Raw genomic sequence first — 139,682 nt, forward strand, 5'->3', positions numbered from 1 at the left:
AAATGATCTTTTCGCCCACAAATTCTTATTTTCACAAGGGTAACAGGAGAAATTAGACCACAAAAGTTGTTGTGCGATTTCTCCTGAATATGTTGATACCCCATATGTGAGGGTAAACCACTGTTTGGGCGCACCGCAGAGCTTGGAAGGGAAGTAGTGCCGTTTTACTTTTTCAATGTAAAATTGGCTGGAATTGAGATCGGACGCCATGTTGCGTTTGCAGAGCCCTGTTGTGAATTCTGTGGCAGAGCTCCCTCCTGTGGTCACAAGTGGTACTTCGGCTGATTCTCTCTATGAGCTTCCGTTGGTGGAGGAGAGTGGTACTGCGGCTTCTGAGTTTCCTTCCTCAGGTGATGTGGTGAAGTCGTTAGGTGCTGCTCTATTTAACTCCACCTAGTGCTTTGATCCTTGCCTCCAGTCAATGTTCTAGTATAGGACTTGCTTCCTCCTGGATCGTTCCTGTGGCCTGCTGCTCTGCATAGCTAAGTTCCGCTTTTGTTATTTTTTGTTTGCTGTTTTTTTCTGTCCAGCTTGCTTGTTTGGTTTTTCTTGCTTGCTGGAAGCTCTGGGGCGCAGAGGGTGTACCTCTGTGCCGTTAGTCGGTACGGAGGGTCTTTTTGCCCCCTTTGCGTGGTTATTTGTAGGGTTTTGTGTTGACCGCAAAGTTACCTTTCCTATCCTCGCTCTGTTCAGAAAGTCGGGCCTCACTTTGCTAAATCTATTTAATCTCTACGTTTGTCTTTTCATCTTATCTCACAGTCATTATATGTGGGGGCTGCCTTTTCCTTTGGGGTATTTCTCTGAGGCAAGGTAGGCTTATTTTCTATCTTCAGGCTAGCTAGTTTCTCAGGCTGTGCCGAGTTGCATAGGGAGCGTTAGGCGCAATCCACGGCTGCTTCTAGTGTGGTTGGAGAGGATTAGGGATTGCGGTCAGCAGAGTTCCCACGTCTCAGAGCTCGTTCTATGTTTTTGGGTTTTTGTCAGGTCACTGTATGTGCTCTGACTTCTATGTCCATTGTGGTACTGAATTACCTAATCATAACAGAGCCCCTGGTGTGCCTAAACAGTGGAACCCCCCCACAAGTGACACCATTTTGGAAACTAGACCCCTTAAGGAACTTATCTAGATGTGTGGTGAGCATTTTGAACCCCCATGTGCTTCACAGAAGTTTATAACGTAGAGCCATGAAAATAAAAAGATCGCATTTTTTCTACAAAAATGATCTTTTTGCCCCCAAATTTTTATTTTCACAAGGGTAACAGGAGATATTAGAAAAAAAAAGTTGTTGTGCAATTTCTCCTGAGTACGTCGATACCCAATATGTGGGGGTAAACCACTGTTTGGGTGCACCGCAGAGCTTGGAAGAGAAGGAGTGCCGTTTTACTTTTTCAATGTAAAATTGGCTGGAATTGAGATTAGACGCCATGTCGCGTTTGGAGAGCCCCTGATGTGCGTAAACAGTGGAAACCCCCCACAGGTGACACCATTTTGGAAACTAGACCCCTTAAGGAACTTATTTAGATGTGTGGTGAGCACTTTGAACCCCCATGTGCTTCACATATGTTTATAACGTAGAGCCGTGAAAAAAAATCGCATTTTTTCTACAAAAATTATCTTTTTGCCCCCAAATTTTTATTTTCACAAGGGTAACAGGAGAAATAAGACCGCAAAAGTTGTTGTACGATTTCTCCTGAGTACGTTGATACCCAATATGTGGGGGTAAACCACTGTTTGGGCGCACCGCAGAGCTTGGAAGAGAAGGAGTGCCGTTTTACTTTTTCAATGTAGAATTGTCTGGAATTGAGATCGGACGCCATGTCGCGTTTGGAGAGCCTCTGATATGCCTAAACAGTAGAAATCCCCCACAAGTGACCCCATTTTGGAAACCAGACCCCCCATGGAACTTATCTAGATGTGTGGTGAGAACTTTGAATGCCCAAGTGCTTCACAGAAGTTTAGAATGCAGAGTCGTGAAAATAAAAAATATTTTTTTTTCCACAAAAAAAATTTTTTAGCCCCCAAGTTTTTATTTTCACAAGGGTAACAAGAGATATTAGATCCCAAAAGTTGTTGTCCAATTTGTCCTGAGTATGCTGGTACCCCATATGTGGGGGTAAACTACTGTTTGAGCGCACGGCAGAGCTCGGAAGGAAGGAGCTCCATTTTGGAATGCAGACTTTGATAGAATGGTCTGCTGGCGTTATGTTGCGTTTGCAGAGCCCCTGATGTACCTAACCAGTAGAAACCCTCCACAAGTGGCCCCATTTTGGAAACTAGATCCCCCAAGGAACTTATCTAGATGTGTGGTGAGAACTTTGAATGCCCAAGTGCTTCACAGAAGTTTAGAATGCAGAGTCGTGAAAATAAAAAATATTTTTTTTTCCACAAAAAAGATATTGTAGCCCCCAAGTTTTTATTTTCACAAGGGTAACAGGAGAAATTGGACCCCAGAAGTTGTTGTCCAATTTATCCCGAGTACGCTGATGCACCATATGTGGGGGTAACCCACTGTTTGGGCGCACGGCAGAGCTCAGAAGGGAGGGAGCACCATTTGACTTTTTGAGCGCAAAATTGGCTGTCGTGTTTGGAGACCCCCTGATGTACCTAAACAGTGGAAACCCCCCAATTCTAGCTCCAACCCTAACCCCAACACACCCCTAACCCTAATCCCAACCTGATCCATAATCCTAATCACTAACCCTAACGATAATCACAACCCTAACCATAACCCTAATCAAAACCCTAAATCTAACACACCCCTAATCCTAATCTCAACCCTAACCTCAAACCTAACCCTAATCCCAATACACCCCTAATCACAACCCTAACCTTAACCCTAATCCCAAACCTAACCCTAATCCCAAGCGTAACCCTAATGCCAACCCTAACCCTAATACCAACCCTAATCCAAACCCTAACCCTAATCCCAACTCTAACCCTAACTTTAGCCCCAACCCTAGCCCTAACTTTAGCCCCAACCCTAACCCTAGCCCTAAGACTACTTTCACACTTGCGTCATTTGGCATCCGTCGCAATCCGTCGTTTTGGACAAGAAACGGATCCTGCAAATGTGCCCGCAGGATGCGTTTTTTGCCCATAGACTTGTATTGCCGACAGATCGTGACGGATGGCCACATGTCACGTCCGTCGTGAACTGGATCAGTGTTTTGGCGGACCATCAGCACAAAAAAAGTTCAATGTAACGTTTTTTTGTACGTCGCATCCGCCATTTCTGACCGCACATGCGTGGCCGTAACTCCGCCCCCTCCTCCCCAGGACATAGATTGGGCAGCGGATGCGTTGAAAAACTACATCCGCTGCCCACGTTGTGCACAATTTTCACAACGTGCGTTGGTATGTCGGGCCGATGCATTGCAACGGCCCCGTACCGATGTAAGTGTGAAAGAAGCCTAACCCTAAATTTAGCGCCAACCCTAACCCTAAATTTAGCCCCAACCCTAACCCTAAATTTAGCCCCAACCCTAACCCTAAATTTAGCCCTAACCCTAACCCTAGCCCTAACCCTAACCCTAGCCCTAACCCTAATCTTAGCCCTAACCCTAACCCTAGCCCTAACCCTAGCCCTAACCCTAAACCTAGCCCTAACCCTAACCCTAGCCCTAACCCTAACCCTAACCCTAGCCCTAACCACAATTTTAGTCCCAACTGCTCTTCTCCTGCTGGCCGGCAGATGGAGACAGATGTCGGGCGCACTGCGCATGCGCCCGCCATTTTCTTTTCCCCAGAAGACGCCGGCGGCCAGGAGGAGCAGCAGGAGGACCGAGGGACACCGGTAAGTATAATAGGGTCCCCGAATCCCCCTATTTCTCTGTCCTCTGATGTGCGATCACATCAGAGGACAGAGAATTACACTTTGCTTTTTTTTTTTTTTTGCGGTCGCCGGTAAACAGTTAATTACCGGCGATCGCAAAACAGGGGTCGGTAAAACCGACCCCGATCATGCTCTTTGGGGTCTCGGTTACCCCCGGTAGCCGAGACCCCAAAGTTTCTCCCGGGGCCGGCCGGCAGGCGCACTGCGCCCGCCATTTTGAAGATGGCGGCGCCGATCGGGAGCCACGAGGAGCACCGGGGGAGACAGGTGAGCATCGGGGGGCGATCGGGGACCCCTTTTCTCTGTCCTCTGATGTGCGATCACATCGGAGGACAGAGAAATTAAAAAGAAATTGCGGATTTTTTTTTGCGATCGCCGGTAAACGGTTAATTACCGGCGATCGAAAAAGCGGGGTCGGTAAAAAAAACCCCGAATCGTGTTCTCTGAGGTCTCGGCTACCGCCGGCAGCCGAGACCCCGGAGAAAATCCGACTCTGGGGGGCGCTATTTACTTTTTCCACAGCGCCGTTAATTAACGGCGCTGTGGTTTAAGTACCCTTAGCGGCCGCCGTTAAAAGGCGTATCGGCGGTTGCTAAGGGGTTAACAGTCCCTCCTTCATAAATGGTAACAGGATGTGTCTGATGATGTGTCACACACCACATGTCCAGCTAAGATTGTAAAATGTTAAAATGTCATTTCCCAGTGAATGCATTTGACTTGGTTGAAAGCATGGGCAGACATACCACCGATTGCAGCTGCATCGGGGCCCAGAGGCCTCAGGGGGCCCCTGCAGGACGACTAATAATGACGGCAATCTGGCCAGTTTATCCCTTACATAGTGTATTCTTGTTATTTTTTTTATTCACAGCGCCCTCTTTTATTACATAGTCCCCTCTCTTGTTAGAAATAAAATGAAATAGGAATAAAATGACTACTGATGGAGGAGCCGGTGACCAGACTACCAGTCCATCAGCCCAGACACATTTCCTGCACAGAGGCCCCAAGCTGTCTGTGTCCGCCCCTGGTTGAAAGCAATGCTAAAGTTGAAAAGCGCATCAAAAATGCTACGTGTGAATATAGCCCAACTGGTGGAGGAACATTTTTTTGGTTTATTTATTTTGCATTGCCTTGCATGCAAATCATTATCCCGGATAGGGTATTCCTTAACATATTTTCCAGAAAAATCAATTTTGGTTTCATTTTTATTGTGCACCTGGAAAAGTGGCATAAGACTCTGACAACATTGTTCACAGCGGTGACTTGGGAGTCAGAAATGCTGCCAGGGGTCTTCCCCATGATGTTCCCATGTCACTTGGGGGGGTTTGGGGCAAAAATGCTCAGGTTTCCCGTAGACTTACATTGGGCTCGTTACTCGGGTTGAGCACCCAAGCATTTCAATTTGCTCGACCCGAGCAACGGGCACCCGAGCATTTTAGTGCTCGCTCATCACTAATGGTGTTATATCTGTATCAAGAATTTGCTGAAAATTCATTGAATCCATTGTCCCCTCTATCTGTGCATGTGTATGTTCCCTGTGCCATTGGCTGCAGCACAACCCCAAAGCATGATTGATCCACCCCTATGCTTTTATAGGCTGAACTGGATGGACAAATGTCTTTTTTCGGCCTTACTAACTATGTTACTATGTTACTATGTTACTATGCTTAATAGTGGGCAAGGTGTTTTTCTCCTGAAGTTCTGTGCCTTTCTTCTCCACACATACCTTTGATAATTGTGGCCAAAGAGTTGTACTTTAACCTCATTGGTCCACATGACTTGTTTCCAAAATGCATCAAGCTTGTTAAGATGTTCTTTTGCATACGTCTGATACTGAATTTTATGGTGAGAATGCCCGAGAGGTTTTCTTCTGCTGACTCTTCCATGAAGGACAGATTTGTGCATGTGTCTCTGAACAGTAGAACAATGTACAGTGGAGTAACTACAAAGTTAGGGGCCCCGATGCGAACTTCCAAATGGGGCCCCCCCCCTGCAGCCCTGCCATACAACTCAATGTAACCCCCATAGAATAATGGCCACACATGATGCTCAATACTGTATAACGGCCACCACACATGATGCTCCATACTGTATAATGGCCACACATGATGCTGCATACTGTATAACGGCCACACATGATGCTCAATACTGTATAATGACCCCCCTCCTGTATGCATGGCTCATCTCCCTCCTATCCCATATACATAGCTCATATTACCCCTCCTGTATGCATGGCTCATATTCCCCCCTGCATGGTTCATATTCCCCCCTGCATGGCTCATATTCCCCCCTGCATGGCTCATATCCCCCCCTGCATGGCTCATATTCCCCCCTGCATGGCTCATATTCCCCCCTGTATGCAGGCTTAGCTCTCCGCTCCTGCTCGGCGCGCCGGCTTATGTCCTCCTTCATCCCCCCCCCCGTCCCCCCGTCCCCCCGTCCCTCGTCCCTCATACTCACCTGTCTTCCCACTGCACGGCCGTGCCGACATCCCTCGCGCTCTGTCCCGACTCCAGACGGCGGCGCCGGCGCAGCACCTTCTTCCTGCTTGAGCGGTCATGTGACACCGTTCATTAAGATCATGAATATGCGCATATTCATGATCTTAATGAGCGGTGTCACGTGACCGCTCAAGCAGGAACGAGCTGCAGTGCAGACGCCGAGACCATCGCTGGAGCAGGGTGAGTATTCAAGGCAGCGGCGGCGGCGGCGGCGGGGAAGGGGGGGGAGGCCCTGGAGCGGGGGGAGGCACTGCCAGTCCGAGCCTGCCTGCCGGGCCCGGGCCACTGACCTGCCGGGCCCGGTCGCACTGGCGACCGCTGCGACCGCGGTAGTTACGCCACTGACAATGTACCACAACACCACAACTCTGCTAAATCTTTCTGAAGGTCTTTTGTAGTCAAGCGGGGGTTCTGATTTGCTTCACTAGCAATCCTACGAGCAGCTCTCCCTGAAACTTTGCTTGCTATTTCTTAATTACATTTACAACTGAGGAAAGGGTATCTTGAAGAAAACGCTTTGCTGTCTTCTTTTAGCCTTCTACTGCTTTTTGGGCCTCCAGCATTTTCATTTTCAGAGTGCTCGGCAGTTGCTTAGAATAACCCATGGCTGCTGTTTTTTGGAACAAGGTTAAAAGCTGGGTTTCTATAAAGCTGGGAAATTTTCAGCACCTGGCTTTTCCTAATGATGATAATGAGCAAGCCATAACCCTAACAAGCTAATTAAGGTGTGAACTCTTGGTCAAAATTATCTCAGCACACAAATCTCCAAGGGTGCCTAAAGATTTGTATGAAGAAACCGGATTATATCTTAATTACCCAGATGACTATTTTTAGCAAACCAAGAAGAATATGCTTTTGCTTGTGTAAAGGTACCTTCACACTGAGCAACTTTAGAACGATAACGATAGCGATCCGTGACGTTGCAGCGTCCTGGATAGCGACATCGTAGTGTTTGACACGCAGCAGCGATCAGGATCCTGCTGTGACATCGCTGGTCGGAGCTGAAAGTCTGGAACTTTATTTTGTCGCTGGGTGACCCGTTGACATCGCTGAATCGGCGTGTGTGACGCCGATCCAGCGATGTGTTCACTTCTGACCAGGGTAAACATCGGGTTACTAAGCGCAGGGCCGCGCTTAGTAACCCGATATTTACCCTGGTTACCATTGTAAATGTAAAAAAAAAAACACTACATACTTACATTCCGGTGTCTGTCGCGTCCCCCGGCGTCAGCTTCCCTGCACTGTGTCAGTGCCGGCCGGCCGTAAAGCAGAACACAGCGGTGACATCACCGCTCTGCTTTACGGCCGGCGCTTACACAGTGCAGGGAAGCTGACGCCGGGGGACGCGACAGACACCGGAATGTAAGTATGTAGTGTTTTTTTTTTTACATTTACAATGGTAACCAGGGTAAACATCGGGTTACTAAGCGCGACCCTGCGCTTAGTAACCCGATGTTTACCCTGGTTACCCGGGGACTTCGGCATCGTTGGTCGCTGGAGAGCTGTCTGTGTGACAGCTCTCCAGCGACCACACAATGACTAAACAGCGACGCTGCAGCGATCGGCATCGTTGTCTATATCGCTGCAGCGTCGCTTAATGTGATGGTAACTTAAGCCTGTAATAGTGACTTGTATTAGCTGATACTTCAAATAACATAGTGTGCGCTTATCTTTGATGACTAAGTGATGTTTACTGATATGCTAATTATGCATTGTATTGTTGAGCCAGTTAATTGACTTTGACAGCAGAGAGGGGAAAAACATCTCAAATAGTTTAAATAAACAAGTAATGCTACTTGATCTCATCACTATTGTTTCTCTAATCTGTGATGCTGGACTGAAGGACACTTGTTAAATCTAAAAATAGGTTACATGCATCTGTATAAAGAGACTCCGAAACAGATAGTGTAATGATTCCGGACTTCCCTTGTTCCTGTTCGCCCTGATCCAAGATGGAGTCTTGGATCTCACCCTGTCATGGAACTTCCTGTCTGCCCTGATTATTTAAGTCCGAGTCATGTGGTGTTCTGTGCTTGAGTATTTTGTGCTGCTGGCTCCTGAGCTTCTGCCTGTGGTCTGGGGAACTCCCTGCTTCAGCTGCTCACTACTCGGCGGTTTGCCTCGCCCCTTTGAGCTGCATCCCACCTCTGGAACTGCTGCGACTGGCAGCACACCTGAGGAAGGATTTCCCTTGTTTGCTAAACTTTTCCCAGTGTTGTGCCTCTTTGCACAACCACACCAGGTGAGCAAGTTTCTAGTGTTGCTTTTCTCACCAAGAGTGCCAAGATGGACTTATCTAAGACTGCGGACACAGACAGTCATTTCTATTCTGGGGTGCCTAGCCACTGCGGGACCCATGACACATACGGACTTCTATTTGGACTATCTGTGCCTATTGGCACATACTTCTATTGAACTCCCCTGATGATTCTACGTGACTGGAGTTGAAATGCGTAGGGAGGAAAAGGATCTTTGTTTGGGAGAAGAAGGAACTTTGTCTTCATCTACACTTTGGTGTGGCGGTTGTCCATAGTAGGGTCCATTTGGGGCCTGTCCATGTGAGGACAGGAGTTACACAGGGGTACACAGGGTAGATAGTGTATTCTGAGCCCTACCTCTACTATACAACCCCGGACCCTATTCCTACAGTTGGAAGTATACCATCATATGTCCGTCATCTTTGGTGAGACCAATTCAAATTTTATTCTTGAGCACTGGTTCACTTGAGCACTTATTTTTGTTTTTGTTTGTGTCTATTTTGGGGTGTGCAATATTTTAAATTCATAATATTAAAAGTTATGTTTTAATAGTGGATATCCTCCACAGCTGATTCTACTTGTGACCCAAAGGGTATGCTTATGGTGTGGCTACTCTACACTATTGCTTCTTGTGTACTCTGAAGTAACAGCCACTCTTATTCTGGCGAGTCAGCGGAAGGGTGAGACTGTAAGGTGCACCATCTTGGCATAGTTTGCTGGGACTGTTCTATTTGTTATCTGCCTGTTTTTTGGTTCAATAAAGCATTGCCATTTACCCTCACCCTGTGTTCTCTAAGTAATGTTACACCCATGTTAAAAGGAGAACGGACGTCGGCAGGATGATCCCTGGTCCATGCTGTCCCGGCTAGCGGACCTGGGCACCTGTCAACCCCAACTCTGACCCCCCTCTTCACGTGTCTCCACATTTTGGATCAGACCATTTTCCATTATATATATACACAGTACAGACCATAAGTTTGGACATACCCTCTCATTGAAAGATTTTTCTGTATTTTCATGACTATAAAAATTGTAAATTCACACTGAAGGCATCAAAACTATGAATTAACACATGTGGAATTATATACTTAACAAAAAAGTGTGAAACAACTGAAAATATGTCTTATATTCTAGGTTCCTCAAAGTAGCCACCTTTTGCTTTAATGATTGCTTTGCACACTCTTGGCATTCTCTTGATGAGATTCAAGAGGTAGTCACCGGGAATGGTTTTCACGTCACAGGTGTGCCTTGTCAGGTTTAATAAATGGGATTTCTTGCCTTATAAATGGGGTTGGGACCATCAATTATGTTGAGCCGAAGTCTGGTGGATACACAGCTGACAGTCCTACTGAATAGACTGTTAGAATTTGTATTATGACAAGAAAAAAGCAGCTAAGTAAAGAAAAACCAGTGGCCATCATTACTTTAAGAAATAAAGGTCAGTCAGTCCGAAAAATTGGGAAAACTTTGAAAGTGTCCCAAAGTGCAGTGGCAAAAACAATCAAGCGCTACAAAGAAACTGGCTCACATGAGGACCGCCCCATGAAAGGAAGACCAAGAGTCACCTCTGCTTCTGAGGATAAGTTTATCCGAGTCACCAGCCTCAGAAATCACAGGTTAACAACAGCTCAGATTAGAGACCAGGTCAATGCCACACAGAGTTCTAGCAGCAGACACATCTCTAGAACAACTGTTAAGAGGAGACTTTGTGCAGCAGGCCTTCATGGTAAAATAGCTGCTAGGAAACCACTGCTAAGGACAGGCAACAAGCAGAAGAGACTTGTTTGGGCTAAAGAACACATGGAATGGACATTAGACCAGTGGAAATCTGTGCTCTGGTCTGATGAGTCCAAATTTGAGATCTTTGGTTCCAACCGCTGTGTCTTTGTGCGATGCAGAAAAGGTAATAAGATGGACTCTACATGCCTGGTTCCCACCGTGAAGCATGGAGGAGGAGGTGTGATGGTGTGGGGGTGCTTTGCTGGTGACACTGTTGGGGATTTATTCAAAATTGAAGGCATACTGAACCAGCATGGCTACCACAGCATTTTGCAGCGGCATGCTATTCCATCCGGTTTGTGTTTAGTTGGACCATCATTTATTTTTCAACAGGACAATGACCCCAAACACACCTCCAGGCTGTGTAAGGGCTCCTTGACCAAGAAGGAGAGTGATGGGGTGCTACGCCAGATGACCTGGCCTCCACAGTCACCAGACCGGAACCCAATCGAGATGGTTAGGGGTGAGCTGGACCGCAGAGTGAAGGCAAAAGGGCCAACAAGTGCTAAGCATCTCTGGGAACTCCTTCAAGATTGTTGGAAGACCATTCCCGGAGACTACCTCTTGAAGCTTATCAAGAGAATGCCAAGAGTGTGCAAAGCAGTCATCAAAGCAAAAGGTGGCTACTTTGAAGAACCTAGAATATAAGACATAATTTCAGTTGTTTCATACTTTTTTGTTAAGTATATAATTCCACATGTGTTAATTCATAGTTTTGATGCTTTCAGTGTGAATGTAAAATCTTTAAATGAGAAGGTGTGTCCAAACTTTTGCTTTGTACTGTATGTTGTATGTCTATATGTATGTTCTGTATGTATTTTGTATGTCTACTTGTATGTTTTATGTACTGTATGCATGTTGTATGTCTGTATGTTGTATGTCTATATGTATGTTGTATGTTCTGTATGCATGTTGTATGTTCTCTATATGTTGTATGTCTATATGTATGTTGTATGTCTATTATGTCTATATGTATGTTCTGTATGTATGTTGTATATCTATATGTATGTTGTATGTTTGTATGTATGTCTATATGTATGTTGTATGTACTGTATGTATGTTGTGTGTACTGTATGTATGTTGTATGTTTGTATGTATGTATGTACGTTCTATGTACTGTATGTATGTTGCATATCTATATGTATGTTATATGTCTGTATGTATGTTGTACAGTTATATGAAAAAGTTTAGGCACCCCTATTAATCTTAAGCTTAATGTTTTATAAAAATTGTTTTTTTTGCAACAGCTATTTCAGTTTCATATATCTAATAACTGTTGGACACAGTAATGTTTCTGCCTTGAAATGAGGTTTATTGTACTAACCGAAAATGTGCAATCTGCATTCAAACAAAATTTGACAGGTGCATAAGTATGGGCACCCTTATCATTTTCTTATTTTAAATACTCCTACGTACTTTTTACTGACTTACTAAAGCCCTTTTTTTGGGGTTTCTAACCTCATTGAGCTTTGAACTTCATAGCCAGGTGTATGCAATCATGAGAAAAGCTACTTAAAGTGGCCACTTGCAAGTTGTTCTCCTGTTTGAATCTCCTCTGAAGATTGGCATCATGGGCTCCTCAAAACAACTGTCTAATGATCTGAAAACAAAGATTATTCAACATAGTTGTTCAGGGGAAGGATACAAAAAGCTGTCTCAGGGATTTAACCTGTCAATTTCCACTGTGAGGAACATAGTAAGGAAATGGAAGAACACAGGTACAGTTCTTGTTAAGGCCAGAAGTGGCAGGCCAAGAAAAACATCAGAAAGGCAGAGAAGAAGAATGGTGATATCAGTCAAGGACAATCCTCAGACCACCTCCAGAAAGCTGCAGCATCAACTTGTTGCAGATGGTGTCACTGTGCATCGGTCAACTATACAACGCACTTTGCACAAGGAGAAGCTGTATGGGAGAGTGATGCGAAAGAAGCCGTTTCTGCAAGCATGCCACAAACAGAGTCGGCTGAGGTATGCAAAAGCACATTTGGAGAAGCCAATTTCTTTTTGGAAGAAGGTCCTGTGGACTGATGAAACCAAGTTTGAGTTGTTTGGTCATACAAAAAGGCGTTATGCATGGCGGCCAAAAAACACAGCATTCCAAGAAAAACACTTGCTATCCACAGTAAAATTTGGTGGAGGATCCATCATGCTTTGGGGCTGTGTGGCCAATGCCTGCACCGGGAATCTTGTTAAAGTTGAGGGACGGATTCCTTTCAGTATCAGCAGATTCTTGACAATAATGTTCATGAATCAGTGACAAAGTTGAAGTTACGCAGGGATAGATCTTTTAGCAAGACAATGATCCAAAACACCGCTCCAAATCTACTCAGGCTTTCATGCAGAGGAACAATTACACAGTTCTGGAATGGCCATCCCAGTCCCCAGACCTGAATATCATTGAACATCTGTGGGATCATTTGAAGAGGGCTGTCCATGCTCGGCGACCATCAAACTTAACTGAACTGGAATTTTTTTGTAAAGTGGAATGGTCAAAAATACCTTCATCCAGGATCCAGGAACTCATTAAAAGCTACAGGAAGCAACTAGAGGCTGCTATGTTTGCAAAAGGAGGATCTACTAAATATTAATGTCACTTTTCTGGTGGGGTGCCCATACTTATGCCCCTGTCAAATTTTGTTTGAGTGCAGTTTGCACATTTTCTGTTAGTACAATAAATCTCATTTCAAGGCAGAAACATTACTGTGTCCAACAGTTATTAGATATATGAAACTGAAATAGCTGTTGCAAACATTTTTTTTTTTATAAAACATTAAGCTTAAGATTAATAAGGGTGCCCAAACTTTTTCATATAACTGTATGTCTATATGTATGTTGTATGTATGTTTGTATGTATGTCTGTATGCATGTTATATGTACTGTATGTATGTTGTATGTACTGTATGTATGTACTGTATATGTGTATGTGTTTATTTTTTTTTTACATTCAACACATTAGCCGGATCATGGGACTTCTACTGTCCCATGATTGGCTAATATGTCACTGACTGTCACTGTAGCAGGCATAGCCAGATGGGACTTGTAGTCCCATCGGACGATGCCTGCACACAGAGACACACACACCAATGACCCAACCCCACCCGAAGCAGACCCCAGCACCTCACCGCCCGCAGATCCCAGCACAGCCAGCAGACCCCAGCACGGCCAGCAGATTCTCCGCACAGCCCCGCAGACCCCCTCGCCTGCAGACCCCAGCACCGCCAGCACCACAGATCCCAGCACCGACAGCAGGCCCACTGCGCAGATGCCTCCTCCCGCACCGCCAGCAGATCCTAGCACTGACAGTAGACCCACCGTGCAGAACCCCCGCACCGCCAGCAGATCCCAGCTCCGACAGCAGACCCACCGCGCAGACCCCCCAGCACCACCCACAGATCCCAGCACTGCACATCTTCCCAGCACAGACCCACCCGCAGACCCCAGCACCGCCCACAGCCCAGTCACTCTTGATGAGTGACCGCTGTCTATGGAGGCTGGGTCACTCCTGCTCATGACGTCACGCCAATTTCCAAAGTCTGAAATTTGATGTGACATCGGCGGAAATTAGCGGCGGCTGCAGCCTGCGGGTCACGTGACCCGGACTCAGCCACCGGCATAGTGCCGCTCACAGGCTAAAACAGCAATATAAGGTATTTACAAAATTCATTCGGGGCTTCAGGGGGATACATTGGGGGGTTCATTGAAAGTAGTGGGCAACCTCTTTAAACAACAGAATATAAGGCTGCCGTCACACTAGCAGTATTTGGTCAGTATTATACATCAGTATTTGTAAGTCAAAACCAGGAGTGGGTGATAAATGCAGACGTTGTGCATATGTTTCTATTATACTTTTCCTCTAATTGTTCCACTCCTGGTTTTGGCTTACAAATACTGATGTAAAATACTGATCAAATACTGCTAGTGTGATGGCAGCCTAACTCCAAGTAAATTAAACTTCTGTGAAATCAAACTGTCCACTTAGGAAGCAATAATGATTGACAATTTGCTTTCTGGTAAATGTTTTGGTCACTTTTGAATGTTGGTTGTGCTTTCACACTCGTGGTAGCATGAGACAGACTCTAAAACCCACACAAGTGCAGCTCATCCAGGATGGCACAACAATGCGAGCTATGACAAGGTTTGCTGTGTCTGTCAGCATAGTGTCCAGAGGCTGGAGGCGCTACCAGGAGAAAGGCCAGTACACCAGGAGACATGGAGGAGGCCGTAGGAGGGAAACAACCCAGCAGCAGGACCGCTACCTTAACCTTTGTGCAAGGAGGAACAGGATGAGCACTGCCAGAGCCCTGCAAAATAGACCTCCAGCAAGCCACAAATGTGCATGTGTCTGCACAAAAGGTTAGAAACCGACTCCATGAGAATGGTCTGAGTGCCCGACATCCACAGATAGGGGTTGTGCTCACAGCCCAACACCGAACTATAAAGAAGAAAAAGCTGTAGACCAAACAACAGGGGATCACCACAAAATAACTGAATAAATTTTATTGGATACAAAACACAGACATACACACAATATAAAAACACTTCAAAGTCACAACATGACAAATAGAAAACCCAAGATAGCTTGTAATGAAGCTTAGAGTTACCCCTTCCAGGGTCCGTGCACATGCCCTGATAGACTGGTTGTCCACTAATGACCATCAATAATATACCCTGATAGTGCAGAAAAATATATATAGCTGGACGTAAACCCGGACTAGATACATAAATGACCATGTGGGTGTAATCCTTATATGGCAGGGATAAGTATCAAAAACACCAGTGTGCTTATAAAATATACAGCAAAGAACCACCAATCACATAGCTATCAAGTGCTATACAAAATGTTAAATAACACTAAAGAGAATACAAAGACAGGTTACGTGTTTCAAGGGGGATATATAGCTGGAAAATAAATCCCCAATAGCTGTTGAGATAATGCACAGAGAATTTGACCAACAAAAAAGGACTGGTGCAGTAAAGATATCAACAAAAACCGATGTACTCAGCCGCAAATACAGACCACATGTGTCATATGAAGTGCCCAGAGCCAAAGGAAGGGGAACCCGTGGAGATGCCCAACACCGTGCAGTATGCTTGGCACTTGCACAGAACACCAGGATTGGCAAATTCACCACTGGCGCCCTGTGCTCTTCACAGATGAAAGCAGGTTCACACTGAGCACATGTGACAGACATGAGAGTGTGGAGATGCCGTGGAGAGCGATCTGCTGCCTGCAACATCCTTCAGCATGACCACTTTGGCAGTGGGTCAGTAATGATGTGGGGGGCATTTCTTTGGAGGACCGCACAGCCCTCCATGTGCTTGCCAGAGGTAGCCTGACTGCCATTAGTTACCGAGGTGAGATCCTCAGACCCCTTGTGAGACCTTATGCTGGTGCGGTTAGCCCTGGGTTCCTCCTAATGCAGGACAATGCCAGACCTCATGTGGCTGGAGTGTGTCAGCAGTTCCAGCAAGATGAAGGCATTGAAGCTATGGACTGGCCCAACTATTCACCAGACCTAAATCTGATTGAAAACATCTGGGACATCATGTCTCGCTCCATCCACCAACGTCACGTTGCACCACAGACTGTTCAGGAGTTGGCAGATGCTTTAGTCCAGGTCTGGGAGAAGATCCCTCAGGAGACCATCTGCCGCCTCATCAGGAGCATGCCCAGGCGTTGTAGGGAGGTCATACAGGGACGTGGGGGCATTTCCACTGAAGTTGGATCAGCCTGCAATTTGATTTTCTACTTTGATTTTCAGCATCATTCCAACGCCAGACCTCCATGGGATATTAGTTGTGATTTAAATTGATCATGTTTTGGTTTTTCTGTTCTCAACACATTCCACTGTATAAAGAAAGATTTACAACTGGAATATTTCATTCAGTGATATCTAGGATATGGGATTTTGGTGTTCCCTTTATTTTTTTTGAGCAGTGTATGTTGCATAGACAAAGGGTATAGTTTGCGACCACTGCATTCATATGTAGCGAACGCTTCCCTCTGATCTCCAGGTGAGTGTTGCTGTGGAGACGTGTTCATGTAGCTGCCGATACCGCCCCTTCATCCTGAAGCGTTGGATGGAGGTGAGGCTAGGCAGCTTGTGGCGCTGACACAGCGGCGTCACACATCCAGTCTGTTGCTATTGAGACCCGTTCATGTTGCTGCCGATACCACCCCTTTATCCTGACGTGTCAGATGGAGGTGTTGCTAGGTGGTGCGTGTCGCCGACCCACAGCGATGTCACATGCCCAGTTTGTTTGCGGAAATGCCATGGTTTACTGCTGACACCACTGACCTATAAAGGTACGCATTCTATATACAGCTACATGATAACCCCCCTATAAAGAAGCTATACACAAAACGCGCATCGGGGATCAGTGCAGCCTGGACAAAGTCATATATCCTTTACCTATCTATGCACTATTGCCACTTTCCATTGCTGCTTTTTGTCTGGTGTTTACAATTGCTGCCTCACTTGAGGTATCTACCTAGTATGCTTATGTGATCTCTGGTTATGCACTATAATTGTGTACGGGGTCTTAGCATATTTCTACCCATGAGTTATTATATATGCCCACTAATCTTAGACCCGTGACAGCCACATCTATAATAGAAAGATCTCTCCCTATGTACCTTGGATATACCATTTATGGTGATTTATATTTTGGGGACTTGCCACTTTACATTTTATTCTCTATCTCAGCCTTGGTGGGGCTATAGACTTGGGATCTGAGCAGTGATTTATTTGATAAATATTGTTTGTAGATGGGTCACACTAGCTGATTATATGCGGAGTGTATGGGGTTATTACAGTATTTCATTGGACATATACTCCTTTTTTTAATTTTAATTTATCTGTATTTTTCCAATAAAGTTGATTAATTTTACTTCATGGCTCATGCTTCCTTGCTCTAATTGGAATTGCTTATATTTTGGGAAGCGTCATTGATCTAGGCCTTTTTTCTGTAGGTTTTACCTCACGGGAGACTGGATTCTCCAGAAGCAAGGGGGAACTTCTTCGCTGACAAAACAGCAAAAACTTATGCTGCGGATCCATTTGGGAAAGAGAAAGCAGCGATGTACCTGTCACAAGACACTGAAGAAGGGCCTCAAAGCTCTCTTATGAGGTTTATCCATCTACATAAAGACAAGACACCAGATGATGAAAAGAAGTGGCAAGAAGAAGGAGCTAAATAGGATGAAGATGGAGTATTGAGCGATGAACAAAAAGATCTGTCTACCCCGTAATCTGTACCCCTTGGTGACAGACTGGGCACACGGTATCACCCATAGAGGCAAGAATCAGATGAATAACTTGATTTGGAAGACTTATATGGCACCTGGGATCTCTACTGTCACCCATAAATATTGTAAGTCCTGCCTTGTGTGTGCAATATGCAATCCAGTACCGCCTCAGAAAGTTACTCAGAAACATTTGGCTAAACCACTAAATCCCTTTCAGAGAATTCAAATCAATCATATTCAAATGCCAAAAGTATGAGTATGTACTGGTAGTGACTGACACGTTCTCAGGATGGCGTGAAGCCTATCCAGTAACCAACATGACTGCCAGAGTGACTGTTAAGAGACTGATGACTGAAGTAGTATGCAGATATGCGGTCCCAGAGGTAATTGAGAGTGACCAAAGACCCGCATTCATTGCAGCAATGACTAAGGAACTGTGGACTTTGCTAGGGGTTGATTTGGGTTTACATACTCCATATCACCCTCAGAGCAGTGGGAAAGTAGAAAGACTGAATGGCACCTTGAAAAATAAAATACTGAAAGCCAGTCAGGAGATAAGTCTTCCTTGGACAGACATTTTGCCCATTGCCTTAAGGTACCGTCACACTAAGCAACGCTGCAGCGATACCGGCAACGATGTCGATCGCTGCAGCGTCGCTGTTTGGTCGCTGGAGAGCTGTCACACAGACAGCTCTCCAGCGACCAACGATCCCGAAGTCCCCGGGTAACCAGGGTAAACATCGGGTTACTAAGCGCAGGGCCGTGCTTAGTAACCCGATGTTTACCCTGGTTACCAGCGTAAAAGTAAAAAAACAAACACTACATACTTACATTCCCGGTGTCTGGTCATGTCCCTCACCTTCAGCTTCCAGCACTGACTGAGCGCCGGCTGTAAAGTACAGCGGTGACGTCACCGCTGTGCTGTGCTTTACGGCTGGCCGGCGCTCACCAGTCAGTGCGGGAAGCTGACGGTGAGGGACCTGACCAGACACCGGGAATGTAAGTATGTAGTGTTTGTTTTTTTACTTTTACGCTGGTAACCAGGGTAAACATCGGGTTACTAAGCGCGGCCCTGCGCTTAGTAACCCGATATTTACCCTAGTTACCAGTGAAGACATCGCTGAATCGGCGTCACACACGCCGATTCAGCGATGTCAGCGGGAGATCCAGTGACAAAATCAAGTCATTCTCTGTCCTCCGTAGTACATGCCTGCACAGTGCAATCTTGCCTTGCCCAGGCGTGTACTATGAAGGACAGAGAATGAACTTCAATCCAATATTGCAGCCAGCATGCAGCCAGCGGGTAAGGAAAGGGTGAATCAAAAACCCCAACACCCCGCCTCCATGGCTGAAGATTGTTCCCTCCAAATTCAGGTGACAGTGTCCCTTTAACTCCACTTAGATCATTGCTCCAGGCCACCTGTCAATGTTCCAGTATTGGTCCAGTTTGCTCCTGGATCGTTCTTGTGACCTGTCTTCCCAGCAGAAGCTAAGTTTCCTTATTTTTTCTCTGTTTGCTATTTTTCTGTCCAGCTTGCTATTTTGATTTTTGTCTTGCTTGCTGGAAGCTCTGGGACGCAGAGGGGCGCCTCCGCACTGTGAGTCGGTGCGGAGGGTCTTTTTGCGCCCTCTGCGTGGTCTTTTTATAGTTTTTTGTGCTGACCGCAAAGTTACCTTTCCTATCCTCTGTCTGTTCAGTAAGTCGGGCCTCTCTTTGCTAAATCTATTTCATCTCTGAGTTTGTAATTTTCATCTTAACTCACAGTCATTATATGTGGGGGGCTGCCTTTTCCTTTGGGGAATTTCTCTGAGGCAAGGTAGGCTTTATTTTTCTATCTTCAGGGCTAGCTAGTTCCTTAGGCTGTGACGAGTTGCATAGGGAGCGTTAGGAGCAATCCACGGCTATTTCTAGTGTGTGTGATAGGATTAGGGATTGCGGTCAGCAGAGTTCCCACGTCCCAGAGCTTGTCCTGTATCAGTAACTATCAGGTCATTCTGTGTGCTCTTAACCACCAGGTCATAACACTGGACTTTCCCCAGCGACCAACGATCTCCCAGCAGGGGCCTGATCGTTGGTCGCTGTCACAAATAACGATTTCGTTAACGATATCGTTGCTACATCACAAAAAGCAACGATATCGTTAACGATATCGTTATGTGTGACGGTACCTTTATACTTAGTCAGAAACACTCCAAGGGGTCCCACTAAACTCACACTATACAAGATTCTTTTTGGGAGGCCTCCAATGTTGGGTCAATATATTCCACAACAGCTAGCCTTAGGAAGTGATACTCTTGCAAATTATGTCATTACCCTTACTAAAGAACTGCCAGTAACACATGCACAAGTTTTATCATCTATTCCAGATCCAGATTCCTGGTGACTATGTGCTGGCGAAGAAGTTGATCAGAAAGACATACCTGGAATCAAGATTTGAGGGTCCCTACCAAGTGCTCCTGACCACTCCTACTTCGGTCAAACTTGAAAGAAGACCTATGTGGATACACGCCTATCACTGCAAGAAGTCCTCCATCAGAACCTTCTACATAATGTTGCATATCCTTTGTGTGTTGTGCCATTCTATACTCCTTTGTAGGAGCACAACAGGTCACAATTACCCAAACGGAAGGAGGGGGTGATCACGTTCTGGTCTAACACCACTGCACATGTTGCTTCTTCTAAATTCAATGATTGTGATGTAGTACAGTGTGACACTAAATGGGTTTCCTAATCTTCCCATTAGTCAACTGGGACAGCTGAGATCAGGACAACAATATATATGTGTTACGTGTGATGGTTGGGGACAAACTTGTAATTCATGGAGGGCGGTTGGGTGGAACATTGGTGAAGATTGTGGGTATAGACCAAGCACAGCCTCAAGAAAACAAGACTCACAGGGCAAATCCCTACTCACTAGGATGACACTCTCCCGTACAAAAGTCCTCAAGCCCAGTGATACCATTGGCCAATGCAACCCTTTAGTCCTCAACCCGGAGAACCCTCATACTGGCGATAATGGCACCTATCTGCTGGGTACATATGTAAATGGTGTGTGCCAATTGTGCCCATATAGGCCAGTTCATGTTAGCAGACATAAAAGAAATATCAACAAAAGATAAAAATATGCACTCAAACCCCCTAATGTTCCGTATCAAAAACTTAAAAAGATAGCCATGGCAAGCCCCGCATTTGAAAATATTCTTGCTGTTAAAATGGGATACACTGAGACCAACTTATGGTTGAAGGGGATGAAATATACAGCCAATCAATATAATAAATCCAATTGCTTTGTCTGGGCAGGAGCAAGACCCCACTTAGAATCTGTAACTCTAGCCTTACCCCCAGATTTGGAAAAATGTTTCCCAGAGTCTGTTCACTAACAAATCCCTTGACAAAACGAAATGCGAAAACTGGAAAAAGTACCCCATAGTCACAAAAACACCCAATTCGGGTCAAGGCATTACCATATATTCGGGTCAAGGCATTACCATATACTCAGGAAAATGCACCTGTTATACTAATACTGAAGGGAGCATATTTTGGGTAATTTCACAAAGGGATATTGCAGGAGATACAGTAATGCAACCAGAGGAGACCTGATCAACCAAACTCAGTCTATTTCTGATGTTTTCTGGATATGTGGAAACATGAAGATCAGAACTTCAGAACAGATCTCCTTAGGAGGAGAGTGAATAGGAGTATGTACACTAGCCAAAGCCATAATGCCCTTTTACATAGCAGCAGAAGGTGAGGAAGCCCTAACTTCAGATCTCCACAGAGCAAATAAGGGAAACAATTTTGGAACCAAAAGGCAGTTTTGACCCCCACATTTATATCGATGTTATAGTGGTCCCAAGGGGGGTACCAGATGAATTTAAAGCCATAGATCAAGTAAAAGCAGGTTTCGAATAATTTATGTTACCCTTAGTGATCATAAATAAAAATGTAGACTGGATCAATTACATCTATTACAATCAACAGAGGTTTGTCAATTACACTAGAGAAGCTCTTCAAGGTTTGTCAGACCAACTAGGCCCTATATTAGTAGTGGCATTTCAAAACAGAATGGCCCTTGACATGATATTAGCAGAAAAAGGAGGTGTTTGCAAATGGTGAAATCTGCATGTTGTACCTACTGTATATTCCAGATAATACCGGAAAGGTTACAATAGCCATAAAAAAGCTGAATTCCCTACAAAAAGAATTAAAAAGGAGTTCAGGTATGGAAGATCCCTGGGACCAATATTTTTCGTGGATGAAAGGATGGCGGAGATGGCTAGCTCAGATAGGTGATGTTATTCTTGTCATCTTAATTATTGCAGCTATTATTGTTGTGTTCTTACCTGTGTAGGGAAGATGATTGAGAAAGGAGTAGAAACATGATTGTCCTCTTCCTAGCTCAAGAGGTTAGTTGTTCTGCAGCTATAGAACAGCTAGGCCCTCTTCAGTCTTTTACAATCCACAACTAGTCAGAGTCGGTGTATGCGAGTTTGTGATTGTAAAACCTGCAGACTGGGTCCTTGTGAAGGTGATAAAGAAGAAAAACTGGCACCATCCTAAGTCATGTTGACTAGCTCTACTTCGGTCAGGATTGCAGAGCACCTCATGGATCCATCTCTCACACAGTAAAATTGTTAGACAGGTAGGGACAGAGCAGGATCTGATCTGCTTGTCACAGTCCAGCTACAAAGGGAGGATTTCCATAAGGTAAAACTTGTCTCAAACTGGTGAAAACTCCAATTTACCCCCTCCCAGGTGAGACAGTCAGATCTAGGATGTGAACATCAGGGTTAGTCACATGTGTATTCTTTGTAACCATGGTGATGGGAGATTGGAGAGTAATAGAACCAGAAGGTAGGAAAGTCCAGAGGACATGGGTAGCGTGCTCCTATATACCTCCTGATACACCCATAATTGGTCACACATTCTCTGGTGTCTATAGCATCCGTATTGTCATGAAGCATCTGATGTCATAGTGGCACTTAACACTGATGGGTTAGGGAACCACAGTAGGATCAAGGAACAGTATTTAGGGGGGACTGATGAGGAGAGCCATAAGATCAAATGCTTAATTAACCAAAAAGCATAAGGGATTGAAATGACCCATAAAGTGTATTATTTCACCTTACATAAGCTTGCTCGGATCAAAGTGTGACACTAAAGATGGCTGCCATTTCCTGTTTCAACACACACCTTGCGCTGGTATCCAAGATGACCTCTGGATCCTCCCACAGTGACGCCCACCCTGATGACCTCACGAACCAACCTACCCTGATGACCTCATGGATCCACCAAGGATGATGCCCACCCTGATGACCTCATGGACCAAACCAGCCTGATGACTTCATGGATCCTCCCATGGACTAGGTCATTACCCAACCCCCTAACCAATGAAATACATCCGATCACTCCCATTTTAGATCTAACCGAGCCCCCTTACAGAGGTTATATAAACCTATGTTCAGATTAAATAAAGTCCCTGGGAGCTGAGCAATAGTTTGTTCAAGAAGAGCTTACATCCGACTGTGTGTTGTCTGATGTTATTTCATTACTGCACTTGATCAATGTCCATTAGGCCAGGAGTAGGCAACTTTTGAACATTTTTTATTGCTTAACCTAACACGTGCAAATTTTGGGCAGCCCTGCCACTCACTGCATATGCAACAGTATAAGGGACACACTGTTTAATAATGGGAACAACAAAGCATAGTGGCTGATGGCTCTATAAAAGTAGGCTTTGTGACTTTCAGAGACCCTTCTTCATAAATGAAAAAGGATGTGTTTGACGGTGTCATAATTCACAGATTGCCAAAGGCAAATAATTCCCTAACTAAGGACCCTAAAAAAATAACTTTTATTATTCACTTTAAAATGGAAATGATTAAACATTGTGCTTATGCTGGGCAAGAGAGTACTAGTAGCAGGATTAATGTCTCATAAATTTGCTCATTGCCCTAATCATGTCCGCTGGCAGTATTGAGGGGTATGGGATCAGGTGTGGACACATTCACTGATAATGCTATTAAAATTGCTCCTGAAGCCTCGCCTACATGTTTCACCAGCAATACTGGCTTCATCAGGGATTGGGCTATGACCAAATTTATGAGACATTATTCCTGCTACTAGTACACTCTTTCCCAGCATAAGCACACTGCTAATTTTTAATTATTTCCATATTAAAGTGATTAAAGAAAGTTATTTTTTAGGGTACTTAGTTATGGAATTATTTGCCTTTGGCTATTAGTGAGTTATTATATTACCCTACATTGACTTGCATAGACAGCATATGGTTGTTGATGATGTGTCACGCACATGGCCAGATAAGGTTGTAAAAAGACATTTCCCAGTTAATGCATTTGTCTTGGTTGAAAGCAATGCTAAATTTGAAAAACACATAAAAAATGCTACGTGTGAACATAGCCCAAGTAGAGGAGGAACATTTTTATTTTGGGTTATTTATTTTGCCTTACATACACATCATTACCCTGGAAAGGATATTCCTTAACATATTTTCCAGGAATATCCACTTTGGTTTTGTTTTTGTATGTTTTATTGTGCGCCTGTAAAAGTGGTGTAAGACTCTTACAACATTGTTCACAGCTGTGACCTGAGAGTCAGAAATGCTTCCAGGGGTATTTCCCATGATGATGCTATGTCATTTGAGCACCGTTCCCATCGATTTCAGATGTTTTTAGACCCTAAAATGACCCCCGGGGCAAAAATGCTCGGTTTTCCTATAGACTTACATTGGGCTAGTTGCTTGGGTCGAGCACCCAAGCATTCAAATTTGCTCGACCCGAACAATGAGCATTTTAGTGCTCGCTCATCACTAGTGAATAACAAGATGTTATTTCTTGTTAAAACATTTCCCACATTCTGAACATGAAAAAGGCTTCTACCCTGTGTGAATTATCTGGTGCTTAAGCAAATCTGATTTCTGGTTTAACATTTCCCACGTTCTGAACAGGAAAAAGGCTTCTCCCCTGTGTGGGTCCTTTGGTGGTTAACCAAAAGTGATTTACGGTTAAAACATTTCCCACATTCTGAACAGGAAAATGGCTTCTCCCCTGTGTGGGTTCTCTGGTGGTGATCAAGACACGATTTCTGGGTAAAACATTTCCCACATTCTGAACAGGAAAAAGGTTTCTCCCCTGTGTGGGTCCTTTGGTGGTTAACCAAAAGTGATTTACGGTTAAAACATTTCCCACATTCTGAACAGGAAAATGGCTTCTCCCCTGTGTGGGTTCTCTGGTGGTGATCAAGAAACGATTTCTGGGTAAAACATTTCCCACATTCTGAACAGGAAAAAGGCTTCTTCCCTGTGTGACTTCTTTGATGTATAACAAGATGTGATTTGTTGTTAAAACATTTCCCACATTCTGAACATGAAAAAGGTTTCTCCCCTGTGTGGGTTCGCTGGTGCATAAGCAAATTTGATTTATAGTTAAAACATTTTCCACATTCTGAACAGGAGAAAGGCTTCTCCCCTGTATGGATCCTTTGGTGGCTAACCAAAACCGATTTACGGTTAAAACATTTCTCACATTCTGAACAGGAGAAAACCTTCTCCCCTGTGTGGGTTTTTTGGTGTACAAGAAGATTCCATTTCTGGTTGAAACATTTCCCACATTCTGAACAAGAAAATGGCTTCTCCCCTGTGTGGGTTCTCTGGTGGTGATCAAGATACACTTTCTGGGTAAAACATTTCCAACATTCTGAACATGAAAAAGGCTTCTCCCCTGTGTGAATTCTCTGGTGCTTAAGCAAATCTGATTTATGGTTAAAACAATTCCCACATTCTGAACAGGAAAAAGGTTTCACCGTAGTGTGGATCCTTTGGTGGTTAACCAAAACCGATTTACGGTTAAAACATTTCTTACATTCTGAACAGGAGAAAGGCTTCTCCCCTGTGTGGGTTTTTTGGTGTACAAGAAGATTCCATTTCTGGTTAAAATATTTCCCACATTCTGAACAAGAAAATGGCTTCTCCCCTGTGTGGATTCTCTGGTGGTGATCAAGATGCACTTTCTGGGTAAAACATTTCCCACATTCTGAACAGGAAAAAGGCTTCTCCCCTGTGTGAATAATTTTGTGCTTATGCAAATCTGATTTCCGGGTAAAACATTTCCCACATTCTGAACATGAAAAAGGTTTCTCCCCTGTGTGAAAAATTTGGTGCTTATGCAAATCTGATTTCTGGGTAAAACATTTCCCACATTCTGAACAGGAAAAAGGTCTATCCCCTGTGTGGGTTCTTTGGTGGTTAACCAAAACTGAATTACGGCTAAAACATTTCCCACATTCTGAACAGGAGAAAGGCTTCTCCCCTGTGTGGGTTTTTTGGTGTACAAGAAGATTCCATTTCTGGTTAAAACATTTCCCACACTGGGAACAAGAAAATCTAGTCTCTGCTGTGTGAATTTTTTGATGTTTAAGAAAAGACTTTTTGAGAGTAAAACTATTTCCATATTCTGATTGTGAAAACAGCTTCTTTGCTTTAGGATCAGTTCGTTTTTTAATGATTATTTTGTAACTTTCATTTTCCTTAGTAGTCGGTAATGAACCAGAAGACAGAACCCGTTTCATAGGATCAGATGACAGATCTTTGCTGTGAAGGGTTGATGGTATATCTGGAGTAATGCCAGTCACTTTCATTGCATCCTGTGGGATCTCAAGAATATTGGATTTAAAAATTGAAGATGTCACCTGCCCCTCTGATCTCCTGGTACAGTAATCTGCTAAGAATAAAAACAATTATTATTTTTCAATGAAATATCCTGAAACTTAATATTTTTGAACATTTCTACTTAAACTGTCATTAAAAATGTCAAGGTATGTAAAAAATTTGAATTATTCACAAAAAAAAGACAGTTAACAGTTTATTAGAAAACTATGGCATGAACCAGTGGAGCGTGGTGTACAACTGTCTTTTCATTTTGGCTCCCAAATATGGAACGAAAAGCCACCAAACAATGTTATGTAGGCAAAAATTATACCAATGAAAAGTTCTACTCATCTTACAAAAAACAAGTCCCCACTCAGGACCATCACCTGTCAATGGAAAAACAGAGGTTTCTACATTAGTAGCGGCTTGAAAAGCAACATGGCTTCCATAAAGGGGTTAAAGAAGTTAATAGGATGATGGGCAAAACTGTGACTATAGAAAATAACACATCTACTGAAATAATCAAGCTGAACAATCTTTTTAAGTATAAAAAAAAGAGTAACTAATGGCAAAACCTCTTTGGGGTAATTAGTTTATATTGCCAAGAGCCACTGCGACCCATACTCTATCGTAAAGGCCAATATTTTCTATTACAATTTCAACAAGAAATATTGTTTTTAAATAGAACTATTTATAAGGCTGGGTGAGCATGTTGCGTATTTGCTTGCAGAAATTTCTGCAAGGTTTCTGCATCTCTTGGCACAAAAATGCAGCTGAAAATACGAGTGTTTTTTATCTGTTTTTTTCATGCGTTTTTGTAAATCCATAGAGCTAAATAAAGATATATTAAAAACATAATAGTAATTGTTATGTAATTTTATTGTTCAACCTCTTCAGCCACATACAGCCATTAATATTTAATAAAGGCACACACACCAGACTATGTAGGAGCATTAACATAATTAACCTACAAAAGCTGTAAAAAAAAGCAATTGTCAGAAATCTGCATGAAATGCAATATCTGTTTATTTTTCATAAGATTTAAAAAAAATAAAAAATTGCGTGGGCTCCCGCATAATTTTCATAACCAGCAGAGAGAAAGCAGACAGCTGATGTGAATATTCTGGGAAGGAGCCAATAGCCAAATGTTTGCAGGCTATTAATATCAGCTCACAACTGTTTGCTTAGCCTTTACTGGCTAGTTTACTGGGGAACCCCAGTAAAAAAAATTGAAATCGTGTCCCCCTATAAAATTGAACCAGCAAAGGCTAGGCAGACAGCTGCGGGCTGATATTAATAGCCTGGGAAGGGGCCATGGATATTGGCATCCCCCCAGGCTAAAAACATCAGCTCTCAGACACCCCAGAAATGGTGCATCTTATAGATGCGCCAATTTTAGCACTTAGCCTCGCTCTTCCCACTTCCCATATTTGTGGGGTTGATGTCACCTTTGTATTGCCAGGTGACATCAAGGCCACAGGTTAGTAATTGAGAGGTGTCTATAAGACACCTATCCATTACTAACTCAATAGTGATATTGTATAAAACACAGACACCCAGAATAAAGTCCTTTATTTGAAATAATCACATATATTCCTTTATTCAATCAAAATTTACCATACTTACTGAACGCCTAATCCCCGACTCCCTCACCTCCTGCAAACAATCAAAAAATAATAAACCAACATATACAGTGCCTTGCGAAAGTATTTGGTGCCCTGGAACTTTTCAACTTTTTCCCCCATATCATGCTTCAAACAAAGATACCAAATGTAAATTTTTGGTGAAGAATCAACAACAAGTGGAACACATTAGTGAAATTGAACAAAATTTATTGGTTATTTAAAATTTTGGTGGAAATTCAAAAACTGAAAAGTGGGGTGTGCAATATTATTCGGCCTCTTTACTTTCAGTGCAGCAAACTCATTCCAGAAGTTCAGTGTGGATCTCTGAATGATCCAATGTTGTCCTAAATGCCTAATCATGATAAATATAATCCACCTGTGTGTAATCAAGTCTCCGTATAAATGCACCTCCTATGTGATAGTCTCAGGGTTCTGTTTGAAGCACAGAAAGCATCATGTAGACCAAGGAACACAATAGGCAGGTCCGTGATACTGTTATGGAGAAGTTTAAAGCCGGATTTGGATACAAAATGATTTCCAAAACTTTTAACCTCCCAAGGAGCACTGTGTAAGTGATCATATTGAAATAGAATGAGTATCATACCACTGCAAATCTACCAAGACCCGGCCGTCCCTCTAACTTTCATCTCAAACAAGGAGAAGACTGATCAGAGATGCAGCCCAGAGGCCCATGATCACTCTGGATGACTGCGATCTACAGCGGAGGTGGAACAGTCTGTCCATAGGACAACAATCAGTTGTACACTGCACAAATCTGGCCTTTATGGAAGAGTGGAAAAAAAACAAAAAACTGACACAAGACCTAAAACGATGAATTTTAATTTAGTAATTAAAAGGTAAAAAATTATCATAAAGACCAGTAAGAGGGATCCTACGGAAAAACAGGGTCTCTGGTATCAATCAAAAAATGCCAGAAAAATACAAGTGTACAGGAAAAGGCTAGGGAAGATAGACGTGCCTATCCCTAAAAAATTCCCTTCCTGACAGCGGAGGTTGGCACCCTGGGATACGATGTGGCGCCCCTGCTCAACGTAGACTGACCCTGAAGTCCCTAAAAAGGAATCCCTCAAAAAAAGCCACCACCAACAATAACACCACAAAAAAGAAAAACACAACAAGTGAAAATAGAATACCTGTGCTGCTATATGCTGACTATAAGAGCAATAATAGCTCGATTCGGCTGATATATATAAAATCTGGCGTATATTGTGAGCTAAAGATGTACTCTGAGAGGAGAGGAAAAAAAAAAAAAAAAAAAGGGAAAAACAGTGTTATTAGAGATATTAGACACTGTAGGGCCTCTCAAAAAATGTAGTGGTGATACTAAAAAGATAGCAGTAATATAAGGATATCCATAATAGATCCCTCTACAAATTCAGGGTACACAGACAGGAAATCCCTGCTATACAATAGAACAGTATCACTCGAGTACAGGACACCACACAGAGGGTCACAAAAATAGCCTCTGAAGGTATTGATATTATTGCCGTACCCTCAGCGTTCCTTTAGAGCATACTTAACCCCTTCATGACCCGGCCTATTTTGACCTTAATGACCTGGCCGTTTTTTGCAATTCTGACCAGTGTCCCTTTATGAGGTAATAACTCAGGAACGCTTCAACGGATCCTAGCGGTTCTGAGATTGTTTTTTCGTGACATATTGGGCTTCATGTTAGTGGTAAATTTAGGTCAATAAATTCTGCGTTTATTTGTGATAAAAACGGAAATTTGGCGAAAATTTTGAAAATTTCGCAATTTTCACATTTTGAATTTTTATTCTGTTAAACCAGAGAGTTATGTGACACAAAATAGTTAATAAATAACATTTCCCACATGTCTACTTTACACCAGCACAATTTTGGAAACAAAATTTTTTTTTGCTAGGAAGTTATAAGAGTTAAAATTTGACCAGCGATTTCTCATTTTTACAACGAAATTTACAAAACCATTTTTTTTAGGGACCACCTCACATTTGAAGTCAGTTTGAGGGGTCTATATGGCTGAAAATACCCAAAAGTGACACCATTCTAAAAAATGCACCCCTCAAGGTGCTCAAAACCACATTCAAGAAGTTTTTTAACCCTTCAGGTGCTTCACAGCAGCAGAAGCAACATGGAAGGAAAAAATGAACATTTAACTTTTTAGTCACAAAAATTATCTTTTAGCAACATTTTTTTTATTTTCCCAATGGTACAAGGAGAAACTGAACCACGAAAGTTGTTGTCCAATTTGTCCTGAGTACGCTGATACCTCATATGTGGGGGTAAACCACTGTTTGGGCGCACGGCAGGGCTTGGAAGGGAAGGAGCGCCATTTGACTTTTTGAATGAAAAATTGGCTCCACTCTTTAGCGGACACCATGTCACGTTTGGAGAGCCCCCGTGTGCCTAAAAATTGGAGCTCCCCCACACGTGACCCCATTTTGGAAACTAGACGCCCCAAGGAACTTATCTAGATGCATAGTGAGAACTTTGAACCCCCGGGGGCTTCACAAATTGATCCGTAAAAATGAAAAAGTACTTTTTTTTCACAAAAAAATTCTTTTAGCCTCAATTTTTTTCATTTTCACATGGGCAACAGGATAAAATGGATCCTAAAATTTGTTGGGCAATTTCTCATGAGTACACCGATACCTCACATGTGGGGGTAAACCACTGTTTGGGCACATGGTAAGGTTCGGAAGGGAAGGAGCGCCATTTGACTTTTTGAATGAAAAATTATCTCCATCGTTAGCGGACACCATGTCGTGTTTGGAGAGCCCCCGTGTGCCTAAACATTGGAGCTCCCCCACAAATGACCCCATTTTGGAAACTAGACCCCCCAAGGAACTTATCTAGATGCATATTGAGCACTTTAAACCCTCAGGTGCTTCACAAATTGATCTGTAAAAATGAAAAAGTACTTTTTTTTTTCACAAAAAAATTATTTTCGCCTCAGTTTTTCATTTTCACATGGGCAATAGGATAAAATGAATCCTAAAATTTGTTGGGCAATTTCTCCCGAGTACGCCGATACCTCATATGTGGGGGTAAACCACTGTTTGGGCACACGGCAGGGCTCGGAAGGGAAGGCGCGCCATTTGACTTTTTGAATGGAAAATTAGCTCCAATTGTTAGCGGACACCATGTCGCGTTTGGAGAGCCCCTGTGTGCCTATGCATTGGAGCTCCCCCACAAGTGACCCCATTTTGGAAACTAGACCCCCCAAGGAACTTATCTAGATGCATATTGAGCACTTTAAACCCCCAGGTGCTTCACAGAAGTTTATAATGCAGAGCCATGAAAATAAAAAATAATTTTTCTTTCCTCAAAAATGATTTTTAGCCTGGAATTTCCTATTTTGCCAAGGGTAATAGGAGAAATTGGACCGCAAATGTTGTTGTCCAGTTTGTCCTGAGTACGCTGATACCCCATATGTGGGGGTAAACCACTGTTTGGGCGCACAGCAGGGCTCGGAAGGGAAGGCACGCCAATTGGCTTTTTAAATGGAAAATTAGCTCCAATCATTAGCGGACACCATGTCACGTTTGGAGAGCCCCTGTGTGCCTAAACATTGGAGATCCCCCACATATGACCCCATTTTGGAAACTAGACCCCCAAAGGAACTAATCTAGATGTGTGGTGAGGACTTTGAACTTCCAAGTGCTTCACAGAAGTTTATAACGCAGAGCCATGAAAATAAAATAAAAATTTTATTTTCTCTAAAATGATTTTTTAGCCTGCAATTTATTATTTTCCCAAGGGTAACAGGAGAAATTTGACCCCAAAAGTTGTTGTACAGTTTCTCCTGAGTACGCTGATACCCCATATGTGGGGGTAAACCACAGTTTGGGCACATGTCGGGGCTCAGAAGGGAAGTAGTGACTTTTGAAATGCAGACTTTGATGGAATGGTCTGCGGGCGTCACGTTGCGTTTGCAGAGCCCCTGGTGTGCCTAAACAGTAGAAACCCCCCACAAGTGACCCCATTTTGGAAACTAGACCCCGAAAGGAACTTATCTAGATGTGAGGTGAGCACTTTGAACCCCCAAGTGCTTCACAGAAGTTTATAACACAGAGCAGTGAAAATAATAAATACGTTTTCTTTCCTCAAAAATAATTTTTTAGCCCAGAATTTTTTATTTTCCCAAGGGTTACAGGAGAAATTGGACCCCAAAAGTTGTTGTCCAGTTTCTCCTGAGTACGCTGATACCCCATATGTGGGGGTAAACCACTGTTTGGGCACACGTCGGGGCTCAGAAGGGAAGTAGTGACTTTTGAAATGCAGACTTTGATGGAATGGTCTGCGGGCGTCACGTTGCGTTTGCAGATCCCCTGGTGTGCCTAAACAGTAGAAACCCCCCACAAGTGACCCCATTTTGGAAACTAGACCCCCCCAAGGAACTTATCTAGATATGTGGTGAGCACTTTGAACCCCCAAGTGCTTCACAGACGTTTACAACGCAGAGCCGTGAAAATAAAAAATCATTTTTCTTTCCTCAAAAATGATGTTTTAGCAAGCAATTTTTTATTTTCTCAAGGGTAACAGGAGAAATTGGACCCCAGTAATTGTTGCCCAGTTTGTCCTGAGTACGCTGATACCCCATATGTGGGGGTAAACCACTGTTTGGGCACATGTCGGGGCTCGGAAGTCAAGTAGTGACGTTTTGAAATGCAGACTTTGATGGAATGGTCTGCGGGCGTCACGTTGCGTTTGCAGAGCCCCTGGTGTGCCTAAACAGTAGAAACCCCCCACAAGTGACCCCATTTTGGAAACTAGACCCCGAAAGGAACTTATCTAGATGTGAGGTGAGCACTTTGAACCCCCAAGTGCTTCACAGAAGTTTATAACACAGAGCAGTGAAAATAATAAATACGTTTTCTTTCCTCAAAAATAATTTTTTAGCCCAGAATTTTTTATTTTCTCAAGGGTAACAGGAGAAATTGGACCCCAGTAATTGTTGCCCAGTTTGTCCTGAGTACACTGATACCCCATATGTGGGGGTAAACCACTGTTTGGGCAAGCGTCGGGGCTCGGAAGGGAAGGAGCACCATTTGACTTTTTGAATAAAAGATTGGCTGGAATCAATGGTGGCGCCATGTTGCGTTTGGAGACCCCCTGATGTGCCTAAACAGTGGAAACCCCTCAATTCTAACGCCAACACACCCCTAACCCTTATCCCAACTGTAGCCGTAACCCTAACCACAACCCTAACCCCAACACACCCCTAACCCTAACCACAACCCTAATTCCAACCCAACCCTAACCCTAAGGCTATGTACCCACGTTGCGGATTCGTGTGAGATTTTTCCGCACCATTTTTGAAAAATCCGCGGGTAAAAGGCACTGCGTTTTACCTGCGGATTTACTGCGGATTTCACCTGCGGATTCCTATTGAGGAATAGGTGTAAAACGCTGCGGAATCCGCACAAAGAATTGACATGCTGCGGAAAATACAACGCAGCGTTTTCGTGCGGTATTTTCCGCACCATGGGCACAGCGGATTTGGTTTTCCATAGGTTTACATGGTACTGTAAACCTGATGGAACACTGCTGCGGATCCGCAGCGGCCAATCCGCTGCGGATCCGCAGCCAAATCCGCACCGTGTGCACATAGCCTAATTCTAAAGGTATGTGCACACGCTGCGGAAAACGCTGCGGATCCGCAGCAGTTTCCCATGAGTTTACATTTCAATGTAAACCTATGGGAAACAAAAATCGCTGTACACATGCTGCGGAAAAACTGCACGGAAACGCAGCGGTTTACATTCCGCAGCATGTCACTTCTTTGTGCGGATTCCGCAGCGGTTTTACAACTGCTCCAATAGAAAATCGCAGTTGTAAAACCGCAGTGAAATGCGCAGAAAAACCGCGGTAAATCTGCCATAAATCCGCAGCGGTTTAGCACTGCGGATTTATCAAATCCGCTGCGGAAAAATCCGCAGAGGACCAGAATACGTGTGCACATATCGAAACCCTAACCCTAACCCTACCCCTACCCCTACCCCTAACCCTAACCCTACCCCTACCCCTACCCCTAACCCTAACCCTACCCCTACCCCTAACCCTACCCCTACCCCTAACCCTACCCCTACCCCTAACCCTACCCCTAACCCTACCCCTACCCCTACCCCTACCCCTAACCCTACCCCTAACCCTAACCCTAGTTCTAACTCCAACCTTAGTGGAAAAAAAAAAAAATTCTTTATTTTATTATTGTCCCTATCTATGGGGGACAAATGGGGGGGGGGGGGTCATTTACTGTTTTTTTATTTTGACCACTGTGATAGATTATATTCACAGTGATCAAAATTCACATTGGAACGAATCTGCCGGCCGGCAGATTCGGCGGGCGCACTGCGCATGCGCCCGCCATTTTGGAACATTGCGGCGCTCGGGGAAGAAGACGGACGGACGCCGCCAGGATCGGTAAGTATAAGGGGGGGAGATCAGGGCACAGGGGGGGGAGATCAGGGCACGGGGGGGCGTCGGAGCACGGGGGGGGAGGGATCGGAGCATGGGGGAGAGTGATCGGTGTGCGGGCGGGTGGATCGGTGTGCAGGGGGGGTGGATCGGTGTGCAGGGGGGGTGGATCGGAGCACGGGGGGGGGATCGGAGTGCGGGGGGGTTTGATTGGAGCACGGGGGGTGTGATCGGAGCACGGGGGGAGCGGACAGGAGGACGGGGGAGCGGAGCACAGGACGGAGGGGAGCGGGCCACAGATCGGGGGGCTGGGGGGGCGATCGGAGGGGTGGGGTGGGGGCACATTAGTATTTCCAGCCATGGCCGATGATATTGCAGCATCGGCCATGGCTGGATTGTAATATTTCACCATTTTTTTAGGTGAAATATTACAAATCGCTCTGATTGGCAGTTTCACTTTCAACAGCCAATCAGAGCGATCGTAGCCACGAGGGGGTGAAGCCACCCCCCCTGGGCTAAACTACCACTCCCCCTGTCCCTGCAGATCGGGTGAAATGGGAGTTAACCCTTTCATTCGATCTGCAGGGACGCGATCTTTCTGTGACACAGCATATGCGTCACAGGTCGGATTGGCACCGACTTTCATGACGCATACGCTGTGTCACAGGTCGGGAAGGGGTTAATGATGCAGTAGCTCTTATTGACTCAGTTTAGTCACAATAGGTGCTGAGGTGAATGTGGAAGTAGGTAAATTATAGATAAATGTAATGGCATCACTGCCAGAAAAACACATGGAGATACATAAGGAGATGTTATTATCATACTTCCAATGAGTTATAGATACTCAAATGACGTCACCATCAGGCACAGCTATGAGCATCCAGAGGTAGATATGCTCTCGTAGCTTATTAAAGAACGCACCTAATAATGAAGTAACTCTTGTCAGCCTCGGATCAATTGTGCTTTGTGTTTAGAAATATATCAACAATAGAGAGTTACGGATACGGTTTTATTAGCCTAGTGGCATCACTGCCAGAGGAAGCAGGATGATATTATTCTCGTACCTCTAAAACTCATTTAAGCACATCTTATAGTACAGTCACTCTCATCAGACTCAATTCAGTGGTGTCAAGTACTTAGATAGATATAAAAGTAAGTTCACCAGTACAAATTTAGTGACCTAATGGCATCACCGCCAGACAGGACATAGGTATAAAAAAGTTGGTATAGTTACCATACTTTCAAAGCTCATTTAGAACGTCCCTTAATATATAGTGACACTTCTTGAATCAAGGCAAATCCCTGAGTTACAAAATACAGGTTTATTAGTGACCGCATAAGAGCGTCACTATGAAGGGAAACGTCCTTGCCAGAGTACAGGATAGGGCATAAAAACCAGGCATCAACGCCAGAGATATACACGCCCAAAAAAATATATTTCCTCTGTCAAGAGGCGCCCTTAGCAGATAGAGCTTTACACATAACCTCACAGCCAGGATCGCCAAGGACCCCACAGTATAGTGAACAGTGGTCAGGCGTTATTGGGGTATTGTTTAACGTTGTGCCTAGTAGCTCATATCCAGTCCATATATTAAAGTAAAAAGAGTAAACACTCCATCAGCCTCGCAGCACAAAGGTATTAATGAAAAAGCACTTATCTCGTGGAGACAAATGTCTCATCCCTACGCGTTTCGCCCCACATGGCTGTCCAAAGGGGGTCATCAGGGGATTGCCATCAAAGGGCACGGAAGCAGCAGATAATGTGAGCGCTGCACGCGGTCCGGAGTAAGCCTTTATGGAAGAGTGGCAAGAAGAAAGCCATTTCTCAAAGATATCCATAAAAAGTGTTGTCTAAAGTGTGCAACAAGCCACCTGGGAGACACACTAAACATGTGGAAGAAGGTGGTCTGGTCAGATGAAACCAATATTGAACTTTTTGGCAACAATGCCAAATGATATGTTTGGCGTAAATGCAACACAGCTCATCATCCTAAACACACCATCCCCACTGTCAAACATAGTGGTGGCAGCATCATGGTTTTATTCAGCAGGGACAGGGAAGATGGTTAAATTTGATGGGAAGATGGATGGAGCCAAATACAGGACCATTCTTGAAGAAAACCTGTTGGAGTCTGCAAAAGACCCGAGACTGGGACTGAGATTTGTCTTCCAACAAGAAAATTATCCCAAACATAAAGAAAAACCTACAATGGAATGGTTCAGAAATAAACATATCCAGGTGTTAGAGTGGCCAAGTCAAAGTCCAGACCTCAATCCAATCGAGAATCTGTGGAAAGAGCTGAAAACTGCTGTTCACAAACGATCACCATCAAACCTCACTGAGCTCAAGCTGTTTGCCAAGGAAGAATGGGCAAGAATTTCAGACTCTCGATGTACAAAACTGATAGGGACATACCCCAAGCGACTTGCAGCTGTAATCGCAGCAAAAGGTGCCGCAACAAAGTATTAAGTTAAAGGGGCCGAATAATATTGCACTCCCCACTTTTCAGTTTTTAAATTTCCATAAAAATTTAAAATAACCAATAAATGTTGTTCAACTTCACAATTGTGTTCCACTTGTTGTTGATTCTTCACCAAAAATTTAGATTTGGTATCTTTATGTTTGAAGCATGATATGTGGGAAAAGGTTGAAAAGTTCCAGGAGGCCGAATACTTTCGCAAGGCACTGTAATACTATCCTGTACGCCAGGGGTGGGCAATTAATTTTTCCAAGGGGCAACATGAGAGACCGTGACCATTGTGGAGAGCCCAACCAATAGGCTGAAATCAATTATGCTCAATATTAATATATTAGAATTATGTATAATTTTATTAATATTAATTGTATAACTTAATATTGAGCAGAATTAAGAATGCTGACATCCCCCTATATATCGTTTGAACCCGAGCACAGCCTCTTCTGTATATCGTATGAACCCCCCCAACAGCACCTTATATGCGGTATGAGCCCCACACAGTCTCCCCCCATATGCGACATGAGCCCCACACAGCCTTCCCCCATATGCGGCATGAGCCACACACAGCCTCCCCCCATAAGCGGCATGAGCCCCGCACAGCCTCCCCCCATATGCGGCATGAGCCCCGCACAGCCTCCCCCCATATGCGGCATGAGCACCGCACAGCCTCCCCCCATACGCGGCATGAGCCCCACACAGCCTCCCCCACATGCAGCATGAGCCCCACACAGCCTCCCCATATACTGCATGAGTGTCACGGGAGTACTGGGTAGACTAAAGCTGGTTACTCAGGCCCCTGTGATATCCCTCAGGCTAGGAAAACCCTGTCTGACCCTCTCCCAGAAGTTACACTAAAGGTGTGCATGTCTGGGCCGCCAGGCCTGACCCTGTCTCCTGTTGCAGCCCTAAGCTGAAACCACCTCCCGCCACCCAGTTAAGAGATCACATACCAATCCCCACAGAAAGCACAGACAGGGAAATCTGAAAAACGCACCACGCCGCAGTCACACAGGAATACACGAAAATGTGCACAGGGCAAAACAAATACAAATATAGGAAGGAGAAATATGACAAAGGATAATACACCACCAGATACGATATTCCTTCTCCTATACCACCACTCCAGACCGAGATCACCAGGCACAAGACACAAGCTATAATCGGCGACGCCCAAAGTTCAGCAGAACTATTTAAAGGCAGAGGGCGTGACCCAGCCTCCAATCCGAGTACCAGCTAGATTAACCCCGGACAACCTAGATAAAATCTAGCCGGCGCCACTGAGCGCATAGTGGACGAATGCGGAATTACCGCTGTCTGTCGGACGCCCTAGTGTGAATAGCGTCCGACATGACAGTACCTCGCCTTCTACGAGGGACCCCAGGGCCCTCACGACTTATAGGACCCGGCTTGTCCGGATGGCGGCGGTGAAACATACTGACCAGCCGGTCCGCATGGATGTCCGAGGCTGGTACCCAAGACCTCTCTTCAGGCCCATAACCATGCCAGTGTACCAGGTACTGTAAAGTGCGGCGCACTACTCAAGAGTCAACCACCTTGGAGACTTCAAACTCTAAATTGCCATGCACCAAGACAGGAGGCATCGGCGCCGCGTCCACGGAACCCATCACCTTTTTTAATAAAGACCTGTGGAACACGTTGTGAATCTTATATACCGTAGGGAGCTCCAATCGGTAGGCTACCGGGTTAATGATGGCAGCGACCCTAAACGGACCAATAAACCTTGGACCCAATTTAAGGGATGGTATTTTGAGTCTTATGTTAATGATAAACTTACCTGGAGCAGCCAGTGCCAGGCAGCAGCTGCCAAGGCAAACAGGATCATGGGGTGCATTAAAAGAGGTCTGGATACACATGATGAGAGCATTATACTGCCTCTGTACAAATCCCTAGTTAGACCGCACATGGAGTACTGTGTCCAGTTTTGGGCACCGGTGCTCAGGAAGGATATAATGGAACTAGAGAGAGTACAAAGGAGGGCAACAAAATTAATAAAGGGGATGGGAGAACTACAATACCCAGATAGATTAGCGAAATTAGGATTATTTAGTCTAGAAAAAAGACGACTGAGGGGCGATCTAATAACCATGTATAAGTATATAAGGGGACAATACAAATATCTCGCTGAGGATCTGTTTATACCAAGGAAGGTGACGGGCACAAGGGGGCATTCTTTGCGTCTGGAGGAGAGAAGGTTTTTCCACCAACATAGAAGAGGATTCTTTACTGTTAGGGCAGTGAGAATCTGGAATTGCTTGCCTGAGGAGGTGGTGATGGCGAACTCAGTCGAGGGGTTCAAGAGAGGCCTGGATGTCTTCCTGGAGCAGAACAATATTGTATCATACAATTATTAGGTTCTGTAGAAGGACGTAGATCTGGGTATTTATTATGATGGAATATAGGCTGAACTGGATGGACAAATGTCTTTTTTCGGCCTTACTAACTATGTTACTATGTTACTATGTTTTTGTGGACAACCACACCAAGTCACCCACACTCAGGTCCGGACCTGGCACACGTCTACTGTCAGCCACACGTTTGTACCTTGCCCCCACGCTCAACAGGGGCTGTTTAACTCACCTCCGGACTGATGACAGTTGTGCTTCTAAGTGGTCCTCCTCCAGGACGCCGGAAGAGCCCCCCTGACTCAAAGTACAAAATTGAGGATGGTGCCTGCAAAACACAAAAAAACGGAGACTCCCCAGAAGATTCCTGGCGGTGATTATTTATGGCAAACTCAGCCAAAGGAAGGAACGTCGACCACTCCTCCTGGTTGTCAGAAACAAAGCAGCGTAAGTACTGCTCCAAATTTTGATTCATACGCTCGGTCTGACCTTTTTACTGAGGATGAAACGCTGAAGAATGTGACAACTTGATCCCCAGACGTGAGCAAAATGCTTTCCAAAATTTTGCCACAAACTGAGAACCCCTATCAGACACGATGACAGACGGGACCCCATTAAGTCTGACCACCTCCTGCACAAATACCTGAGCCAGAGTCTTAGTGTTAGGCAACAAAGGCAAAGACACAAAGTGCGACATCTTTGAGAACCGATCAACAATCACCAAGATGATCGTGTTCACAGTTGAGGAGGGCAAGTCTGTGATAAAATCCATGGAGATCTCCGTCCATGGCCTACTGGGTACCTCGAGGGGAAGTAGTGTGCCAGCCGGACGGGAGCGGGGCGTCTTAGCCCTAGCGCACATGGTGCATGTTGACACGTACGAGACCACGTCCTGTCGGATTTTGGGGCACCAAAACCGACGCGACACCAACTCCAAAGTACCCCTAACCCCTGGGTGGCCAGCCAGGACAGCATCATGATGCTCCGCCAATACCTTTAGGCAAAGATGGAGTAGTACAAACGATTTGTTAAAGGGAAGCTCAGGTGGTACCTCCTCCTGAGCCTCGGCAATCTCAGCCTCAACCTCAGTTGTGAGAGCCGAGACCACTACACCCTTTTGGAGGATGGGTACGGGTTCTTCCCGAGGTTCTCCCCCCGGAAAACACCTGGACAAAGCATCCGCCTTAGTGTTCTTAGACCCAGGTTGGTAAGTAACAAAAAAAGTTGAACCGCGTGAAAAACAACGCCCAGCGAGCCTTCCTGGGGAACAGACGCTTGGCTGACTCCAAATAAAGCAAATTCTTATGGTCGGTAATAACAGTAACCTGGTGAACTGACCCCTCCAAAAAGTGTCGCCATTCCTCAAAAGCCAACTTGATAGCCAACAACTCCCTGTCGCCGATATCGTACCTACGTTCGGCGGGCGACAGTTTCTTGGAGAAATAGGCGCATGGACGCAACTCGCTCAAGGATGAGCCTTGTGACAGCATCGCCCCCACTCCAACCTCAGACGCATCGACTTCCACGGTAAATGGTTTCGATTAGGGTTGAGCGAAACGGATCGGTCAATTTCATAAGCCGCCGACTTTCGGCAAAGTCGGGTTTCGTGAAAACCGAGCCGATTCCAGTGTGGGATCGGCCACGCGGTCGGCGATCTTCGCTCCAAAGTCGCGTTTCATATGACGCGTTAAGTGCCATTTCTCAGCCAATGAAGGTGGACGCAGAGTGTGGGAAGCGTGATGACATAGGTCTCAGTCCCCACCATCTTAGAGAAGGGCATTACAGTGATTGGCTTGCTTTCTGCGGCGTCACAGGGGCTATAAAGGGACATGCACGCCGACCGCCATCTTACTTCTGCCGATCTGAGCATAGGGAGAGGTTGCTGTAGCTTCGTCTAAAGCAGGGATATTGTTAGGAAGGGAATATTAACCCCCAAACCGCTTGTGCTGTAGCGATTTCCACTGTCCAAAACCACCTTTTCTTTGCAGGGACAGTGGAGGTTTTTTTTGGGTGCATCAGCTCTGTAGCTTAATAGGCTGCATTCTAAGGCTCCCTGATAGTTGCATTGCTGTTTGTACGCCGCTGTGCAAACCAACTGCTTTTTTCAAAGCAAAAATCCTGTTGCTCCTTCTTTTCTGCACAGTTCTCGTTTCTTTGTCCACATTCTTGTGTGCAGCAGTCCTTTTTATTGCTGCAATACTTGTCCTTTGATCATAGGGAGATTGAAATTCTACTACAGCCCTTGTATTTTTAGATATATCTGTCATCCACTTTCTGCCACTCAAACTGTAGTGTAATACAGTGGGCCTGATTTTTTCCTGCTGTCTCACACACCTATAAAGGGAGATTTAAACTCACAACAAGTTTATGTACACCTTCTAACTGGTTTTACAGTACCATATAACGTTTGTTAGTTTGGTTACATTTTTCCAAGAATGAGGAAGTCTGGTGGAAGAGGTCGTGGCCGTGGTCGGTCATTGCCAGCTGGTAATGATGGTAGTGGTGGTGGAGCATCAGGTGGTCGTGGAAAAGTAATATAGCACCTAAGTCTCGAGTTGTTGAGCCAGCGTCATCGTCTGGCTACACAAGGCCTTGAACGCTCCCTTTTCTGGGAGTAGGAAAACCGCTTTTAAAGCCGGAGTAGCAGGAACAAGTTTTGGCTTTCCTTGCTTCCTCTGCCTCTAGCTCTTCCGCCTCCTCTTCGGAAAGTGCAAAATTTAAAAGCAGTGCGTCGTAAGTGGATGCTCCCGGTCATGAACAAGTCGCTTCCTTGTGTCCTTCACCCAGAACAACAGAGAAGGATGCGTCAGGCGACACAACAGGTTACTCCATGGAGCTCTTTACACATACCGTGCCTGGGTTAGAAAGGGAAACTTAACAGGCCATGCCCATTACAAGATGAATCGGACATGGAGTGCACAGATGCACAGCCACAGCTAGATTATTATGCTGTTCCATTGACTCAGATCACAACATTGCCCTCGCAGTGTAGTGAGCCAGAATCTGACCCTGATGAGACTAATGTGCCCCGTCCCGAACGCTATAGCACCGGCTTACACGGTGACACAGAGGAAGGTGCACAGGACATAGAAGAGGAGGTGATAGATGACCCAGTTGTTGACCCCGATTGGCAGCCATTGGGGAACAGGGTGCTGCCGGCAGTAGCTCTGAAGCGGAGGAGGAGGAGCCACAGCAGGCATCAATATCGCAACAGGTTCCATCTGGCAGGCCCGTATCTGGCCAAAAACGTGTGTCAAAACCAAAAACAGTTGTAGGACAGCGTGGCCATCCGGTTAAAGTAGCTCAGTGTGCAATGCCTGAAAAGGTATCCGATCGTAGGAAGAGTGCAGTCTGGCAATTTTTTAACCAAGATCCAAATGATCAGTGCAAAGTCATCTGTAAGATATCTCAAGGACCTTCAGCAGAGGTCAGAATGTGAAAAATCTAAATACAAGTTGCATGTGTAGACATTTAACCACCATGCACTTGTAAGCCTGGACTAACTACCAAAGGTCCTGTTACGTTGTTGCACCCTCTCCCAATGAAGCTAGTCAGCAACGCTACATTCCTTCCCTCACTGTAAGCCCACCGTTTACCACGCCACCTGCAGCAAATGTGGAGGTTTCGTCGCAAGGCCAAAGCAGTCAGGGAATCACCAGGTTCATGGTAGGAAACACTGTATGTAGGCCAACAGCAAGAATACCATCACCAACCCTCTCTCAGTCTGCCATGTCTACCGGCACCCCCGCTAGTTCCACCATATGCAGCTCTCCAGTCCAGCTCACCCTACAAGAGACTCGTTAGGAAACGGAAGTACTCATCCTCTCATCGGCGTACACAGGGTTTGAACGCCCACATTGCTAGACTAATCTCGTTAGAGATGATGCCCTACCGGTTAGTTGAAAGCGAAGCTTTCAAAGCTCTGATGGACTACGCTGTACCACGCTACGAGCTACCCAGTCGACACTTTGCGAGAAAAGCCATCCCAGCCCTCCACCAGCATGTAAAAGACCGCATTGTCCTTGCACTCAGGCAATCTGAGTAGAAAGATGCACCTGACAACAGATGCATGGACCAGTAGGCATTGCCAGGGTCGTTACGTGTCCATCACGGCACACTGGGTTAATGTGATGGATGCAGGGTCCACAGGGGACAGCCATATTGGAAAAGTTCTGCCTAGCCCACGGTCTAGGAAATAGTTGGCTGTAGGCGTTCGCCCCCCCTCCTCGTCCTCCAGCAGAAGCGAGAGCTCGTCCACAGACCGCAGTCGCACGACCACTCCATCCGCAACCTCCACTGTTGCACACGAGGTGTCCCCTTATGGAACAGCTAGTGGCAAGCGTCAGCAGGCTGTATTGGCAATGAAGTGTTTGGGCGACAACAGACACACTGCGGAAGTTCTGTCCGAGTTCTTGCAGCAAGAAACTCAGTCATGCCTGGGCAGTGTACATCTTGAGGCAGGCAAGGTAGTGAGTGATAACGGAAGGAATTTTATGGCTGCCATAGCCCTTTCACAACTGAAACACATTCCTTGCCTGACTCACACCTTGAACCTGGTGGTGCAGTGCTTGCTGAAAAGTTATCCGGGGTTACCCGACCTGCTCCTGAAGATGCGAAGACTTTGCTCGTACATCCGCCGTTCGCCCGTACACTCCAGCCGTATGCAGAACCATCAGCGATCTTTGAAGCTTCCCCAGCATCGCCTAATCATCGACGTTGCAACAAGGTGGAATTGCACATGCTTCAGAGGCTGTGCGAACAGAGGCGTGCTGTTATGTATTTGTGGGAGGATACACATACACGGGCAGGCAGTTGGATGGTAGACATGGAGTTGTCAGGTGTGCAGTGGTCGAAGCTACAAGACCTGTGTCAAGTCCTTCAGTGTTTTGAGGAATGCACACGCCTGGTTAGACGACGCCATAATAAGCATGAGCATCCCCCTAATGCGTCTGGTGATGCAAAGTTTGACGCACATAAAGGAGCAGGCGTCTGCAGCCGAGGATGAGGGAACCTTGATGACAGTCAGCCATTGTCTGGTCAGGGAAGTCTACTGGATGAGGTGGCGGGCGAAGAGGAGGAGGACGAGGAGGATGATGGGGATGAATATTTTGTGGATGAGGAAGCTTCTCAGGGGGCAATAGAAACTGGTGGCGTTGCAAGGCCAGGTTCAGGCTTTTTGAGGGAGACAAGTGACGTTGATATGCCAGAAAGTGCTCCTCAACCCAGCACAAGCAGTGAATTGACAACTGGAACATTGGCCCACATGGCGCATTATGCCTTGCGTGTCCTAAAAAGGGACCCTCGCATTATAAAAATGATGACTGATGACGATTACTGGTTGGCCTGCCTTCTGGATCTACGCTATAAAGGGAAATTGCAAAATATCATGCCACATGAGAACCTTGAACAAATATTGGCAACCAAACAAGCAACTCTTGTAGACCGTTTGATTCAGGCATTCCCAGCACACAGCGGTGGTGATGGTTCTCACACGAGCTGCAGGGGGCAACAGGGCAGAGGTGTTAGAGGTGCACAAATCAGAAGTGGCGTTGGACAGAGGGGTTTTCTGAGGGGTTTTCTGACCAGGTTGTGGAGTGATTTCGCAATGACCGCAGACAGGACAGGTACTACAGCATCAATTCAAAGTGACAGGAGACAACATTTGTCCAGTATGGTTACTAACTATTTTTCCTCCCTTATCGATGTTCTCCCTCACCCGTCATTCCCATTTGATTACTGGGCATCCAAAATAGACACCTGGCCTGAATTGGCCGAATATGCATTGCAGGAGCTTGCTAGTGGGCTATCAGAAAGAGTATTCAGTGCAGCTGGTTCAATACTGACCGAAAAAAGGACTCGTCTGGCTACCCAAAATGTTGATGATCTAACCTTCATTAAAATGAACCACTCATGGATTTCTAATTATTTTGCCCCACCTTTCCCGGCTGACACCTAGCTTTCCTGTAAAAAGGTCTTGCTTTTGGACTGGTCTTACTGACTGGTCCAATTTCTCAATTTGCAGCTGCTGTATGTCCAGCATACGACATGTTTACACCTCAATAAATGGGCTGACAGTGCCGTTTGTCTGAAGAGGTGGGTGTGCCCACTTTTGGGCGACGGCACTGGCACAGGGTCCCTCATAGTACAATGAAGTGTCTCTGGCAGTGGTGGTGCGCACCCAACGTCAGACACACCATTGTAACATGAGGGGCCCTGGGCCAGTACCGCCGGCCATGAGAGAGTGCCTCCCCCCCCACCTCAAACAGTGCTCTACCACTTGCAAAATTATCTCTCACTGCTCCACCACTGTTTAGTCTATGCGGTTAAATCCTTCAATGGCACTGACAATACTAATTTGTTGACATGTATGATGCTAGTTAAAATATTCAGGGGCCCTGTCCTACATTTACACCAGTAAATACTTTGCGTCAAATACCAATGTCTGAAAGTCAGCAAAGGAGCCCACCTAAGGCCATGTTCACACAGTGCGTTTTTTTCTGTGGAACCGCAGCGTTTTTGCCGCTGCGGTTCCGCAGCTGTTTTCCATGCAGGGTACAGTACAATGTACCCTATGGAAAACAGGAACCACTGTGCACATGATGCGGGAATCGGGAAAAAAAGCCGCGCTGAATAGCCGCGGTAAAAAAGAAGTACCATGTCACTTCTTTTTTCGGAGCCGCAGAGGTTCTGCACCCATAGACCTCCATTGTGAGGTCAAACCCGCAGTAAAACCCGCAGATCAAAAATATATCTGCGGGTTTTATTGCGGTTTGTGGTGCCGAACCGCTGCAGCAGGAAGTGCGGGGAAGCGGGCGGAAGTGCGTGGGCGGAGTGTGGCTGCCCCGATCCCACCCCCCTGTGCTCCAATGCCCCACCCCCCGTGCTCCGATGCCCCCCCGTGCTCCGATGCCCCCCCGTGCCCTAATCTCCCCCCCTTATACTTACCCGGCCTCCCGGTGTCCGTCCGGCCGTCTTCTCCCTGGGCGCCGCCATTTTGCAAAATGGCGGGCGCATGCGCAGTGCGCCCGCCGAATCTGCCGGCCGGCAGATTCGTTCCAAAGTGCATTTTGATCACTGAGATATAACCTATCTCAGTGATCAAAATAAAAAAAAATAGTAAATGACACCCCCCCCCCCCTTTGTCACCCCCATAGGTAGGGACAATAAAAAAATTAAGAATTTTTTTTTCCCCACTAACGTTAGAATAGGGTTAGGGTTAGGGGTAGGGTTAGGGGTAGGGTTAGGGGTAGGGTTAGGGTATTTTCAGCCATTTTAACCCTAAAAAACTTCCTAGAAAACACACAGACTCTGCATAGAAAACTGCATAAAAAAACGCATCAAAAAACACACCAAAAAAGCACCAAAAAAAGGACCTGCGTTTTCTGCAAAGAGCTGCGGTTTCAGTCCTGAAAAAAAAAGGATGGAAATCAGGAACGTGTGAACATACCCTAAGTATGCCACCTGTTTATTTATTGTTTTTGTTTTTTTGCGAGACATTAACATCTATTTATTATTTTGGAGTACTAACTGTGTCAGACACTCCTTCCAATTGTCCTCCGCTGACCACACCAATGCTGCCTGTGTATCCCTGGAACCTATTTAAACCTGCATAGAGCCTACTTTTCTTATTTTAGGCCTACTAAGTCTGTCTGCGGTCCCTCCTTCCAATTGTCCTCCCCTGACCACAACAATGCTGCCCGTGTACCCCTGTAACCTTTTTTAAACTGCATTGAGCCAACTTTGTAGTGTAAGGCCTACTACCAGTGTCTGTCTGCGCCACTCAATACAGCTGTCCTCCTCTTAAAAAAGCTGAGCTGCAATTGTCAGGTTTTCAGCCAATTTTAATCTAAGAACTGCATAGGGGCTACAAGTTTGGTTGGGTTCTACTAACGGTGTCTGCCGCTCCAAGGTGTTCTCCAGGTTGCCTTTCCTGAGCTTCAATCTTCAGGCTCTCGTTAAATAATTTTTAATCAAACACTGAATTTGGCCAACTAGTTTGGTTGGGGCCTACTAACGGTGTCTGCCGCTCCAAGGTGTTCTCCAGGATGCCTTTTTTGAGCTTCAATCTTCAGGTCCTCGTTAAATAGTTTTTAATATAACACTGCATTTGGCCTACTAGTTTTGTTGGCCCTACTAATGGTGTCTGCCGCTCCTTGCTGTTCTCAACTGAACAAAGCAGTGCCGCCTGTTTACTACTGTTACCAATTTTGAACTGCATTTAGCCTACTTACTGATTTGGGCCTACTCACTGTGTCAGCCTCTCATTACAGTTGTCCTCCACTGAACAAAGCAATGCCGCCTGGTTAGTCCTGTTACCAATTTTGAAATGCATTTAGCCCACTTTATTATTTGGGCCTATATCTGTGTTTCCTCCTCATCCTGCCCATTGCCCAGCCAGTGCTAGAGGAGTCTGCTGGTACATTGACCCAGACCACTACATTCCCCTTGCATGCTACACAGCCAGAATCTGACCCTGCTGAAAGTCAGCTTCCCCTCCCGCATACTATACCACCTTACACGGGGACAAAGAGGAAGGTGCAGATGAAAGTGCAGGTTTCTTCATCAGGTGGGGGGGGGGGAATACTCGTTGGCGACGTCACTGGCACAGGGCCCCTCATAGCACGCAAAAGTGTCGCTGCCGGTGGGAGGCGCCCCCGCTGTGCAAACACACCGCCGTACTTTGAGGGGCCCTGTGCCAGTGCCAACGCCAACGAGTGGGCCCCCCTGCTTGCTCAGGATCACAACACTTGCAAAGTTTAAATACTTACCTCTCCCTGCTCCACTGCCGTGACGTGGTCCACATTTCCTGGGCCCACTAAATACTTGAACCAGCCATACCCCCCACTTTAGCCAAATGACCCCCAATTTCCAATGCCTAACTATTATTATAAGGTAAATTAAGATTGACAAGCTTCAGTAACAAGAATGGATTTTTTGCCATTAAAATGGGCACTGTAGGTGTTTTCCTGGCCTCCACTCACTGCCTACTAAGCTTCCCCATTGACTTGCATTGGGTTTCGTGTTTCGGTCGATCCCCAACTTTTTGCGATGATCGGCCGATTTCACTCGACTCGACTTTTGAGATAGTCGGGTTTCACGAAACCCGACTCGATCCTAAAAAAGTAAAAGTCGCTCAACCCTAGTTTCGAAACGTCCGGCTGCACCAGAATGGGGGCCGAAGCAAAACTGTTCTTCAGAAATTCGAATGCGCGCACAGCAGCCTCAGGCCAGGCGGAGAAATTGGTACCCTTTTTCGTCATGTCAGTAAGCGGTTTAGCAATGGTAGAAAAATCTTTGATAAACTTCCTATAGTAGTTAGAAAACCCAAGGAACCGCTGAAACGCTTTTAGGTTGTCAGGCCGTTCCCAATGCAGCACCGCTTGCACCTTAGCGGCGTCCATTTTAAACCCTGAAGCGGACACAATATAACCCAAAAAAGGCAACTCCTGAACCGAAAATACACATTTCTCAAGTTTTGCATAGAGCTTATTCTCTCTGAGAAGCTGTAACACCTGCCTGACATGCTCTAAATGAGTATCACTGTCGCATGAATAAATGAGAATGACATCTAGGTACACAATAACGAACTTCCCCAAAACATGCGAGAATACATCATTAATGAAATGTTGAAATACTGCAGGCGCGTTTGTGAACCCAAATGGCATCACCAAATTTTCAAAATGACACTCAGGAGTATTAAAAGCCGTCTTCCACTCATCACCTTGATGGACTCTTATGAGGTTGTACGCCCCCCTGAGGTCAAGCTTGGAAAACCACTTAGCACCTGCCACCTGGTTGAACAAATCAGGTATCAATGGCACAGGGTATGGATCACGAACCGTAATCTGGTTTAACTCCCTGAAATCCAGACACGGGCGTAGACCGCCATCTTTCCTCTTAACGAAGAAGAACCCCGCTGCCACCGGTGAGGACGAAGGCCTGATGTGCCCTTTGCTCAAACTTTCAGCAATGTAGTCCTTTAACGCTTGCCTCTCAGGACCAGAGATGTTAAACATCCTAGCTTTCGGCAATTTGGCCTCTGGTTTAAACCTGATAGTACAGTCATAGGGGCGATGTGGTGGCAATTCAGAGCAACCCTTCTCAGAAAACACATCCGCGAAATCCAGCAGTGACTCAGGAATGCTAGGAGTCACAGCGGACACACATGTGGCCAGGCAATTCTCCTGGCAGAATTCGCTCCACTGCATTATGTCCCGAGTCTTCCAGTCAATCACCGGGTTGTGCACAGATAACCATGGAAAACCCAGAACCATTTGTGCAGGAAGATTACTAAGCACTCTACATGTAACCTGCTCAGAATGTAGGACCCCAATGTGGAGTTTAACCTCAGCCACAAACTCAGTAATCTTCCCCTGTGGGAGAGGGGTGGCATTGATGGTGACCACCCGGATAGGAGGAGGCAATTTTTTCGACCGTGAACCAGGCCGTGCACGCAAACTCCTCATCAATGAGATTAGTGGCCAAACCACTGTCCACAAAAACAGTGATTGGCAGCTCTCTGCCAGCGACAATAACTCTGGCAGGAAGCATACATTGAGAGACCACCATGGAGGATATGCATAAGCTCAGATTGGCCTCCTCCACACCCTCTGAGCTTAGTAGTTTTCCGCAGTTGCTCTTTTTCTTTGAAAACAGAGGACAAGCATTTACATAATGCCCTTTTTTACCACAGCAAAAACAGAGTCCCTGCTTCCTGAGCGAGGGGGCTTGATGATGCGACACCCCAGCGATTTGCATAGGCTCCGTGGGCTCACCTGCAGCAACCTCATGTGCACCTACGACCTCCCCCAAGGGCGGCGTCTCTAGCGTTCCCTGACGCAAATGGCGATCAATGCGAACAACAAGACTCATGGCAGACTAGAGAAGCAGGAGTCTCATACATCAGAAGGGCTTGTTTAACCCTTCTCGAAACCCCACATACAAACTGACTCCGCAGCGCCGGGTCATTCCATTGTGTGTCCACCGCCCAGCAACGAAATTCAGAACTGTAATCCTCCGCCATTCGCTCCCCCTGGAGGAGAGCGCGTATCTTAGATTCTGCTAGAGCCAATCTGTCAGGATCATCATAAATGAGTCCAAGAGCAGGAAAAAAACTCTCTACTGAGTTAAATGCAGCTGAATCAGAAGGTAATGAAAACGCCCATGCTTGGGGGTCTCCATTCAGTAATGACAAAACCAAGCCCACACGCTGAGCCTCATTACCTGAGGAAAGCGGGCGCATACGAAAATACAATTTTCAAGCTTCACGGAAAACAACAAATTTACTGCGTTCTCCAGCAAACCTCTCAGGTAAAAGGATTTTTGGCTCTGCAACTCTCCCTGCAGTTTCCACTTGCGCATTTGATACCACAAGAGCCTGTTGCTGAACTGCCCCCTTCAATTCAGAGACCTGTAAGAACAGCGCCTTCAACTGGCGGGTTATGGAAGTCATGGGATCCATGACATAAAAAAAAAAAAAATCTTTTTTTTTGCCTTTGTGGGCCGATTATAATGTCACGGGAGTACTGGGTAGACTAAGGCTGGTTACCCGGGCCCCTGTGATATCCCTCATTCTAGTAAAACCCTGTCTGACCCTCTCCCAGAAGTTACACTAAAGGTGTGCATGTCTGGGCCGCCAGGCCTGACCCTGTCTCCTGTTTCAGCCCTAAGCTGAAACCACCTCCCGCCACCCAGTTAAGAGATCACATACCAATCCCCACAGAAAGCACAGACAGGGAAATCTGAAAAACGCTCCACGCTGCAGTCACACAGGAAGACACGAAAATGTGCACAGGCAAAACAAATACAAATATAGGAAGGAGAAATATGACAAAGGATAATACACCACCAGATACGATATTCCTTCTCCTATACCACCACTCCAGACCGAGATCACCAGGCACAAGACACAAGCTATAATCGGCGACGCCCAAAGTTCAGCAGAACTATTTAAAGGCAGAGGGCGTGACCCAGCCTCCAATCCGAGTACCAGCTAGATTAACCCCGGACAACCTAGATAAAATCTAGCCGGCGCCACTGAACGCATAGTGGGCGAATGTGGAATTACCGCTGTCTGTCGGACGCCCTAGTGGGAATAGCGTCCGACATGACGATGAGCCCCACACAGCCTCCCTCATATGAGGCATGAGCCCCACACAGCCTCCCCATATACTGCATGAGCCCCACAGAGCCTCCCCCATATGAAGCATGAGCCCCACACAGCCACCCCCATGTGCAGCATGAGCCCCACACAGCCTCCCCCATATGCAGCATGAGCCACACACAGCCTCCCCCATATACAGCTTGAGCCCCACACAGATTCCCTATATATACTGCATGAGCCCCACACAGTATGAGCCCCACACAGCCTCACCATATACTGCATGAGCCCCACACAGCTTCCCTTTATACTGCATGAGCCCCACACAGCCTCCCCATATGCAGCATGAGCCCCCATAGCCTCCTTATCTACAGCATGAGCCCCACACAGCCTCGCCATATACTGCATGAGCAGCACACAGCCTCCCCATATACTGCATGAGCCCCTACACAGCTTCCCTATATACTGCATGAGCCCCTACACAGCTTCCCTATATACTGCATGAGCCCCTACACAACTTCCCTATATATGTGGTGCCCCTGAGGGTCCAGTCACCAAAGAGTACTGCACCTCACCCAGAGATGTGGGATTACGCTCTCAGGTAAGGAGGGGCACTGCACAGAATTACACCTGCATCCAACACCAGACAATTCAGTCAGGGCACCTGGACGTACCCCTAAGGTCTCATCTCAGACTGGATAGGAAAGGGTGTTGGAGGAGTGAGTGGGGTAGGTAGAATAGGGGTGGAGCTTATTAGGAGCATCAGCTAGGCTTAGATTGAGAGATAAGTGGATCTGAGCAGACATGGGGGTCTGCAGCTCCTGTGAGACAGGAAAGAGTTCCCAAAGAGAGGGAACTGAAGGAAAGTGAAACGACAGAAAGAACTGAAGGAAGGGGTCTCAAAAGGCACAGGTAGTGAGAAGTCCACCCATGGGGCTTGAATCCACGCTGACCATCATCAGGTGGAGGGACCAGGTCGTAGTGAGGGACCGGCCCTCAAACTAGTGGAGAAACTAAGGACTCAGCTAGATAACCGGAGGCTGTGGCTTTTGCAAGAAGTACAGCCACCTCTGCACACATTTACCGAAAAGGCAGCCGTATAGGATTCAGGGAGGATTTAGCACTCACCACCCGACAAGATGCGTGGCTGCTGGCTTGGGACACTGTGTGGCAGGCGCAGGGCAGGAGGTGAAACCAGCGCAGAAAGACGACCAGAGAAAGGAACATAGAAAGAGGGTTCTGGAAAGTGCACCCAATTTGCTTGAGAGAGCTGGCTGGACCACAAACCTGGAGGACACATCACCCCGGCTGGGGCAACTGAGAACTGTGAGTAAAGCATTGGAAACTGCAGCACGATGTGCCCTCAGATTTATTTACTGTGCCATCTACCCTGCGCCACAGCTACTACACCTACCACAAGCACCATCATCATCATCAACAGCTGCTCTGGGACTAAAGCGGTGGAGAGCTGTACTAACTCTGCTGCACTACCATCAGCCCCAGCGGTCTCTTCAAGCAGCATCGGCTAACATCTTACATTTGCCAAATACCACAGGTGGCGTCACGAACATTACATCAGACTTTATTCCCATTTTCATTAAACCCCTTTTATTGGAAACCCAGTGCCATGGACCGGGTCACTGCTGCTGTGACACGTCCCCTTTAAGAGAACTGGCCCGGTACCGATTATCCCCACGGCCCTGGCGTTGCGCTCCATATACACTGCATGTCGCCCTTATAGCCTCCCCATGTGCCGCATTTCACCCCCATAGCCTCCCCATACACTGCATGTCGCCCCCATAGCCTCCCCATGTGGCGCATGTCGCCTCCATATGCAGCACCATGTGGCGCATGTCGCCTCCATATGCAGCACCATGTGCCACATGTCGACCCATGTGTGCAACACCGTGTGGCCCCATGTGTGCAGCACCGTGTGGCCCCATGTGTGCAGCACCGTGTGGCCCCATGTGTGCAGCACCGTGTGGCCCCATGTGTGCAGCACCGTGTGGCCCCATGTGTGCAGCACCTTGTGGCCCCATGTGTGCAGCACCGTGTCGCGCCATATGTGCAGCACCGTGTCGCCCCATGTGTGCAGCACCGTGTCGCCCCATGTGTGCAGCACCGTGTCGCCCCATGTGTGCAGCACCGTGTCGCCCCATGTGTGCAGCACCGTGTCGCCCCATGTGTGCAGCACCGTGTCGCCCCATGTGTGCAGCACCGTGTCGCCCCATGTGTGCAGCACCGTGTCGCCCCATGTGTGCAGCACCGTGTCGCCCCATGTGTGCAGCACCATGTCACATCACACCCCCATAGCCTCCCTATGCCCACTCAAACAGCCCATACACATGGAAAAAAAAAATACACCACATACTCACCTCGGTCCCATTCCTTGGCGCTCTGCTTCTCTCCCTGCCTCCACTCACACGCTGATTGGAGGAAGTGGCTGGAGTCAGCGGCGGGTGCAGCACAAAGCTGCACATGGAGACAGCAAGAGGGCAGGCACCATGCGGCCCGTGGACATCTGATTTCCAGCCCCACGTCTGTCTCAGTCCGGACTGCAGTCCACGCTTCGCCCAGGCCTGCTGTACGCGGTAGTCCATTTGATACCGATTGTTACAGAACCCCCCAGCACCAAGAATGTTATGCAGTATATGTATGTATAATAGTTTCCATGTCAAATGCATCAGTCCACAGGCTGCGCCCCTGGAGAAGATATTCTCTTTCTGACCTCCCCCCACCTTTGTAATTCCCACAGTGAATAGCGGCAGGCTCCGGCCCCCTGCGGCTATTGCAATGTATGTCTGGCCAGCTGTTTTCCTATTGGCCTGTCCTGTGTATCTGTGTTATATATTCTGTGTGCTGAAAATAAAGTGTGTTCTTTTAGACTGGAAATACGTGGGGTAGCAGTCAGCTTTTATATGCTCTCACGTAACCAAGGAATTCCAGCCAGCATCCTTCATTCAGAATCCAGCAAAAGCAGCGTGGACCTCCTGAAACACGGGGTGGTACTGAAAGAGGTACCCCAGCTAGGAAGACCCCGTTACACTGGTGGCAGATAGCGGGATCTGATATCCCTTCTACAGGATGAAACGAATGAATGGAAGACAACTACCAGAAGTTAAAGAGGACTACATTAAAAGATCTGGTGGAAGCCCGAGGGTTAATCGCCAGCAACAAAACAAAAGCGGATTTGATAGCAGCCATCATGGAACACGACAGTGCAGCGCCCCCCAATGTGAACGTGGAGGAGACTGAATTCCAGAGGGAGGTAAAGAACAGACTGGCGTTCTATAACCCAAACCCTGCAGTAGATATCATACAAGAGGTAATGGCTGATGTGCGTATAGATCTGAAGGAAGAGATGGCCGAGCGGACCAGGATAGAGATAACCAAGATGGAGATGGCAGAGCGGAGAGAGGAGAGTCAGCGAGCAGGGGGAGCTCTGGCTTCCGCCCAGGTACCTTCAACAGTAAGCCACAAAAAGATCTAGTATAATGCCTTCCGACAGTTGGGGGAGGCAGAGGAAGACATTGATGGCTTTCTGCAGGACTTTGAGCGGCAGTGTGCCCTTCATCAAGTGAAGCCGGAGGAATGGGTTCAGATTCTGGCCAGCAAGCTGACAGGCCGGGCAGCGGACGCCTATCGCACGGTACCTGATGAGGACTGTATGGACTATGAGCGGATCAAAGAAGTGATCTTGGCCCGGTATGCGCTGACACCAGAGGCATACCGCCAAAAGTTCCGCGGACTTATAAAATGAGTAACCAATACCCACGCTGAATGGGCCTGTAAATTACGGCGGTCACTGCCACAGTGGGTACAAGGGAGCCAAGTAACCACTAAGGAGGACATCCTCCAGCTCTTCTTGTTAGAACGATTCTTTAATGGACTAAACCCCGAGACATAGGAATGGCTTCGGGACAGGCGGCCAATGACTCTTGAGGAAGCCGCTCGTCTGGCCGATGAACATCATGACGCCAGGAGTCCTCAGTTGTCAGGATCAAAGATGGTCACTAGGGGTCCGCCCATGGACCTGGAGGGCCCCAAACCACCGAAGATTGTAGGGGGACGAGCTAGAAACCCGGCCTACCACAGTTCCCCTGGGGCGCGATGCCACACCTGCCGTCAGCTGGGCCACCTGCAAAGACAATGTCCCAACCGGACTCAGCATACCCAGTGGCCAAAGGCGGGAACAGCTACCTTCCGCCGGGCCGCTGTACCCTGCTACCAAGGCGAAGCTGACCCGGCATTGGGGGCTACAACTAACCAAGGGGTGGAAGACATGGAGGAAGTGCTGCATGAAGTAGACCTCGTGCAGGCAGCCCAGGCAGATAATCGACAATAGCATCGACAGGTCGTGTGGGTTAATGGAAAATGTATGCAAGAGACCAAGAGAAGACGGACCGGACCGGACAGTGGCAGTCCGTGTAGCAGGGGGAGCCATACATCGACTGCCCACTGCCAGGATTCACCCGAACTGGGGAGTTGGGGATGGCCTTGTTGAGGTCGGCTTGATGGATACAGTTCATGATGGGCTCCATAAGATGATCCATACAAAATACGCCCCATATAATGCTCCGTAAAGTTCATGATGGTCCCCATAAGATGTTCCATACAAAATAAGCCCCATATAATCCTCCATACAGTTCATGATGGGCTCCATAAGATGCTCCATGCAAAAATATGCCCCATATAATGCTGCACAACGGTTAATGATGGCCCCATAAGATGCTCCATAGCATAATATGCAGCATACGCTGCTCCATAAAGGTTGATAGCCCCATAAGATGCTCCATAGCATAATATGCCCCATATGCTGTTTCTTAACCCCTTTCTGACATTAGACGTACTATCCCGTCGAGGTGGGGTGGGCCCCTATGACCACCGACGGGATAGTACGTCATATGCGATCGGCAGCGCTCACGGGGGCAGCGTCGCCGATGGCGGCCGGGTGTCAGCTGCTTATCGCAGCTGACATCCGGCACTATGTGCCAGGAGCGGTCACGGACCGCCCCCGGCACATTAACCCCTGGCACACCGCGATCAAAGATGATCGCGATGTGCCGGCGGTATAGGGAAGCTCCCTGTGGGCTTCCCTGAGCCCCCCGCAGCAACGCGATCACATATCTTACCTCCCTCCCTGCCTGCTCCAGCCCCGGATCCAAGATGGCCGCGGATCCGGGTCCTGCAGGGAGGGAGGTGGCTTCACAGAGCCTGCTCAGAGCAGGCACTGTGAAGCCTGCAGTGCTGCATGTCAGATCGGTGATCTGACAGAGTGCTGTGCAAACTGTCAGATCATCGATCTGTGATGTCCCCCCTGGGACAAAATAAAAAAGTTTTTAAAAAAATTTCCAAATGTGTAAAAAAAAAAAAAATATTCCTAAATAATGAAAAAAAGAAAAATATTATTCCCAAAAATACATTTCTTCATCTAAATAAAAAAAAAACAAAACAATAAAAGTACACATTTATTATCGCCGCGTCCTTAAAAAAAAAAAAAAAAAAGAGGCAAAAAACAACGCTTTATTTTCATACCGCCGAACAAAAAGTGGAATAACACTTGATCAAAAAGACAGATATAAATAACCATGGTACCGCTGAAAACGTCATCTTGTCCCGCAAAAAACGAGCCGCCATACAGCATCATCAGCAAAAAAATAAAAAAGTTATAGTCCTGAGAATAAAACGATGCAAAAATAATTATTTTTTCTGTAAAATAGTTATTATTGTATAAAAGCGCCAAAACATAAAAAAATGATATAAATGAGGTGACGCTGTAATCGTACTGACCCGAAGAATAAAACTGCTTTATCAATTTTACCAAACGCGGAACGGTATAAACGCCTCCCCCAAAAGAAATTCATGAATAGCTGGTTTTTGGTCATTCTTCCTCACAAAAATCGGAATAAACAGCGATCAAAAAATGTCACGTGCCCGAAAATGTTACCAATAAAAACGTCCCGCAAAAAACAAGACCTCACATCACTCTGTGGACCAAAATATAGAAAAATTATAGCTCTCAAAATGTGGTAACGCAAAAAATATTTTTTGCAATAAAAAGCGTCTTTCAGTGTGTGACGGCTGCCAATCATAAAAATCCGCTAAAAAACTCGCTATAAAAGTAAATCAAACCCCCCTTCATCACCCCCTTAGTTGGGGAAAAATGAAAAAAAATATATTTATTTCCATTTTCCCATTAGGGCTAGGGCTATGGTTAGGGCTAGGGTTAGGATTGGGGCTACAGTTAGGGTTGGGGCTAAAGTTAGGGTTTAGATTACACTTACGGTTGGGAATAGGGTTGGGATTAGGGTTAGGGGTGTGTCAGGGTTAGAGGTGTGGTTAGGGTTACTGTTGGAATTAGGGTTAGGGGTGTGTTTGGATTAGGGTTTCAGTTATAATTGGGGGGTTTCCACTGTTTAGGCACATCAGGGGCTCTCCAAACACAACATGGCGTCCGATCTCAATTCCAGCCAATTCTGCGTTGAAAAAGTAAAACAGTGCTCCTTCCCTTCCGAGCGCTCCCATGTGCCCAAACAGGGGTTTACCCCAACATATGGGGTATCAGCGTACTCAGGACAAATAGGACAACAACTTTTGGGGTCCAATTTCTCCTGTTACCTTTGGGAAAATACAAAACTGGGGGCTAAAATATAATTTTTGTGGGAAAAAAAAAAGATTTTTTATTTTCACGGCTCTGTGTTATAAACTGTAGTGAAACACTTGGGGGTTCAAAGTTCTCACAACACATCTAGATGAGTTCCCTGGGGGGTCTAGTTTCCAATATGGGGTCACTTGTGGGGGGTTTCTACTGTTTAGGTACATTAGAGGCTCTGCAAACGCAATGTGACGCCTGCAGTCTACATTCCAAATGGCACTCCTTCCCTTCCGAGCCCTCCCATGCGCCCAAATGGTGGTTCCCCCCACATATGGGGTATCAGCGTACTCAGGACAAATTGGACAACAACTTTTGGGGTCGAATTTCTCCTCTTACCCTCGGGAAAATGCAAAACTGGGGGCTAAAAAATAATTTTTGGGGGAAAGATTTTTTTTTTTCTTTCACGGCTCTGCGTTACAAACTGTAGTGAAACACTTGTGTTGTTAGAGCTCTGAACCCCCATCTAGATGAGTTCCTTAGGGTGTCTAGTTTCCAAAATTGTGTCACTTGTGGGGGGTTTCTACTGTTTAGGTATATTAGGGGCTCTGCAAACGCAATGTGACACCTGCAGACCATTCCATCTAAGTCTGCATTCCAAATGGCGCTCCTTCCCTTCTGAGCCCTCCCATGCGCCCAAACAGTGGTTCCCCCCACATATTGTGTATAATCGCACTCAGGACAAATTGGGCAACAAATTTTGGGGTCCAATTTCTCCTGTTATCCTCGGGAAAATACAAAACTGGGGGCTAAAAAAATAATTTTTGTGGGAAAAAAATTTTGTTTTATTTTTACGCCTCTACATTATAAACTTCTGTGAAGCCCTTGGTGGGTCTCAGCGCTCAAAACACATCTAGATAAGTTCCTTAGGGGGTCTACTTTCCAAAATGGTGTCACTTGTGGGGGGTTTCAATGTTTAGGCACATCAGGGGCTCTCCAAACGCAACATGGCGTCCCATCTCAATTCCTGTCAATTTTGCATTGAAAAGTCAAACGGTGCTCCTTCCCTTCCGAGCTCTCCCATGCGCCCAAACAGTGGTTTACCCCCACATATGGGGTATCAGCGTACTCAGGACAAATTGTACAACAACTTTTGGGGTCCAATTCTTCTCTTACCCTTGGGAAAATAAAAAATTGGGGTCGAAAAGATCATTTTTGTGAAAAAATATGATTTTTTATTTTTACGGTTCTGCATTATAAACTTCTGTGAAGCACTTGGTGGGTCAAAGTGCTCACCACACCTCTAGATAAATTCCTTAGGGGGTCCACTTTCCAAAATGGTGTCAATTGTGGGGGGTTTCAATGTTTAGGCACATCAGGGGCTCTCCAAACGCAGCATGGCGTCCCATCTCAATGCCTGTCAATTTTGCATTGAAAAGTCAAACGGCGCTCCTTCCCTTCCGAGGTCTCCCATGCGCCCAAACAGTGGCTTACCCCCATATATGGGGTATCACAGCGTACTCAGGACAAATTGTACAACAACTTTTGGGGTCCATTTTCTCCTGTTACCCTTGGTAAAATAAAACAAATTGGAGCTGAAGTAAATTTTTTGTGAAAAAAAGTTAAATGTTCATTTTTATTTAAACATTCCAAAAATTCCTGTGAAGCACCAGAAGGGTTAATAAACTTCTTGAATATGGTTTTGAGCACCATGAGGGGTGCAGTTTTTAGAATGGTGTCACACTTAGGTATTTTCTATCATATAGACCCCTCAAAATGACTTCAAATGAAATGTGGTCCCTTAAAAAAAAAATGGTGTTGTAAAAATGAGAAATTGCTGGTCAACTTTTAACCCTTATAACTCCCTAACAAAAAAAATTTTGGTTCCAAAATTGTGCTGATGTAAAGTAGACATGTTGGAAATATTACTTATTAAGTATTTTGTGTGACATATCTCTGTGATTTAATTGCATAAAAATTCAAAGTTGGAAAATTGCGAAATTTTCATAATTTTTGCCAAATTTCCGTTTTTTTCACACATAAACGCAGGTACTATCAAAGAATTTTTACCACTGTCATGAAGTACAATATGTCACGAGAAAACAATGTCAGAATCACTGGGATCCGTTGAAGTGTTCCAGAGTTATAACCTCATAAAGGGACAGTGGTCAGAATTGTAAAAATTGGCCCGGTCATTAACGTGCAAACCACCCTTGGAGGTAAAGGGGTTAAAGGTTGATGGCCCCATAAGCTGCTCCATAGCATAATATGCAGCATATACTGCTCCATAAAGGTTGATGGCTGTTATGATACGGTGGTCTAGGAGCAACATGGAACGAGCTCTGAAGGAAGTGGTAACTGTACTGACCGCAGTCCCTAAGCTCAACACACTAGAAGTAGCCGTGGGATGCTCCTAACTCTCCCTAGGCACCTCGACACAGCCTAAGAGCTAACTACCCCTAAAGATAGAAGCAGGAAAGCTATCTTGCTTTAGAGAAAATCCCCAAAGGATAGATTAGCCCCCCACAAATAATGACTATGAGTGGAGAGGGAAAAGACATACACAGAATGAACCAGGATGAGCACAGGAGGCCAGTCTAGTCAGGTGTGGAGGGTAAATCTGCTTCCCAGAGCTTCCAGCAAGACAGAATTAATTCATACTGATAAGCTGGACAAACATAGAAAGCACAGAACGGATAAGTCCACAATCTATGGACAGAAAAGAGCAAGCAAAAACTTAGCTATGCTGAACTGGTCAGGATAACAGGGAAATCCAAAGAGATGTGAATCCAGCCAGAAACCATTTACAAGTGGCACTGGCTGAAGGAAAGAGCCAGGCATAAATAGCCGAGCAGAAAAGACGATGAGTGGAAGCAGCTGAAGACAGCTAAATCCAAGGAGCAGCCATACCACTAGAAACCACAAGAGGGAGCTCAAGAGCAGAACTCACAACAGTACCCCCCCTTGAGGTGGGGGTCACCGAACCCTCACCAGAGCCCCCAGGCCGATCAGGACGAGCCAAGTGAAAAGCACGAACCAAATCGGTGGCATGGACATCGGAGGCAACAACCCAAGAATTATCCTCCTGGCCATAACCCTTCCACTTGACAAGATACTGAAGCCTCCGCCTCGAAAAACGAGAATCCAAAATCTTCTCAACCTCATATTCCAACTCTCCCTCAACCAACACCAGGGCAGCAGGGTCAACCGAGGGAACAACGGGCACCACATATCTCCGCAACAAAGATCTATGGAAAACATTATGAATGGCAAAGAGAGGCTGGAAGAGCCAAACGAAAAGACACCGGATTAATAATTTCAGAAATTTTATGAGGACCAATAAACCGAGGCTTAAACTTAGGGGAAGAAACCTTCATAGGAACATGACGAGAAGACAACCAAACCAAATCCCCCACACGAAGCCGGGGACCAACACACCGACGGCGGTTAGCAAAACGTTGAGCCCTTTCCTGAGACAACTTCAAATTATCCACCACATGAGTCCAAATCTGCTGCAGCCTGTCCACCACAGAATCAACACCAGGACAATCAGAAGGCTCAACCTGCCCAGAAGAAAAACGAGGATGAAAACCAAAATTACAAAAGAAAGGTGAAACCAAAGTAGCCGAACTAGCCCGATTATTAAGGGCAAACTCGGCCAACGGCAAGAAAGCCACCCAATTATCCTGATCAGCAGACACAAAGCATCTCAAATAGGTCTCCAAGGTCTGATTAGTTCGCTCAGTTTGGCCATTAGTCTGAGGATGAAACGCCGAAGAAAAAGTCAAATCAATGCCCATCCTAGCACAAAAGGCCCGCCAAAATCTAGAGACAAACTGAGAACCTCTGTCAGACACAATATTCTCCGGAATGCCATGCAAACGAACCACATGCTGAAAAAACAATGGAACCAGATCTGAGGAGGAAGGCAACTTAGGCAAAGGTACCAGATGGACCATTTTAGAGAACCGGTCACAAACAACCCAGATAACAGACATCTTCTGGGAAACAGGAAGATCTGAAATAAAATCCATGGAAATATGCGTCCAGGGCCTCTCAGGGGCCGGCAAAGGCAAAAGCAACCCACTAGCGCGGGAACAGCAAGGCTTGGCTCGGGTGCAAGTCCCACAGGACTGCACAAAAGCACGCACATCGGGCGACAAGGAAGGCCACCAAAAGGACCTAGCAACCAAATCTCTGGTACCAAAAATCCCAGGATGACCAGCCAACACTGAACAATGAACCTCAGAAATTACCTTACTTGTCCATCTATCATGAACAAACAGCTTCCCCACTGGACAGCGGTCAGGCCTATCAGCCTGAAATTCCTGAAGCACCCGCCGCAAATCAGGGGAGATAGCAGAAAGAATCACCCCCTCCTTAAGAATGCCAACCGGCTCAAGGACTCCAGGAGAATCAGGCAAAAAACTCCTAGAGAGGGCATCAGCCTTAACATTCTTAGATCCCGGAAGATACGAGACCACAAAATCACAACGGGAGAAAAACAGGGACCATCGAGCCTGTCTAGGATTCAGCCGCTTGGCCGACTCGAGGTAAATCAGATTCTTATGATCGGTCAGGACCACAACGCGGTGCTTAGCTCCCTCAAGCCAATGTCGCCACTCCTCAAACGCCCACTTCATAGCCAACAACTCCCGATTGCCGACATCATAATTGCGTTCCGCAGGCGAAAACTTTCTGGAAAAGAAAGCACACGGTTTCATCAAAGAACGATCAGACTCCCTCTGAGACAAAACGGCCCCTGCCCCAATCTCAGAAGCGTTGACCTCAACCTGAAAAGGAAGAGAAACATCTGGCTGACGCAACACAGGGGCAGAAGTAAATCAGCGTTTAAGCTCCTGAAAGGCCTCAACAGCCTCAGAGGACCAATTCGTCACATCAGCGCCTTTCTTCGTCAAATCAGTAAGGGGCTTAACCACACTGGAAAAGTTGGCAATGAAACGGCGATAGAAATTAGCAAAGCCCAAAATTTTTTGAAGGCCCTTCACAGATGTGGGTTGGATCCAGTCATGAATAGCCTGGACCTTAACAGGATCCATTTCTATAGACGAGGGAGAAAAAATAAAACCCAAAAAAGAGACTGTCTGAACTCCGAATAGGCACTTAGACCCCTTCACAAACAAAGCATTATCACGAAGGATCTGGAACACCATCCTGACCTGCTTCACATGAGACTCCCAATCATCGGAAAAAATCAAAATATCATCCAAATATACGACCATGAATTTATCAAGATAATTGCGGAAAATATCATGCATGAAAGACTGGAACACAGATGGAGCATTAGAGAGCCCAAATGGCATCACAAGGTATTCAAAATGGCCTTCGGGCGTATTAAATGCAGTTTTCCATTCGTCACCCTGTTTAATACGAACAAGATTATATGCCCCTTGGAGGTCAATCTTAGTAAACCAACTAGCCCCCTTAATCTGAGCAAACAAATCAGTAAGCAAAGGCAAGGGGTATTGGAATTTAACCGTGATCTTATTAAGAAGACGATAATCAATACAGGGTCTCAAGGAGCCATCCTTCTTAGCAACAAAAAAGAAACCCGCTCCCAATGGTGATGAAGAGGGCCGAATATGCCCCTTCTCCAAAGACTCCTTAACATAACTCCGCATGGCGGCATGCTCTGGCACAGACAGATTGAAATGTCGGCCCTTAGGGAACTTGCAACCAGGAATCAAGTTAATAGCACAATCACAGTCCCTGTGCGGTGGAAGGGAACTGGACTTGGGCTCATCAAATACATCCTGGAAATCCGACAAAAACTCAGGGACCTCAGAAGAGGGGGAAGAGGAAATTGACATCAAAGGAACATCACTATGTACCCCTTGACAACCCCAACTAGTCACCGACATAGTTTTCCAATCCAGCACCGGATTATGTTCCTGTAACCATGGAAAACCCAGTACAACAACATCATGCAGGTTATGCAACACCAGAAAACGGCAATCTTCCTGATGTGCTGGAGCCATGTACATAGTCATCTGTGTCCAGTACTGAGGTTTATCCTTGGCCAAGGGTGTAGCATCAATACCCCTCAAAGGAATAGGGCTCTGCAAAGGCTGCAAGGAAATTTAGGCTGTATAGTACTAATGGTAACGGACCTAGCGACTCTCTTAGTACGCTTAGGGCAATCAGAGATAACATGAGCAGAATCACCACAGTAAAAACACAGCCTATTCTGACGTCTGAATTCCTGCCGTTCTGTTCTAGTCAAAATTCTATCACATTGCATAGGTTCAGGACTCTGCTCAGAGGACACTGCCATATGGTGCACAGCTTTGCGCTCGCACAGACGCCGATCAATCTGAATGGCTAGAGACATAGATTCCCTCAAACCGGCAGGCGTAGGAAAGCCCACCATAACATCTTTAAGGGCTTCAGAAAAAACTTTTCTGAAAGTAGCAGCCAGAGCCTCCTCATTCCATTTAGTGAGCACAGACCATTTTCTCAATTTCTGGCAGAATAACTCTGCCGCTTCCTGACCTTGACACAAGGTCCATAGAATTAGGTTCGTCATACAATAATCCGAGCGCTTGAAAAAATGCATCTACATTCAATAATGCCGGATCCCCTGTTTCAAGAGAAAAAGCCCAGTCTTGAGAGTCACCACGCAGCAAGGATATGATGATTTTTACTTGCTGAATGGGATCACCAGAAGAACGGGGTTTCAAAGCAAAAAACAATTTGCAGTTATTTTTAAAGTTCAAAAAACTTGGATCTGTCCCCAAAAAACAAATCAGGAGTAGGAATTCTAGGCTCTAAAGCCGGAGTCTGGACAACATAGACCTGGATACTCTGTACTCTTGCAGCAAGTTGATCCACACGAGAAAACAAACCCTGAACATCCATGCCAAAGCATATATCCTGAACCACCCAGATATCAAGAGGAAAAAAAAGACAAACCAGAGCACAGAAAAAAAAATGGTTCAGAACTTGCTTTTCCTTCTTTTGAGATGCATTTAATTCATTTTTGGCCACTTGTACTGCTATGATACGGTGGTCTAGGAGCAACATGGAACGAGCTCTGAAGGAAGTGGTAACTGTACTGACCGCAGTCCCTAAGCTCAACACAACACTAGAAGTAGCCGTGGGATGCTCCTAGCTCTCCCTAGGCACCTCGACACAGCCTAAGAGCCAACTATCCCTAAAGATAGAAGCAGGAAAGCTATCTTGCCTCAGAGAAAATCCCCAAAGGATAGATTAGCCCCCCACAAATAATGACTGTGAGTGGAGAGGGAAAAGACATACACAGAATGAAACCAGGATGAGCACAGGAGGCCAGTCTAGCTAAATAGATAGGACAGGATGGAATACTGTGCGGTCAGTATAAAACACTACAAAAAATCCACGCAGAGTATACAAAATATCTCCACACCTGACTAAAGGTGTGGAGGGTAAATCTGCTTCCCAGAGCTTCCAGCAAGACAGAATTAATTCATACTGATAAGCTGGACAAACATAGAAAGCACAGAACGGATAAGTCCACAATCTATGGACAGAAAAGAGCAAGCAAAAAATTAGCTTTGCTGAACTGGTCAGGATAACAGGGAAATCCAAAGAGATGTGAATCCAACCAGAAACCATTTACAAGTGGCACTGGCTGAAGGAAAGAGCCAGGCATAAATAGCCGAGCAGAAAAGACGATGAGTGGAGGCAGCTGAAGACAACTAAATCCAAGGAGCAGCCATAACACTAGAAACCACAAGAGTGAGCCCAAGAGCAGAACTCACAAAAGTGCCACTTACAACCACCGGAGGGAGCCCAAGAGTGGAATTCACAACAGATGGCCCCATAAGATGCTCCATAGCATAATATGCCCTATATGCTGCTCCATAAAGGTTAATGGCCCCATAAGCTGCTCTATAGCATAATATGCCCCATATGCTGCTCCATAAAGGTTGATGGCCCCATAAGATGCTCCATAGCATAATATGCCCTATATGCTGCTCCATAAAGGTTGATGGCCCCATAAGATACTCCATAGAACAATATGCCCCACATGCTGCTGCTGCGATTAAAATAAATAAATAAATATGACATAATCACCTCTCATCGCTGGGCGCCGAGTGCCGGTGTCCTGAGCAGGCAGGGGTGGACACCGATGCTATGGGGGTCAGGTGCTGGAGTCGCTGCTTGCTCAGGACACCGGCACTTGAGATATTCACCTGTCCCCGTTCCACCGCCGCGCGTCGCTGTGACTTCTGGGTCCTCTGGCTGTGACTGTTCAGGCAGAGGGCGCACACTAACCACACCATCAAACCTGAACATCACAGCCAGAGAACGCGGAGGACTCAGCACGCGGAAGTGGAACGGTGACAGGTGAATATAGCATGGCTCACCCTCCCCCGTTATACTCACCCCATCCTGGCTCATTCCTGCTTCTCCATCGTCGTGGGCTGGCAGCTCCTTCCAATGCTGAGCGGTCACATAGTACTCCTCATTAAAGTAATGAATATGTGCTCCACACCTATGTGAGTGGAGTCATGTCCATATTCATTACTTTAATGAGCAGTACCATGTGACCGCTGAACACAGGAAGAGCTGCCAACAATCTGAGAAGCAGGGACTTGCAGAGACCACGCCGGGAGCAGGTGAGTATGATGTGACAGCTTCCGCACCCCCTCCCCCGCCGATCCCCTGGGACAATGACGCCAGTGATCGTGGTATGCTTTCAATTGCTTATGCATATCGCCATCTCCTGGGTCACAATCCTTATCCTCAGATGCTTAACTCTGTGGGGTCCAGACTGCACAGGCGCGTCGTGCTAGTGCAGTCTTTAAAGGCTTCAGACAGAGTGACGCTCCTAGCATTATATTATAGATTACAGTCATCAGCCATGCACAGCTTAAAGATATATCATGGCACAGGTGTAATGTTTTATATGCAGTTTATCACAATCCTCCTTGAAGTTATTCAGTTTTAAAAGAAATTGAAAATTCAGCATAAAGGGAAACTCTGTTGCTATTGTACAGAAATTCACACTTGGCCTCACTGCAAATTTAATGTTATCGATCATAAAAGTGATGTTTGGCCAGAAAGACTGGACCTGGTCTTGTAGGGACCATATGAGCACATTCAGCAGCACAGAAGGGAGAGAAGGTAGATTCATCCAATAAAATATCAGGATTCTAGGAAGCCAACAGCATCATTACCCTCCGCTTTCTCTTAGAGCACATCCTAAAATTTTTACTCAAGTGATTTTCTAACTTATCAGCACATTCTACGTACGCTGTCATTTGGCTTTGCAGTTTACAGACCTGAGCAGTTTACGGTCAGCATCTCCTAATTTCAGGGAGTAGGTGGATCCTCCAGGCTATACGTTCTATATAAAAAGGCTTTTAATGCCTAAAGTCCTTTGAACAGTTTTGGGTGGAAGAGAATGTTGTGGTCTAGAGGTAAAATGGTGATCATGGTAATACGGCCGGACTACACCACCGATAAAGCAGCCGCAGCCGGTGACTGAGAAGAATCTGTGACTTCACTGCATTTAGTGGTTACTACTCACCTGGGTAGTCATATGTGGGAATCTCCTCTTTACACCACTCATCACCGCTCACATATGTCTTTGTAGTATTAATATGGGTCAGATCTTCACCCTGAAATAAATATTGTAAAAGTCACAGAGAAATGGAGAAGTCACATCTATGATCAGCTCTAATCCTGCCATCTCCACCGTTCTCATTACACAACTATAAAACATATACTGGTGGATAAAACAAGACTGAGCACAAGACCTTCACAGCTGCCTACACATCATAGGGGAGATCTCATGACACCTTCTCTCCATCTACCTGATGATCCTGAGGAACATTGGGATCTTCTTGTTTACAGTCCTGTGGAAGAAGAGGACGGGGACATCTCTCTGGTGTTGTCCTCTTACTAGATAGGTCTGGAGGAAACACATACAGGGACTGAATTCATTCTTTACATACAGATAATTATAGGCCGTGAGTATTTAGTTCTGTCTATTACCTGGTGATGTGAGGGGCTGGGGAACCTCCATCATGACGTCCTTATACAGATCATTGTGTCCTTCTAAATATTCCCACTCATCCATGGAGAAATAGACAGCGACATCCTGACATCTTATACGAACCTGACACATACAATGATACCGTCATCCCCTCAGTTCCTTCACAGTGTTACTGTATAATGTCCCAGCATTCCTAGCAGTGTCACCTCTCCAGTCAGCAGCTCAATCATTTTGTAGGTGAGTTCTAGGATCTTCTGGTCGTCGATATCCTCACGTATTAAGAGGTGAGATGGAGGTCCCTTGATTGGGTTTAATGGTCTTCCCCATCCCTCAGACACAGGGTCCTGACAGTGTTCACTAGAGGTCTTCTTCACTACTGTGCAATCCTGGTTATGGAGAGATACAATAATAAATCTCACTACAGACATTTCCAGAGTCCTCACCTCTCCAGTTCTGTCCATCTGTTATTCCCATAGATAAGAATGATGTAATGTGACGTCATCAGAATCTCTCACCTCTCCAGTAAGCCGGAAGAGGATCTCTAGGGTGAGGTGTAACATCCTCTCCGCCATCTTGTCTCTGTCCATATCCATCTTTAATTGGTAAATCAGGAAAATTCTCTTATATAGAAGATCTTAGAGGATCCAATATTGTAGAGACCTGAATGAGAAGAAGATGAGCCGATGTAACATCATAAGAATCCTGGAAATAATAAGGGAAACATATAAAGATACAACATCTACAAGTTCTATTTTCTAGTCTTGTATGGACTGGAACATAAGTTGAATTTCTGACTAAGACATCTCCTCCATGCTCGCAATCACTGGCAATGTTACTCACTGCTTCAGCAACTGATTGGCTGTAAGAATCATAAGTTCATTAGGATTGACCAGAAAATACAGAAACTGGCGGGGACCCAAGCAGCAATGGTATTTTTATTATTTTACAACATTCTATTTTTTTTATGACATCTACTACAATACCTAGATAGATTAGCGAAATTAGGATTATTTAGTCTAGAAAAAAGACGACTGAGGGGCGATCTAATAACCATGTATAAGTATATAAGGGGACAATACAAATATCTCGCTAAGGATTTGTTTATACCAAGGAAGGTGACGGGCACAAGGAGGCATTCTTTGCGTCTGGAGGAGAAAAGGTTTTTCCACCAACATAGAAGAGGATTCTTTACTGTTAGGGCAGTGGGAATCTGGAATTGCTTGCCTGAGGAGGTGGTGATGGCGAACTCAGTCGAGGGGTTCAAGAGAGGCCTGGATGTCTTCCTGGAGCAGAACAATATTGTATCATACAATTATTAGGTTCTGTAGAAGGACGTAGATCTGGGGATTTATTATGATGGAATATAGGCTGAACTGGATGGACAAATGTCTTTTTTTGGCCTTACTAACTATGTTACTATGTTACTAATAAAACCTATATATTTTAGGCCACAGACAACAAGCAGTTTCTTCCTCGGAGTCGGCAGCTGAATACGTTTCTCATAGACTCATCTTCCATAACGCTAATTCTTGCCTCATTTACCGACACTGGAATCGGCATTAGCAATACTGCAGGAGATATTCATTACACGTGACAGGAGAAATAACTACTTCATGATGAGGACGACATCTTCATCTTCTACTACGGCTCTAGAGACATATTTGGCCAGAGTCTGTCACTGACTCCATCACCACCGGCCATCTATATGAATGTTTCTCGACAATACTGTGTGGAGGCCCCATACTATGGGAGTAATACATGTTTCCTTGGTTCCCGTCTTTCATAGTTGGGTCGTTTGTATCTATCAGAGGAAAAGGAGCAAAACCATTGTGATTCTTATAAGGAGACAACACAAAACCCCCTAAGTATAATATTTTATCAAAACTTGATCAAAACTGTGCCGCTAATTATAGACCTGTCTCTAATCTTCCCTTCATCTCTAAACTCCACGAGTGCCTGGTCCACTCCCGTCTTACCCCCTATCTCTCAGATATCTCTCTTCTCGACCCTCTTCAATCTGGTTTACGCTCTTTACACTCTACTGAAACTGCCCTCACTAAAGTCTCTAATGATCTTATAACAGCAAAATCTAATGGTCACTACTCCATGCTAATTCTCTTGGAATTCTCCGCAGCATTCGACAAAGTGGATCATCAGCTCCTCCTCACTATGCTCCGCTCCATCGGCTTCAAGGACACCTTTCTCTCCTGGTTCTCCTCCTATCTCTCTGACCGATCCTTCACTGTATCTTTTGCTGGTTCCTCCTCCTCTCACCTTCCCCTTACTGTTGGGGTTCCTCAAGGATCAGTCCTAGGCCCCCTCCTCTTCTCTTTGTATACCACCCCTATTGGACAAACAATCAGTAGATTTGGTTTCCAGTACCATCTCTATGCTGATGACACCCAATTATACACTTGTCCTGATATCACGCCTGCCTTTTTAGAAAACATCAGTGATTGTCTCACCGCTGTCACTAACATCATGTCCTCCCTCTATCTGAAACTGAACCTGTCAAAAACTGAACTCCTCGTGTTCTCTCCCTCTATTAACCTACTTTTGCCTGACATTGCCATCTCCGTGTGTGGTTCCACCATTACTCTCAAGCAACATGCCCGCTGCCTTGGGGTCATACTTGATTCTGAGTTTCCCTTCACCTCCCACATCCGATCATTGGCTCACTCTTCTTATCTGCATCTAAAAAAACATTTCTAGAATTCGCCCTTTTCTTACTTTCGACTCTGCAAAAACTCTTACTGTTTCACTTATTCATTCTCGTCTGGACTATTGTAACTCTCTCCAAAACGGCCTCCCACTTTCCAAACTCTCCCCGCTCCAATCTGTCCTGAATGCTGCAGCCAGATTTATATTCCTCACCAACCATTACACCGATGCCCCTTCCCTGTGCCAGTCATTACACTGGTTACCCATCCACTCCAGAATCCAGTGCAAAACTATTACCCTCATTCACAAAGCACTCCATGGCTCAGCACCACCCTACATCTCCTCTCTGGTCTCAGTCTACCACCCGACCCATGTTCTGCCAATGACCTCAGGTTAGCATCCTCAATAATCAGAACCTCCCACTCCCGTCTCCAAGACTTTTCACGTGCTTCGACAATTCTTTGGAATGCACTACCCAAGTTAATACGATTAATCCCCTATCTCCACAGTTTTAAGCGTGCCCTAAAAATGCATTTGTTCAGACTGGCCTACAGCCTCAACGCATTAACCTAACGATCCCTGTGTGGCCTATTTATATAAGTTAAACCAAAATCAGGTTCCTCGCATCATGTTCTCATACACTTTATGCAGTTAATAGCCCTCTGTGTCTGTATTGCTACATACTAAGGCTGCCGTCACACTAGCAGTATTTGGTCAGTATTTTACATCAGTATTTGTAAGCCAAAACCAGGAGTGGGTGATCCATCCAGAAGTGGAGCATATGTTTCTATTATACTTTTCCTCTATTTGCTCCACTCCTGGTTTTGGCTACAAATACTGATGTAAAATACTGACCAAATACTGATAGTGTGACGGCAGCCTTAGGCTGTTAACTGGTTCATGCAGCTTTACATGAACACCTGAGCCTTACACTATGGCCGGTCCGAATGACTAAAGCAATTGTTACCATCCACCTCTCGTGTCTCCCCTTTTCCTCATAGTTTGTATCTTGCGAGCAGGGCCCTCATTCCTCCTGGTATCTATTTTGAACTGTAATTTCTGTTATGCTGTAATGTCTATTGTCTGTACAAGTCCCCTCTATAATTTGTAAAGCGCTGCGGAATATGTTGGCGCTATATAAATAAAATTATTATTATTATTTTATAACAACCCCACAATCTGTGACTCTTCAGGGTAAATCGCTCTCTCCCCATTGGATTAGAGCTGATACTATGAAGCTAAAGTGACTAAACAGACTTTCTGTCACCTCCATAAAGGGGCACTTTACTGTGTTTGTCAGAACTGTCCGAGGATTATTAGAGGAAAATACTAAAACCCTATGTGTCATATTTGTCTATACCTATGCCTATGGTAGATTTTGCCTATGGTAGATTTTTTTAGTCATATTTGTCTATACCTATGGTAGATTTTTTACAGTGTGCGGGAAATCAGCGATTCCGCAGAATTAATGAACATGTTGCTTTTTTTTCCGCGATTTGTTTTTTTTCGCGGAAAAAAATCGCAACATTTGCACAAGAAAAAAATCACAACATTTGCAAAAGTTTTGCGGATTACATTGAAATGATTGGGAACCATATGTAAGCGTTTTTTTCACGTTTTTACTGAACGTGTGCACATAGCCTTACAACTCCCTTCTCTTTGTACTTGAACTGAGAGAGGGAGGGGGATGTTTTGAGTGAGATAATATTAAGGCTAGGTTCTCATTTCGTTTTCGGGTGAGCGCTAACAGACAGCGTTGCACGGCGAAATTAACGCCGTGCAATGTGTCCGTTAGCGCTCCCATTGCCAGCAATGTTAAAGCGCATTGCTAGTGCGTGCCATTTTCGGCACGCGCTAGCGAAGTGCCGTTCTTTTGTGGCGCGCCTCGGACGCTGCTTGCAGTTAGCGCTAGCGGGGACATTTAACGCGACCCCTAAAAAGACATTGCGTTAGCGCAATCCACTAGCGCTTAGCGCTAAACGGATTGCCCTAACGCAATGAGAACCTAGCCTAATATTGTCTACCTTGAGATAGTTTATAAACCCTCCTCTCACACATCCAGTAACCTAGCAACCACAGAATGCAGAGTAAGTGGACATGCCAGCTGGGGCATATCTTAAGGTACCGTCACACTCAGCAACTTTGCAACGAGAACGACAACAATCTGTGACGTTGCAGCGTCCTGGTTAGCGATCTCGTTGTGTTTGACACGCAGCAGCGATCTGGATCCCGCTGTGCCATCGCTGGTCGGAACTAGAAGTCCAGAACTTTATTTGATCGCTAGATCGGCGTGTATCGTCATGTTTGACATCAAAAACAACTACGCCAGCAATGTTTTACATGGAGCGAGAACAATAAGCGAGTCGCCGTTACGTCACTGGATCGCTCCTGCATCGTTCTGTTTGACGTCTCTACAGCGACATAAACAGCGACGCTCCAGTGATCGGCTCGTTGTCTATATCCCTGCAGCGTCGCTATGTGTGACTGTACCTTACTGAAGTCAAGCTGCAACACCAGGCTCTCCCATCATCACTTTGGTAAGAATTACGAAAAACGGTTTTGAGCTCCGTTTTTTTTATTGGAATATGTTCATATTAGTACAACAACGTTATCTTCCAAGTTTCATTAGGATCTTTTTAGGGATTCAGTCTTTATGCGCCATTTTCTGCCATACCTATGCCTACAGTGTTATCATGGTTGGAAACGGAAAAACGGTTTTGAGCTCCGTTTTTTTTATTGGAATATGTTCATATTAGTACAACAACGTTATCTTCCAAGTTTCATTAGGATCTTTTTAGGGATTCAGTCGTTATGCGCCATTTTCTGCCATACCTATGCCTACAGTGTTATCATGGTTGGAAACGGAAAAACGGTTTTGAGCTCCGTTTTTTTTATTGGAATATGTTCATATTAGTACAACAACGTTATCTTCCAAGTTTCATTAGGATCTTTTTAGGGATTCAGTCGTTATGCGCCATTTTCTGCCATACCTATGCCTAGTGTGTTATCATGGTTGGAAACGGAAAAACGGTTTTGAGCTCCGTTTTTTTTATTGGAATAAGTTCACATTAGTACAACAACGTTATCTTCCAAGTTTCATTAGGATCTTTTTAGGGATTCAGTCGTTATGCGCCATTTTCTGCCATACCTATGCCTAGTGTGTTATCATGGTTGGAAACGGAAAAACGGTTTTGACCTCCGTTTTTTTTATTGGAATAAGTTCATATTAGTACAACAACGTTATCTTCCGTTTTTTTTATTGGAATAAGTTCATATTAGTACAACAACGTTATCTTCCAAGTTTCATTAAGATCTCTTTAGGGATTCAGTCTTTATGCGCCATATTCTGCCATACCTATGCCTAGTGTTTTATCACGGTTGGAAACGGAAAAACGGTTTTGAGCTCCGTTTTTTTTATTGGAATTAGTTCATATTAGTACAACAACGTTATCTTCCAAGTTTCATTAGGAGCTTTTTAGGGATTCAGTCTTTATGCGCCATATTCTGCCATACCTATGTCTATGGTAGTTTTTTTTCTAAAGTTGAATGTTTTTAATATTTTTTTCCTTTCCACTTCACTCTATTTAAAAATAAATTAGCGGAGGTTAAACTTTAATTGCGTTTTCAACAAGGCAAACCCATACATTTCTATATAGTAACTTTACATTTGAAATAAACACTGAATCCCTAAGTATATCTTTATCGAAAATTTTTGCCTTAGGCCGACCTCACACTAGCGAGTTTTACGGACGTATGAGCGGTTCATAAAATACGGATTGCATACGGTACAATGCTTCTCTATGGCCAAGCTCCTATCAGCCGTATTTTACTGATCCGTATTATACGGTCTTCTACGGCCATGGAAAATCGCAGCATGCTGCGTTTGTCACCGTATTGCGCAAAAAATACGCCAATGAAAGTCTATGGGGGCCAGAAAAATACGGATTACACACGGACCAACAGTGTGACTTGCGAGAAATACGCAGCGGTGTTAGAGAGAAAAGCCGGAAATTCAGTGCGGTGTACAGTAAAATCACACTGACAGCTTACAATAGAATAGGTAGAATAAATGTCTACACGTAGAATAGATATATATAGATGTAGATATACTAGATGGTGGCCCGATTCTAACGCATCGGGTATTCTAGAATATGCATGTCCACGTAGTATATTGCCCAGCCCACGTAGTATATTGCCCAGCCCACGTAGTATACTGCCCAGCCGCGTAGTATATTGCCCAGCCACATAGAATATTGCCCAGCCCACGTAGTATATTGCCCAGTCACGTAGTATATTGCCCAGCCACGTAGTATTTTGCCCAGCCATGTAGTATTTTGCCCAGCCACGTAGTATTTTGCCCAGCCACGTAGTATATTGCCCAGCCACGTAGTATATTGCCTGTGACCGCAAAGTCATCATAGGTCCTGCGCTCATACCAACCCTGGGACCAGAAGCTGCCGTGGACTACAAGGGGCCCTCAGAAAGGTGAGTATATTTTTATTTTTTAAAATGTGACAAACCTGGCGGGGCAATATACTACGTGGCTGGGCAATATACTACGTGGCTGGGCAATATAGTACGTGGCTGGGCAATATAGTACGTGGCTGGGCAATATAGTACGTGGCTGGGCAATATAGTACGTGGCTGGGCAATATAGTACGTGACTGGGCAATATAGTACATGGCTGGCCAATATAGTACATGGCTGGCCAATATAGTACATGGTTGTGCAATATCCTACGTGGGCTGGGCAATATACTACGTGGCTGGGCAATATACTACATGGCTCTGTGCTGTATACTACATCGCTGTGCAATATACTACGTGACTGGGCAATATACTACGTGACTGGGCAATATACTACATCGCTGTGCAATATACTACGTGACTGGGCAATATACTACGTGACTGGGCAATATACTATGTGGCTGGGCAATATACTACGTGACTGGGCAATATACTATGTGGCTGGGCAATATACTATGTGGCTGGGCAATATACTATGTGGCTGGGCAATATACTATGTGGCTGGGCAATATACTATGTGGCTGGGCAATATACTATGTGGCTGTGCAATATACTACGTGACTGGGCAATATACTACGTGACTGGGCAATATACTATGTGGCTGGGCAATATACTATGTGGCTGGGCAATATACTATGTGGCTGGGCAATATACTATGTGGCTGGGCAATATACTACGTGGCTGGGCAATATACTACGTGGCTGGGCAATATAGTACGTGACTGGGCAATATACTACGTGGGCTGGGCAATATAGTTCGTGGCTGGGCAATATACTACGTGACTGTGCAATATACTACGTGGCTGGGCAATATACTACGTGACTGGGCAATATACTACGTGGCTGGGCAATATACTACGTGGCTTGGCAATATAGTACGTGGCTGGGCAATATAGTACGTGGCTGGGCAATATAATACGTGGCTGGGCAATATAATACGTGGCTGGGCAATATACTACGTGGACATGCATATTCTAGAATACCCGATGCGTTAGAATCGGGCCACCATCTAGTGTGTGTGTGTGTGTATATATATATATACTGTATATATATATATATATACACACACATACTATGTGTAGACATTTATCTTAGCTATTCTATTCTAACCTGTCACTGTGATTTTACTGTACACCGCACTGAATTGCCGGCTTTTCTATAGAACACCGCTGCGTATTTCTCGCAAGTCACACTGCTGGTCCGTGTGTAATCCGTATTTTTCTGGCCCCCATAGCGGCCCTGCGCTTAGTAACCCGATATTTACCCTGGTTACCAGTGAACACATCGCTAGATCGGCGTCACACACGCCGATCCAGCGATGACAGCGGGTGATCAGCGACCAAAAAAAGGTCCTGATCATTCCCCAACGACCAACGATCCCCCAGCAGGGGCCTGATCGTTGGTCGCTGTCACACATAACGAGATCGTTAGCGGGGTCGTTGTTACGTCACAAAAAGCGTGACGTTGCAACGATATCCTTAACGATATCGTTGTGTGTAAAGGTACCTTAAGGCAAACATTTTCGATAAAGATATACTTAGGGATTCACTGTTTATTTGAAATGTAAAGTTATTATATAGTAATGTATGAATTAACATTGTTGAAAACAGAATTACATTTTTAAGCTCTGTTTTTCTTGCTGGAAAAAGTTCATATTAATGACAAACTTATTTTCAAAGTTTCATCAAGATCTTCTTAGGGATTCAGTGTTTATTTCAAATTTTAAGTTACTATATAGAAATGTATGGGTTTGCCTTGTTGAAAACGCAATTAAAGTTTAACCTCCGCTAATTTATTTTTAAATAGAGTGAAGTGGAAAGGAAAAAAGATTCAAAAAATTCAACTTTAGAAAAAAAACTACCATAGGCATAGGTATGGCAGGCTGGATGTGCGCTGGACTGTGAAGCTGTGACCCGAGGTAAACATTCACAGAAGAGCCACCGCTTATCAGAGGATCCACAGGCTACAAGGTTAACCCCTTCACTGATCAGAGCAGCATCTGATGTTGGCTCTGGAAGAAGAGAGGTGCAGAACAGCCAGGTGGCTAGGCAGCACCAGTGCTCGCCTACTCCTGAGGCTGGAAACACAGAAGATGAGGCTCCTGGTCCGTCTGGACAGACACCAGCAGATGGTGAGAACATCTATGTCCCCCAGTCTTCCCCCTGTCTTCCCCCTACTGACAATGCTGTTATTTTAGCTGGGTTTGCTAAGTTACTGAATGAAATGTTATCTAAATGTACTGGGAATAACCCTGCCGCTGAAGTATGGCTTAATCCATCCAGTACAGCTAATGTTGCTCCTACTTCTGTTAGGGTTAATAACAGTACAATAGTTAACCCTTTAATGTTAGACAAGGGTTCTGGTGTAACGGAAACCTGTGTTAAGGAGGCACTTCCCTGTGAATTGTCTCCTTTGGGATTTCATCTTAGTGTTAATATAAAAGAGCGCATTTGGAGGAGGGAATATATTGATTTATTATCACTTCTCCCTTCAGCAAAGGAGCACATTGTACGTGATAAAAAAGATGAAAAGAATGATTTAGAGGATAGGAAACGTTCTTTACCAAGGTCATTTAACAACTGGCTCCAAGCCTTTTGTATATATGCTTCTGTGTTAGGTGAAAAATGCCCGGATCAATGCTGTGGCCTCTTTCAACATGTCGACATTGTTCTGGAAGCATATCGCCATTTCGGCGGCATGGCTTGGTTCAACTACGATGAAATGTTTCGCCAGAAATTAGCGGTGTACCCGACACTAAGGTGGGGTACAAAAGATGTAGGCTTGTGGTTGAACGTCATGCTGCCGCAAAGAACAATGCCTCAAAAGCAACCTAGTTTAACGCAAGGTAATATAAAAAAAGGTTTATGTTTTGCATATAATGAATCTTCCTGCAAGTGGTTAAACAATTGCAGGTACAGGCATGAGTGCTCGTTTTGTGGGGGCTCTCATCCCATGGCTAGGTGTTATAAAAAAGTAAATCAATACAACCTAAATCAGCCTGGATTTCGTGATCAAGTGGCAAAAGGCTTGGACACCAGTGATTCTTCAAAAAATGCTACCATGGTTAGAGCAATTCCCAAACAGGGAGAAAGCAGCTCTAATCACTGAAGGCTTTAGGGATGGTTTTGTTGTTCCAGCATTTAAAGGAAAAGGTTGTGCTTGGGTAGATAATCTGAAATCTGTTGATATATATAAGAATGTTGTTGAAGAAAAGATTTTAAAAGAATTGGAACTGGGCAGGTTTGCCGGTCCTTTCATGTCTCCACCATTTAACAATTTCAGATTATCACCATTAGGTATTGTTCCAAAGAAGGAACCGGGATCATTTAGATTGATTCATCATCTGTCATTTCCTTTGACGTTGTCTTTGAACGATGAGGTGGATAAGACTAATGCTTCAGTTATTTATTCTTCTTTTGACGAAGCTTTGCAATTGTTACGGACTTTTGGCAAGGGTGCGTTGCTAGCAAAAGCGGATGTAAAATCTGCTTTTAGGCTCCTTCCTGTTCACCCGGATGGGTTTAGTTCTTTGGGATTTCAATTTGATGGGAAATTCTATTTTGACAGGTGCCTTCCAATGGGTTATTCTTTGTCGTGCTTTTATTTCGAAGCATTTTCTAGTTTTTTAGAGTGGGTTTTACAGCGGAATATTCCTGAGGGAGGTACTCTTCATTATCTGGATGACTTTTTATTTGTGGGTAATGTTGACTCTGATTTATGCCATCGCCTGTTGCAAGCATTTATCGGTATATGTAGTTCCTTCGGTATTCTTTTAGCTGAGGAAAAAACAGTATTCCCTTGTTTGGAATTCTTAGGCATTATTATAGACACGGAAATAATGGAATTTAAATTACCGGACTCGAAACTGTGTAAAATAAGGCTTTCGGTAAATCGTATGTTATCCAAAAAGAAGACAACGTTAAAAGAAATGCAATCGTTGTTAGGTCTTCTGAATTTTGCACTGAAAGTTATGCCCATGGGCAGAGTTTTCTCCCGGAGACTTTATTTCTCAACCAGAGGTTTAAAGTCTCCTTTTGCGCATATTAGGCTGAACAAACAACTTAAAGATGATTTGATGGTGTGGTCTCAATTTTTAGCAAAGTTTAATGGTCGTAGCTGTTGGCAACAGGACTTTATTGAGGCGGAATCGTTAAATTTATTTACTGACGCAGCGGGTAATTGTGGTTATGGCGCCTTTTTCAATGGAAAATGGTCAGCAGAAGTTTGGCCTGAGTCATGGTTTGTAAATAAAGTTGTTAACAATATTGTGGTTCTGGAGCTTTTTCCAGTACTAGTAGCTTTGTGCATTTGGGGTGAATTTTTTAGAGATAGGAGAATTTTAATTCATAGTGATAACAAAGGGGTAGTTTTTGCAGTTAATACGCTGTCTTCAAAGTCTGTTATGGCAGTCAATTTATTGAGGCACCTGACTCTGTGCTGCTTAAATATGAACGTTTGGTTAAAAGCAAGGTACATAGAAGGTAAAAAGAATAATTTAGCAGACTCACTTTCTCGTTGTCAGTGGGGAAGATTTCGGGAGTTAGCGCCGGAGGCGGAGCAAGATGGGATCCCTTGTCCGAATCATTTATGGGACTTGGTTTTGAGCTGATTTCGGAAAACATAAAAAAGTCTGTAGCCCCCAAAACATGGGCTGGTTACGCAGCAGCATGGAGGGATTGGATATTATTCTGCAACTCAATTAATGTAGATTATTGTTATAGTGAGGTAAGTGTAGTTTTATTTTTTGTTTCCGATTTAATGCAAAGGCAGTTAGCTTATTCTTCTGTGAACAGGATTTTGGCAGGTATATCATTTTTTCTTAAACTGTTTGGATACCAAGCTATTAATATTTTTTTCCCAGTAAAGCAGATGCTTAAAGGGTATCGCAAGTCGTTTCCCGCGGTGGACAAGAGACGACCGATTTCTATGAGCTTGTTAAGTAACTTATGGTCAGTTTTATCTAAGGTTTGTTTTGATAGTTTTGAACTCTGTTTATTTAGAACGGCCTTTGTTCTTGCTTTTTTTGCTGCTTTTCGGATTGGCGAATTGGTGTCTGACAAGAAATCCATCCATTCTGGTTTATTTTACGAGGATGTTCGGTTAAAACAGGAATCAGTAGAGATTTTTCTGAAAAGATCTAAAACTGATCAATTAGGAAGAGGCTGTTGGATAAAGTTGAATGCATTTCATGGATCGCCACTGTGTCCAGTAGCTAATGTCAGAAGCTGGCTTGCATTGAGACCAGTAGGAGAGTTGTCATTTTTAATACATAAGGACCTCTCTCCCATAACAAAGTTTCAGTTTAATTCGGTTCTAAAAAAATGTCTGCGCTTGTTAGATTTGGGCAATGTAAATATCTCTTCACACTCGTTTAGGATCGGGGCAGCAACTGAGGCAGCAAGGATGGGTCTGGATGAATCCATCATCAAAAAACTGGGCCGTTGGGAATCTGATAGGTTCAAATTATATGTCCGACCTAGTTTATTGATATAATTAACTAACATATTATTTTCCGTAGGTCCTTTAGTCGTATGGATTGTAGGCCATTCATTCATCTTTTGGGCTCAGAAGAGGGCTTCAAGAAGGAATTATTCTGAGAACTTGTCGTTTAACAGCGAAGTTTGCAGTGTATTCTGGTCAGGCGTGAGAGGCCTAAAATGGTCTTCTATTATTCAGGAATTAATGGATTTAAGTATAGTATGGCCTAACCCAAATTTGGTTATTATTCATGCAGGTGGCAATGACATTGGTAAAATGAAAACTTTAGACTTGATTTGGAAGATGAAGAATGACTTTTCTCTCCTTAAGAATTATTTTCCTAATTCTGTTTTTGTTTTTTCAGAAATTGCTCCCAGATTGGTTTGGTCTACACCTGGTCTTGTTTTTATGGACAAGATAAGGAGAAGGGTCAATAGGACCATGGAAAAATTTCTTCCTGGAAGGCTTTGTTTCGGGCCTATATAGGGCAGATAAAGTTCATTTTTCTGATGTAGGCATAGATATTTTTAATGTTGGTTTGCAGAATGCTGTGGATATTTGGCTGCGATGTTTGTTTGGGGGGCCATGCCTCTAATGAGTCTTGGCGTTTGGGAATAGTCGCCCAGCTAATGCTGGGTGGACTTGGTTCTTTTTAAAGGTCATATAAATTATTTGATTATTATTTATTTATTTATGAATTCTTAATGGATTTAAGCATTTGATTTTAATTGGTTATTAAAGTAGTTGTTATTGGTAACCCTTAATAAATATCGCGGCCTATTTTATCCAATGAATTTGTCTGTGTCTTTTATTTTAGTTAGTTAAGTTATATATTGGTTCTATAATGAATTGGACCTTGTGCCTCCGTGAAAAGGCCCCCCAAAGCGCTTAGCTAGGGGGACACACAGGGGCACAGGCCCATTCATTACTGTCTATTTCTGGTACTATGTTTTCCCCCCCCCCATTGTTCCTCCTTATTGGTCTCTCCTACTCCCCCCTCTTCTCTATTAGGGCTATGATGTGAATGGTACTTACCGAGCTTTGAAGTCCTTTACAGGTCACCAGCAACTGCCAGGAGAAAATGCGAGAAGAAGGGGCAGTTGGTTTGAGCGGGAAAAAACGCTGATTTGATTGGCTCAGGACTGAAAAGAGCGGGAAAATCAGAGGTATATAAGGCCCTTCTTCTGCGCAATCCAGTCAGTCAGTGCGCAGCAAGAAAGAAAAGTGCCCCTCCCTAATAAATGTAAAAATTCCCGTCGCGATATTTGTTAGAAGGAATAGTCGCCCAGCTAATGCTGGGTGGACTTGGTTCTTTTTAAAGGTCATATAAATTATTTGATTATTATTTATTTATTTATGAATTCTTAATGGATTTAAGCATTTGATTTTAATTGGTTATTAAAGTAGTTGTTATTGGTAACCCTTAATAAATATCGCGGCCTATTTTATCCAATGAATTTGTCTGTGTCTTTTATTTTAGTTAGTTAAGTTATATATTGGTTCTATAATGAATTGGACCTTGTGCCTCCGTGGAGTGAAGTGGAAAGGAAAACTAAATTAAGAAAATGAAACGGTAAAAAAAAATCTAAAATAGGCAGAGGTATATGAATACGACTAAAATATCTACCATAGGCATAGGTAAATTTGCCACATAGGGTTTTAGTATGCACCATTATTAGAGGTGATAGTTTCCCCCCAATTAGAAGGGACATCTGTGGATATTGGGGTCTTTACCTGCTACAGTTCTGGTGTGTGGAGCCTCTACCTGCAGAGCCGCACAGGACCTGTGATGAGGTCACAGGAGGGGAGGAGTCAGGGGTCACATGATCAGGGGCCTCAGTGTATGCAGGACTCTGCTGTGCTGGTTGTCATGGTGCTGGATGAGGGGAAGTTTATGTGTGGGGTCAGGAGGGGTTTACAGTGTGGATGTAGGGGAGTCATGTGTGTATGAGCTGTACGGAGCAGAGCCTCATGTGTACGAGGTGTACGGAGCAGAGCCTCATGTGTACGAGGTGTACAGAGCGGAGCCGTGTGTATGAGGTGTACAGAGCGGAGCTGTGTGTACGAGGTGTACGGAGCAGAGCAGTGTGTGTACTAGGTGTACAAAGCAGAGCCGTGTGTTTACTAGGTGTACGGAGCAGAGCTGTGTGTGTACGAGGTGTACGGAGTGGAGCCGTGTGTGTACGGGGTGTAAATTTGCAACGTCTCATTAATCTACAGGCACAGTCACAGAATGTAGTGGGGAGGGCAGTACTCTTGCTGGATGCGGTGAAAGCTTTTTATAGCGTAGAGTGAGAGTGGAGCCCCCCAAGGGCCGTGGGGAACTCGGATCCGGGCCCTTCTGTTCTCAATGGGGATGTCACGGTGGCTGACCCGGTCCGTGGCCCTAGGGGAAACGTCCGCTGTAAATTGTGGGGGGACGGTCTTTAAATGGGTAATGTTCGTGACGCCACCTGTGGTATTCGGTCAGGGTGACCGACGCTGCTTAGGGGTCCGCTGGGGTGATGTTATGGCAGCTAGATGGTATACCTTCCCACAGGTGAAGTATTTCCCCAGGGCTTCCCAGAATGTAGATGGTGGATGATGTAAGGTGCAGTGAATAACGAGGACACAAGGTTGCAGTCTCTTTACCTTTACTGAAGGCTTCAGAATCCACAGTCCAGGGTAGGGACCACAGGGTAGGCAGAGTCCGTCCGGTATGAAGGCAAATCCAGAGTCCCCTTATCCAGGTGGAATTCAATAGCCTTCATCTAGTGCAGAGGTCCCCAACGTTTCTGACCTTGAGAGCCACATTCAGCTCTGAGAGAGAGTCGGGAGCCACATCCAGCCTTGAGAGAGGGTTGCGAGCCTCATTCAGCTCCCGTCCCCCTCACAATAGTGGCAACCAAAGCCTCCATTACAGGCATAATGGTTAACCAAAGCTTTTCCGTAAAAATCACGAAAAAGCAGTATACTAAGATCCAGGGGTTCCCAAAATACCCCCATTCAGTATTCTCCTATAAAGCACTCCCAAGACACTAAAACATCTCCTCTGGCAGGTGGTATCATCTTGTCTCCAGCGTACCATACTTAAATCATCTCAAAAACCCCAAGACCAGTATATGTGCGTCCAGATCTGCTCTTCTGTGCAGGGCTGCTCACAAAATTCATCATTTTCAGATTTGTTCTTCATACCTGTTTGCTAGAACTGGAGCTAATTCACCAAGCTGACAGACATCCGCGAGCCACAATTCATGGGACCGCGAGCCACATGTGACTCCCGAGCTACAGGTTGGGGACCCCTGCTCTAGTGCCTGGGCATTGTAGTACCTCCCTGCTGAGCAACTCGGTAAGGTCCTCACAACTATTGTATATGTTAAGTCTCTTCTCTCTGTCCCCCTGACGGATAGGACAAACCTGTACGACTGGTGGCCTGAGGCTTTTTATAGGGACCCTAGAGACGCCCTGGCCCCCACAAGTTGCCCTTTCTGCCTCCTGGGTATATGGTCGGGCAGTCAACGGGGAATCAACTGTCCTGCTGGTCTCTGAAGTAACGGCATAGAGAGCCTTACTCCCTCGGTGTTCTGGCTACCGGTAGTGTGCTTCTGAAGGAGGCAGCCTGCTTCTAGCTCGTCTCCATCTGATGTTCCTCTCCTGTTGCTATGACTTCGTTGCTCACTCACTGCAACACAATTCCGTTTGTGTCTTTTCTTAGGATGCTGCCGCATGGGATGCAGGCGCAGCTCCGTGTACCTTCGTCTTCTACAGGCCGCAGTCTGGAACTGGCTGGCACCCACTCCAACCAGCCTCTGCCAAACTCGGTCGGGACTCACTGACTATCTCCTACTCCCTCCAGTCAGCTTCTGTCCAACTCCCTAACCAACCCACCAGTTTTACCTAAGTGTGAGGAGTGCCCTAATAGATAGAAGCATGGCTCCCCCTGGCGGACTTGAGTGTGAAGTGTGTTATGTGGTTGTGATACCTGGACAGAAGATCTCCTTCATTGCCTTCAGACATAACATCACTCTCATTAGTGGAAGAATAACATTACTGCAACGAACCAGGACTCTGGGCCGCTGCAAGAGTACTTGTGGTCGGTCATGAGGGGCTTGGGTTTCGGTCCCGTATTCCTGTCCTGGGTGAAGCTTTTACACTGCAATCCATGTGCCAAAATTAAAATAAATGGTTGTAGGTCAGAGGCTTTTGAGCTGTGTAGGGGAACTAGGCCTGGCTGCCCTCTGTCCCCTCTGCTGTTCGCATTGGTGATAGAACCACCGACTATTATACTCCGGACTAATGGGGAGATAAAGGGCTTTGTGCATCGCTCTGTGGAAGATAGGGCGTTATTGGATGCAGATGACCTGTTGGTATTTCTTGGGGATAAAGGATTCATTGTTAAACACTATATCTATGATTAACCAGTTTGGGGATTTTTCGAGGCTTCATATTAATTGGGAAAAATATTTAGAATTGAGAGTCCTCAGTGGTTGATACCTTTTAATGGCTAAATTTTTCTGTGCTATGTTGTGCATAAATATGTGATTCTTCAGAATTTGTTTTAGTATTTAACTATGAAGAGACCTGTGTAGTCTCGAAAGCTTGCAATTTGTTACCATCTTTTCAGTTAGCCATTAAAAGGTATCAACCGCTGAGGACTCTCAATTCTAAATATTTTTCTATCTACTGGCTAACACGGGACCAAGATATATATCTTTCCTGTATTAATTGGGAGAAATCTATGCTAATGCCAGTGGATGAACTTTCTCAAGCATCCAAAGTAAGTGAAACGAGACTTAGGGTAAGTTCACACATGGTGTTTTTGCTGTGTTTTTTTTCTGCAGCAAAATCTGATCTTCTTGGCAGGAAAGAAGCAGTGCCAAAAACGCAGGTTTACTTACATGTTGATTAATATTTTGTTCAAATATCTTTCCTGGTATAGAAGTCAGACTCACCGGCCTATAGTTCACTGGGTCCACCTTCTTTCCCTTTTTGAAGATAGGAACAACATTTGCTCTCCAAGAAATTTCAAAGATTATGGAGAGTGGTTCAAAAATTTCTGCTATCTCATTCAGTACTCTGAGGTGTAATTCATCTGGACGTGGAGACTTGAATTCATTTATGTTAGCTAAGTGTTTTCTCACTATCTTTCTGTTTATAGATATCCTGGATTCTTCTATTCCCTTAATAGGACAGTGAAAATCAGTTGATGTTACATTTCCTTTCTGAGAGAAAACAGATGCAAAATAGGAATTTAAAAGTTTGGCCTTCTCAACATCCTTTCTTACCATTTTATCATTTCAATACTGTTAAAATCCTATAGCATCTTTGACTTTTTGACTTTTCTTTTACTTTTGACATATCCCCCAAATCCTTTTGTATTGCTTTTGACATCTCTTGCAAGCCTTAATTCATTGTCAGCTTTAGATAATCTGATTCGTGCCCTACAGGTTCTGCAGACAGCATTATATTCTTCTTTAGGTATGCTTCCCTCTTTCCATTTGATAAACATTTCTTTCTTCCTTTTTAGCATGTGTTTAAGTTCTGTGTTCATCCATCCTGGTTTCCTTAAATGCTTCCTATTCTTCCCTCTTCTTGGAATTGTTAACGATCGTGCTTTGAGAATCTCGTTTTTCAAGATTTCCCATCCTTCCTGAACATTTTTGCCCTTAAGGATATCCAGCCATTGGATATCTCCTATTCTCTTTCGGAGTCCCTTAAAGGGAACCTGTCACCTGAATTTGGCGGGACCGGTTTTCGGTCATATGGGTGGAGTTTTCAGGTGTTTGATTCACCCTTTCCTTACCCGCTGGCTGCATGCTGGCCGCAATATTGGATTGAAGTTCATTCTCTGTCCTCCGTAGTACATGCCTGCGCAAGGCAGGTGTATGGCTTTTTCAGGCCTTTTGCTTCCCTTCCCACATTGCTCTAGTTAAAAGCTCTCCTGATGAGTGTAGCAAAGCGACTTCCAAATACATGTTTTCCAGTATTCGTAAGGTGCACCCCATCTCTATCAAGCAATCCATCGTATAGATAATTCACTCCGTGATCCAGAAATCCAAATCCTTGCTGACGGCACCATCGATGTAGCCAGTTGTTCACCTGCAGAATCTTATTCCACCTCCTTGTTCCATGGCCATCCACTGGGAGGATGAAAGAGAAGACCACCTGCGCTCCCAGCTCTTTCACTTTCTTTTCTAAGTTTTCAAAGTCACTGCAGATGGTGTCCAGGTCCGTTCTTGCAGTGTGATTTGTCTCCACATGTATTAGCAGGAATGGGTGGTCGTCTGTAGGTCTCAGGAGCCCTGATATCCTGTGAGACACATCTTTAATTTTTACACCTGGAAGACTGCACATTTCTCTTGAGGTTATATCAGGTCTGCAGATTGCGGCCTCTGTTCCTCTCAACAAGGAATCCCCCATGACCACAACTCTCCGTTTCTTCTTCACAACATTCTTCTTTCTCCATTCAGGAGGACTCTGAGGGCCTCCAAGGTTGTTCTTTGTAGGCAAAGTCTTATTTTGATGTATATCTCCGTTGTTCTCCTGTGTGAGAGCCTGGTATTGGTTCCTGAGCAGTATGGGTGCTGACTGCCTCCCGATCCTCCTGCTTCTCTGTGTCACATGCTTCCATTCCTCTGTTTCTTCAGGTGCACTTGGAATTTCTTCTCTTTCTGTTACATGAAGAGATAATTCTGCTCTTCACCTTTCTTAAAGGGAACCTGTCACCCCATTTTTTCAGATTGAGCTATAAATACTGTTAAATAGGGCCTGCGCTGTGTGTTACTATAGTGTATGTAGTGTATAGTGTATGTAGGAAAATGGCCGCGGGATGCCGCGCGTGCGCACAAGAGATCGCGGCGGCCATTTTCCCAAAGCCGAGTTTGCATCTCGGCTTTGGGAAAATGGCCGCCGCGATCTCTTCTGCGCACGCGCGGCATCCCGCGGCCATTTTCCTGAAGCCCCGTGCAGCAGAGCACTCCATCTGCGCACGCGCGGCCCCAGGAAGATGGCCGCCCCCACCGATGAAAGGGATGACAGCGCAGATCGCGCGCTGTGTCTTCACGTGGGCGCAGGGAATTCGGAAATTGGACATGCGCACACCACTACGCCACCAACGGAAAGCTGGGGAAGAAAAGAGTGCTGTGAACACGCCCACCCGACCTGACCAGCCTGATTGACAGGCGAAAACGGCGACTTTGGTAATGTATTTCTCAGCATACATGGGGAATCAGGGTACACTACATACACTATAGTAACACAAAGCGCAGGCCCTATTTAACAGTATTTATAGCTCAATCTGAAAAAACGGGGTGAAAGGTTCCCTTTAATGATTTTCAATGTTGCTAACCTCTCTTCTAGATTTTGCAACTTTTCCTCCAACAGGGACACAAGCTTGCATTTCTGGCATGTGAAGTTTGGCTTTTCCCACTGGTAAGTCTGTGAACATGTAGCAAGAAATGCAGCTCACCAAATGGCTCCTGGCCTCTTCCATATTCTTACTGTAAAAAAAGATATCAAAGTGGTGAAAAATATGGCAAAATTCCTACCGGCGCGCGGTTTACCAATGTCCTCCTTTCATCTGCAACGGCCAAAATCCAGTGTTCTTTGAGCTCGCGGAGACTCTTCACTTACCACCAATAGCACAGGGAATATGCAAATGATCTCCTCAGGACTCTTCTCCTTTCCATCAGCTGACACCAGTGATTGGAGGTGACATTTACACCACCGATCACAGCAGAGCGCTCCCCGCCGATCAGAAGCTGTGTTTGCTGCCATATCATGCATATGACAGCGTGTCACTGTATTGTCAGACCCCCTATTCAAGTGAATGAGGTTCGGTCCGCTCTGCTGGATGACAGGCTGCATGGACGCATCTCGCAGCCTGCCATCTAGAGTTAGCAGAGCCGAGTGTGACATCACATCCGGCTCTCCTTGACTTTTCTGCAGCAAATATGCTGCAAGAAAAGTCAACCTGCATATTTGCAGTGTTTTTTCACCATCCATTCAAGTCAATGGGTGGAAAATGCTGGAAAAATGCTGAAAGAAGTGACATCATGCTCTATGTCCAAAAAACGCAGCAAAGCACAAAATACTGATCACACAAAAAAGCAATGTGTGTGCATGAGATTTCTGAAAAATCATAGACTTTGCTGGTACTGTAAGGAAGGCGTCACACTCAGGGTAGGGAAATACGGTTCATATTTTACAGGCATCCACTTTTGCGGCAACGCCTTTTTTTGACTAGGGTTTTTTAAAAGCATTGTAACATAGCTAATTTTTTAATTTTTATTTTGCTTTCAGATTCCTGTCATCTGGATTATCTTATACGGGAATACATCTTGAATTTCTCATAGGGCGGTCCACTATTTCAGGCATTGTGCGTAATACATGTGTTCAAATATGGGACAAACTACATGAATTTGTGATGCCGGAGCACAAAATGGAGGATTGGCTGAAAATAGCCCGTGGATTTTCTGACTGTTGTCAATTTCCGCACTGTATTGGAGCACTGGATGGGAAACATATCAGGGTGCGTAAGCCGCCGAACTCGGGCACCCAATTCTATAATTATAAGCAGTTTTTCTCTCTTGTTCTGTTAGGCTGGTTTCACACTTGCGTTTCAAAACGCATGCGTTTTTAAAAAAAACGCATGGTGAAAAAACGCATGTAAACGCGTGCAAACGCTGCGTTTTTTTGACACATGCGTTTTTGCATGTGGGGAAAAAAACGCGGCGTTTTGACGCGTTTACATGCGTTTTTTCATGCGTTTGCGTTTTTTAAACGCATACAGATAAATGTGTGACAGCTGCCAATCATCAAAATAAAGTAAAAAACCCACTATAAACAGAAAGAGCTAGGGGTAGGGGTAGGGATCCTAACCCTAACCCTAAAGGGATCCTACCCCTAACCCTAAAGGGATCCTAACCCTACCCCTAACCCTACCCCTAACCCTACCCTTAAATGGATTAGGGTTAGGGGTACGGTTATGGGTAGGGTTAGGGGTAGGATCCATTTATCAATTTTATGGTGTGGGGTGGTTTATCAGTGTGTTTTTATGTTTTTTTTTTTAAAACGCATGCGTTTTTAATGCATGCAAACGCATGCACAAAAAAACGCATGCGTTCCCATTGACTCCAATGTGTTTTTTGACCCCCCAAAAAACGCATGAAAACGCATGCGTTTTTTTGTGTCCAAAAAACGCCTCTCAAAAATACTACAAGTTGCATTTTTGAAAATGAACGCATGCAGTAAAAAAACGCATGCGATTGAAAACGTGACCAAACGCGTACACAAAAAAACGCATGCGTTTTCAATGTTAAATATAGGGAAAAAAACGCATGCTTTTTTTGTGCAAAAAACGCTGCAGACAAAAACGCAAGTGTGAAACCACCCTTAGCTGTAGTTGACAGTAATTACAGGTTTATAATTGTAGATATTGGGGCCTATGGGCGAACTGGAGACGCGTCCATTATGGGTCGGCGGCTACGTGAAAACCTGTTGGACCTCCCACCACCACAACTCCCAGGCTCCAATGCTGAAGCAGTCGCAAATGTACTTGTGGCAGATGAGGCCTTCCAATTGACCAGTCATATCATGAGGCCTTATCCCCGGCGCAACCTTGACCACCAGCTGCGTGTCTTTAATGTCAGACTTTCACGGGCATGGCGACTGGTGGAGTGCGCCTTTGGCATTCTGTCATCCAAATGGCGTGTTCTCCAGTCTGCCATTCAGCTGAGTGAGGCAAATGTTAATGAAGTCATAAAAGCTTGTGTTGTTCTACACAAATTCACAAGAATTCATGAGTGCTCCTCAGCTGACAGTGGTGAAGGCATGTTGGCTAATGTGGGTAGGCCTACAACACAAGTCCTTCCTCCTTGGCATCCCCTTTCTGGCATAAAAGGGATATTTTTACAAATTATTTTGTTTCTCCTCAGGGAGCTACTCCCTGGCAAGATAATGCTGCTTCTTTGTTGTAATTTTTTCATATACAGTACAGATCAAAAGTTTGGACACACCTTCTCATTTAAAGATTTTTCTGTATTTTCATGACTATGAAAATTGTACATTCACACTGAAGGCATCAAAACTATGAATTAACACATGTAGAATTATATACTTAACAAAAAAGTGAACGCCCTTTTGCCTTCACTCTGCGGTCCAGCTCACCCCAAACCATCTCGATTGGGTTTAGGTCTGGTGACTGTGGAGGCCAGGTCATCTGGCGTAACACCCCATCACTCTCCTTCTTGGCCAAATAGCCCTTACACAGCCTGGAGGTGTGTTTGGGGTAATTTTCCCTCAATACCCTGAAACAGCTGTCTGCGAATGGATACCATGTTTTGGCATAGGTGGTTTTCCTTTTTGGATGCTGCCCTTCCCGTGGTTGTTCCTTCTTGGTGAAAAACCTGGCTATTGCTTGCATTGAGAAACACGTGATGGTGTCTCTGCGGCTTTTCTACATGCATTTGCATATTTCCCATAAGGGATGGGGGCAGTGTTCTGGATCACTGCGTTGAGAAACACGTGATGGTGTCTCCGCGGTGTTGGATGTTTTAAGCTCCCCGAGGTCATTCATCCTTATGTTTATAGTCCTTCTAGTAGGCACTGCTCCTAATAGCCAGTTTCCTCCTCCACACTGATGAGGGGCAAATACCCAGAAACAGCTGTCTGTGGATGGATACCATGTTTTGGCATGAGTGGTTTTCCTTTTTAGATGCTGCCTTTCCCATGGTTGTTCCTTCCCGGTGAAAGACCTGGCTATTTATTGCTTGCGTTGAGAAACACGTGATGGTGTCTCCGCGGCTTTTCTACTGTCTATTCAGTAGGACTATGAGCTGTGTATCCACCAGACTTCTGCACAACACAACTGATGGTCCCAACCCCATTTACAGTGGGGCAAAAAAGTATTTAGTCAGTCAGCAATAGTGCAAGTTCCACCACTTAAAAAGATGAGAGGCGTCTGTAATTTACATCATAGGTAAACCTCAACTATGGGAGACAAACTGAGAAAAAAAAATCCAGAAAATCACATTGTCTTTTTTTTAACATTTTATTTGCATATTATGGTGGAAAATAAGTATTTGGTCAGAAACAAAATTTCATCTCAATACTTTGTAATACAGTGGGGCAAAAAAGTATTTAGTCAGTCAGCAATAGTGCAAGTTCCACCACTTAAAAAGATGAGAGGCGTCTGTAATTTACATCACAGGTAGACCTCAACTATGGGAGACAAACTGAGAACAAAAAATCCAGAAAATCACATTGTCTGTTTTTTTAACATTTTATTTGCATATTATGGTGGAAAATAAGTATTTGGTCAGAAACAAAATTTCATCTCAATACTTTGTAATATATCCTTTGTTGGCAATGACAGAGGTCAAACGTTTTCTGTAAGTCTTCACAAGGTTGCCACACACTGTTGTTGGTATGTTGGCCCATTCTTCCATGCAGATCTCCTCTAGAGCAGTGATGTTTTTGGCTTTTCGCTTGGCAACACGGACTTTCAACTCCCTCCAAAGGTTTTCTATAGGGTTGAGATCTGGAGACTGGCTAGGCCACTCCAGGACCTTGAAATGCTTCTTACGAAGCCACTCCTTCGTTGCCCTGGCGGTGTGCTTTGGATCGTTGTCATGTTGAAAGACCCAGCCACGTTTCATCTTCAATGCCCTTGCTGATGGAAGGAGGTTTGCACTCAAAATCTCACGATACATGGCTCCATTCATTCTTTCATGTACCCGGATCAGTTGTCCTGGCCCCTTTACAGAGAAACAGCCCCAAAGCATGATGTTTCCACCACCATGCTTTACAGTAGGTATGGTGTTTGATGGATGCAACTCAGTATTCTTTTTCCTCCAAACACGACAAGTTGTGTTTCTACCAAACAGTTCCAGTTTGGTTTCATCAGACAATAGGACATTCTCCCTAAACTCCTCTGGATCATCCAAATGCTCTCTAGCAAACTTCAGATGGCCCAGACATGTACTGGCTTAAGCAGTGGGACACGTCTGGCACTGCAGGATCTGAGTCCATGGTGGTGTAGTGTGTTACTTATGATAGGCCTTGTTACATTGGTCCCAGCTCTCTGCAGTTCATTCACTAGGTCCCCCCGCGTGGTTCTGGGATTTTTGCTCACCGTTCTTGTGATCATTCTGGCCCCAAGGGGTGGGATTTTGCGTGGAGCCCCAGATCAAGGGAGATTATCAGTGGTCTTGTATGTCTTCCATTTTCTAATTATTGCTCCCACTGTTGATTTCTTCACTCCAAGCTGGTTGGCTATTGCAGATTCAGTCTTCCCAGCCTGGTGCAGGGCTACAATTTTGTTTCTGGTGTCCTTTGACAGCTCTTTGGTCTTCACCATAGTGGAGTTTGGAGTCAGACTGTTTGAGGGTGTGCACAGGTGTCTTTTTATACTGATAACAAGTTTAAACAGGTGCCATTACTACAGGTAATGAGTGGAGGAAAGAGGAGACTCTTAAAGAAGAAGTTACAGGTCTGTGAGAGCCAGAAATCTTGATTGTTTGTTTCTGACCAAATACTTATTTTCCACCCTAATATGCAAATAAAATGTTAAAAAAACAGACAATGTGATTTTCTGGATTTTTTGTTCTCAGTTTGTCTCCCATAGTTGAGGTCTACCTATGATGTAAATTACAGACGCCTCTCATCTTTTTAAGTGGTGGAACTTGCACTATTGCTGACTGACTAAATACTTTTTTGCCCCACTGTATATCCTTTGTTGGCAATGACAGAGGTCAAACGTTTTCTGTAAGTCTTCACAAGGTTGCCACACACTGTTGTTGGTATGTTGGCCCATTCCTCCATGCAGATCTCCTCTAGAGCAGTGATGTTTTTGGCTTTTCGCTTGGCAACACGGACTTTCAACTCCCTCCAAAGGTTTTCTATAGGGTTGAGATCTGAAGACTGGCTAGGCCACTCCAGGACCTTGAAATGCTTCTTACGAAGCCACTCCTTCGTTGCCCTGGCGGTGTGCTTTGGATCATTGTCATGTTGAAAGACCCAGCCACGTTTCATCTTCAATGCCCTTGCTGATGGAAGGAGGTTTGCACTCAAAATCTCACAATACATGGCCCCATTCATTCTTTCATTTACCCGGATCAGTCGTCCTGGCCCCTTTGCAGAGAAACAGCCCCAAAGCATGATGTTTCCACCACCATGCTTTACAGTAGGTATGGTGTTTGATGGATGCAACTCAGTATTCTTTTTCCTCCAAACACGACAAGTTGTGTTTCTACCAAACAGTTCCAGTTTGGTTTCATCAGACCATAGGACATTCTCCCAAAACTCCTCTGGATCATCCAAATGCTCTCTAGCAAACTTCAGACGGGCCCGGACATGTACTGGCTTAAGCAGTGGGACACGTCTGGCACTGCAGGATCTGAGTCCATGGTGGCGTAGTGTGTTACTTATGGTAGGCCTTGTTACATTGGTCCCAGCTCTCTGCAGTTCATTCACTAGGTCTCCCCGCGTGGTTCTGGGATTTTTGCTCACCGTTCTTGTGATCATTCTGACCCCACGGGGTGGGATTTTGCGTGGAGCCCCAGATCGAGGGAGATTATCAGTGGTCTTGTATGTCTTCCATTTTCTAATTATTGCTCCCACTGTTGATTTCTTCACTCCAAGCTGGTTGGCTATTGCAGATTCAGTCTTCCCAGCCTGGTGCAGGGCTACAATTTTGTTTCTGGTGTCCTTTGACAGCTCTTTGGTCTTCACCATAGTGGAGTTTGGAGTCAGACTGTTTGAGGGTGTGCACAGGTGTCTTTTTATACTGATAACAAGTTTAAACACGTGCCATTACTACAGGTAATGAGTGGAGGAAAGAGGAGACTCTTAAAGAAGAAGTTACAGGTCTGTGAGAGCCAGAAATCTTGATTGTTTGTTTCTGACCAAATACTTATTTTCCACCATAATATGCAAATAAAATGTTAAAAAAACAGACAATGTGATTTTCTGGATTTTTTTTCCTCAGTTTGTCTCCCATAGTTGAGGTCTACCTATGATGTAAATTACAGACGCCTCTCATCTTTTTAAGTGGTGGAACTTGCACTATTGCTGACTGACTAAATACTTTTTTGCCCCACTGTATAAGGCAAGAAATCCCACTTATTAAACCTGACAGGGCACACTTGTGAAGTGAAAACCATTCCCGGTGACTACCTCTTGAAGCTTATAATGAGAATGCCAAGTGTGTGCAAAGCAGTCATCAAAGCAAAAGGTGGCTACTTTGAAGAACCTAGAATATAAGACATATTTTCAGTTGTTTCACACTTTTTTGTTAAGTATATAATTCCACATGTGTTAATGTGTGAATATACAATTTTCATAGTCATGACAATACAGAAAAATCTTTAAATGAGGTGTATCCAAACTTTTGTCTGTACTGTATATCTATATATATTTTCTGAAAAAAACTATGTGTGTTTAATTGACTTATATACCAGATGTTTATCAACCGAGTAATTGAGTATGATGTTGTAATGATTGGTCCAACAAACTGAAATTGACTTTTGACTATATTTTTTTATTATAGCAAAAGCCTTTTTTGTTTTTTAAACATATTAATATCATATGGTTTTTTTTTATCATAAAACATGACATAACCCAATTTGTTAGATAAATATAACAAAGTGCTATCACAGCAGAGTCAAACAAAAAAGTCTCATAAATCAATTCTCATTACAGATTTCTGTAAGTTTGTGGAGGTGATGGCGAAAGCTCAGGGTCCTGGTCAGGTGGCCTTTGTTGTGCCAATTGTCCATCATCCTGTGTGTATGATGTTTGTCCCTGCTCAAAATGATGCCCTTGCTCACATTGGCCAGTTGTGTATTGGCTATAATAAGGGTTTTATGTAGTAGTGAGTATGGCCCTCATGAGGTTGAAAATAAGGCCTTGCCTCATAACCTCCCGCCCCCCAATATGGCAATGTTGTCCAAACCCAGGTTGGGACCAGCCTCCAGCACTGGGTCTGGACAAGTGGCCATATTGGGAAGGTTGATGGTATGATGGCATATGGTAATGTGCTGGCCTTGGGTGGGAACGGGTAGAGGTGCAGGCACACGTGGAGGGGGTGCTTCAAATACTTGTTGAGCATGCACCTGTTGAGATGATGTAAGGCGCAGGACGTTACGTGCTGACAGCTGCCACCTCTCAATGAACTCAAATAATTCATAGGGTTCATTTGGTGGGGTACATGCATCAATAAGTATTTTCAAACACCCTTTCACACGTAGCCTAGACTCACGGGGTATTGGACGGAGGTACCGGGCCAAGCTCCTCGAATAGGCCTCCTCACCATCATTCTGTGCAGCCCTGGCCAAATAATTAAGGACCCAAACTTTGACATTCCTGCGAGTTTCTTGCAGCTCTCTCCTTCTGCAGCCACGGCGGGAAATAACAGCAGGCTGTTGGGATTTCTTCAGTAGAACAGTAGGGCTGCTACTGTTTCCTGGATCATCCTGGCTTAGTACTGGAACTGGTGCTGCTGTGGGTGGTGGTGCAGCTTCTTGGCCAGTTGTTGCCGAATCTTGTGGTGCAACTGAAGATGATGCAGGAGGGATGTCACTGGAAGGATGTGAAGATGGGCCAGCCACCTCTTCTCCTTCCCCAACCGGATCTATCAGGGCCTCTGAGTCTGAGTCGGTCTCCCTCTCAGTGAGGTTTGACTGTGTTCTGTTTGTAAAGTATGAGAATAATTAATTAAAATTTAAAATTTTACCTTTATAAAACATATGTGCAATATACAAAGTACAGAGGAAACCACACTGTTCTTTTTATTTATTTATAGTACAGCCACCGCTTGCTCTCAATGTTATTAGCAGCAACAGGTGTAGGCTGAAGGGAGTAGTAGTCCCACCAGCTGCCGCCTGTTCTTGCTGTTATCAGTTGAATATAACTCAATATTCTTCCCTGCTCGCCCTGATCACTGGCAAATCAGGGAAGAATGAAGAGAACCATCTTCAGCATCCGGCGCTAGGGAACAGTGCTAACTGTACCGCTGTTTCCCATGCATAGGTACGTGTCACACTGATGACACATGGATGTCATCCGTGTCATCACTGTGCACGTGTGCGGGACATTTGCGGCCTGCTGTTAAAAAACGGACATGTCTGCGTATTTTGCGCTTGGACACACACTGATATGTGCACATACCCATTCACGGAACGTGTGAAAACTGTCACCACACATACCGCAAACACTGACATCTGAAAGAGGCGTAACAAAGGGTTAGGCTACTTTCACAGTATCAATCAGAGAGAACACTCGGAAGCTTAAATGCCAATAAAAAATATCAAATTTTAGTAAATCACAACAATAAATTAAAAACAAGTCTCATAGTAGCCAGTGGGAATACTAGTGACAGAATAATACTGGCTATGTATAGGAATATGCCAAGTCACGTAATACATTTACCTATATCTAAGGCATAAGCCACGCATAAATAAGAAGGTAAGAAAGGTAGAGACAAATCTCCTATATATATAGCCTATCAAATTTAGCCCAATCCTAAAGAACTACAAAAACTAAGCATATGTGTAGCTCTATGATAGTGTACATATAAATGTTATAATGTCATATATCTAAATAAGAAAGGAGGAACCTTAAATAGTAGTGAGGATAAGGGCAAATATATGCACAAAAATCCAATATGTCTGCCAATAGACAATGATGTTACCATAAATAATAAATCCAATATGTCTGCCAATAGATAATGATGTTACCATAAATAATAAGGGAGAAGGTTAATACCTTCAGGCACAATATATAGCCAAGTTGCTAATAAGTAAAACCTTATCCGATAAAGCAGGACATATCACATGTTACACCAGTGGTAAAACGTGCATATAGTGCATATAACCGGCCTAAAAATAAAGAGAGGGTATATTACCTAAAGACGCAGCTCAGTATAAGGACCCCGACGCGCGTTTCGCGGTATGCTTCGTCCAGGGGGATAGTCACAGCACATAGTGGCTATTTCAGAGTTTATATAGTACGTGTAATCAGTGGTGGCAGCGGTTACTAATGGCGCTTGTCTCAACAAACCGGCCCCGACGTCACTGCCGGTCAGCGTCACATGCGGCCTGTCCAATCCCCTCCCCGACGCGTCAGGGCAGGGGGCGGAGTCAGTCACATTACAGACGCGTCTCCACAGTGACCTGAAAAGCCGGAAGTATCCACAAGCGCTCACCGCAGATTAGAAAACGTAAGATAGGATCCTAACGAACTGGTTCTTACCTGCATAGAAAAGTGTCTAGTGCTAAGTAAAGCACATAAATAGTGCCTCAATAAAAAAATGTGGCTAGCCACACTATGACGCGTATCCATGGCAACCCGAATCCGGAAGTGTACACAGACACACACCACAGGATAGTAAGTATGATTAGGATACTAAAGGATAGTTCATACCTACATAGAAGAGTGTCTAGTGAATGAAAGTGCATAAATAGTGCTTCTGTATCATGAACAAATATCCACACATCAGCACATATCCATGACAGCCCGAAATCGGAAGTGTTCATAGATCCCCTCCACAAGAAGATAAGTGTCATTAGGAAACTGGCAGGAAATAAAACGCCAGCCTATATATTACAAACATGTATCCATAGCAACCAGAGATATTTATTGGTGCACATCGCACAAGGAATCGCTAGGATACTACAGAGGTATAGCAGCACCTACCAGTCTGAAAGTGTATTAAATATATAAGTGCTAGGCTAGTGCCGCAATACAAAGTGCATGCAGTGCTAAAGGAGCAGCATTTTCTATATATATCATTTCAGACAAAGCACCAATATAAAGTGCCAATATATGTAAAATAAGTGATTAACACTATATGCCTGCATGGAGCAAACATCCAAGGTGGCCTATATAAACTAATAAGCAAATTTACTCTACCAAAAAATGGATAAAAAAAAAAAATGTCTGAAATGATATATATATAAGCAGCAGACACTTTGTGCATTTTTTGTAAATTTATAACGTTAGTTTTCTGATTATCACTTTTCATAATATAAAACATTACACAAATCTCTGATTGTTCAATTTTGATTGAATTCAAAATTTCCTGTATATGAACAAGTCTCGGCCAGTGAAGAAGCGCAGCCGACAGAATCACCAGAATATGTCATTTCTGTGTCGTATATTATGATGACTGTCAGTTACGCTCTGTTATGATGACTGTCGGTTGCGTTTTTTCATGACTGTCGGTTGTGCTCTGTTATGATGACTGTCAGTTGCGCTCTTTTATGACTGCCGGTTGCGCTCTGTTATGATGACTGTCGGTTGCGCTCTGTTATGATGACTGTCGGTTGCGCTCTTTTATGATGACTGCCGGTTGGGCTCTTTTTATGATGATTGTTGGTTGCGCTCTGTTATGATGACTGTCAGTAGTGCTGTTATGATGACTGTCTGTTGTGCTCTGTTATAACTGTCGGTTGCGCTCTGTTATGATAACTGTCAGTTGCACTCTTTTATGATGACTGTCGGATGCCTTCTTTCATGACTGTCAGTTGCGCTCTGCTATGATGACTGTCGGTTGCGCTTTTTTATGATGACTGACGGTTGCGATCTGTTATGACTGTCGATGGCACTCTGCAATGATGACTATCGGTTGCGCTCTGTTATGACTGTTGGATGCGTTCTTTCATGACTGTCGGGGGTGCACTGTTATGATGACTGTCGGTTGCTCTCTGTTATGATGACTGTCGGTTGCACTCTGTTATGATGACTGTCGGTTGCGCTGTTATGATGACTGTCGGATGTGTTCTTTCATGACTGTCGGTTGCGCTGTTATGGTAACTGTCGGATGCGTTCTTTCCTGACTGTCGGGGGCGCTCTGTTATGATGACTGTCGGATGCATTCTTTCATGACTGTCGGTTGCACTGTTTTGATGACTGTCGGATGCGTTCTTTCATGACTGTCGGTTGCGCTCTGTTATGATGACTGTCGGATGCGTTCTTTCATGACTGTTGGTTGCACTATTTTGATGACTGTCAGATGCGTTCTTTCATGACTGTCGGTTGCCCTCTGTTATGATGACGGTCGGACCACCAGGTCATAACAGATGTGCAGGTCAGGTTTTTGAAATGTATTCTCTAGCCTTCTGATCGTGCACTCCGCCTCCTAGCTTCAGGTGTTTTAATTACAGCAGGTCCAATACCCCTCCACAGAGAGAGAGAATTTTAGTCTAAGAAGAGGTTTCACATGTACCCATTCAGATGGAGACGTTTATTCTCAGCGAGGTAAGGCAAGCGTAGGACCTGGTATAAGAGAGATGCCGTAAAGGGGCTACCAGGTACACATAAAATTGGCCATTTTTATGCGCTAAAAGCTCTCATTTTTCATATTTCTAGTGCAGTAATGCAGTTCAAATTTCGTGTTTTCAAGTTTGCATGTTTTAGCGCTGCAGTGTGCTGCCTTATTTACTTAACTATATACGAGTTGGCGACTCTGGGTTCAGCACCTGTTCACACTTAGTCTATGTTTGGATGTGCCGGTCAGGTTTTTGAAATGTATTCTTTAGCCTTCTGATCGTGCACTCCGCCTCCTAGCTTCAGGTGTTTTAATTACAGCAGGTCCAATACCCCTCCACAGAGAGAGAGAATTTTAGTCTAAGAAGAGGTTTCACATGTACCCATTCAGATGGAGACGTTTATTCTCAGCGAGGTAAGGCAAGCGTAGGACCTGGTATAAGAGAGATGCCGTAAAGGGGCTACCAGGTACACATAAAATTGGCCATTTTTATGCGCTAAAAGCTCTCATTTTTCATATTTCTAGTGCAGTAATGCAGTTCAAATTTCGTGTTTTCAAGTTTGCATGTTTTAGCGCTGCAGTGTGCTGCCTTATTTACTTAACTATATACGAGTTGGCGACTCTGGGTTCAGCACCTGTTCACACTTAGTCTATGTTTGGATGTGCCGGTCAGGTTTTTGAAATGTATTCTTTAGCCTTCTGATCGTGCACTCCGCCTCCTAGCTTCAGGTGTTTTAATTACAGCAGGTCCAATACCCCTCCACAGAGAGAGAGAATTTTAGTCTAAGAAGAGGTTTCACATGTACCCATTCAGATGGAGACGTTTATTCTCAGCGAGGTAAGGCAAGCGTAGGACCTGGTATAAGAGAGATGCCGTAAAGGGGCTACCAGGTACACATAAAATTGGCCATTTTTATGCGCTAAAAGCTCTCATTTTTCATATTTCTAGTGCAGTAATGCAGTTCAAATTTCGTGTTTTCAAGTTTGCATGTTTTAGCGCTGCAGTGTGCTGCCTTATTTACTTAACTATATACGAGTTGGCGACTCTGGGTTCAGCACCTGTTCACACTTAGTCTATGTTTGGATGTGCCGGTCAGGTTTTTGAAATGTATTCTTTAGCCTTCTGATCGTGCACTCCGCCTCCTAGCTTCAGGTGTTTTAATTACAGCAGGTCCAATACCCCTCCACAGAGAGAGAGAATTTTAGTCTAAGAAGAGGTTTCACATGTACCCATTCAGATGGAGACGTTTATTCTCAGCGAGGTAAGGCAAGCGTAGGACCTGGTATAAGAGAGATGCCGTAAAGGGGCTACCAGGTACACATAAAATTGGCCATTTTTATGCGCTAAAAGCTCTCATTTTTCATATTTCTAGTGCAGTAATGCAGTTCAAATTTTGTGTTTTCAAGTTTGCATGTTTTAGCGCTGCAGTGTGCTGCCTTATTTACTTAACTATATACGAGTTGGCGACTCTGGGTTCAGCACCTGTTCACACTTAGTCTATGTTTGGATGTGCCGGTCAGGTTTTTGAAATGTATTCTTTAGCCTTCTGATCGTGCACTCCGCCTCCTAGCTTCAGGTGTTTTAATTACAGCAGGTCCAATACCCCTCCACAGAGAGAGAGAATTTTAGTCTAAGAAGAGGTTTCACATGTACCCATTCAGATGGAGACGTTTATTCTCAGCGAGGTAAGGCAAGCGTAGGACCTGGTATAAGAGAGATGCCGTAAAGGGGCTACCAGGTACACATAAAATTGGCCATTTTTATGCGCTAAAAGCTCTCATTTTTCATATTTCTAGTGCAGTAATGCAGTTCAAATTTCGTGTTTTCAAGTTTGCATGTTTTAGCGCTGCAGTGTGCTGCCTTATTTACTTAACTATATACGAGTTGGCGACTCTGGGTTCAGCACCTGTTCACACTTAGTCTATGTTTGGATGTGCCGGTCAGGTTTTTGAAATGTATTCTTTAGCCTTCTGATCGTGCACTCCGCCTCCTAGCTTCAGGTGTTTTAATTACAGCAGGTCCAATACCCCTCCACAGAGAGAGAGAATTTTAGTCTAAGAAGAGGTTTCACATGTACCCATTCAGATGGAGACGTTTATTCTCAGCGAGGTAAGGCAAGCGTAGGACCTGGTATAAGAGAGATGCCGTAAAGGGGCTACCAGGTACACATAAAATTGGCCATTTTTATGCGCTAAAAGCTCTCATTTTTCATATTTCTAGTGCAGTAATGCAGTTCAAATTTCGTGTTTTCAAGTTTGCATGTTTTAGCGCTGCAGTGTGCTGCCTTATTTACTTAACTATATACGAGTTGGCGACTCTGGGTTCAGCACCTGTTCACACTTAGTCTATGTTTGGATGTGCCGGTCAGGTTTTTGAAATGTATTCTTTAGCCTTCTGATCGTGCACTCCGCCTCCTAGCTTCAGGTGTTTTAATTACAGCAGGTCCAATACCCCTCCACAGAGAGAGAGAATTTTAGTCTAAGAAGAGGTTTCACATGTACCCATTCAGATGGAGACGTTTATTCTCAGCGAGGTAAGGCAAGCGTAGGACCTGGTATAAGAGAGATGCCGTAAAGGGGCTACCAGGTACACATAAAATTGGACATTTTTATGCGCTAAAAGCTCTCATTTTTCATATTTCTAGTGCAGTAATGCAGTTCAAATTTCGTGTTTTCAAGTATGCATGTTTTAGCGCTGCAGTGTGCTGCCTTATTTACTTAACTATATACGAGTTGGCGACTCAGGGTTCAGCACCTGTTCACACTTAGTCTATGTTTGGATGGGCCGGTCAGGTTTTCGAAATGTATTCTTTAGCCTTCTGATCGTGCACTCCGCCTCCTAGCTTCAGGTGTTTTAATTACAGCAGGTCCAATACCCCTCCACAGAGAGAGAGAATTTTAGTCTAAGAAGAGGTTTCACATGTGTTGTGAATTCTGTTGTCAGGCTCCCTCCTGTGGTCATGAATGGTACTTCGGCTGGTTCTGTCCATGGACTTTCTCTGATGCCTTTGGGTGTTTCTGAGTTTCCTTCCACAGGTGACGAGGCTAATTCGATAGTGGGCTGCTCTATTTAACTCCACTTAGATCTTCGCCCCATGCCAGCTGTCAATGTTGTACTATGGCTCTAGTTCGCTCCTGGATCGTTCTGAGTTCCTGTTGCTCCAGCAGAAGCTAAGTTCCTCTGTGCTATGTTGCTTGTTTGCTATTTTTTATGTCCAGCTTGCTTTGGTCAATATTGCCTTGCTTGCTGGAAGCTCTGGGACGCAGAGGGGCGCCTCCCGCACCGTGAGTCGGTGTGGAAGGTATTTTTCCCTGCACTCTCGGCAGACCCGGCATTGCGTGATGTATATGCATTTTTCCTGGCGCTCGGATTGCTTTATGACGAACCTAATTCAGTGGATCAGGCAGAGAAAATCTTGCTGGCTCTATGTCAGGGTCAGGATGAAGCAGAGATATATTGTCAGAAGTTTAGAAAGTGGCCCTGGCAGCTATCTTCAGAAAGGGTCTCTCCGAAGCCCTTAAAGATGTCATGGTGGGATTTCCCATGCCTGCTGGTCTGAATGAGTCCATGTCTTTGGCTATTCAGATCGATCGGCGCTTGCGTGAGCGTAAAACTGTGCACCATTTGGCGGTACTATCTGAGCATGGGCCTGAGCCTATGCAGTGTAATAGGACTTTGACCAGAGCTGAACAGCAGGAACACAGACGTCAGAATGGGCTGTGTTTTTACTGTGGTGACTCCACTCATGCTATCTCCGATTGTCCTAAGCGCACTAAGCGGTTCGCTAAGTCTGCCACCATTGGCACGGTACAGTCTAAATTTCTTTTGTCCGTTACTCTAATTTGCTCTTTGTCGTCCTATTCTGTTATGGCATTTGTGGATTCAGGCGCTGCCCTGAATTTGATGGACTTGGAGTATGCTAGGCGCTGTGGTTTTTTCTTGGAGCCCTTGCATGTTGTGAATTCTGTGGCAGAGCTCCCTCCTGTGGTCACAAGTGGTACTTCGGCTGATTCTCTCTGTGAGCTTCTGTTGGTGGAGGGAAGTGGTACTGCGGCTTCTAAATAAGATCACGGTTAAATTTCAGTACCCCTTGCCATTGTTATCTGATTTGTTTGCTCGGATTAAGGGGGCTAGTTGGTTCACCAAGATAGATCTTCGTGGTGCGTATAATCTGGTGCGAATCAGGCGAGGAGATGAATGGAAAACTGCATTTAATACACCCGAGGGTCATTTTGAGTATCTAGTGATGCCATTCGGACTTGCCAATGCTCCATCAGTGTTTCAGTCCTTTATGCATGACATCTTCCGAGAGTACCTGGATAAATTCCTGATTGTGTACTTGGATGACATTTTGATCTTCTCGGATGATTGGGAGTCTCATGTGAAGCAGGTCAGAACAGTTTTTCAGGTCCTGCGTGCTAATTCTTTGTTTGTGAAGGGATCAAAGTGTCTCTTTGGTGTGCAGAAGGTTTCATTTTTGGGGTTCATCTTTTCCCCTTCTACTATCGAGATGGATCCTGTTAAGGTCCAAGCAATCCATGATTGGACTCAGCCGACATCTCTGAAAAGTCTGCAAAAGTTCCTGGGCTTTGCTAATTTTTATCGTCGCTTCATCTGCAATTTTTCTAGTATTGCCAAACCATTGACCGATTTGACCAAGAAGGGTGCTGATTTGGTCAATTGGTCTTCTGCTGCTGTGGAAGCTTTTCAAGACTTGAAGCGTCGTTTTTCTTCTGCCCCTGTGTTGTGTCAACCAGATGTTTCTCTTCCGTTCCAGGTCGCGGTTGATGCTTCTGAGATTGGAGCAGGGGCTGTTTTGTCGCAGAGAGGTTCTGATTGCTCAGTGATGAAACCATGCGCTTTTTTTTCCAGGAAGTTTTCGCCTGCTGAGCGAAATTATGATGTGGGCAACCGAGAGTTGCTGGCCATGAAGTGGGCATTCGAGGAGTGGCGTCATTGGCTTGAAGGAGCTAAGCATCGCGTGGTGGTATTGACTGAACATAAGAACTTGACTTATCTTGAGTCTGCTAAGCGGTTGAATCCTAGACAGGCTCGTTGGTCGCTGTTTTTTGCCCGTTTTGACTTTGTGATTTCGTACCTTCCGGGCTCTAAAAATGTGAAGGCGGATGCTCTGTCTAGGAGTTTTGTGCCCGACTCTCCGGGTTTGTCTGAGCCGGCGGGTATCCTCAAGGAAGGAGTAATTGTGTCTGCCATCTCCCCTGATTTGCGGCGGGTGCTGCAAAAATTTCAGGCTAATAAACCTGATCGTTGTCCAGCGGAGAGACTGTTTGTCCCTGATAGGTGGACCAATAAAGTTATCTCTGAGGTTCATTGTTCGGTGTTGGCTGGTCATCCTGGAATCTTTGGTACCAGAGAGTTGGTGGCTAGATCCTTTTGGTGGCCGTCTTTGTCGCGGGATGTGCGTGTTTTTGTGCAGTCCTGTGGGATTTGTGCTCGGGCTAAGCCCTGCTGTTCTCGTGCCAGTGGGTTGCTTTTGCCCTTGCCGGTCCCGAAGAGGCCTTGGACACATATCTCTATGGATTTTATTTCTGATCTTCCCGTTTCTCAAAAGATGTCAGTCATTTGGGTGGTCTGTGATCGCTTTTCTAAGATGGTCCATCTGGTACCCTTGTCTAAATTGCCTTCCTCCTCTGATTTGGTGCCATTGTTCTTCCAGCATGTGGTTCGTTTACATGGCATTCCAGAGAATATCGTTTCTGACAGAGGTTCCCAGTTTGTTTCTAGGTTTTGGCGAGCCTTTTGTGGTAGGATGGGCATTGACTTGTCTTTTTCCTCGGCTTTCCATCCTCAGACTAATGGCCAGACCGAACGAACCAATCAGACCTTGGAAACATATGTGAGATGCTTTGTTTCTGCCGATCAGGATGACTGGGTGTCCTTTTTGCCTTTGGCTGAGTTCGCCCTTAATAATCGGGCCAGCTCGGATACCTTGGTTTCGCCATTTTTCTGCAATTCTGGGTTCCATCCTCGTTTCTCTTCAGGACAGGTTGAGTCTTCGGACTGTCCTGGTGTGGATACTGTGGTGGACAGGTTGCAGCAGATTTGGACTCATGTAGTGGACAATTTGACCTTGTCCCAGGAGAAGGCTCAACGTTTCGCTAATTGCAGACGCCGTGTGGGTCCCCGACTTCGTGTTGGGGATCTGGTTTGGTTATCTTCTCGTCATATTCCTATGAAGGTTTCCTCTCCTAAGTTTAAACCTCGTTTCATTGGTCCGTATAGGATTTCTGAGGTTCTTAATCCTGTGTCTTTTCGTCTGACCCTTCCAGATTCTTTTTCCATACATAATGTATTCCATAGGTCATTGTTGCGGAGATACGTGGCACCTATGGTTCCATCTGTTGATCCTCCTGCCCCGGTTTTGGTGGAGGGGGAATTGGAGTATATTGTGGAGAAGATTTTGGATTCTCGTGTTTCTAGACGGAAACTCCAGTATCTGGTTAAATGGAAGGGTTATGCTCGGGAAGATAATTCCTGGGTTTTTGCCTCTGATGTCCATGCTCCCGATCTTGTTCGTGCCTTTCATGTGGCTCATCCTGGTCGGCCTGGGGGCTCTGGTGAGGGTTCGGTGACCCCTCCTCAAGGGGGGGGTACTGTTGTGAATTCTATGGCAGAGCTCCCTCCTGTGGTCACAAGTGGTACTTCGGCTGATTCTCTCTGTGAGCTTCTGTTGGTGGAGGGAAGTGGTACTGCGGCTTCTGAGTTTCCTCCCTCAGGTGATCTGGTGAGGTCGTTAGGTGCGTCTCTACTTAACTCCACCTAATGCTTTGATCCTGGCTTCCTGTCAATGTTCCAGTGTTGGACTTGCTTTTCCCTGGATCATTCCTGTGGCCTGCTGCTCTGCATAGCTAAGTTCTTCTTTGCTATTTGTTTGCTATTTTTTCTGTCCAGCTTGTCTAATTTGTTGCTGGAAGCTCTGGGACGCAAAGGGTGTACCTCCGTGCCGTTAGTTCGGTAGGGAGGGTCTTTTTGCCCCCTTTGCGTGGTTTTCTTTAGGGTTTTGTGTAGACCGCAAAGTTACCTTTTCTATCCTCGATCTGTTAAGAAAGTCGGGCCTCACTTTGCTGAATCTATTTCATCTCTACGTTTGTCTTTTCATCTTAACTCACAGTCATTATATGTGGGGGGCTGCCTTTTCCTTTGGGGTATTTCTCTGAGGCAAGGTAGGCTTATTTTCTATCTTCAGGCTAGTTAGTTTCTCAGGCTGTGCCGAGTTGCATAGGCAGAGTTAGGCGCAATCCACGGCTGCCTCTAGTGTTGTTTGGAGAGGATTAGGGATTGCGGTCTGCAGAGTTCCCACGTCTCAGAGCTCGTTCTATGATTTTGGGTTATTGTCAGATCACTGTATGTGCTCTGACCGCTATGTCCATTGTAGTACTGAATTGCCTTTCATAACACATGCAGCATCCTATTCCATTGAGAGGAATTGATGCTACGCCTTTGGCCAAGAATAAGCCTCAGTACTGGACCCAATTGACCATGTGCATGGCTCCTGCACATCAGGAGGATATCCGTTTTTTGGTGTTACATAATCTGCATGATGTGGTCGTTTTAGGGTTACCATGGCTACAGGTCCATAATCCAGTATTGGACTGGAAATCTATGTCTGTGTCCAGCTGGGGTTGCCAGGGGGTACATGGTGATGTTCCATTTTTTTCAATTTCGTCTTCTACTCCTTCTGAAGTTCCGGAATTTTTGTCGGATTATCAGGATGTATTTGATGAGCCCAAAGCCAGTGCCCTACCTCCTCATAGGGATTGCGATTGTGCAATTAATTTGATTCCTGGTAGTAAGTTTCCTAAGGGCCGATTGTTCAATTTATCTGTGCCAGAACACGCCGCTATGCGGAGTTATATAAAGGAATCCTTGGAGAAAGGCCATATTCGACCATCGTCATCACCGTTGGGAGCAGGGTTCTTTTTTGTGGCCAAGAAGGATGGTTCTTTGAGACCTTGTATTGATTACCGCCTTCTTAATAAAATTACAGTCAAATTTCAGTATCCTTTGCCGTTGCTGTCCGACTTGTTTGCTCGTATTAAAGGGGCTAGTTGGTTTACCAAGATAGACCTTCGAGGGGCGTATAATCTTGTGCGTATTAAACGGGGCGATGAATGGAAAACAGCATTTAATACGCCCGAGGGCCATTTTGAGTACCTGGTGATGCCATTCGGGCTTTCCAATGCTCCATCAGTATTTCAGTCTTTTATGCATGACATCTTCCGAGAATACCTGGATAAATTCCTGATTGTGTATTTGGATGATATTTTGGTCTTTTCGGATGATTGGGAGTCTCATGTGAAGCAGGTCAGAATGGTGTTCCAGGTCCTTCGTGCTAATTCCTTGTTTGTGAAGGGGTCTAAGTGTCTCTTTGGAGTTCAGAAGGTTTCATTTTTGGGGTTCATTTTTTCCCCTTCTACTGTCGAGATGGACCCTGTTAAAGTCCAGGCCATTCATGATTGGACTCAGCCGACATCTGTGAAGAGCCTGCAAAAGTTCCTGGGCTTTGCTAATTTTTATCGTCGCTTCATTGCTAATTTTTCTAGTGTTGCTAAACCGTTGACTGATTTGACCAAGAAGGGTGCTGATGTGGTCAATTGGTTTTCTGCGGCCGTGGATGCTTTTCAGGAATTGAAGCGTCGTTTTTCTTCTGCCCCTGTGTTGTGCCAGCCAGATGTTTCGCTCTCGTTTCAGGTTGAGGTTGATGCCTCTGAGATTGGGGCAGGGGCTGTTTTGTCGCAAAAAAGTTCTGATGGCTCGGGAATGAAGCCATGTGCTTTCTTTTCTAGAAAGTTTTCGCCTGCTGAGCGCAATTATGATGTTGGTAATCGAGAATTGTTGGCCATGAAGTGGGCATTCGAGGAGTGGCGTCATTGGCTTGAGGGAGCCAAGCATCGCGTAGTGGTCTTGACAGATCACAAAAATTTGACTTATCTTGAGTCTGCCAAACGGTTGAATCCGAGCCAGGTTCGGTGGGCGTTGTTTTTCTCCTGTTTTGATTTTGTGGTTTCGTACCTTCCGGGCTCTAAGAATGTGAAGGCTGATGCCCTGTCAAGGAGTTTTGTGCCTGACTCTCCGGGTGTTTCTGAGCCGGCAGGTATTCTCAAAAAGGGGATAATTTTGTCTGCCATCTCCCCTGATTTGCAGCGGGTGCTGCAAAAATTTCAGGCTGATAGACCTGACCGTTGCCCAGCAGAGAAACTGTTTGTCCCTGATAAATGGACTAGTAGAGTTATCTCTGAGCTTCATTGTTCGGTGTTGGCTGGGCATCCTGGAATCTTTGGTACCAGAGATTTGGTGGCTAGATCCTTTTGGTGGCCTTCTTTGTCACGGGATGTGCGTTCTTTTGTGCAGTCCTGTGGGACTTGTGCTCGGGCTAAGCCCTGCTGTTCTCGTGCTAGTGGGTTGCTTTTGCCCTTGCCGGTCCCAAAGAGGCCCTGGATGCATATTTCTATGGATTTTATTTCGGATCTCCCCGTCTCTCAAAAGATGTCTGTCATTTGGGTGGTTTGTGATCGCTTCTCTAAGATGGTCCATTTGGTACCCTTGTCTAAATTGCCTTCCTCCTCTGATTTGGTGCCATTGTTTTTCCAGCATGTGGTTCGTTTACATGGCATCCCGGAGAACATCGTTTCGGACAGAGGTTCCCAGTTTGTTTCGAGGTTTTGGCGATCCTTTTGTGCTAGGATGGGCATTGATTTGTCTTTTTCCTCGGTTCTTCCATCCTCAGACAAATGGCCAAACCGAACGAACTAATCAGACGTTGGAAACATATCTGAGATGCTTTGTTTCTGCTGATCAGGATGATTGGGTGTCCTTTTTGCCGTTGGCTGAGTTTGCCCTTAATAATCGGGCCAGCTCGGCTACTTTGGTTTCGCCGTTTTTCTGCAATTCTGGTTTCCATCCTCGTTTCTCTTCAGGGCAGGTTGAGTCTTCGGACTGTCCTGGTGTAGATACTGTGGTGGATAGGTTGCAGCAGATTTGGACTCATGTGGTGGACAATTTGACATTGTCCCAGGAGAAGGCTCAACGTTTCCCTAACCGCCGGCGCTGTGTGGGTCCCCGACTTCGTGTTGGGGATTTAGTTTGGTTGTCGTCTCGTTATGTTCCTATGAAGGTTTCCTCTCCTACGTTTAAGCTTCGTTTCATTGGTCCGTATAAAATTTCTGAGGTTATCAATCCTGTGTCATTTCGTTTGGCCCTTCCTGATTCTTTTGCCATCCATAATGTGTTCCATAGGTCGTTATTGCGGAGATACGTGGCGCCTGTGGTTCCATCCGTTGACCCTCCTGCTCCGGTGTTGGTTGAGGGGGAGTTGGAGTATGTGGTGGAGAAGATTTTGGATTCTCGTATTTCGAGACGGAAACTCCAGTACTTGGTCAAGTGGAAGGGTTATGGTCAGGAGGATAATTCCTGGGTTTTTGCCTCTGATGTTCATGCGGCCGATCTGGTTCGTGCCTTTCATTTGGCTCATCCTGGTCGGCCTTGGGGCTCTCGTGAGGGTTCGGTGACCCCTCCTCAAGGGGGGGTACTGTTGTGAATTCTGTTGTCAGGCTCCCTCCTGTGGTCATGAATGGTACTTCGGCTGGTTCTGTCCATGGACTTTCTCTGATGCCTGTGGGTGTTTCTGAGTTTCCTTCCACAGGTGACGAGGCTAATTCGTTAGTGGGCTGCTCTATTTAACTCCACTTAGATCTTTGCCCCATGCCAGCTGTCAATGTTGTACTATGGCTCTAGTTCGCTCCTGGATCGTTCTGAGTTCCTGTTGCTCCAGCAGAAGCTAAGTTCCTCTGTGCTATTTTGCTTGTTTGCTATTTTTTCTGTCCAGCTTGCTTTGGTCAATATTGCCTTGCTTGCTGGAAGCTCTGGGACGCAGAGGGGCGCCTCCCGCACCGTGAGTCGGTGCGGAAGGTATTTTTCCCTGCACTCTCTGCGTGGTCTTTTGTAGGTTTTTGTGCTGAACGCAAAGTAACCTTTTCTATCCTCGGTCTGTTCAGTAAGTCGGGCCTCTCTTTGCTAAATCTATTTAATCTCTGTGTTTGTATTTTCATCTTACTCACAGTCATTATATGTGGGGGGCTGCCTTTTCCTTTGGGGAATTTCTCTGAGGCAAGGTAGGCTTTATTTTTTCTATCTTCAGGGCTAGCTAGTTTCTTAGGCTGTGCCGAGTTGCATAGGGAGCGTTAGGCGCAATCCACGGCTATTTCTAGTGTGTTTTGATAGGTTTAGGGATTGCGGTCAGCAGAGTTCCCACGTCCCAGAGCTCGTCCTTATTATCTGTAACTATCAGGTCCATTATTTGTCCAAACCACCGGATCATAACACACACGTACCCATTCAGATGGAGACGTTTATTCTCAGCGAGGTAAGGCAAGCGTAGGACCTGGTATAAGAGAGATGCCGTAAAGGGGCTACCAGGTACACATAAAATTGGCCATTTTTATGCGCTAAAAGCTCCCATTTTTCATATTTCTAGTGCAGTAATGCAGTTCAAATTTCGTGTTTTCAACTTTGCATGTTTTAGCGCTGCAGTGTGCTGCCTTATTTACTTAACTATATACGAGTTGGCGACTCTGGGTTCAGCACCTGTTCACACTTAGTCTATGTTTGGATGTGCCGGTCAGGTTTTTGAAATGTATTCTTTAGCCTTCTAATCGTGCACTCCACCTCCTAGCTTCAGATGTTTTAATTACAGCAGGTCCAATACCCCTCCACAGAGAGAGAGAATTTTAGTCTAAGAAGAGGTTTCACATGTACCCATTCAGATGGAGACGTTTATTCTCAGCGAGGTAAGGCAAGCGTAGGACCTGGTATAAGAGAGATGCCGTAAAGGGGCTACCAGGTACACATAAAATTGGCCATTTTTATGCGCTAAAAGCTCTAATTTTTCATATTTCTAGTGCAGTAATGCAGTTCAAATTTCGTGTTTTCAAGTTTGCATGTTTTAGCGCTGCAGTGTGCTGCCTTATTTACTTAACTATATACGAGTTGGCGACTCTGGGTTCAGCACCTGTTCACACTTAGTCTATGTTTGGATGTGCCGGTCAGGTTTTTGAAATGTTTCGTTGCGCTCTGTTATGACTGTTGGATGCGTTCTTTCATGACTGTCGGGGGTGCACTGTTATGATGACTGTCGGTTGCTCTCTGTTATGATGACTGTCGGTTGCGCACTGTTATGATGACTGTCGGTTGCGCTGTTATGATGACTGTCGGATGCGTTCATTCCTGACTGTCGGGGGCGCTCTGTTATGATGACTGTCGGATACGTTCTTTCATGACTGACGGTTGCACTGTTTTGATGACTGTTGGATGCGTTCTTTCATGACTGTCGGTTGCGCTCTGTTATGATGACTGTCGGATGCGTTCTTTCATGACTGTCGGTTGCACTATTTTGATGACTGTCAGATGCGTTCTTTCATGACTGTCGGTTGCCCTCTGTTATGATGACTGTCGGTTGCACTCTGTTATGATGACTGTCAGATGCGTTTTCATGACTGTCGGTTGTGTTCTGTTATGACTGTCGGATGCGTTCTTTCATGACTGTTGGTTGCGCTCTGTTATGATGACTGTCGGTTGCCCTCTGTTATGATGACTGCCGGTTGCACTCTGTTATGATGACTGTCAGATGCGTTCTTTCATTATTATTGGGGGCGCTCTGTTATGACTGTCGGATGCGTTATTTCATGACTGTCGGTTGGGCTGTTTTGATGACTGTCGGATGCGTTCTTTCATGACTGTCGGTTGCGCTCTGTTATGATGACTGTCGGCTGCACTCTGTTATGATGACTGTCAGATGCGTTCTTTCATGACTGTCGGTTGTGCTCTGTTATGACTGTCGGATGCGTTCTTTCATGACTGTCGGTTGCGCTGTTTTGATGACTGTCGGATGCGTTCTTTCATGACTGTCGGTTGCGCTCTGTTATGATGACTGTCGGTTGCACTCTGTTATGATGACTGTCAGATGCGTTCTTTCATGACTGTCGGTTACGCTCTGTTATGATGACTGTCGGTTGCGCTCTGTTATGAAAACTGTCAGTTGCGCTCTTTTATGATGACTGTTGGATGCGTTCTTTTATGACTGTCAGTTGCGCTCTGTTATGATGATTGTCGGCTGCGCTCCTTTATGATGACTGTCGGATGCCTTCTTTCATGACTGTCAGTTGCGCTCTGCTATGATGACTGTCGGTTGTGCTGTTATGATGACTGTCGAATGCGTTCTTTCATGACTGTCGGTTGCGCTGTTTTGATGACTGTTGGATGCGTTCTTTCCTGACTGTCGGGGGCGCTCTTTTATGATGACTGTCGGATGCATTCTTTCATGACTGTCGGTTGCGCTGTTTTGATTACTGTCGGATGCGTTCTTTCATGACTGTCGGTTGCCCTCTGTTATGATGACTGTTGGTTGCCATCTGTTATAATGACTGTCGGTTGCACTCTGTTATGATGACTGTCAGATGCGTTCTTTCATGACTGTCGGTTGTGCTCTGTTATGACTGTCGGATGCGTTCTTTCATGACTGTCGGTTGCTCTCTGTTTCTGATGACTGTCGGTTGCACTCTGTTATGATGACTGTCAGTTGCGCTCTTTTATGACTGTTGGATGCCTTCTTTCATGACTGTCAGTTGCGCTCTGCTATGATGACTGTCGGTTGCGCTCTTTTATGATGACTGTCGGTTGCGATCTGTTATGATGACTGTCAGTGGCACTCTGCAATGATGACTGTCGGTTGCGCTTTGTTATGATGACTGTTGGATGCATTCTTTCATGACTGTCGGGGGTGTACTGTTATGATGACTGTCGGTTGCTCTCTGTTATGATGACTGTCAGTTGCGCTCTGTTATGATGACTGTTGGTTGCGCTGTTTTGATGACTGTCGGATGCGTTCTTTCCTGACTGTCGGGGGCGCTCTGTTATGATTACTGTCGGATGCGTTCTTTCATGACTGTCGGTTGCGCTGTTTTGATGACTGTTGGATGCGTTCTTTCATGACTGTCGGTTGCCCTCTGTTATGATGACTGTCGGTTGCCCTCTGTTATGATGACTGTCGGTTGCACTCTGTTATGATGACTGTCAGATGTGTTCTTTCATGACTGTCGGTTGTGCTCTTTTATGATGACTGTCGGATGCGTTCTTTCATGACTGTCGGTTGCCCTCTGTTATGAAGACTGTCGGTTGCACTCTGTTATGATGACTGTCAGATGCGTTCTTTCATGACTGTCGGTTGTGATCTGTTATGACTGTCGGATACGTTCTTTCATGACTGTTGGTTGCGCTCTGTTATGTTGACTGTCGGTTGCACTCTGTTATGATGACTATCAGATGCGTTCCTTCATGATTGTCGGGTGCACTCTGTTGTGATGACTGTCAGATGCGTTCTTTCATGACTGTCGGTTGCGCTCTGTTACGATGACTGTCAGATGCGTTCTTTCATGACTGTCGGTTGCGCTCTGTTATGATGACTGTCGGTTGCACTCTGTTATGATGACTGTCAGATGCGTTCTTTCATGAATGTCGGTTGCGCTCTGTTATGATAACTGTCAGTTGCGCTCTTTTATGATGACTGTTGGATGCCTTCTTTCATGACTGTCAGTTGCGCTCTGTTATGATGACTGTCGGTTGCCCTCTGTTATGATGACTGTCAGTTGCACTCTGTTATGATGACTGTCAGATGCGTTCTTTCATGACTGTCGGTTGTGCTCTGTTATGACTGTCGGATACGTTCTTTCATGACTGTTGGTTGCGCTCTGTTATGTTGATTGTCGGTTGCACTCTGTTATGATGACTATCAGATGCGTTCTTTCATGATTGTCGGTGCACTCTGTTGTGATGACTGTCAGATGCGTTCTTTCATGACTGTCGGTTGCGCTCTGTTACGATGACTATCGGTTGCACTCTGTTATGATGACTGTCGGATGCGTTCTTTCATGACTGTCGGTTGCGCTCTGTGTATGATGACTGTCGGTTGCACTCTGTTATGATGACTGTCAGATGCGTTCTTTCATGACTGTCGGTTGCGCTCTGTTATGATGACTGTCGGTTGCACTCTGTTATGATGACTGTCAGATGCGTTCTTTCATGAATGTCGGTTGCGCTCTGTTATGATAACTGTCAGTTGCGCTCTTTTATGATGACTGTTGGATGCCTTCTTTCATGACTGTCAGTTGCGCTCTGCTGTGATGACTGTCGGTTGCGCTCTTTTATGATTACTGTCAGTTGCGATCTGTTATGATGACTGTCGGTGGCACTCTGCAATGATGACTGACAGTTGCGCTCTGTTATGATGACTGTTGGATGCGTTCTTTCATGACTGTCGGGGGTGCACTGTTATGATGACTGTCGGTTGCTCTCTGTTATGATGACTGTCGGTTGCGCTCTGTTATGTTGACTGTCAGTTGCGCTCTGTTATGATGACTGTTGGTTGCGCTGTTTTGATGACTGTCGGATGCGTTCTTTCCTGACTGTCGGGGGCGCTCTGTTATGATGACTGTCGGATGCGTTCTTTCATGACTGTCGGTTGCGCTGTTTTGATGACTGTCGGATGCGTTCTTTTATAACTGTCGGTTGCCCTCTGTTATGATGACTGTCGGTTGCCCTCTGTTATGATGACTGTCGGTTGCACTCTGTTATGATGACTGTCAGATACGTTCTTTCATGATTGTCGGGTGCACTCTGTTATGACTGTCGGATGCGTTCTTTCATGACTGTCGGTTGCGCTCTGCTATGACGACTGTCAAATGCGTTCTTTCATGAATGTCGGTTGCGCTCTGTTATGATGACTGTCGGTTGCACTCTGTTATGATGACTGTCAGATGCGTTCTTTCATGAATGTCGGTTGCGCTCTGTTATGTAATTGTCAGTTTCGCTCTTTTATGATGACTGTTGGACGCGTTCTTTCATGAATGTCGGTTGCGCTCTGTTATGATAACTGTCAGTTGCCCTCTTTTATGATGACTGTTGGATGCCTTCTTTCATGACTGTCAGTTGCGCTCTGCTGTGATGACTGTCGGTTGCGCTCTTTTATGATGACTGTCAGTTGCGATCTGTTATGATGACTGTCAGTGGCACTCTGCAATGATGACTGTCGGTTGCGCTCTGTTATGATGACTGTTGGATGCGTTCCTTCATGACTGTCGGGGGTGCACTGTTATGATGACTGTCGGTTGCTCTCTGTTATGATGACTGTCGGTTGCGCTCTGTTATGATGACTGTCAGTTGCGCTCTGTTATGATGACTGTCGGTTGCGCTGTTTTGATGACTGTCAGATGCGTTCTTTCCTGACTGTCGGGGGCGCTCTGTTATGATGACTGTCGGATGCGTTCTTTCATGACTGTCAGTTGCGCTGTTTTGATGACTGTCGGATGCGTTCTTTCATAACTGTCGGTTGCCTTCTGTTATGATGACTGTCGGTTGCCCTCTGTTATGATGACTTTCGGTTGCACTCTGTTATGATGACTGTCAGATACGTTCTTTCATGATTGTCGGGTGCACTCTGTTATGACTGTCGGATGCGTTCTTTCATGACTGTCGGTTGCGCTCTGTTATGATGACTGTCAGATGCGTTCTTTCATGAATGTCAGTTGTGCTCTGTTATGATGCCTGTCGGTTGAGCTCTGTTATGATAACTGTCAGTTGCGCTCTTTTATGATGACTGTTGGATGCGTTCTTTCATGACTGTCGGTTGCGCTGTTTTGATGACTGTCGGATGCGTTCTTTCATGACTGTCGGTTGCGCTCTGTTATGATGACTGTCGGTTGCACTCTGTTATGATGACTGTCAGATGCGTTCTTTCATGACTGTCGGTTGCGCTCTGTTATGATGACTGTCGGTTGAACTCTGTTAAGATGACTGTCAGATGCATTCTTTCATGAATGTCGGTTGCGCTCTGTTATGATGACTGTCAGTTGCACTCTGTTATGATGACTGTCAGATGCGTTCTTTCATGAATGTCGGTTGCGCTCTGTTATGATGACTGTCAGTTGCGCTCTGTTATGATAACTGTCAGTTGCGCTCTTTTATGACTGTTGTATGCCTTCTTTCATGACTGTCAGTTGCGCTCTGCTATGATGACTGTTGGTTGCGCTCTTTTATGATGACTGTCGGTGGCACTCTGCAATGATAACTGTCAGTTGCGCTCTATTATGATGACTGTTGGATGCGTTCTTTCATGACTGTCGGGGGTGCACTGTTATGATGACTGTCGGTTGCTCTCTGTTATGATGACTGTCGGTTGCGCTCTGTTATGATGACTGTCGGTTGCGCTGTTTTGATGACTGTCGGATGCGTTCTTTCCTGACTGTCGGGGGTGCTCTGTTATGATGACTGTCGGATGCGTTCTTTCATGACTGTCGGTTGCGCTGTTTTGAAGACTGTCGGATGCGTTCTTTCATAACTGTCGGTTGCACTCTGTTATGATGACTGTCTGTTGCACTCTGTTATGATGACTGTCAGATATGTTCTTTCATGATTGTCGGGTGCACTCTGTTATGACTGTCGAATGCGTTCTTTCATGACTGTCGTTTGCGCTGTTTTGATGACTATCGGATGCGTTCTTTCATGACTGTCGGTTGCGCTCTGTTATGATGACTGTCGGTTGTACTCTGTTATGATGACAGTCAGATGCGTTCTTTCATGAATGTCGGTTGCGCTCTGTTATAATGACTGTCATTTGCGCTCTTTTATGGTGACTGTTGGATGCGTTCTTTCATGACTGTCGGTTGCGCTGTTTTGATGGCTGTTGGATGCGTTCTTTCATGACTGTCGGTTGCGCTCTGCTATGATGACTGTTGGTTGTACTCTGTTGTGATGACTGTCAGATGCATTCTTTCATGACTGTCGGTTGCGCTGTTTTGATGGCTGTTGGATGCGTTCTTTCATGACTGTCGGTTGTGCTCTGTTATGATGACTGTCGGTTGCACTCTGTTATGATGACTGTCGGATGCGTTCTTTCATGACTGTCGATTGCGCTCTGTTATGATGACTGTCGGTTGCTCTCTGTTATGATGACTGTCAGATGCGTTTTTTCATGAATGTCGGTTGCGCTCTGTTATGATGACTGTCAGATGCGTTCTTTCATGAATGTCGGTTGCGCTCTGTTATGATGACTGTCAGTTGCGCTCTGTTATGATAACTGTCAGTTGCGCTCTTTTATGACTTTTGGATGCCTTATTTCATGACTGTCAGTTGCGCTCTGCTATGATGACTGTCGGTTGCGCTCTTTTGTGATGACTGTCGGTTGCGATCTATTATGATGACTGTCGGTGGCACTCTGCAATGATGACTGTCGGTTGCGATCTGTTATGATGACTGTTGGATGCGTTCTTTCATGACTGTCGGTGGTGCACTGTTATGATGACTGTCGGTTGCTCTCTGTTATGATGACTGTCGGTTGCGCTCTGTTATGATGACTGTCGGTTGCGCTGTTTTGATGACTGTCGGATGCGTTCTTTCCTGACTGTCGGGGGTGCTCTGTTATGATGACTGTCGGATGCGTTCTTTCATGACTGTCGGTTGCGCTGTTTTGATGACTGTCGGATGCGTTCTTTCATAACTGTCGGTTGCACTCTGTTATGATGACTGTCTGTTGCACTCTGTTATGATGACTGTCAGATATGTTCTTTCATGATTGTCGGGTGCACTCTGTTATGACTGTCGAATGCGTTCTTTCAGGACTGTCGTTTGCGCTGTTTTGATGACTATCGGATGCGTTCTTTCATGACTGTCGGTTGCGCTCTGTTATGATGACTGTCGGTTGTACTCTGTTATGATGACAGTCAGATGCGTTCTTTCATGAATGTCGGTTGCGCTCTGTTATGATGACTGTCAGTTGCGCTCTTTTATGGTGACTGTTGGATGCGTTCTTTCATGACTGTCGGTTGCGCTGTTTTGATGGCTGTTGGATGCGTTCTTTCATGACTGTCGGTTGCGCTCTGCTATGATGACTGTTGGTTGTACTCTGTTGTGATGACTGTCAGATGCATTCTTTCATGACTGTCGGTTGCGCTGTTTTGATGGCTGTTGGATGCGTTCTTTCATGACTGTCGGTTGTGCTCTGTTATGATGACTGTCGGTTGCACTCTGTTATGATGACTGTCGAATGCGTTCTTTCATGACTGTCGATTGCGCTCTGTTATGATGACTGTCGGTTGCTCTCTGTTATGATGACTGTCAGATGCGTTTTTTCATGAATGTCGGTTGCGCTCTGTTATGATGACTGTCAGATGCGTTCTTTCATGAATGTCGGTTGCGCTCTGTTATGATGACTGTCAGTTGCGCTCTGTTATGATAACTGTCAGTTGCGCTCTTTTATGACTTTTGGATGCCTTATTTCATGACTGTCAGTTGCGCTCTGCTATGATGACTGTCGGTTGCGCTCTTTTATGATGACTGTCGGTTGCGATCTATTATGATGACTGTCGGTGGCACTCTGCAATGATGACTGTCGGTTGCGCTCTGTTATGATGACTGTTGGATGCGTTCTTTCATGACTGTCGGTTGCGCTCTGTTATGATGACTGTCAGTTGCGCCCTGTTATGATGACTGTTGGATGCGTTCTTTCATGACTGTCGGTTGCGCTCTGTTATGATGACTGTCGGTTGTACTCTGTTATGATGACTGTCAGATGCGTTCTTTCATGAATGTCGGTTGCGCTTTGTTATGATGACTGTCAGTTGCGCTCTTTTATGATGACTGTTGGATGCGTTCTTTCATGACTGTCGGTTGCGCTATTTTGATGGCTATTGGATGCGTCCTTTCATGACTGTCGGTTGCGCTCTGCTATGATGACTGTTGGTTGTACTCTGTTGTGATGACTGTCAGATGCGTTCTTTCATGACTGTCGGTTGCACTCTGTTATGATGACTGTCGGATGCGTTCTTTCATGACTGTCGATTGCGCTCTGTTATGATGACTGTCAGTTGCACTCTGTTATGATGACTGTCAGATGCGTTCTTTCATAAATGTCGGGTGCGCTCTTTTATGATGACTGTCGGTTGCGATCTATTATGATGACTGTCGGTGGCACTCTGCAATGATGACTGTCGGTTGCGCTCTGTTATGATGACTGTTGGTTGCGCTCTGTTATGATGACTGTCGGTTGCGCTGTTTTGCTGACTGTCGGAAGCGTTCTTTCCTGACTGTCGGGGGCGCTCTGTTATGATGACTGTCGGATTCATTCTTTCATGACTGTCGGTTGCGCTGTTTTGATGACTGTCGGATGCGTTCTTTCATGACTGTCGGTTGCCCTCTGTTATGATGACTGTCGGTTGCCCTCTGTTATGATGACTGTCGGTTGCACTCTGTTATGATGACTGTCGGTTGCGCTGTTTTGCTGACTGTCGGAAGCGTTCTTTCCTGACTGTCGGGGGCGCTCTGTTATGATGACTGTCGGATGCATTCTTTCATGACTGTCGGTTGCGCTGTTTTGATGACTGTCGGATGCGTTCTTTCATGACTGTCGGTTGCCCTCTGTTATGATGACTGTCGGTTGCCCTCTGTTATGATGACTGTCGGTTGCACTCTGTTATGATGACTGTCAGATGTGTTCTTTCATGACTGTTGTTTGTCCTCTTTTATGATGACTGTCGGATGCATTCTTTCATGACTGTTGGTTGCCCTCTGTTATGATGACTGTCGGTTGCCCTCTGTTATGATGACTGTCGGTTGCACTCTGTTATGATGACTGTCAGATGCGTTCTTTCATGACTGTCGGTTGCGCTCTTTTATGATGACTGTCGGTTGCACTCTGTTATGATGACTGTCAGATGCGTTCTTTCATGACTGTCGGTTGCACTCTGTTATGATGACTGTCAGATGCATTCTTTCATGACTGTCGGTTGCACTCTGTTATGATGACTGTCAGATGCGTTCTTTCATGACTGTCGGTTGCGTTCTTTTATGATGACTGTCGGACACGTTCTTTCATGACTGTTGGATGCGTTCTGTTATGGCGGTCGGTGGCGCTTGGTTATGATGACTGTCGGGGCGCTCTGTTATGACTAAACAAAAGAAAAAGATGGCCAATGCATAAAGACCTGTGCACACCTACAATATATCAAATTGCAAACTTTATTATAACAAGGACACAAAAGGATTAAAAACAGGCTAAAACATGATAGTGACACCCTTCCCCATGTGGGGACAACCAATATTTTCACTTATTATTAGGAAAATTATTATTATTAGGATTATTGTATATTGATGACGCATGTAGAGTGACTTGGGGTATCATATTGTATGATAGCACTTTGCTTGTGGTGTTACTGTTGGGATTTGCTGTAATCATATGGGGCATTCCATCACATTGGAATGTGGGTTGTCCCCACATGGGGAAGGGTGTCACTATCATGTTTTTCACCTGTTTTTAACCCTCGTCAGGGGCAATATGTTTCATAACGAGTTTGGGGGCATTGCGCCTGTCCGGCACAGGCTAGAAAATTAGCTATATTTTCCTTTTTTTTAAATTTCAATGCTCTAAAAGTGAAAAGTTACCTTAATAGGAATGTAATAAATGAGAATACACATAATCAGGTGTAAAAAAAATGTTTAATAACCAGAAAAGTACCGTTTATACTCAAGTATAAGCCGAGATTGTCAGCCCAAATTTTGGGGCTGAAAGTCCCCTCTCGGCTTATACTCGAGTCATGATCGGCGGTGGGGTGGGCGGGTGAGGGGGAGAGAGGACTGTCATATACTCACCTAGTCCCGGCGCTCCTGTCGCTGTCCCTGCCTGTCCCATGGTCTCTGGGTGCCGCAGCTCTTCCTCTGTTCAGCGGTCACCGCTCATTAAAGTAATGAATATGGACTCCACTCCCATAGGGGTGGAGCCGCATATTCATTCCTGTAATGAGCGGTCTCACGAGACCGCTTACTACAGCAAGAAGCTGCGGGCACCGGAGACCATCTGTCCAGGAGAAGCTGCCAGTGACCACGCCGGAGCAGGTGGGTATTTCATAGTCACCTGTCCGCGTTCCACCCGCCGGGCGCCGCTCCGTCTTCCCGTCCTCTTGCTGTGACTGTTCAGGTCAGAGGGCGCTATGACGCATTAGTGTGCGCGCCGCCCTCTGCCTGAACAGTCAGTGCGGTTAGACGGGACGCTGAGGAGCAGTGGGCAGCAAGCAAGGAGAGGTGAGTATGTCTTTTTTTTTTATTGCAGCAGCAGCAGCATTACATGTGGCACCGCTATATATGGATCATCTTATGGGGCAATAATAAAATGTATGGAGCATTCTATATGGCACAGCTATATATGGATCATCTTATGGGGGAATAATGAAATGTATGGAGCATTCTATATGGCACAGCTTTATATGGAGCATCTATGGGGCAATAATGAAATGTATGGAGCATTCTATATGGCACAGCTTTTTATGGAGCATCTATGGGGCAATAATGAAATGTATGGAGCATTCTATATGGCACAGCTTTATATGGAGGATCTATGGGGCAATAATGAAATGTATGGAGCATTCTATATGGCACAGCTTTAAATGGAGCATCTATGAGGCAATAATGAATTGTATGGAGCATTCTATATGGCACAGCTTTATATGCAGCATCTTATGGGGCCATAATGAACTGTATGCAGCATTACAAGTAGCACATTTTTATATGGAGCATCTTATGGGGCCATAATGAACTTTAATGCAGCATTACATGGGGCATATTTTTCTATGGAGCATCTTATGGGCACATCATCAACTTTATGGAGCATTATATGGGCCCATCATCAACTATATGAAGCATTATATGGGCCCACCATCAACTGTATGGAGCATTATATGGGCCCACCATCAACTGTATGGAGCATTATATGAGTCCATCATGAATTTTATGGAGCATTATATTTTTGAAATTTACCAGTAGCTGCTGCATTTTCTACCCTAGGCTTATATTCGAGTCATTCAGTTTTTCCATTTTTTTGTGGCAAAATTAGGGGGTCGGCTTATACTCGGGTCGGCTTATACTGGAGTATATACGGTTATATGTTTCTATGTCTTGAGCATCCTCCTCACTCTCTCCATCTTGATCTGTATCAGACACATCTGGACATTCTTCCACATCATCTTCTGAATCAATGTCACTTTCTTCCCCTAAATCTTCTAGCTGTAAGGGGTCTGTCTCATCTTCAAGCAGTATATTTTGCACTTGCTCAACATGAAGGGCATTGGACAAGTCAAATATTCTCCTCGCCATTTCATAAGAAAAACAGAAGCAAAATACGCAGTCAAAATGCGCATGCGTCAAAAAACGCGGCTCAACGCAGGCACCTGCGCCCTATGCGTTTTTCATAGACACTAATGTGTTTTTTGGCGCATTTACGAAGCAGGTGCGTTGCATGCATTTTTCTTCGGAAATGTGATGCATCAAAACTGCAACCTGTAGTGTCATCCGCGCCCTATCTGGTGCGCCAAAAAAAGCATGCGTCATACAACGCATGACAACACATACCGGCGCATGTCCATGCGCCCCCCATGTTAAAGATAGGGGCGTATGATGCATGTGTCGGTATCCGTCGACGACGCTGCGCCAAAAGTCGCAAATGTGAACGTAGCCTTATAATAAAGTTTGCAATTTGATATATTGTAGGTGTGCACAGGTCTTCATGCATTGGCCTTTTGCTTTTGTGCATTATTTTCCATGCATCTTGTAGCACCGAGTCATATTGTAGTACTATTTATGATACCGTGGTGCACCTGATATCTTGATACTTGCACTGCTATGATGACTGTCGGTGGAACTCTGTTATGGTGACTGTCGGTGGCGCTCTGTTATGATGACTGTCGGTTACGCTGTTATGGTGACTGTCGGTGGCGCTCTGTTATGGTGACTCAATATAATTTGAGAGACACCGCACACTCTAGTGGTTAATTATGCAAGATAGTGTGAGTTTATTCAACATAACTCAATATAAGTAGCACATGGGAGCAATTCTACAAACATAAGGAAAAGCGGTCAAATCTAGTAACAAAACATGACGTTTCGACTCTCCCGAGTCTTAATCATACCATAGCTAAAAGACAAAAAACAGAATATCAATAAATACAAACACATAGTATGTACATATATACAGGTCTGCAAGGTACAGTGGGGCAAAAAAGTATTTAGTCAGTCAGCAATTGTGCAAGTTCCACCACTTAAAAAGATGAGAGGCGTCTGTAATTTACATCATAGGTAGACCTCAACTATGGGAGACAAACTGAGAAAAAAAAATCCAGAAAATCACATTGTCTGTTTTTTTAACAATTTATTTGCATATTATGGTGGAAAATAAGTATTTGGTCAGAAACAAAATTTCATCTCAATACTTTGTAATATATCCTTTGTTGGCAATGACAGAGGTCAAACTTTTTCTGTAAGTCTTCTCAAGGTTGCCACACACTGTTGTTGGTATGTTGGCCTATTCCTCCATGCAGATCTCCTCTAGAGCAGTGATGTTTTTGGCTTTTCGCTTGGCAACACAGACTTTCAACTCCCTCCAAAGGTTTTCTATAGGGTTGAGATCTGGAGACTGGCTAGGCCACTCCAGGACCTTGAAATGCTTCTTACGAAGCCACTCCTTCGTTGCCCTGGCAGTGTGCTTTGGATCATTGTCATGTTGAAAGACCCAGCCACGTTTCACCTTCAATGCCCTTGCTGATGGAAGGAGGTTTGCACTCAAAATCTCACGGCACATGGCCCCATTCATTCTTTCATGTACCCGGATCAGTCGTCCTGGCCCCTTTGCAGAGAAACAGCCCCAAAGCATGATGTTTCCACCACCATGCTTTACAGTAGGTATGGTGTTTGATGGATGCAACTCAGTATTCTTTTTCCTCCAAACACGACAAGTTGTGTTTCTACCAAACAGTTCCAGTTTGGTTTCATCAGACCATAGGACATTCTCCCAAAACTCCTCTGGATCATCCAAATGCTCTCTAGCAAACTTCAGACGGGCCCGGACATGTACTGGCTTAAGCAGTGGGACACGTCTGGCACTGCAGGATCTGAGTCCATGGTGGCGTAGTGTGTTACTTATGGTAGGCCTTGTTACATTGGTCCCAGCTCTCTGCAGTTCATTCACTAGGTCCCCCCGCGTGGTTCTGGGATTTTTGCTCACCGTTCTTGTGATCATTCTGACCCCACGGGGTGGGATTTTGCGTGGAGCCCCGGATTGAGGGAGATTATCAGTGGTCTTGTATGTCTTCCATTTTCTAATTATTGCTCCCACTGTTGATTTCTTCACTCCAAGCTGGTTGGCTATTGCAGATTCAGTCTTCCCAGCCTGGTGCAGGGCTACAATTTTGTTTCTGGTGTCCTTTGACAGCTCTTTGGTCTTCACCATAGTGGAGTTTGGAGTCAGACTGTTTGAGGGTGTGCACAGGTGTCTTTTTATACTGATAACAAGTTTAAACAGGTGCCATTACTACAGGTAATGAGTGGAGGAAAGAGGAGACTCTTAAAGAAGAAGTTACAGGTCTGTGAGAGCCAGAAATCTTGATTGTTTGTTTCTGACCAAATACTTATTTTCCACCATAATATGCCAAAAAAATGTTAAAAAAACAGACAATGTGATTTTCTGGATTTTTTTTTCTCAGTTTGTCTCCCATAGTTGAGGTCTACCTATGATGTAAATTACAGACGCCTCTCATCTTTTTAAGTGGTGGAACTTGCACTATTGCTGACTGACTAAATACTTTTTTGCCCCACTGTACATGGGTAATATACCATAAGACCATTAGGAAAGTTGCAAAGAGGTAAGTTGTGCGACCATAGAGCCTAAGAGCACCAGCGAATACACTGAGGTGAATAAAATGCTTATGATATCATAGATGTGGAGAATATAGGTGTTCTAGAGGTCAAAAGTGGTATAGACCAGGAGGAGACAGTAAAGGTACAGTGGGGCAAAAAAGTATTTAGTCAGTCAGCAATAGTGCAAGTTCCACCACTTAAAAAGATGAGAGGCGTCTGTAATTTACATCATAGGTAGACCTCAACTATGGGAGACAAACTCAGAAAAAAAAATCCAGAAAATCACATTGTCTGTTTTTTGAACATTTTATTTGCATATTATGGTGGAAAATAAGTATTTGGTCAGAAACAAAATTTCATCTCAATACTTTGTAATATATCCTTTGTTGGCAATGACAGAGGTCAAACGTTTTCTGTAAGTCTTCACAAGGTTGCCACACACTGTTGTTGGTATGTTGGCCCATTCCTCCATGCAGATCTCCTCTAGAGCAGTGATGTTATTGGCTTTTCGCTTGGCTACACGGACTTTCAACTCCCTCCAAAGGTTTTCTATAGGGTTGAGATCTGGAGACTGGCTAGGCCACTCCAGGACCTTGAAATGCTTCTTACGAAGCCACTCCTTCGTTGCCCTGGCGGTGTGCTTTGGATCATTGTCATGTTGAAAGACCCAGCCACGTTTCATCTTCAATGCCCTTGCTGATGGAAGGAGGTGTGCACTCAAAATCTCACGATACATGGCCCCATTCATTCTTTCATGTACCCGGATCAGTCGTCCTGGCCCCTTTGCAGAGAAACAGCCCCAAAGCATGATGTTTCCACCACCATGCTTTACAGTAGGTATGGTGTTTGATGGATGCAACTCAGTATTCTTTTTCCTCCAAACACGACAAGTTGTGTTTCTACCAAACAGTTCCAGTTTGGTTTCATCAGACCATAGGACATTCTCCCAAAACTCCTCTGGATCATCCAAATGCTCTCTAGCAAACTTCAGACGGGCCTGGACATGTACTGGCTTAAGCAGTGGGACACGTCTGGCACTGCAGGATCTGAGTCCATGGTGGCGTAGTGTGTTACTTATGGTAGGCCTTGTTACATTGGTCCCAGCTCTCTGCAGTTCATTCACTAGGTCCCCCCGCGTGGTTCTGGGATTTTTGCTCACCGTTCTTGTGATCATTCTGACCCCACGGGGTGGGATTTTGCGTGGAACCCCAGATCGAGGGAGATTATCAGTGGTCTTGTATGTCTTCCATTTTCTAATTATTGCTCCCACTGTTGATTTCTTCACTCCAAGCTGGTTGGCTATTGCAGATTCAGTCTTCCCAGCCTGGTGCAGGGCTACAATTTTGTTTCTGGTGTCCTTTGACAGCTCTTTGGTCTTCACCATAGTGAAGTTTGGAGTCAGACTGTTTGAGGGTGTGCACAGGTGTCTTTTTATACTGATAACAAGTTTAAACAGGTGCCATTACTACAGGTAATGAGTGGAGGAAAGAGGAGACTCTTAAAGAAGAAGTTACAGGTCTGTGAGAGCCAGAAATCTTGATTGTTTGTTTCTGACCAAATACTTATTTTCCACCATAATATGCAAATAAAATGTGAAAAAAACAGACAATGTGATTTTCTGGATTTTTTTTTCTCAGTTTGTCTCCCATAGTTGAGGTCTACCTATGATGTAAATTACAGACACCTCTCATCTTTTTAAGTGGTGGAACTTGCACTATTGCTGACTGACTAAATACTTTTTTGCCCCACTGTACCATTACACTAAATGACTTACCAACGATCACGACCAGCGATACGATCTGGCCGTGATCGTTGGTAAGTCGTTGTGTGGTCGCTGGGGAGCTGTCACACAGACAGCTCTCTCCAGCGACCAACGATCAGGGCAAAGACTTCGGCATCGTTGAAACTGTCTTCAACGATGCCGAAGTCCCCCTGCAGCACCCGGGTAACCAGGGTAAACATCGGGTTACTAAGTGCAGGGCCGCGCTTAGTAACCCGATATTTACCCTGGTTACCATTGTGAAAGTTAAAAAAAAACACTACATACTCACATTCCGATGTCTGTCACGTCCCCCGCCGTCAGCTTCCAGCACCGACTGTGTCAGCACCGGCCGTAAAGCAGAGCACAACAGTGACGTCACCGCTGTGTTCTGCTTTACGGCCGGCGCCGCTGACAGTCAGTGCAGGGAAGCTGACGGCGGGGGACGTGACAGACATCGGAATGTGAGTATGTACTGTTTTTTTTTTAACTTTTACAATGGTAACCAGGGTAAATATCAGGTTACTAAGCGCGGCCCTGCGCTTAGTAACCCGATATTTACCCTGGTTACAAGTGAACACACACACACGCCGATCCAGCGATGACAGTGGGTGATCAGCGACCAAAAAAAGGTCCTGATCATTCCCCAACGACCAACAATCTCCCAGCAGGGGCCTGATCATTGGTCGTTGTCACACATAACGAGATCGTTAGCGGGATCGTTGCTACGTCACAAAAAGCGTGACGTTGCAACGATATCGTTAACGAAATCGTTATGTGTGAAGGTACCTTAAAGGAGGCAGTAGACATTAATTACCTTGGTATGTAGATAAGAATGCCTAAATGAAGCAAATCCTTAGTTTTTTAGAAACATGAGTAGTGCTGAAAAGGATTTAAAAAGGAATATAGATCAGCATCATGAAAAGGTGAAGCTAGATTACGGTAATATAAATAGGGTCCCTAGTTACAATACCTAGTTGACGTAACGCGTTATGTCCAAACGCGTGGGAACACAATGGGCTCAAACGTTGCCCCGGCCTATGCCAACGCATTCATGAATCAGTTTGAAATTGAGCACATCTATGAGAATGAACTATTTACAACACGTCATTAACTATGTTCGCTACATTGATGACATCTTCCTCATACGGACAGGGGCAGCTGACACCTTGGATCAATTCTTTGTGTACCTTAACTCAATCTCCCCAGAGGTACAGTTTACTATTCACTATAACGCTCATGAAATTTCACACACATATATATATATATATATATTCAAGAAACCTACAGACACTAACAACCTACTACATTACTCGAGTTGTCACCCAAAGACAATAACAACCAGTCTCCCTCGATCACAATTCAAGAGGGTTTCTCGTATCGTAACTGACCCTACTTTGTGCCAGAACAGGTTGGACACCATGGCTCTCAAATTTCAGGAAAGACAGTACCCTCTTAAAACTTTTGGATCAAGAAAAATCACGGATCAATTCCCCACACTCCCCATCCCCCCGTTTACAACCTAGGGAGAGATTACCTTTTGTGCACACGCATCACCCCTTCATGCCCAAAATACATGCAGTCATTAGGAAACATTGGTCTTTGTTACACAAAGCCTACCCCACTGTGGAAACCTTTCAGTCACCACCTCTAATGAGTACAAGGAGACCCAAGAACATCAAAGACCACATCGTACGGGCTGACATTGGTAGCACACAAACTCAGACCACACAGAGGCTTCCTGCCAGCCTTCGCCAGGGCACTTTTCCATGTCTAAATTGTGCAGCATGCTCAAATGTCATTAAGTCGGAAAATGTCACTCATCCAAGGACAGGGAAATCCTATCCCATACAGGGCTTCTTTACTTGCGATACTAACTTCGCAATCTATGTCATTAAGTGCCCCTGTGGCCTTTTATACGTTGGCGAGACAATGCAACACGTCAAAGATCGCATAGCAAGCCACAAATCTACAATTCGGTGTGGCAAAGGCTACGTTCACACTAGCGTTGTGCGCCGCTGCGTCGGCGACGCGACGCACAACGCACCGAAAAACGCGTGCAAACGCACGCAAAAACGCTGCGTTTTTCGACGCATGCGTCGTTTTTTGACAAAAATCGGACGCAAGAAAAATGCAACTTGTTGCATTTTCTTGGTCCGACGCTAGCATCAAAAAAGACGCACGTGTCGGAAAACGCAACAAGCAAAAACGCATGCGTCCCCCATGTTAAACATAGGGGCGCATGACGCGTGCGTCGCTGCTGCGTCGCCCGACGCTAGCGCGACGCACACTAGCCGAACGCTAGTGTGAACGTAGCCAAAACGTGGCTTCCTATCCCTGATCATTTTATCACCCACAAACACACCGCGGCCCAATTAAAGTTTCAGATACTCAAGCAGGTCCCTCGTCCCAGAAGAGGGGGTAACCATATCAAACTACTTAAAAGCAGGGAAACCTTCTGGATACACAAGTTAGACACCCTTTCACCCAGAGATTTGAATAGGGAAATAGACTGGCTCATATGTTAAAATTCCAGTATTAACCATTTGTTTTTTCTTTTAGACTCGCTGAATACTCATCACACAGGTGAGTTATCATTGCAGTTCCCCTTTGTTATTTTTATTTTTCTTTATTTTTCTTCATATATTTCTCTTTATTTTTTATTTTCATTTTTTATTTCTTATATTTTTTTTATTCTTTTGTTGTTTTCTATTTTTCATCTTTATTTTTCCATATAATTATTTTTCCCCACAACTGTTTCGTATTACTTTGCCGCATTAACCTTGTCCCCCGTTTTTTAATTTTTATTTTTTTATCATTTCATTTTCCCTCTTATGGATACCCACCATTAGCTATCACCCTTATTCTGCTTGGTCCCAATAACCCCGTCACGCATATACTTAAAATACCCCCAGTACACAGCCTCCACCCTGCACCCTTCTTCTATGGGCATCACACTGATGTCTATTCTTTTTCCTTTTTTATATATTTACTAGTTCAAGAGCCCAGCATTGCCTGGGGAAAGTAAATATCTGTGGTTAGTTATAGCACCTCACTTCTCCTATTTTGCCATCACGCCTCTCATTTTCCCCCTCACATCTCATTTTCTCCCTTATAACTCTCATTTTCCCCTTCACTCCTCTCATTCCCCCTAACACTTGTCATTTCGACCTCACATCTGTCATTTTCCGATCACTCCACTATTTTTCCTCACTCCTCTCATTTTGCACTCAAACCTTTTCATTTTCACCTCACACCCCTCATTTTCCCCTCAGTATATACATGTTTGTCATCTCCCTTATATATAGTATACACCTGTATGTCATCTCCTGTATATAATATATACCTGTATGTCTTCTCCCCTGTAAATAGTATATATCTGCTGTATGTCATCTCCTCCTGTATATAGTATATACCTATGTGTCATCTCCTCCTGTATATACAGTAGTATATACCTGTATGTCATCTCTTCTGTATATACTATATACCTGTATGTCATCTTGTCCTATATATAGTATATACCTGTATGTCATCTCCTGTATATAGTATATACCTGCTGTGTCATCTCCTCCTCTATATACATATGTGTCTGTTGTGAATTCTGTTTTCGGGCTCCCTCCGGTGGTCATGAATGGTACTTCGGCTGGTTCTATCCATGGAATTCCTCTGGTGGCTGTGGGTGTTTCTGAGTTTCCTTCCACAGGTGAAGAGGTTAATTCGTTAGCTGGCTGCTCTATTTAACTCCACTTAGATCTTTGCTCCATGCCACCTGTCAATGTTCCAGTATTGGTCTTGTTCACTCCTGTCCAGCTTGCTATTTTGTTTGTTGTCTTGCTTGCTGGAAGCTCTGGGACGCAGAGGGAGCGCCTCCGCACCGTGAGTCGGTGCGGAGGGTCTTTTTGCGCCCTCTGCGTGGTCTTTTTGTAGATTTTTGTGCTGACCGCAAAGCTACCTTTCCTATCCTCGGTCTGTTCAGTAAGTCGGGCCTCACTTTGCTAAATCTATTTCATCTCTGTGTTTGTATTTTCATCTTTACTCACAGTCATTATATGTGGGGGCTGCCTTTTCCTTTGGGGAATTTCTCTGAGGCAAGGTAGGCTTTATTTTTCTATCTTCAGGGCTAGCTAGTTCCTTAGGCTGTGCCGAGTTGCATAGGGAGAGTTAGGAGCAATCCACGGCTATTTCTAGTGTGTGTGATAGGATTAGGGATTGCGGTCAGCAGAGTTCCCATGTCCCAGAGCTTGTCCTATATCATCAGTAACTATCAGGTCCATTATTGTCCTGACCACCAGGTCATAACATGTGTCATCTCCTTCTGTATATAGCATATACGAGTGTCATCTCCTCCTGTATATAGTATATACCTGTAAGTCATCTCCTCCTGTATATAGTATGTACCTGTAGGTCATCTCCCCTGTATATAGTATATACCTGTAGGTCATCTCCCCTGTATATAGTATATACCAGTGTGTCATTTCCTCCTGCATATAGTATATACCTGTGTGTCATTTCAAATGTATATAGTATATACCTGTGTGTCATTTCCCCTGTATATAGTATATACCTGTATGTCATCTCCTCCTGTATATAGTATATACCTGTGTGTCATCTCCCCTGTATATAGTATATGCCAGTGTGTCATCTCCTCCTGTATATAGTATATACCTGCGTCATCTCTCCTGTATATTGTATATACCTGTGTCATCTCCCCTGTATATAGTATGTACCTGTATGTCATCTTCTCCTGTATTAGACCTCGTTCACACGTTATTTGCTCAGTATTTTTTATCTCAGTATTTGTAAGCTAAATTGGCAGCCTGATAAATCCCCAGCCAATAGGAAGCCCTCCCCCCTGGCAGTATATATTATGTTGTGAATTCTGCTCTTGGGCTCCCTCAGGTGGTTGTTGATGGCAATGCAGTTATTCCTGAGCAGCAGTCTTGGACAGGTGTTTCTGCTAATTGCAATTCTGACTGGGATATTTAGCTCTGCAGGACTCATTAGTCCTTGCCAGTAGTCAATGTTCCTTTGGAAGTGTTGGTCCTCTGCCTGGCCTCTCCTGCTTGCTGCCAATTCAGCAAAGATAGGTGTTTGCTTCTTCTTTTTAGACACACTGCTGTGTGTTTATTTTCTGTGCTGATCTTGTTTCTATTTTGTTCCTGCTAGACTGTGCCTGATGTTTTTCTCAGTCTAGTTGGATTCGCTGGAGTCGCAGATATACTCTCCACATCTTTAGTTAGGTGGTGGAGTTTTTGTATTTTTCTGCTGTGGATATTTTGTAGTGTTTTATGCTGACCGCATAGTATCCTGTACTATCCTTTCCTATCTAGGTAGAAGTGGCCTCCTTTGCTTATCCCTGTTTTCTGTCTGCGTGGGTCTTTTCCTCTCCTACTCACAGTCATTATTTGTGGGGGGCTACCTATCCTTTGGGGGTCTACTCTGAGGCAAGAGAGTTTTCCTATTTCCATCTTTAGGGATATTTAGTTCTCCGGCTGTGTCGAGGTGTCTATGTCTGGCACACCCCACGACTACTTCTAGTTGCGGTGATAGGATCAGGGTTTGCGGTCAGTAAAGTTACCACTGCTCCAGCGAAGGTCATTTCATGCTGCTCCAAGGCCACCTGATCATAACAATATTAGCTCACACATACACATAATAGACTGGTCATGTGACTGACAGCTGCCGTATTTCCTTTATGGTACATTTGTTGCTCTTGTAGTTTGTCTGCTTATTAATCAGATTTTTATTTTTGAAGGATAATACCAGACTTGTGTGTGTTTTAGGGCGAGTTTCATGTGTCAAGTTGTGTGTGTTGAGTTGCATGTGGCGACATACATGTAGCGACTTTTGTGAGATGAGTTTTGTGTGGCGACATGCGTGTAGCTACTTTTTATGTGTCGAGTTGCATGTGACAGGTTAGTGTAGCAAGTTGTGTGCAGCAAGTTTTGCGCATGGCGAGTTTTGCAAGTGCCGTGTTTTGAGTATGTGCAAGTTTTGTGTGAGGCAACTTTTGCATGTGTTGCAACTTTTGTGCATGTGCCAATTTTTCAGCGTGTGCATGTTTTGCGTGTGGCGAGTTTTTCATGAGGTGAGCTTTGCACGTGTGGCTAGTTTTGCGTGAGCCTAGTTTTGCAAGTGGCGAATTTTGCGCGTGGCGAGTTTTGAGCGGCGACTTTTGTGTTTTGACTTTTATCTGGTGAGGTTTGTGTATGTGTGGTGAAATGTGTGCTGAGGGTGGTATATGTGTTCAAGTACGTGGTAGTGTGGCGCATTTTGTGTGTGTGTTCATATCCCCGTGTGTGGTGAGTATCCCATGTCGAGGGCCCACCTTAGCAACTGTACGGTATATACTCTTTGGCGCCATCGCTCTCACTCTTTAAGTCCCCCTTGTTCACATCTGGCAGCTGTCAATTTGCCTCCAACACTTTTCCTTTCACTTTTTCCCCATTATGTAGATAGTGGCAAAATTGTTTGGTGAATTGGAACATGCTGGGTTAAAATTTCGCCTCACAACATAGCCTATGACGCTCTCGGGGTCCAGACGTGTGACTGTGCAAAATTTTGTGGCTGTAGTTGCGATGGTGCAGATGTCAATCCCGGACATACACACATTCAGCTTTATATATTAGACTAGCTGAAGAGCCCGGCGTTGCCTGGGCATAGTAAATATCTGTGGTTAGTTATAGCGCCTCACTTCTCTTATTTTCCCATCACGCCTCTCATTTTCCCCCTCACATCTCTCATTTTCTCCCTTACACCTCTCATTTTCCCCTTCACTCCTCTCATTCCCCCCTAAGGCTGGTTTCACATTTGCGTTTTTTTGGGTGCGTTTTTGCGGTAAAAAATGCAAAACAATGCATGGTGAAAAAACGCATGTAAACGCGTGCAAACGCTGCGTTTTTTTGACGCATGCGTTTTTGCATGTGGTGAAAAAAACGCGGCGTTTTGACGCGTTTACATGTGTTTTTTCATGCGTTTGCGTTTTTTTTAAACGCATGCTGAGAAATGTGTGACAGCTGCCAATCATCAAAATAAAGTAAAAAACCCACTATAAACAGAAATAGTTAGGGGTAGGGATCATAACCCTAACCCTAAAGGGATCCTAACCCTAACCCTACCGCTAACCCTAAGGGATCCTAACCCTACCTCTAACCCTAAGGGATCCTAACCCTAACTCTAACCCTAAGGGATCCTAACCCTAACCCTAAAGGGATTAGGGTTAGGGGTAGGGTTAGGATCCCTTAGGGTTAGGGGTAGGGTTAGGATCCCTTTATCACCTTTATGTTGGGGGGTGGCATATCAGTGTGTTTTCTGGTTTTTTAATAGAAAAACGCATGCGTTTTTAACACAAAAAAACGCATGCACAAAAAAACGCATGCGTCCCCATTGACTCCAATGTATTTTTTGACCCCAAAAAAACGCATGAAAACGCATGCGTTTTTTTTTGGTCCAAAAAAACGCCTCTCAAAAATACAAGTTGCATTTCTGAAAATGAACGCATGCAGTAAAAAAACGCATGCGTTCAAAAACGCATGCAAACGCGTACACCAAAAAACGCATGCATTTTCAATGTTAAATATAGGGAAAAAACGCTGCAGACAAAAACGCAAGTGTGAAACCACCCTAACAGTTGTCATTTCGACCTCACAGCTGTCATTTTCCGATCACTCCACTATTTTATCTCACTCCTCTCATTTTGCACTCACACCTTTTCATTTTCACCTCACACCCCTCATTTTCACCTCACACCTCTCATTTTCCCCTCAGTATATACATGTTTGTCATCTCCCTTATATACAGTATACACCTGTATGTCATCTCCTGACGCGGGGTTAAAATTTCGCCTCACAACATAGCCTATGAAGCTCTCGGGGTGCAGACGTGTGACTGTGCAAAATTTTGTAGCTGCGACGGTGCAGATGCCAATCCCGGACATACACATTCAGCTTTATATATTAGATTTATTTATTGTTCTGGTTTACATTTCTCCCAATAATTCAGGTAACATCCTCATCATTATTTTTCTATTTTATTTTGCTTTTTTTTTTTTCTTTTTCTTGCAATATTACCTTTTTACTATTTTTTTTTCTTATTTACAGCATTCATCTTATTTTTATAGTCTTCATTTTTCACTTCATTCTATCATTTTTGTCCTAATTACATTAGCCAGCAACTATTACCTTCTATATATTCGCTAGATTACCCCATTCCAGTCCTAAGCTTTCCCTCAACATGGTCCCTGACACCCTTATACGTGCAGGATCTTTCCAATATGGCCACCGCTATCTTACACACAGGGCTGGTTACCCTGGTTACATGTATACAGACATTCTGCGCATGGCTAGGCGGGACTTCTGGTCCGGCGGTCTCCGCCCGTACTTTTCAGCCCCATCCTGACTCCTCATAACACGCCGGCTGCAGCAAGGCGTGGGAGCGCCGCTAACCAAGACACATTGCACAGGTAATACAGGACTATATCACTGAGACCTTTTACCGGTGTTTCCATGCGCTCCATGGGCAGTCACCACTTGATACCCACGTACTCCTCAATGAAACCGGACTGTGGTGGCCACCTAATAGCTTCATCCAGCATGATACCTGACCAAGGGTGTCCATTATTTTTCACCTCTAGGTCCCACACACATGGCAACAAACCACCGTGGGCTTTACATTACTTTACCTCACCATCAACTAGGTATTGTAACTAGGACCCTATTTATATTACCTTAATCTAGCTTCACCTTTTCATGATGCTGATCTATATTCCTTATTAAATCCTTTTCAGCACTACCCATGTTTCTAAAAAAAACTAAGGATTTGCTTCATTTAGGCATTCTTATCTACATACCAAGGTAATTAATGTCTACTGCCTCCTTTACTGTCTCCTCCTGGTCTATACCACTTTTGACCTCTAGAACACCTATATTCTCCACATCTATGATATCATAAGCATTTTATTCACCTCAGTGTATTCGCTGGTGCTCTTAGGGTCTATGGTCGCTCGACTTACCTCTTTGCAACTTTCCTAATGGACTTATGGTATATTACGCATGTACCTTGCAGACCTGTATATATGTACATACTATGTGTTTGTATTTATTGATATTCTGTTTTTTGTCTTTTAGGCTATGCTACACGTTCAGGATTTCTTGCAGAAAATTCCTGAGAAAAACCTGACATTTTCTGCAAGAAATCTGCATGCGTTTTTTGCGCGTTTTTTTTCCGGACATTTCCCAATGAATTTTATAGTGGGAAATCCGCAAAAAAACCGCAAAATTAATGAACATGCTGTGTTTACCGCGATGCGTTTTCACAGAAAAAAACACATCATGTCCACAAAACATGCAGAATTCATTCAAAATGATGGGATGCATATTTTATGCTTTTTTTTGCAGTTTTATAGCGTTTTTATGGCGAAAAAAACGCGAAAAATCAGCAACGTGTGCACATTTTCCGGACCACCAGGAGATACCACCAGAGCCCCAAAGCACTGCCCCCTGACGAAGCCGACGTGAAACGCGCGTTGGGGCTCCGGTGGTAACCCCTGGTGGTCCGGAAAATGGTTAAGATCCTGATAGGGATTGTGAGCATTTAGTATGTTACTTGAATGGTAACCCCGGATTTGGGTAATAGTATCTAGTACAGCATGCTTACTCTCTCTCAGTAACTTTTTGCTTGCCCATTTCTATGATATGCACTAGTGGCACTTTACTTGTTCATACGGACATTTCTAGGGGCTTCTCCCCGGATGTGTGTTGTTTTTTTCAGTGTTGTTCTAGTTTTTCCCTCATTTTCACTTTGTAGTACTGGTATTGTTATGTGATGTGTTTTGTATTTATTTCATGTAATAAAATTTGAAAATAATTTTATATCAAAAATTGTGGACGTATTACTATTTTTTCTTTTCGGTTTTCACATCTGTGTGTAGGAGGCTGCAGTATACTCTATGTGGAGGCTGCATTATATTCTGTCAAGGACCATGGGGAGAGCATTACACTATATGTACTGTATTGTTTGGACTAGAGACTAACTTTTTCCTCCAAAAATGTGGAGGAAAATGGGGGAGGTAATGTCTTATAGTCTGGATATCCCTTATTTGGCTTTGGTGGGGAGGTGGGGGAACGGCATAGAAGCGCTGCTAAAGAGAAATGAATACTCACTCCATTCCATGTCCATTGGCAAGGAAAGGAGTATTCATTTCTATTTAATAGTGAGCACAGTGATAGATGCAGCTGCCGGGAGTTCTATTGCATCGGCTACTTAATGTAATGAATATTCCTTCCCTTTAGTAGCGGCACAGGTGAAAGCCCAGCAGCTGCAGGAACCCGGCGGCTGACACTGTGCTCGCTAAAGAACAATGACTACTCACTGCTCTCCACGCACACAGCCCCGGCGTGGAGAGCAGCTAATATTCCGGATAGCTGTCCTCCGCGGCTTGTACGCAGCACATGACGCACACAGCCCCGGCGTGGAGAACAGTGAGTATTCCGGATAGCTGTCCTCCGCGGATTGTTCGCAAACATCCCCGGCGTGGAGAGCAGCAAGTATTCCGCATAGCTGTCCTCCGCGGCTTGTACGCAGCACATGACGCACACAGCCCACAGACCCGGCGTGGAGAGCAGTGAGTATTCCGGATAGCTGTCCTCCGCGGCTTGTACGCAGCACATGACGCACACAGCCCCGGCGTGGAGAGCAGCGAGTATTCCGCATAGCTGTCCTCCGCGGCTTGTACGCAGCACATGACGCACACAGCCCCGGCGTGGAGAGCAGTGAGTATTCCGGATAGCTGTCCTCCGCGGCTTGTACGCAGCACATGATGCACACAGCGCCGGCGTGGAGAGCAGCGAGTATTCCGGATAGCTGTCCTCCATGGCTTGTACACAGCACAAGATGCACACAGCGCCGACGAGGAGACCAGCGAGTATTCCGGATAGCTGTCCTCTGTGGCTTGTACGTAGCACATGACGCACACAGCCCCGGCGTGGAGAGCAGCGAGTATTCCGGATAGCTGTCGTCCACGGCTTGTATGCAGCACATGATGCTCACAGCCCCCGTGTGGAGAGCAGCAAGTATTCCGGATAGCTGTCCGCGGCTTGTACGCAGCACACGACACACACAGTCCTGGCGTGGAGAGCAGCGAGTATTCCGCATAGCTGTCCTCCGCGGCTTGTACGCAGCACATGACGCACACAGCCCCGGCGTGGAGAGCAGTGAGTATTCCGGATAGCTGTCCTCCGCGGCTTGTACGCAGCACATGATGCACACAGCGCCGGCGTGGAGAGCAGCGAGTATTCCGGATAGCTGTCCTCCATGGCTTGTACACAGCACAAGATGCACACAGCGCCGACGAGGAGACCAGCGAGTATTCCGGATAGCTGTCCTCTGTGGCTTGTACGTAGCACATGACGCACACAGCCCCGGCGTGGAGAGCAGCGAGTATTCCGGATAGCTGTCGTCCACGGCTTGTATGCAGCACATGATGCTCACAGCCCCCGTGTGGAGAGCAGCGAGTATTCCGGATAGCTGTCCGCGGCTTGTACGCAGCACACGACACACACAGTCCTGGCGTGGAGAGCAATGAGTATTCCGGATAGCTGTCCTCTGCTGCTTGTACGCAGCACATGACCCACACAGTCCTGGCGTGGAGAGCAGCAAGTATTCCGCATAGCTGTCCTCCGCGGCTTGTACGCCGCACATTACGCACAGAGCCAGGGCGTGGAGAGCAGTGAGTATTCAGGATAGCTGTCCTCCGCGGCTTGTACGCAGCACATTACGCACATAGCCCCGGCGTGGAGAGCAGTGAGTATTCCGGATAGCTGTACTCCGCAGCTTGTACGCAGCACATGGTGCACACAGCCCCGGCGTGGAGAGCAGTGAGTATTCCGGATAGCTGTCCTCCTCGGCTTGTACGCAGCACATGACGCACACAGCCCCGGCGTGGAGAGCAGTGAGTATTCCGGATAGCTGTCCTCCGCGGCTTGTACGCAGCACATGACGCCCACAGCCCCAGCGTGTAGAGCAGCGACTATTCCGGATAGCTGTCCTCCGCGGCTTGTACGCAGCAGATGGTGCACACAGTTCCGGCGTGGAGAGCAGTGAGTATTGCGGATAGCTGTCCTCCGCGGCTTGTACGCAGCACATTACGCACACAGCCCCGGCGTGGAGAGCAGCGAGTATTCCGGATAGCTGTCCTCCGCGGCTTGTACGCAGCACATTACGCACACAGACAGGGCGTGGAGAGCAGAAAGTATTCCGGATAGCTGTCCTCCGCGGCTTGTACGCAGCACATTACGCACACAGCGAGGGCGTGGAGAGCAGCGAGTATTCCGGATAGCTGTCCTGCGCAGCTTGTACGCAGCACATTACGCACACAGACAGGGCGTGGAGAGCAGCGAGTATTCCAGA

General features: G+C 45.1%; 1 protein-coding gene across 2 annotated transcripts; it reads right to left on the reverse strand.

Moving 5' to 3' along the window:
• Positions 1-24,024: 24,024 nt before the first annotated feature.
• LOC138663265 (zinc finger protein 665-like) lies at positions 24,025-82,316 on the reverse strand. 2 transcript variants are annotated; one of them, XM_069749438.1, is made up of 7 exons: positions 82,263-82,316; positions 68,380-68,524; positions 68,071-68,250; positions 67,864-67,987; positions 67,683-67,780; positions 67,397-67,487; positions 24,025-26,356 (listed from the first exon to the last, which is right to left on the reverse strand). In XM_069749438.1, exons 2-7 carry the CDS (start codon positions 68,455-68,457, stop codon positions 24,561-24,563), a joined length of 2,367 nt encoding a protein of 788 aa, XP_069605539.1. In that variant the 5' UTR covers positions 68,458-68,524; positions 82,263-82,316; the 3' UTR covers positions 24,025-24,560. The 2 variants fall into 2 exon arrangements, with proteins under 2 accessions (XP_069605539.1, XP_069605540.1); XM_069749439.1 differs by having other exon boundaries at positions 24,047-26,353.
• Between the last annotated feature and the right edge of the window lie 57,366 nt (positions 82,317-139,682).

The sequence above is a fragment of the Ranitomeya imitator genome, chromosome 2, assembly GCF_032444005.1.
Source record: "Ranitomeya imitator isolate aRanImi1 chromosome 2, aRanImi1.pri, whole genome shotgun sequence".
Classification (NCBI taxonomy): Eukaryota; Metazoa; Chordata; class Amphibia; order Anura; family Dendrobatidae; genus Ranitomeya; species Ranitomeya imitator.

What these genes read in the sequence shown, in the direction of transcription:
- LOC138663265 (XM_069749438.1), bottom strand. Translation starts at nt 68,457, where the DNA reads ATGGATATGGACAGAGACAAGATGGCGGAGAGGATGTTACACCTCACC. An exon ending in TCTTCCGGCTTACTGGAGAG is followed by an intron (nt 68,251 to 68,379) that starts GTGAGAGATTCT and finishes CTCCATAACCAG; the next exon opens with GATTGCACAGTAGTGAAGAA. An exon ending in TCCCACATATGACTACCCAG is followed by an intron (nt 26,357 to 67,396) that starts GTGAGTAGTAAC and finishes TTTTATTCTTAG; the next exon opens with CAGATTACTGTACCAGGAGA.